Raw genomic sequence first — 141752 nt, 5'->3', positions numbered from 1 at the left:
AATTTTACAGCATTTATATGAGATTAGTTATTTTGATTTTTTTTTCAAATAAAAACTTGGATATATTGGTTATTTTGATATATTTTTTATATATTTTTTTAAAATATAAATTAAAAAGTTCATTTAACATTCAATAATCATCGATGCAAATAAAATTTTTTTGTTATGAATAATTAAAAAAAATTAAAAAAATTAAGAGATGAATTTAAATCTTACAAGATAAGATATTTACTCTTTTGTTTTCATGAATTTATTTATTAAAATCAATAAAAAATAACATAAATAAATAAACATATAAAACTAGATGTATATAAAAAAAATACATAGCCAAACATATTAAAAATGTTATTTCAAAATAACTAAGTTAGGATATTAATTTTGTGAGGCAAGAAATCTTTCAAACAAATTTTCTAAGATAATCTCATCCAAAGTTAGAATTTCTTCATAACTCCCTAAAATTTAACCTTTTTTAGACTTCCCATGCTATTATCATTATAATTATTTTTTCTTCATTTACGTACATTTAGAAGCTGCTTCGCACTAAACCATGACACTTAGTTTACTCTAAACATAAAGCCAAAATTATTAATTGTTTTTTAATACACCAGATCGACGAAGAATATATGCTTTTAAAATCATCTCGAGATATTTAATATTGATTAACGTGTAAAATGGTTCAAGCATATTCTAACAGTCAAGAAAATTTAAATCCTTCAAATTATTATCTACTCTGCTTTGGCATCAATCCCGTCCATAGAAAAATGCAAATGAAGAATTATGGTGTCGAGATATTTAATATTTCATCAAATTTCTTATCTTGAATCTTAATGCAACCCGGAGAAATCGATTTTCAATTGCTTTATTTATATTTTTCGGTAAATAAGCAATAATAATTAAGTTATAGAAATTATTTATTTATTTTCAGTTTTTTCCCGATGCTTCTTCTGATTTTTTTTCTTTAAGGTGCTGAAAGCTTGTTGATGGGCAATCCAAGTGATAAACTTAAATTTAATATGTTTAAAAAATCTTCTAAAATACCAAAAAAAATCTTTATAGAATTAGGTTGTTACGCTCAAGTCCAACTTTTATCAAGGTGTATAGGTTCAGATATAGTAGCACGAAGCCATCTAGGCACACACCTAATGCTAGAAGTGCTGCCTAGCACTCTTGGTGTTTGGCGTGCACCTCGGTATCTATATGGGCTTGGGTTATTATGCCCGAGCCTAATGTACTTGTGCTATTTTAGACAACTTTTCTAGATTTATATTTTTTATTTTTAATAGACTCAAGCATTTTATCTGGATCTAATATTTCCTTGGCAATTTTTCCAATATTTCATGTAATACATATTATTTTGAGGAAAACATAACTCAAAATATCATATAAAAATAATGTGACTGTTCAATCTTTTCTCTTTACAAAAGGTCAAGAATCATAAATCATAAATATCATATAACTCAAAATATTATATAAAAATAATGTGACTGTTCAACCTTTTCTCTAGGTCAAAAATCATAAATCATAAATATCTTATACTATTAAAATATGGTTTTTGATAATATAAAATCTCTTTTCTGCATTTTTTTTTCTTTTCATTTATGGATATTGCACAGGTTCAACAATACAAGTTGAATATATTTAAAAGGGAAGTTAATGATTCTGACATGCTGTGAGCCGATCTCTTCGGTTGTTGCATCTCAATGCCTACCTGCACCCTCCTTCGTAACTGGTGTTGATGGAGGGATGGTCCGTCAATGGCTTCTCCATGGGCTATAAATTGGCACAAATTACAATTTCTTTATTAGCACCACAGCAGATTGGATAAGAGGATTTTTTTTCTTTTTTTCTTTAAATTAATTTTTTTGAAATATTTTTGAATCATTTTAATATATTAATATCAAAATAAAATTTTAAAAATAATAATAAAATATTATTTTAATATATTTCTAAACAAAAAATACTTTAAAAAGCAACCGCATCACACTATCAAACACTATTTCTACCCTTTGCAATCTCCCACATTGTCCATAATTGCATGTATCTCATTCTTTTGCTGCCCATTTCCTTCCTGGTTGTAAGAAAGATTAACCCGTGTGCAGTGTGCTTATCCTCTTGTAATTGTCTTGCTTAATCTAAATGTCCATGGTCAATAGGCCTTTTACTTCAATATATTAATATTGGGCCTTTGGGCCTAGCCCAAATTTAACAACTAAGAAGTTAAATTCAAGAGCACAAAGGTTGGAATCCTCTGCACAATGATGATGATGTGAAGTCGGTGCTTAAAAATATATGAGAATTTGTTTTCTTTCAATGAAATAAAACTAGCATCAAGCTCTTAAAATCTTTGTAAATCTAGTCGAGGATGCTGAGAGTCAAGCAGGGACCAGCATAAGGTGTTCAACGTCCAAGCCAGGTCCGCTTAGCAATATTCAGAGCTCGAGCCGGGACTTGGTCCATGATCCAGACGGGTTCAAGTATGGGACAGCCTAGGTTTAAATGAGATCGGGTCCATGACGTTTAGCGTACCCCAATAAGTGGTTAAGAAAATTGGTTTTTTACACCCTTCTTTTTTTTTTTTTTTTAAGGTTGATATCCGGATGAGTTTACATGTACCTTGACTAATCTTTCGAGACCCTGAAATTAACGATCAGGTAAGTCTCCAATAATCCTGAAGTTTGTAGCATTCAAAATAGTGATTTTTAAATAACAAATTCAAAACCTGATCAATTAACCTACACCACTCAGATTTTTTTAGACTTTTAGTTTGTCTTCTAGAGTTAAGTCGAGTTCAAGACGACAGGAGATGGTGCAGAGGAGATGGTGTAGATTATGCTCAGGCCAGACTTGGAATGTATAAGAGTGACCTGGCCTCGGGGGTTAGGTTCGAGACAATAGAAAGTTTGGTCGGAACATGAATATTAGGGGATCGGTTCCCGAACACCAAGAGAGGTGCATGGGGATCAGGCTTGGACTCGAGGATATAGCAAGGCTTCAATCTAGGGTCCATGGAGATCAGGCCTAGATTTGGTCTCAACATTTGATAAGTTTTTGTTTCCTTTTAAATCTAAAAAAACTTTTCTGTTCCTTCTTTTCCTTTCCATCATCAATGCGGCGAATATAATTTTTCTTGGATGACGGAAAGTGTCTAGAATCAACATGGCAGAGAGACGGATTTTGACAGAGTAAGGATCTTATGATAAAACATATCCAGAAATTTAAAATTGTGTAAAAAACAAAAAAATCATTGCTCGGCAAAGGTGCCAGCTTTCTCTTCTCTAATGAAAAAAAACCATCCACTACTTGTAAATAGGGACATGATTATTCTAAATCTTTGAATTATAGTATCCTGACTCGAAAAAAAATGTTGATTCTGCTTCAACTAGTATTTAATTTCTTAATTGAGACAGAAACAAAAAAAATCCGGAAACAATATCATAATGTAATACTTTTAATTTTTATATTTTCTCTTCATTTTTATTTAACACCAAATGAAGTCTCTCTAAATGTACTTGCTTTTTTCATATGAATGAGATTAATAATTTATTAATAATCAGTTAAGAAAACAGAGTACAAGCCAAAGGAGGGAGTGGCTAGAACAAACCATAATGGTTAAACTTGGTTTAATTTAATAGATTAACTCAAGAAATCTTCTGATTCAAAATTTAATTTAAATTGAATTGGTTTTGATTTTGATTCAATCAAATTTGGTTAACCTGATTAAGTTAATTTATGATTTAATTGATTTAATTAGATGCTTTAATTTTTTTAAAAAAAATAACAAAAAATTAAAATAATGTGGTTTTAAATAAAAATTATAGATTAAAATTGATTTGGCAGCTCAGTAACCAAGGTTCCTTTTCAAAGTAAGACATGGTCGGTTGTGATAAGTATGGAACAAACATGACTTCCCAACAAAACTAAAGGATAAAAAGAGGCCAACAACCTTTCCCAAAAACAAAAGCTAAACCCCAAAATCCACAGCAGCAGCAACAGCACTAATGGAGATAGCTAGGAATGAGTGAGCAAGGAACTAGAGCCAAACATGGAAAAGACCAGCAAAGAACATAGCCATAGCCAGACACATTGAAAAGAAATTAGCCTGCACAAACAGTTGAGAAAATAAAATAAGTCCCTGGAGTAACAGAAACCAGCAAGGAGGCCCCTCCCTAACAAAAACCTTGCAGCTTACCTTTCACTTCTTTTCTCAACTTGTCAAAAAATATTATCTTAATTAAAAAATTGAAGTTGTCAGGTGAAATTTTAAGATATAATTTATATAATTATCTAACACACCTCCTCAAGTAAAGACCTTTTGAACGTGATGACCATCTGAGTTTGAAATTTACATAGCACAGGTTCATATTATTATGTTTAATTTTTATTAAATAGATGAACTCGTGATCACTTGATCAACAAAACTCTGATATCATGTCAAAGAATTATCTCACCCAAAAACTTAAACTATTAAATGAAATCTCATGACATGATTTATAACTTTCTAAGCATTCTTGAGTCTAATATTACCAACAACAATATTACAATAACAACGATCACTATAAATATTACCATTTGCGCTAATCTTCGTATAGTTCTTATTGAAAAGCATTTCAGATCACAATTTATAATTACTTGTTTTCACATGTCTATCTTATTATAGATTTCATGTTCATCTTTTACAGATTTTATGACTTTTGATGTTACAAAGCAGTCGAAAGTTACCAAGAGAGTATTGTTCATTCAATGAGATTATTCACACCCTTTTTCCCCTTCAAGTGATGAAGCTGGAGATATTTGTCAAAGGGGCAAATATTTTCTTTCATAAGTATGAAATTTATGAGGGAAGGATGGTGCATTTTATTTGGAAATATAATGCAACAACAATGTTCATTCTATGTTCCATGTTTTGTTAGTGATTTACACTTTTGCATTATTCAAATTGATATACAAAGAGTCACTGTCTAGATTATCTCTTGAATCACATACTGTATTTTTCTTTATTCAGGGTTTGAGATTCAACATGCTGATCACTTTAAAGTTTAAAGATTTCGCAGAAAATTAATTTAACCAAGAAATAGTGTACTTTTATATGGAACAAATGATTAAAATTGGAAGCCTTCAACAACATTTTACCCTACTGGAAAACTAGCAAGTAAAACAGATAGGATGAGAGAGAGAGAGTCAGTCAGTCAGTCTAGTGTTAGAATCTTCCAAAATAATACTCAGAGCTTGTGTCAAGAATTAAAAATATGATTTCTGCACCTACCTATGGAGTCTTGACCCTTCAATAGTCCTTGAAAATGGAAATCATATCTCAGAACAACGGTGAAGATCTTATCTTTAAAAATGGAATATTGTACAGTCCTCCACTTGTAAAGTTACACAGTAAGAAACATCCTCTTTAGTTCAATTTAATTCATTCAGTTACAGTAAATTGTTTCAATCATCCAAGTCTTGCAGCTATAAATAAAAACACCAAAAAAATAGCTAGCTTTGCTGTAACATTTTAGCCTCAAAAGTGAGATTTCTCCACTAATAATTGCAAGAGGCTACACGTAAAATGGCCTGCTTTGGCAGCCTCACCACAAGCACTAATTTTACTGTACTCTGCTTGTGGATGTGGCTTGTCTCCATGTTAAAATCGGATCCTGAAGCTTCTTATACTATATATATGTAGCACTGCAAGGTTTGCAGTTGATCAAAAAGCCACTGGGTGATTAAGCTCAATTATTGACCAAGATCTAATTAATACTTGAAACTTAAAATATGTTCACCAACCAAAAATAATAGAAAAACAGAAATATTAGAGACATTATTATGAACCAAAAGACTATTGTTTTGGCCCTGGTCCCGTGGAGACATTATTATTATCTTTTTATTGAGTGAAATTCGAAACATGCCAATTCATGGTCTATGTGTTAAGATTTACCGAACAATACTTAATTATCAGTTGCCCCTTTTATCAATTCATTGTCATAAACTTTATTCTCTTTGAATCTGTTTTCTCTTAAAAGACACTCAACCCTACCACCATATCAACTTTTTGCCTAGGGATTCGACCGTGAACATCGTACAATTTGATGAGGCTATAATTATGATCTCCAATGCACAAATGATTTTGATTTGATGCCACAAACATAAGATCATCAATACCCTATTCTAGTCCTACGCAAGGTGGTCAAGTGGATTATTATAAGGGTACATGAATCTTTCAATGTGCATGATGTGTTAAAAGAAATTCAGAGACGCAGAGAAAGGTTGGTTCTTCTAAAGCTGTTCAATCATGGCAGCCTTCTCTCGTATTTCACTTTTATGAAGGTTTTGATACATCACCTTTAAGCTTTTCTGAGTTCAAAATATTTGATACTGAGAGTTTTCTTCCTTCTGACTTTCTGAAAGATAATGGACATGCATTATTTATCTAGCCAAGTGAATTATTTTTGCTGTAGTTCTAATCCCACGTCTCTTTTTTAAAGCTACTGGTGGTAGAGCTATATAATGTAATCCTTTTTTTTTAAATAATAATAATTTGATCATCTTAATTCAGAGCCAAAACCTGATAGAGGGAGACATAAGGTCCCGCGGATTGACAGACTTGAAAGGTGTAATTGGCAAAAGTTTCAGCCATGGCCAATTCAAGAATCCACAGTATTAGAAATTGCAGCAGAAATAATGCTTATAATATATAGAGGTTGGCACAGTAGATCTTTAAAAAAGAAATAGAGAATAAAGGAGAATACTAGCACAACACTAGAACAAAAAAAATATGCATGGGCAAGACATTAAAGAAGGTTTGAATTGACCAAGCATTTATGTATGGCTCATACACAAGATGCTCTAAGATAACTACAAAAAGAAAGGGTAAAAAAAAGTTACAAAACAAAGGAACAGAAACATCCAAATTAGACCAACTAGAGAAAGCTACACTAAGGATAAAATAGCAAAGACATTAGTTGCAATAAGCCTTTCAGAGACTGCCAAAAAATGCAGAAATTGCCCGCATATGGTATGTCGAGGCAAAAAGAGGGCCAATCACAAAGGAAAATTAATAGTAAACTTTCTAACAATTCAGCATAGACTCTTCTTGAATCCTACCTAGCATCTGATACACAGCTGTAGCAATCTCATCCACAGAACTCAGCTTACAATCATCTTCTACCTGCAATAATAGTCAAATTAGTTGTTTTGTTTTTCCCTTGACTAAAAGGATATATATTAACTTAATTTATTGATAAACTTGCTCTAATATAATTACCTTGACACTTAGAGAATAAAGCACAATTTGATCAACTGTTGAGACATTTAGGTGAAGAACAGTGAGCCGCATACTATGCAGAGCAGAAACAACCTTCAAGAGCTGTTTCGGCCGCCTTTTCGATCTTATTTTGAGGTTCGCATGACTCTCCACCATGGTCACTTCTATGTCAGCTATAGCAGATTGAGACTTCATCAGTTTTTCATCCTTGCCAGCCGAGCTTTCGCAATGAATTGAGCTTGTTGTGTACTGTGGAAATATAAAGAATTTAGAGAAAGGCAGTGAAGAAACATGTTGCTGATCATCACCATTTGGTTTTTCTTTCATTTCTTTACAGGCACCAAGAACTTGTAACTTTTGTTCAAGCTCCTTGACAAAATTAATGGCGCCTCCAATAATTGAAGCTTGATCACCCTACAAAAATTTACTGCTTAATTAAGAGAAAGAAACTTTGCAGGTCATAGAAGAAGTTATCAAGAAATGAAATTGAGCGAGTAAATGAGGAAGATAGGGAATGAGAGGGATACCCTTTGAACGTAGGACTCAGGCATTAAAGATCTCAGAACTGAAAGATACTCATTCATTTGCTTTCTTCGGTTTCTCTCTACAGCAATGTGAGTCATTCTCTGATTCTCAATCTCTTCTTTGTTCTTCTTACACCTTGACCTCCTTCTCTTAACACGAGTAGCAGGCATTGCTGATGATTCACCCAAGTGGTGATGATGATCACTAGTTGGAGTAGTACTCATTAATCCATTTGCTGCATTAATGCTAGCTTCTGATAAGGATGGAATGTTGCTACAAGTTAATTGCAAATCACTGAACGGAGGCACCATGGAATCAGGTGGCGGCAAAGGGTTCCAATCCCCATGAAGAAATGTTTCTGTTTGGTTCTCGAGAAAATACGAAGAGCAGCTTTTGTCTTGATCTTCTTCATTTTGGTCTAGGCCAAAGTCATAGCTCCAATTCCCACCTGGAAAATTGTAGAGTTCTTTGCTGCTGTGGCCAAACCAGTCTTGTTGAAAGACTGCAGCCTCTAATGCCATCTCTTTCGCACTCTTTCTTTCTTTTCAGAAACGCAGTGTATTTCTTCCTTCTTCCCTTTTCCCTCTTAAATGCAACACAAAGAGAGAAGAGTTGCAGCACAGAAACCACCCAAAAAGAAGAAAGGCTTTCTGCTTTTTGGGTCTTGTATGGATGGAGAAACTGAGCTTTTAAAGGCCTTGTTATGAAACAAATTATCTACAGCACATTGCACGTGAAAATGGTATTGGTTTTTTGTTGAAAAAAGAGAGGAGAGTATACAAAGAAATTGGATTTTCCTTAGAAGATGACAGGCGTTTATATATGTGCGTTATTTATCTTCTTATTTCCTTCTTAACAAGTACTCTCTCGGTATTTAAATAATTACTCAATAAAAAACTCATTTTGATTTATTTCTAATTAATTGTATGTTAAGTTAAAAAAATGCAATCAACTTGTTGAGAATAAACATAAAACTTATAATTTTAAAAAATATTATTCTAACTTCTTAAAATTATAATTTACATCCATGATCATAAACGTAGGTGAATAAGAAAAAAATAAAATTTTAAGAATTTATCATATAAAAATCTATTACCAACCAATTATATAAATATATCCTAGAAGATATATATATTTATGAACAAATGGAATAGAGTTAGGCTCAAAAAAGAATCTGATCATTTTACGCTAATTGCTTGACAACAAAAAATCATGACTTTTGATTTAATCATTAAATTTAGCTTAATTTTTTCTAGAAGATTTTCAAGATCCAATTCTACAGTGAGGTTAGCACCCTTGTGTCAGGCCTCCTCCAAAAGACCTCAAATTAGACTACAAAGATTTTGTTTGAGCCAATTTTATTATTTTTTTTAGATTTTTTTGAATTTTATGTTAGTTTTAAATTTCTTGTTATTTTTCCTTTTTGTTTAGGGTTTTTTTTCCTTGTTAAGATATTTTTTAGACTATTTATTCTTATAATTTTTTAATTTTACAATTAATTAAAGAATTCAAAATTGAGTATATTATTGAAGTTAAAAGCAAGTTATAATTCACACAATCACATCAAAATTAAGGAATTCAAAATAATTTTATTTCTTGTAACTTAGTTTGAAATTTGAATCCTAATAAACTAGAAAGAATTACATTAATTGTTAAGTCTTCTTTCTTCCATGAATTGTGAATAAGATTTGATCAATGATTTTATCCTGTTGGATATGCTAAATAACTACAGCCAATGAAACTTGAAACTTGAATTCTTGGCCACATATTGCCTACTCTCTGGTTGACGGCAAGCAAGTTCTTATATATATATATATATATATAAACACTAATTGTGGCATTTACGACACAATTGTCAATTCTATATAAAAAAAAAAACAAAAAAAAAACTCTTTTATTAATTGAATGAAAATGATATTAACAGAAGTATCTGATTTAGGGCAGAAACTGACATAAGCGTTATTCATGTAGCCTACAATAGCCAATTTCTTATTTTGTCTTCTATTTTATTTTTTTTATTTATGCAGCTGAAAATGATTGACTTGACTTGGGCTTGGTATTTTAAGGGCTACATATCTCGAAAACATTGAGAAAAAAAAGGGAGAAAAAATAAGAAATTAAATTTTAAATGCTAACTAAATTAAAAATGGCAGTTTACTAATTTTGTTTAATTTTTTTTTTACTGCCAAAAAAAAACTAGAAAAATTGTGCCTTGGCCACACAATATTAAATTCTTGTAATATATCTATAACCATGTTGTTTCATCTCTTGAGCAAAAAATAAATAAAAATAAAAATAAAAATTGCACTCTCTTATGAATGTTGTGAAGTCCCATCTCCCCCAGGTTTTAAGACACTGCTAGCTAAACACCATATGCAGCAACAAAGGGTCACCTTCCTCTAGTTTCGTTCATTTGTTTGAATTAATTAAGTCCCTGAATTTTATGTCGACCATTTTACTTTATACTGCTGAGAGTACGTGCCTGCATCTTGATATGATATACGGAGAGCGAGTGACACGCGCCACCATGAACCACCACAATTTGCGAACTGAAACAGGAAGGTTCGTCATTTGGTAATAATAGGGCCGGATGTACGAGCTCATTGAGATATGTGAAGATAAAAAAGGCTGACAAAGCAGAGATTCTTACAGTGAGGAAAGCAAAGAAAGCTGAAAGTTACATTGCTTTGATTTGTCTGATAGATTTGTACGTGAGGAATCCATGTGACGAAACAAACAAGCCATTCATATTGTACTTTACATTATTATTTGGTGTATAGCACTGTTAGTATTTTATTTTATTATGTATCGATTGCTTACCCAAGAGTACTGTAAATGGCAGCTTCTGTTTCTACAGTTCCAAAAGAATGTGACTCCCTATGCAAGTGCTTCAGTGATTTGGTAAGACATCACCGTTAAAAAAATGTTTTCTTTATTGTAAAATAACAGCAGTAAAAAAATATTTAGAAAATTAGTATTATTTAGAGAGTTATAATTGGTATATATGACACGAGGCTCGCGTGTTGCATATGGTATTTGTGATTTTTTTAATAGGCTAATCTTGAAGCAATTTATTATTCCATCAACTTTTTATCTAAAAAAACATCAATTTACACAATTCAAATAATCAGTTTTCCAACATCAAAACACAATTTATATAAGAAGCATATAATATATTCAATCATAAATAACAAATTTAAACTAACGATTAACATAACATAACATAACAGTTTGGGGGAGGTGATGCCTTGATAAATTGATTTTTTAAGGTTCTAAAATAGATTTTTTACACCCAAAAACCTTAGCCTATATTTTCTAGCCACCATTGTGGTGGCCAGATTATGGATAGGTAAATAACATGTCGTCTACCTTAATTATTTTCAAAAATATAAGGTGGGCCCCTTTTCAAAAAAAATTAATCTAGCCGAGACATGCAGGCCTACACAGGACCACGCTCCGAAGCTTTTTTTAATGCCTAGACGAGCTGGGCAATCGAGGCTCGTGCACTTAATCTGATTTTTTTTTTTATTTTTTCCTTTAAAATATCAATTTTTTTATGGTTAATTGTGCTTTTGATATAATTTATATTTACAAGAAAATTAAAACATATGTGATTTTTTTAAAAAAATATATGGGTTTGTTTGTTTAGTTTTTTTTTTTTGTGATTACATTATATCTTTTCATTTTCTCCTTTTTACATATGTTTTAAATATAATATTTTAAAAATTTGTAACTAGATTCTCACTTTATTATTATTAATTGGATGATAACCTTTTTATTGGTTTGGATTTTCAAATTTAAGTTTTTCTTAATTTTTATTTTTATATATATAGTTTCATTTTTCAAGCAATGACCTTATTAGTCAATGTACAAATTCTTGACAAGTACATAGGATTCAACATATTTAGTTGAGTAGAATCTATTAAAAAAAATTCCAAGGAAAAAATCTACAAAAAACAAGAATACAAGGGAAAACATGTCATTATCCCATTTTTATTAGTTAAATGCATAGATAATTGACACATGCATGATCTCTTAACTAAAAATATTAGATAAAAGGATATAAATTTTAATACATATAGTTTTTAATATATAGAATCCAAAACAAATAATAAGAAAAAAAATCAGTAGGCCATACAAAAATATAATATCACAAGTTTTAAAAGATTAGGTTTAATTATAAAGGTAAAAAGTTTAATTGTTCCGAAGCTTAGCGCAAGAATTAACCTATTTAATATGCATAGTTTTATTAAATGAACCAGTGTGAAGAAAATTTGACAAAAAAATACTGGCTAATATAAATAAAATTATTCAATTAAGAAATGTCTCAAACTTCAAGAAAAATTTAATAAATTCTTTTTGAATACTATTCTCAAAATTAAACCTATATATATATATATATATATATATATATATATATATATATATATATATATATATATATATAAAGCAGTAACCCTTTTGAGACGAAAATTGAGCATGCAATATTTTACAGGCTCACTTGAGTTTTTTCTTTATTTTTATTTAAAAAAAAAAAAAAAAACAATGTGCAAGAGAGACGATAACGATTTAAGTTCAGAACTAGGTACAGACAGTAAGTACAAATCAATACGTATTGACATCATTCTCTTTAATTTCTTCCTTTTGTTTTCGTTCAAATTCCAAAAACCCATTGGAATCTCATCGATCCATGCATTAACTAATCAATCCTTTAAGTAATTTTGAACAGCAATAAACTATATATATATATATATATATATATATATATATATATATATATAAGCTTCTTCCAAGTATCTCGTACCCAATAATCTTATCCCATTAATTAATCAATAATCTAAGTTGCTTTCTGAGGTTCTTTAGCCACAACATTATTGACATCTTTTCAGTGGTCCTAGTTCTACAGCAAGTAAAGTACACAGTAATTTTATACCTCCTAGTCGGCATGTAGGTTTAATTATGCACTTGGCACTTAGCTATGGGAACTAAAATTTGAATCAGTAAACTAGGTTCAATTATAGAAGATTGAGATCAAGAGGTTTGTTTTTCATGTGATTTTAGGTTCGAGCCTTGTGGTTGCTAATATGATGGCTATTAGAGGTTTACATGGTCGTTAACTTCAGGGCCCGTGAGATTAGTCGAGATGCGCACAAACTGACTCATACACCACGTTAATAAATAAAAAATTGAATCCTGTAATTTTAAATCCATCAGTCACTAATAATAGTAAAGTATGTAGACATTCCATCATAAAGAAGAAGAAAAAAAGTTGTAGGACATAATAAAACAAATGCTGCACTGCTAATTTTTTTGCTTTTGTGTGAGCAATCAATTATCAAGCAATATGATTTGATACACAGAACTGTGATGCAAATATTAAAATTCATTAAACATCTTGATAAATGAGTGGGTCATTAGATTATAATTAAGGCTAATTAGTCGGCTTGAACAGTTTGTTGGCTGTTACTGGTTTTTCTCCATATACTTTGGCTGATGTTGTATCTTACATTCATAAAATCATTTGATTGTCTTTATTTATTTCTTGAGTATTAAACTAAGTGAAAGAAAAAAGAAAAAAAAGCAGGACAAAAGATTAGAGTATTTATGAATCTTATAAGAATGTTCGGACAGGTAGACCAGACAGGAAAAAAAATAAACATTTTGTCTAAAAAAATAAACTGTCTCACTCTACTTGATATATAATCAAAACCCAAAATCTTTTATATATTAAGTGGTTCATGCATCGGCAATCCAACAAATTTAGGGCAATTGACTGATTGTCTTTATATGAGAAATGTCATCGTTGCCTATTGCTGCCAATATCTATACTCAATCCGTACCATCTGCTTTCACACTATTTATAGGTTTTGTGTGTTTTTTCTTTCTTTCTTCCTAATTGTATTTGAGAAGAATAGTGGAACTTGAATGGGAGAGTTCACTCACTTCCATTTAATCATATTGGAATACAATTTGTCACCGTTGATGGTTTGGTTTTTGGCACTGGTAGACATTTTTATCTTTTTTCTTCTCTCTTTTACCTCCATAAAAATTACAGTTTGACCATTTTGATTGTTGATATTTCAACTTTAGTTCTTATTCTTTTGATTTCTAATTTTTGGTATTGGCTCTTTTTGTAGAAGTTTTATTTATTTTCAATTTCAACCTTTAATCTCAATTTACCAAATATTATATTCTCCAATGTGGTCCTTATTATTTGAATTTCAAATTTTTCTCTCTGGTCTTTTTTTAAAAGTTTTAGTAGTTTTTAATTTCATTATTCAATTCAAATTGTTGTTATTATATTTTTCAATTTTGCCCTCATGTTTTGATTTCTAATTTTTTTCTTCGTTGATTTGTAAAACTTTTTTTTATATAGTTATACCATTTTATTACAATATTGTTTTTTATTTAGCCAAATACAAAGTTGCCCCTGAACTGATTTGATAATTACAAAAAAACATTGTGAAAAAAAAACACCATTTGCCCTTAGGCTTAAAGTTTTTTATTTTAAGGGTATTTCGTTATTTCATGGTATATTTTAATTGTTTATTATTTTTTATATCTAATAAAATACTGAATTTCCCCTCAACTTAAATTCCAATAATGAAAACACCATTATGAAAAACAAAAATACCCCTTCACACTAGTGTTTTTTTTTCTTCCAATGTATTTTGGTCGTTTCACTATGCAATTAATATGGAAAAAAAAATATTTATCCCCAATCAAATTAGAAAATAACAAATGGGCAATGTGAAAAGACTCCAATTCCCTTGGACGCCCGTGTTAAGTTTTTTAGATTGAAGGAAAAAGGAGTCTTTACACTATTCTAGAGAACAGTGTAAATGTATTTGCAGCTACAGTGGTTTCTAAAGGCCAATTAACTCTTTTTAATAGTAGATCACGAATATTTTCAATGATCAAATTAAAAAAGAAGAAGAAGAATAAGTTAATAGCTATTGTGAAAACACTATAGGCATAGATTCATTGTATTGTGGATTGGAACAATGCAATAATATCTTTCCCTCCAAGACCAAAAACAAATGAACTTCCTTCGAGGGTAAAATGATCTTTTTCACGGGATCTGTTTGTCATTATAAAATTAATTAGGGTTTTAATGGTCTTTCCACTTATTTTTAACACAATAAAAACTATAGATTTACCCTCAAAAGAAAAAAAGGGTACAAGGGGCTTTGACATCATTTTCTTTTTTAAAAAAACAATAAAATAAAATTAGTGCCTTTAAAGAAAAAAAATTTAAAAATAATTTCTATAAGCTTTTTCATTTTTTTCATGTGTTTTTTTTATGTTGTAATCAAGTTGGTTAAAGACAATTTAGTACTTTAATAAATATAAAATATTAAAGAAAAATGGCTACTACATGCTACAGTAAAGGTATAAGGCAAGATTGAAAGTTAAGAGAGCACTCAAGAACAAATAGGTGTTCAAGTTGAGAATTGAAGAAAATTGCTCATAGTAATGGTATAAGGCAAAATTGGTTATGAAAGATTTCAATTATAAGAAGGGAAATGATTTTGAAAAAATCTTTTCACCCGTGGTCAAAGATGTCTTTAATCCGAGTTGTGCTCGATTTAGCCACTAGTTTGAATCTTGAAGTTGAATAACTTGATGACTAAAATGGGGAGATCTATATGGAGAAGCTTCATCCTTTGATGGTAGAGTATGGTTATGATAGAACCACTTACGATCATTATGTGTTTATAAAAAGGTTTTATGATGGCAACTTCATTATTCTCTAGCTATATATGGATGATATGTTGATTGTTGGCCAGAATACTGAGAAGATGAAAAGTTTGAAAGAAATTTAGGTAAGTCTTTTGCAATTAAAGACCCAAGACCTACAAAACAGATTATTGACATAAATATTCCTTGTGACGGTATGAATAGGAAACTTTGGCTATCTTAGGAAAAGTATGCTAAAACAATACTTGCGAGCTTCAATATGACCATGTCAACCTATTTGTTCTCTACTTGTAAGCCACTTTAAGCTAAGTTCTAAATAATTTTTTTCAAGTGATGAAGAAAGAAATGAGATGAAGGAGGATTCTCATACATTCATAGTTGGTAGCTTGATATATATCTTGGTTTGCAGAAGGCCAAATATAGCTCTTGTTGTTGGCATGGTTAAATAGTTCCTCTCAAATCTTGGTGAAGAACAATGATCAATAGTAAAATGGATTCTCAAGTATCTCAAATGTACTTCTAGTTTTAGTTTATGTTTTGATAATGATAAACATGTGCTAAATTGATACACAAATACAAATATGGATGTTGATGTTAATTCTAGAAATTCCACATTAAGATATTTAATGACCTTTGTAGGGGAAAAGTTTCATGGCAATCAAGGTCGCAAAAATATGTTGCGTTATCCACTACAAAGATTATTGGTCTTATTAAAGAGGGTAAATATATAGTAGTTATAGATGAAGAAGTTCTTATATGAAGTTGACCTAATGCAAGAGAACTTCGTATTTCATTGAAATAGTCAGAGTGTAATCCATCTTAGTAAGCATCCTACTTTTCATTCATGACCAAAGAAAATTGAGGTTAGATACCAATGAATTTGAGATGCTATAAAGATGAAATCTTTTACTATTAAGAAGGTCTATATTGATGATTATGTGTCAAATATGATGGCCAAGCCTTTACTAAGATAAAATTTTGAGTTCTATAGAAGGAAATTGATGTTAATGAAGCCTTCTAAAAGAATTCAAATAAGGAGAATTATTGGGTTTGGTCCCTTCTTTTTTGGGCTATAACCCAAAAACTAAGAAAAAATAGGTAAAGGTTTAAATCCTTTTAGGTCATATAAATGGTTAGGTATAAAAACCTAACTTTGGCTTATTTTTTTATGAACCAACATATGCAAAAGAAAATGAGAGAGGGAAAGCTTTTGACCAAAAAGTGAGAGAGTGTGGAGAAAAAGTGTGTTCTTCATCTTTATGCCTCAATTGGATGATGACTTGTTACCCAATTAAGATGAGATTATGATATGTTATTTGCAACGATGAGCTCTTCAATTTAGACAATGTTGATCATTGAAAAGCTTCCACCTTTGGGTATTTCATAAAGATCTAATTGATGAGATCTAGCTCTTTTTATTTGTTATTGTTGATGAAATTCATCCTTGTGATGATGAATTTAGTGATTTGATATATATAGTTATTTTATATATATATATATATATATATATATATATATATATATATATATATATATATATATATATATGCTCTAGCTGATCTAGGAAAGAACTTTGTGATCATATTATTTCAATTAGTGGAAGAGTTTGTGTTGATTACAGTCCTGTGGCTTTTCCCTACACGGGGTTTTCCACATAAAAATTTCTTGTGTTGTATGTTTATTTAATTTTCACATTTAATTGTGTTGATTGGTTGACCCTATTTTTAATTGCACAAAGAGAAAAAGAAATTGAGACTTTGGATTGTAGATTTGGTTATATTGGTTATATTGGTGTCTTTTTCCAATATGTTATTGTCTCAAGATAGAAGAAACGAGGATATTGAAGACAAAGATAACATGTCTTCATGTATTTTCTGTTTTGAAAGTATAAAAATTCACTCCAAAACTATCTCAAATACAAATTAATTTCATATCTTCATTTTTATCTCTTCATCCAAATAATTTTATGTTCATATCGTCTTCCTCTCTTTTATTTCAAAACAGTAACCAAACGTTAGTTGAAGGAGCATGGTTATATAATACCTCATGTTAAAAAGCAAAGGAAATGCATTTTTATTTAGAATATCCAACCATCCTATACAAATTTTTGTACATGTAATATTCAAAATTCTTAAACTATCAATCAAGACATTTATTTTATTTTATTCTAGAAAACATTCCAAACCATGAATAGATGCATGGTTCTACAATATCTCTTTGTTAAAAAGTATAGAATATGTTTTCTATGCAATGTTGAAAAAGCTCAAACTATCTCAAGACAATTTTCTATCTCATCCTAGAAAACTTTTTGAAACTATGAAAATGCATGGTTTGATAATACTTAAGTTTGAAATATCTAGTTTAACAAATGTAACATGATATCGTATGTTAAACATCTGATTATATCATGACTCTGTTGAATCAGATGTTTCAAACATTCAGCCATTTATTACAGATTTTTGTATAAATTATTCAAAAGTTTCAAGCATCTATCAAGACATTTTTCTATCTCATCCTAGAAAACATTTCACAACTAGTGCGAGTGAAGAATCCGAAAGCACTTGAGAAAGTGCCAACAAATGTCATAGACAACTAATGCAGCTGGAGTTAGCAGGTGTAAAATTTTGATTTTTTTTCCCTTATGATTTAAAATTGGTCTGTCAGAGGTGTTAGCTAATTGGCATGCATAATCCATTGGATCCTATAAATGGGAAGAAAAATAATTGAAATAGCTAGATTCTAGACCCTCCAATGTCCTGATACGCGTTGTCATAAGTTACGACAGAACTTTCTGCCTAATCGTCCATTCTTTATTAGAAAACTCATTAAACTTTGGAACACACAATCCCATATTTTATGCCTCCATCCTCCCTTCCCTGCCATCATATAGCCAATATTTTACACCGCCACCCTACAAAATCAAACTTGGACATCAACTAATTTGGTAATAGAATTATAACTTTGACAATTTTCATTCTGCTTGTGTAACCTAATTTTTCTGATTTCTCGAAATCCAAGCTCTAAAAAATGAAAGACTCCATGTGTGTCTACACACACACACACACACACACACACACACACACACACTCAACTCCTCATTAATTGCCTGTCAACCAAACACACACGTAATGAATAAAAGAAAACAAAAATCAAATATTCGACCACCACCAAGAATTAAAATAAGGGAAAAAAAAATGAAGTGTCTAAAAGGGATTGGATGACCGGTCCGAGGATCCTAAAAATTGAGCAGGTAAAGTCCTTTGCTTTCTAATATTATTAAAGTGACCATAATTGAGACTAGCTAGGCCGATTACATCAGGCGTTAGGGCTTAGGCCAATCAATCTTTAGACTACTTCCAAGATTGATCCTCACAACAACAACAAAAAAAAAACGCAAGATGCAACGTGCTAGCTAAGCCACTAATTAATGGAAACGGTCTTCCAAATCCAAGTCAAAACCTTCTCCAAATAAGTAATTATACGTACCAAGTCAACATTAAATTAATTGCATCAACTAACTCACATCTCTTTTTAGTGAGGTTTAAAGTTCAGATGCAATGGATGCCGCCTTCCTCAGGGAGTTGGTACTGTTCATAGAAAGCAAAGGGGCTTACCATCTGGACATATGTAGGTTTGAACTTTGAAGAGTTGAGAAGGATTTGGTTTGACCAAATGGCGATCGATAGGGATACTGGCAACTTTGGCAGTATCCATTCGAGTTGTGAATGAAACCAAATTGTTTTCAAGGATTTAGATTTTGTTGTTGTTGATTGAGGGTGAATTGTGTTACTGAGATCTCAGCTGGCCTATTTTAGGTTTTGTCCCTTTTCTGAAATCTTGAAATCTAAGGAAATGACCCCTATGTATCACAGCTCACCCTCTACTTAATTAGGCCATACGTAAGTATGTTTAGACACACTAACTTACCTAACAATTAACATTTCATTCAATTTTTTATGTATTTTCTATAGGGTCTATACTAATTAATCTATATTATCTTCGACAAACACGCATTATACAGAGCAATTAAGTCAAGAAATGACCTTAAAAATTTCATAATATAGTTTTTTCTTCAGCTGTTGTCCAAAGCAGTTTAGAAAAGAGCAAGTGTTCAAGATACACATGTCTAATCTGTTCCAGAATATAAGGATTCCTGCTCATAGCTATGGAAGACTCCAATTTAAAAGTCCCAAGGTAATGTTCTTGGTGGTATATATATATATATATATATATATATATATATATTCCCATATCATAAATTATTGATCCAAGTAGTCCACAACTATATATGTATAACTTGTGATCAGATGCTTTGTATCTTGATTAAATATATGTCTCTTCTAATTTTATATATAATATCAAGATAGATTATGTCAAGCCAGTATAGTTCTACAATTTTTTTTATAGGCCAATTACCGTTATATATGTGAATAAATGTAGGAAGAAAAACAAATAATTCTATTAGACACAATAAAAAATTGAAAAAAAATTGAATATTATGGTATTATGAAAACTTCTTTCAGGAATAAGAAATTCGGTAATATGGAGAAATATTACTGAAAGAGATTATTAAACATTCAAAGGAGGAAGTCGGCTATTATTTTATCTAAAACCTAGGTATAAAAATAATTCTAATATTATCAATCTCAAAAATATAAACTACGGACGTATATAGTGACATTGACAGTTCATAGTATGTCATCAAGAACACTTTAAAAGAATTAAAATCTTGGATTTTCAATTCTTGACTCCGTTGGACAGATCATGGATGAAATTCAAGACTAAATATTTACTGTTTAATCCAAGATCCATCGTACTCTCAGTGAACAAAAAATACATTCATGTTGTGAATAATCCTGTCAAGTATTCTACCTGAAAATACTTGTAAAAAAAAATCTCTTATAATTGTAATTATAGAAAACCAAATTCATATAGATCAGTTTGTAAAACCATGTTTATGAAGTTTAATTGAATTTTAATGAAGAACATGTTTTCAATGAAAATCTTTATTTGTTCTCTCTTACTCTCTATTACTTATTTATTTATTTATTTGTTGTTTATTTTTTCTTTTTGGTTAGAATTATTAGTAAGGAGACTCATAAATTCTTGCATATATAATATGTCAACCCAGGTAGCTAAGTGATCGCTACTTATCCATAAAAACCAAAAAGTTGCTGCTTTAATGTCTTTCCCCTATCATGCATCCATGCAACAGTTCGAGCATGGTATCGTTAAATTTCAAAGGCATTAATGTACACAGAGGGATCATTTCACATTCGTGGTAGTATACTTTAGGCCATGCAGGGAGACGTTCTTTGAATTATTTCAACAAGATGGCCAATAAACATGAAGCAGAAACAGCAAAACCACTCTAGAAAGAGTAGAAGTTGGGTGTGTGCGTGTGTTTAACGAGTTATAGATGAAGCTGAAAAGACAACGTATATGACCAATGATGCAGAGTGAGAAAAAAGATATAAAAATTGCAGAATCGGCACATGCATGTTGGATAAAATCAACGATAGCCACCATCTTAATTAATTCGAGAGCATTTTAATTTCTGATTTCTGATTATTTTTTCCCACAAATTAATCTAGCCAACAATCGTGGATTGTGGACTATCCACGACATCTAGCCAACAAACACTGAATTTCCACCAAATTAATCAAGCCAACAAACACTGAATCTCCACCAAATTAACATGGTGGGATTCACAATATATAGCAGTATGTGGACGAGATAAACCCAATTTCCATATTTAACTAAATAAACATAAAATGGGAAGGCTTCTCCTTTTCAGGCCAGGAAGCTCGTTTTCCAATTCTATTAAAGTCATCAAGACCCATGATCAAGGGCAGAGAACCTAACTTCAATTGTACCTTTAAAAATGCTTTTTTCCCTCTTGGAATGTCAAATTTTTCTACTAGAAAAAGAGCCCAAATTCAAAAAAAGTACTAATGAAAATGCCATTTTTTCACTGTTTAAGACAAGGCTGCACACGGAATATGAAAAGGTTGATTATAGAAAAACTCTCTCATGAGTGTGTCTTTTTATTCGGTAGCATTTGTTTTTAAAAATATATTAAAAAAAGTATTAATTTTAATATATTTACTAACTAAATATATTTTCAAAAAACATGACAATATCAATCATATAAGAATTAATCTAAGGAACATATTTCATTTGAAGACTGTCCTCCTAACAATGATTATGATCTACTCACTCATCCATGCTTTGTTGAGAAAAATGAGAGATATGACATTGGTATGACATTGGCTTTACACCCATTTCATGTAGAAAAACAAAGGATTAATTTAGAAGATAAAAATTAAAAAATTAAAAAAATTGTGACAAAGACTCCTCCCTTTTAAGTCATTTCATCAGTGAAAGCACAAATTTTTGTGGGGTCTCATAATCTATACTATATATTCCCTCAATCTCTTTGTCTTTCTCCAGATTTTAGCGGTTCATGTGAGTTTTTTGGCATTGGCTTCTTCTCATTGGGCAGGAAAAGAAATCCAGAAACATTTGTATTTAGTTCCATTAATTGAACCAGCCCTCGAAACGTCTCTGTAGACCATATATATATATTATTGCTCGAAGCATATAAAATAATTTACAAGAAACTTAATCATAAACTAATTCCGAAAGACGCACTTTTTCCAGATCAATATCCTAACAACCTGGCAAAATCATTGTCGTCTAAAACCCTAATCAAATCTATCTACTTCTCGCAATCCTCACCTACCAACCCCCACATACGATATACCTTTGATTCATTATTATTTGAATCTCGTAGCAAAAAGTCGATTCCCATCTAATCAATTTCTTCTCAAGGTTAATTCTAGCGTTGTGCATGCAATGGTGGCATAGCCTACCCTATTGTGTAAGGCATAATAATTATCTTTGGATTGTCAATGAGTCCAAGGCTGGCTCTTGTTACCTTGCAGCAAGGGAATGTGACCAGCAAATAGTACATGGTCGGTACCATAAAAGATGTCAGAGGACAAAAAATAATTGGAGAATAAAATGATATTAGTTTGGATTTTTTTACAAATATTGGAATTACTTTAACTTGGATTATTTGAAATCCACTTTCACTTTCAACCGTTGAAATGATACATTAAAGGCTATTCACACATATCGAAGTCTTGGTGTGTAGTTTCTTAAAGACTCTCACTCGACCATGGATTATACCACTGGTCGAGGCTGCCGAGCGGATCTGGGATTGATTTTGATTCTTTCTCATTAAAAAAATAAATATAGAAAAAGATAAAGATCAATGTCTCTTGAATAATCTCTGACAAGGGCTTCAAGGCGAGGTGGCACGGGTGTTGTTGGAGGCTCCCTTTTATTTTCTTCCTTTTCTTTATTATCATCTCGGTATTAATGCCATCTTTTGTCGATTATCTTTTATGTTAATTTTGGTTTTTATACTTTTTTTATTTTAATTGAATTTTTTTTTATTTTATCTTTAAATATTGAATTATTAAAAAATTAAACTTCATAATTTTTTTCAAGTTAATCCAGATTAACTTGAGTTGTTTTTTTTTATTTTTTTTTTTCAATTTCACTCATCAACATTATGTTAGTTTGTGAATTGAGCTTTATGATTGTTTTCAGTTTTATTTCTATGAAATTATTTTTTTCTCATGACCTCATTCACGGGCCTAACAAGTTTAATCGGCCAGTAGCCCTTTTTGGTCCTTTTATAGAATTGAATTTATTTTTCTCATTTCATTTGTTGATATTGGGTAGATTAAGATTTGGACTTCATAACTTATTTTGATTTACTAATGAAATTATCACTATCTCATCATCTAAGTCACATATTTTATAGGTTAATAAGAGTTGATTTAGATCGATCCAATATATCATTAGATCAATATCTAAAAAGATATCATTCAACATGCATCAGATTTTAAGTTTACAATTATTATTTTTTAGTACTAGAAAACACATAAACACCTTTATACTTTTTTACATTTAAAAATAATTGAATTTGCAGTGTTACACGGTTAAACTAGCTAGCTAAATGTCATATGCATAATTTTTAAACCCGGCCCGGTGGTTGACCCGGTATAATTATCGGGTCACGGATCAAATGGGTTGACCCGAGTTAACCCGAGTCAACCCAAAAAAAAAGAACTTGCAAACGTCTATGACGCAATCTCTAAGCAAACTGAGTGGAAGCATCGCGTGTTCCCATTATTCCAAGAAATAATAAAATTTCCATTCAATTATACAAGTCGTTGAACGACACCACCCACTTGCAGATACTCGACACCCTTGATTGTTTACCTCAAATTAAAAGAGAGTTAAAATCTTCCCCTCTGCACCTCCATCACATGGGCAGATTGTCTACCAAACTATGAAGACTCTCCGTGCAATTAGCCTCCCAATTACTCTACTAATTGACTGGTAGCGTAGGTGGTTGTTTGATTCCACAACAGATCAAACAAAGTATGCATGAACGTGGGTGACAAAATGAGATAGAAAAGTCTCTGTATGATTGCCGACTACTATGAAGAAGCATAAGAGGTATCTGGGTACAAGTAACATCAGCTTCATTTATTGCAGATTTGAAACAGTGATCCAGAGTCTTCTGCTCCTCTGTTTTTCTTCACAAATAGCTTTGAAGATTTCTTTAATTAGGTTTTTTCAATTGTCATTTATGTCTTCATTGTCAATTGTTTTGGCCTTTTAATTGTAAAAGATCAAAACGATGTCGTTTCAATTATATATATTAAAAAAAAAAGGTCGGGTCTCGACCGGGTTTTGCCTGGCCAAATTCTAGGCTGGTTTTTACTTATATTTGGCCCAGTTCCAAGCCTGAGTTGATTTACCGGGTCAGGCTGAGTTTAAAAACTATGATCATATGAATAGTACATTTCGACTATCAAATGAGTAAAGATGCGTGAAAACATAACTTGGAGAGCTAATTAAAGCTATAAAAAGTCATATTAATAAGAAGACTGCTGTTGGATTTTTATTGGTCCGTTATTTTTAAAATAATAGCCAATAATAATCATTATAATTTTTTTTATAATAATAATAATAATGGTCATTATAATTTATAATTATGTAATTATTGTAAATCACCAAATTATATCATACCTTCAAATAAAAGTATATTTTGAATAGTAAATAATTCATAAAATTCTGATGAAAAAATAATACATATTGCTTATACAATGGTAAAAACCAATCTAAAGAAAACAGTCCAAAAATAAGCAGGAAAAAAATAATTAAAACTACAAAAACAACATCTTTCATGTTTAATTTGAGGGTCTTAATTTCCGGGTCTCAACTGATTATAGCAATTTGACTCTATAGATGTAGTACTAGACATATAAAACCTTTGTATCAAATTTAATTCCAATTCAGTAGTTGAATTTAAAGTTATGAATGTTTTTTTCATGTTTGGTGTATATATATAAGCTTCCTCTTAGACTTTACCATGTTTATTTAGTTTATAAATACATCCACAAAACGTTGCACATCAACTTCCCTTTGTTTCCCGCACCCTTCTGAGCTCCTTTTTCCTGTGTCTTTAGTCTATTTTGAATGACAATTTCACTCTTGAAATTGACATCTTTCATTTTTTTTTTGCTTCGAAGATCCTCTATCTTATGTAAGCCTCTATGGATTTATGAAAATCATGTTAGCCAACGATTCATGAGTTCTATTGTTTTCACTGAAAAAGATTCGAACAAATTAATTACATGCCCACGCAGCACAACTTTAGCTCTCCCTTTTGTCTTTGAGCCAACCATTCAGGGATATTTACATGATTTTGTGTTGCATGGATATGTATATATACACACACACACAATGACTCCTGTTATGACTAATGAGAGAATTAGAATCTTTGCTTAGAAGGTAATCTCATATGATTAACTTTTTTAATTTATCTTTACTGCTATATAAAAGTTAATTTCCCACAAATATAAAGCCGAAAGAATTATCTTTCTTTTTTTTCGAATATCACATGATCTCAAATCAGCCATCAAATCTATTCGTGTGGTGTTTGTCCCCTCAGGTGGGTTGAGCAGAGCTCTCTCTGTTCCCTAACATATGCATGCAAATTGCAATTCATGCAAAAATGCCTGTGAAGGTCTTGTTTACCCTGTTAACGTTTACTGGTATGAGACAATGTTTTGTGATGCGACATAAAGAAACTTGTCATCATGCACTTGGAAGGGCACCTAATCATTCTTATCAGCCATACACGTGTCAACAATCACGACCTTTGATAGGGTTTTAGTACTCATCAATCAATGTACAATTCCCTCTCTTGCTTGGCATTGCCAATCTATGAAACAATTACCAGCAACCTGTGTACCAAACAACGGCGCAAGCCAAAAACCACTTTCTCAAAATAGAGTGGTTTCGATTTTTGGTTATTTTTTTTGCAAAAAATAACATGCATGCTATTACTTTTTAGGCTATTGTTTGTGAAGGTGATAGACGCTGACGGATGTGGGACAATGAACGAAGTATAGTTTCTTTCAAGGGAAATAGTATTAGGTCATAGCTCTTGCCCTCATTTTCATCCCTTCCTTCTCCTCCTTCTAATGAGGATGGTTAGCTAGGGTTTGGTGCTGACTGCTGAACCTTTGCATTAGAGCCAGTGGGACCCATGCATGGAATTTACCACGTCACTTGTGACCTATCATGATCACCTGGAGAATGGGTTTGATATGGTGATAATTCATAAGAGTAGTAGGCTCCATCTCTCAATAGAAATCTATGGGTGCCAGCTCGTTGGTCGGTTGCTTGAGCCATGAGTACCCTTCAATAACAATGCATATTAACCTCAAAACTTGTAGTTGTTTTAGAAATTTCAACTTGAGGAGTTGCATATTCGATTCACATGTTCAGTTTACTATTTAAAATCTGAATCTGTTTTTTCTCTTTGGACGTATATTACAAAAACATTTATAATTCAAAACAAATACTCTTGGAAAATTGATTGGATTCAAGTACGTACATTAATGGAGAACAGATCTGGTTTAATTGCATTCCATTCGGCTTAGTTCGTCAAGAAAGAATCCAGTTCTAATATTCAGTACTGTTGATAACTTATTTTTCAAATTACTTTATGTTTGGTTCATCATCAAATTTAATTTGAACACCCTTAATAGTAATTCCGTGATTGAAATGTTTGTAACTTTATGAGTTTTTCCCTATCATGTTGACACTACCAATTAGTTAATGTCACCATATTGAACTAAATTATTGGAATGTCATATGATGACTCTTACTCAAGATTTTCAGATCACATTCGAAACGTTGTGATAATTCTATGTACTTACGTTGACAACATAGAGAATATGAAGAAATCATTCTCTGTGTAAACTAGTCGGAGTGCTTTTTTTTATTCTTGATCTTTCCTGGCGGCTGACAGCTGGTTTTCATCATGAATTTCATATGAAATTGCTATCTGCCCGCATTAAATTCATAACAAGTTATTTAGATTCACTATATATATATATATAACTTCTTAAAAAATTGATATATAAACAAAATTTTCATGCTTAATTTTTAAATAAATTGATGCATCAATCTACAAATAATCAGATTTGAATTTCATGTGAAAATTCGAATAATTGTTCATAAAAAAAATAGCTATTATATGTGTTTGTAAGAGAGTTTTGTATAAAAAATTGGTTTAATAGACTTGAGTTGATTCATGATATGCTCCATTTATGAAGCTATTAATATTAGTTAAAGCTTACCATAAGACTGTCTAGAGCTTGCCTAGGGCTAAAAACTTCCTTCCAAAATTCATAATTAACAAGGTGTTTTAGAAGGAAAGAACTAATCAATTGAAAAGTTTCCCCTACAGCTCCCTCTTAATGTTACAAAATAATAAGAGATTCTACCTAGACATGGGCCTTAGGCACATGGAATCAGTTCAGAAGTTGGAATTCTTTGCCCTCAATATTATGAGATAGATTACTAATAGCAGTTGTTCTTGAGGTGAAAAAGTGAAAATGAATTAAAGGGCCATGCACAAATAAGTTTCACTAATCACTAATTATAGATCATGATTACGATTGCAATGATAGCTACATTGAACCTAAACAAACTTCCAAACAACGTTTATATATATATAGGCAGAGAGAGAGAGAGAGAGAGAGAGACCTAGAGAGAATTTGCATGTCTCCCTCCTCATCCAGCCTGTTAACTTACGGACCCCCAATTTGAAATCGGCATTACAAAGAGAAAATAATTCTCTTACAATCATAATTTCTTTCTACAAAGCACTTGTGCATGTTCTTGGCACATCATACAATGACAAACTTTTGATCATTTTTTTTTAATTTTAGATGGAGACTAGCACCTATATATGTATGCAGATTTCCAATTACATATAATGGCTAGGAAAGAACTCCTAAAAGATAAGAATTGATCACTTTTTTATTTAAGCGAAGAAGCTCTAGCAGTAATCTTTTGTATTATTGTAGTCAAATGCAAAAAAGGTGCTACTATAGTATTGGGCCACCTCGCACCTTTTTACTGTAAGCATATGCAGTCTTCGCTTTTTGTAAGGAAACTCTATTACAAACAGAGAATTTAGTGATGAAGAACAAAAGCCCTAGATCCTGATCAGGTTATTAGGTTGCGTTTTATCTTTCTGTATCGACTGTTTCTCCATCTAGTCCACAAGGTACAGGTGTTTTGGATGGTAACAAACCAGACCCACAATTCGTAAGCCACCCATCAATGGCTCAGGCCTGTTTACAGAGGTCAGAACAATCCCAAAACCTTTCAAACTTTGCAAGACTTTGGGGATCTCAGTGGTGTGAATAGAAAAACTCGATAAGGATTGATGGATCAAAGTCAGCCCAATATAGCCTTTGGGCCATAATAAAATGAAACCTCCTACCCTCTACTCGGTTATTTTGAAGAAATCCACAGGATCACTTCAAGCTTGGTTATGCTTCATGATCAGTATATTACTACTGATGATACTGATATTCAATATTGTTTAGAAGTTGAGGGTCTATATAATTTATAAGCTATCAGTATTACTTATTCTCTCAAGACTCAAGAGGTATTATTTCTGGACAAAATCAACAAGGCGCGGGATATATTTTTTGAGGAATCAGCTATGTAATGGATTTGGACCAATATCATCGATCGGTGATGTTATCTATGAAAATGTGAACTATGAGCTCCCAAGCCTCTCGGGGTTAAGAGTGATATCAATATCCAACATTAATTAGGAGCTAATGGACTAATCAGCTTATAGATTCATTGTCAAAGAGCCCGAATGTGAGATAATACTTCTCAAAAGCTAATCATATTAACGAATTTAAACCAACATCATCGATCAATATCAGCACATATAAGATCTCATTTTAAAGTATTGAAGGTTATGGTGATTTTTTATATGATGAGAAATGATGTGATTACTAATTTAATCTTTTGACTAATTAGGTATGTGTTTGTATATATAGTCTCCATAAAATATTCACAAAACATTCGCTTAAAGCATACACAGTCGAGCTTGAAACTTACAAAAGGATTATGCTTCTATATTGCCATTGTACGATACCTCATCTGATAAGCAACCACCAGCTTTACTTGTGGTAGACTTATGTAAGAATTAAAGTAAATCTATTTAGAAGATTAATCCGTCTCGGAAAAGGATTAGAAGAATTGTGGCAGACCTTATTGGAAGAAATTTTTATACAATTAGAGATGTAAAGAGAATAAAATTCAAAATGTATTGGTTTGGTAAAAAACTCTTGAGGGACCGTACATGGTCCCAAAAAAATTCCCAAGGGACTAGTGAGCTTCTTATTGGCCAAAAATGAGCCCAGACGCATTGTCTAAGCCCATGGGAGCTAGGCGTTGTGCCCAAGCACGTGTTGTCTAGGCCTGTGGTTTTTTGCGTCTCCGATGGTTTTTTAGCCCAATTATCATAATGTATTCATTGATTTTTCTTCGTATGAGAAGATGGGTGAAAACACTTGAGTAATTTACTAGAGAACTCGTGTGTAAGGGTGTGCATTATAATGGAAATAGTGCTTCTATCAAATGAGAATACCTGGAGAGAATCATACTTAGAAGAATTTCTAAGTACGAAGGGGGGAACCATAGAGGAACCCAAATTTAGAAATATTTTCTAGAAGGTTGAGGGGAACCCATGAAAATATCCATACTTAGAATATTTTTTCTAAGAGGATAAGGAGAACCTATTGGAGGAACCCATACTTAGAAAAAATTATAAGAGGTAAAGGGAAACCTTTGGAAGGTCATTTCCATCAATAGCATGAGGCTTGGAAGTATTACTTATTCTCTCAAGACTCAAGAGGTATTATTTCTGGACAAAATCAACAAGGCGCGGGATATATTTTTTGAGGAATCAGCTATGTAATGGATTTGGACCAATATCATCGATCGGTGATGTTATCTATGAAAATGTGAACTATGAGCTCCCAAGCCTCTCGGGGTTAAGAGTGATATCAATATCCAACATTAATTAGGAGCTAATGGACTAATCAGCTTATAGATTCATTGTCAAAGAGCCCGAATGTGAGATAATACTTCTCAAAAGCTAATCATATTAACGAATTTAAACCAACATCATCGATCAATATCAGCACATATAAGATCTCATTTTAAAGTATTGAAGGTTATGGTGATTTTTTATATGATGAGAAATGATGTGATTACTAATTTAATCTTTTGACTAATTAGGTATGTGTTTGTATATATAGTCTCCATAAAATATTCACAAAACATTCGCTTAAAGCATACACAGTCGAGCTTGAAACTTACAAAAGGATTATGCTTCTATATTGCCATTGTACGATACCTCATCTGATAAGCAACCACCAGCTTTACTTGTGGTAGACTTATGTAAGAATTAAAGTAAATCTATTTAGAAGATTAATCCGTCTCGGAAAAGGATTAGAAGAATTGTGGCAGACCTTATTGGAAGAAATTTTTATACAATTAGAGATGTAAAGAGAATAAAATTCAAAATGTATTGGTTTGGTAAAAAACTCTTGAGGGACCGTACATGGTCCCAAAAAAATTCCCAAGGGACTAGTGAGCTTCTTATTGGCCAAAAATGAGCCCAGACGCATTGTCTAAGCCCATGGGAGCTAGGCGTTGTGCCCAAGCACGTGTTGTCTAGGCCTGTGGTTTTTTGCGTCTCCGATGGTTTTTTAGCCCAATTATCATAATGTATTCATTGATTTTTCTTCGTATGAGAAGATGGGTGAAAACACTTGAGTAATTTACTAGAGAACTCGTGTGTAAGGGTGTGCATTATAATGGAAATAGTGCTTCTATCAAATGAGAATACCTGGAGAGAATCATACTTAGAAGAATTTCTAAGTACGAAGGGGGGAACCATAGAGGAACCCAAATTTAGAAATATTTTCTAGAAGGTTGAGGGGAACCCATGAAAATATCCATACTTAGAATATTTTTTCTAAGAGGATAAGGAGAACCTATTGGAGGAACCCATACTTAGAAAAAATTATAAGAGGTAAAGGGAAACCTTTGGAAGGTCATTTCCATCAATAGCATGAGGCTTGGAAGCCCTGTACTGATCTTAGATCGTACTAGAAAATAAGAGGCTTGTGGCCTCCTGATCAATGGTGTGATGCTTGGGAGCTTTTTTTTAGAGAGTGGAAGGCCTATGGCCTTCATGGTAACGGTATGGGGCACCCCCCTCCTAAATAATAGTTGTATTGGAGTCTGGGAAGCTTGTGACCTCTCTAGCGATGTGTGGGGCATGAGAGCGCCCCATTAAACATCATACTTGAGGTAGACTGCATTGCTGATTTTGTCTTAAATTGCTAAGGGTTTGTTTTATTTTGTTTTTGATGGTCTGTTTATAATATTCCTGACTCTGATGCTAGTGAATATTTAACTACGAATACTTTCAACTCTAGTGTTGGTAAATATTACGTAACCAAAAAAAGTATGGTATTCATAACTCTAGCGCCAATGAATAAATCAGTAAAATATGAATTAAAAGCAAAATAAATTTTTTTAAGGGAAAAAAAAGAAAGAAAAGAAAGATATGTATTGCTTACTAGATTCACATTTCACAATATAAAACTCATATGTACTTGGACTCAGAGTGTAGCTGAGCTCAAGGGTGATGGATCTGGAAGCTTGCCAGACCCATATATAATTGAGATTAGTACGTAGCTAAACCCAATGATATTGGGTTTGGCAACTCGCTAGACCCACATGTACTTGAGCTCATCATGTAGCTGAACCCAACATCATTGGACTCAGCACGTAGCTGAACCCAAAGATATTGGGTCAGGCAGCTCGTCAGACCTATATGTAATTGGGCTCAACACGTAGTTGAAAAACAATATTAAGTTTGGCAACTCGTTAGACTCACTTGTACTTGAGTTAACACATAATTGAACATATTAAATTTCGAAATAAGTCAAACTCATGTTATCTAGACTTAATATTCTATCTAATTTAGATGTGTTGGGTTATTCCTCTACCTTTAGCTTTTTTAAATATGGATTTTAGAATGTGTATATATATATATTAGAGAGAGAGAGACAGCTCTCAATTGATTTTTGTAATTTTCTTGTTTTAGCTATTTTAGTGAAATATCTAATTTTACATTCTTATCCAACTTCCATCTATATTAGGTTTTTTAAAATATATAATTTTTAAAAGATAGTATCTAAAATATAAGCATATAAACATAAATCTATCATTGGAATAATTTTAAAATAATTTTTTATTATTTTAAAACATAAATAGAAATGCAAGATATCATTCCAGATTCTTGTTCACCTGATAACTAATCTGCTTTTTTTTCCCTCTCATTTGGGCTGAACTCTAGACATGTGTTTTCGGGGCAGATGGAGAGACAGGAAAGCATACTGAGCTGGGTCAAGCTAAATCAAAACTCTAATTTTGGACTAAGAAGCCTGTTTGCAACATATATATATATATATATATATATATATATATATATATATATATATATATATATATATATATATATATATTTTGACCATTTTATTTTAATTATTATTATTATTTTATTTACTGAAAAGGATAAAAAAAATGATAAAAAAAATAATAATGATGAAAAAACAAGTAAAAATGAAATAAATGAAGAATGAATTAAAATTTGGGTTAAGGGCAACATGATTGGAAGTTTAAAGATTTAATTAAATTTTTGACTTGTTTAATTAATCAAGTCAAGGGTTTAATTGGAGAATTGATAAATTTTGAAACTTAATTAAGCTTAAAATTAATGTAATTCATTCAATCAAGGGTTTAATTGGAGAATTGGTAAGTTTTGAGACTTAATTAAGCTTGAAATTAATTTAATTAATCCAATCAAGGGTTTAATTGGAGAATTGACAAGTTTTTGGACTTAATTGAGCTTGGAATTAATTTAATTAATGAAATCAGGGGCTTAATTGAAGAAATATCAAAGTTTGGGGTTAATTGGGGGTGAAATTGCAACAGATTAGAGTCCAGGGACCAGCTTGAAAATGGCGCGGAAATATAGGGGGGCAATTACAGTTTAAACCAGGGGCTTAATTACAGAGGTTTCGAAACTTCACGGGTCAAAACACAAATGGCCACCTCATATCCCAAAACGGCGTCGTTTGAAAGAACGTTGTTCATCTTCTTCTTCTTTAACCAGAGACCGTTTCCAGCAGTAATGAGCCGCTCACCTCAGTTATGGATGCCTTAATGTTTTCGTCCCTCTGCATGTCGTCCGTTACCACCGATCGGACTCTATAAAACAGAGGAACAACGAAGAAAACGGGGCGGAAAAAAACCCAGGAGACAGAGGACGAAGGAGCAGAAAAACCAGAGGAGAAAACACGAAAAAAAACCATTAGAGAAAGAGGAAAGCCCAGGAAATAAACACACAGAGAGAACAAGAGAATAACCCAGAAGGACGAGCCCGAATAGCAGGACTATTATTCCCCTGTTTCTTCTCAAAGAAACAGAGGAACGCATAAGAACCAGAGAAGACAGTGACGAAAGAGAAAGAACAAACACGGGGAAGAAGGATTAGGGAGCACATAACAGAGGAAGCCAGAAGAGAAAGCAAATAAAAAACAGAAAGGAAGAGAAGAGAGTCTTCCAAAGCCAGTGTTATTCCCAGTCCTTCGCCTCCAGCAACACCTGCAGATCAGGTAGGTTTTTCGTTCCCTCCTCTTTCATTTTTCATTACAAAGTCACTGTGCAGCTTGAATTTAATTACTCCTTCACTGTGCACACACGCGTTGCGTGTGCCTCCTGACTGGGTCGGGCTGTGCTGGCTGGGTCCAGCCCAGCCCCAAAAAAAATAAAAAAATAAACAAATAATAGAAAAGTAGAAAATAGAAAAGTAGAAAAGATAAAAAAAAAATAAAAAAATAAAAAAAATATGCATGCATGAATAAAAATAACATAAATTTATTGGTTTATTCACTGACGCCAGAGTTAGGAATAAAAATACCGGTTTAAATTTATATTATTTTTATTCATTATATTTTATTTTATTTAGCTAGAAAAATAAAAAAATATGTGCATGTGTAAAAATAAATTTATTTTATGTGTTTATTCACTGACACCAGAGTCAGGAAAAAAAATATTGATCCAAATTTATTTTATAGCTACGTAATATTTACCAACGCCAGAATTTGAATTATTCGTAGTTGAATATTCACCGGCGTCAGAGTCAGAAATATTGCAAGTAAACCATCAGAGCATAAACCAATAAATATTTAGCAATTTAAGACAAAAATCAGCAATGCAGTCTGCCTCAGACGGAACATTTAAGGGGTGATAATATCTTCCCTTTTACGTAACAAATCTTGTACCATAGAATCTCTGTTGACCAGTTACGGTTCCTAGTGACCATAATACTAGGTGACGACTCCTTAAACAAGATATTTTCCCCTAAAAGAACCAGATGTCAGATATCTTTTCTTTTTTCACAATCAAGAATTAATTTTTAAGGCCGCCGCGATGTCCAGGTGTGACATATATATATATATATACATATATCTTTTCCTATAGTTATTAAACGGCATCTAGGACAAGAACCGAGCATTGAGTAATACATATTTACCTTAATTTTCTTTTTAAAACAAAAAGGGTAAAAACAACTTTATCTTTAAAAAATATTTTTTAAAAAATCAATGAAATGGAGAGAATTTTCTATCAATTAGCCAATAAATGTTCATCATTCATTGCATTTTGATAACTCTATAGTTTCACGTCATCATCAAATTTATGAGCAGTTATGTATGATAAATATGCATACCTATTTTTCTTACACCCTTTCTGCAATAAGCAAGCCCAACAAGAGATTCAATGCCATGCATATGCTTTATATTTCCCACCTTCAAAATTTAAATCTGAGATTTATTTCTTTGTTTGTTTATCTAAAAAAAAAAGGATCATCCCTGGAAGTACACCAACAAATTAAGGGCATGTTTGTTTTAATAAATTAAGAGCATGTTTATTTTTATGTTTAAAAAACTTTAAATATTTTTTATTTGTTTTAAATTAATATTTTTTGTGTTTTCAGATATTTTGATATGTTGCTATCAAAAACTAGTTTTTTAAAAATAAAAAAATATTTTATTTTATTATATTTTAAAAAATAAATAACATTGTGTCTAACCACTTTGTGCTCCTTTTTCTTTGATGGAAGATGTCCTAACAACTGCACTGATTAATAAGCTTTCAATCAATTTATTGCAGCTGCGCATTAATTATTGTGTTAGGTAATGTAGTGAATTATATTTATTAAAAATATCTCTTAATTAAAAAAATATTTTTAAGAAAAATCTTATTTTTATATTAAAATCATAAAAAAACACTTAAAAAACCATCAATTTAATATTTTTTTAAATAAATAATAATAATAAATACTTTAAAAAATAATAAATTACCATGGTATCAAACATGCATAAAAAAAAAAGCATCACAAAATTATAATTATTGCAAAAGTACATATAGAAAAACATCACGCTGCAACCAAGATTTAAATGTGCCTAACTAGCTAGCTAGCTCTCTAACATTGATTTTGTTGATTTGTCACCGTGAACTCAGTTTGAACACAGTGCTAGGGAGGGTGGATTCCTTTTTGCAAGGCAGAGGTTTGATTCAAACTCATCATGGAACGTTCTATTTATTATCTAGAAAAAAAGGGGGGAAAGAAAAGGAAAAGAAAACGAGGAGGGTATGGTTTTCAAGTCTATGTAAATGCAATTGTTTTCACATGTGATTCAAATTTGATATCGAAATTCATGTTATATTTTAGACCACAAATACCCTGATAGAATAGCGTGCCTGAGGGAAACTATAGATTGAATTTCGAATTCGGAAGAAGACTTGTATGATTTAAACTAAGATAATGTGATGTTTTTTACCGTTGGTTTATCTAGAGTTATCATTCTCAATAAGAAGATTCTTATCTTATCATGTTAAAACATAATTAACTATTCTAATGCAAAAACTTAAAAAATAAATGAATAATCTTGTATTATTTAATATAATAAATACATCTTACATATAATTTTATAATCTTATATATTAAAAGAATCAAACTAACTTTTTTTGATGTTTTTGAAAAGTTAGTCAAGTTCTAACGGATAATTATAAATTAGCTACAATACTAAATTTTTATAAATGATCAAATCAACATGTCTTTTATTTTTGGAGGTGGACCTCAACTTGTTTTACAAGATGAATTTTTTTAAAATAATAATAATAAACAAAAAAGAATAATTAGGATAATGAATGGTAACCACAAAAATTAATTTAGGAGAAAAATATATAATAAAGGTAACCACATAATTAGAACTCAACATGCATGACTTCCACTACGATAACTAGTCTTGTTTGTTGGTGACATTGAAAATCAAAAGTCAATTATCCTGTTCTCTTTGAGTTCTTGAAAAGAATTGATTCACTATAACATGCATGATGCAATATTAGTGTTGAATTTTCACTTTTGAATTTAGTGGTCACCTCTAATATTATTTAATATGTATTTTTAAAAAGTGATTTTTAATTAAAAATATATATTATTTTTTAAAAAAATATTGTTGATATTAGTACATCTAAATTATTTATAAATACTTAGAAAAATTAAATTGATATTTTTTATAAAATAATTTGAAAAAACACAATTTCAAACCGTAATGATTCAATCCATTACACAGTAGCTGAATTGTCAAATTATTAAATACCTTTACAAAAGCTTAATTTAAATATGCGTAATTAACTACCTCTCTCTCTCTCTCTCTCTCTCTCTCTCTCTCTCTCTCTCTCTCTCTCTCTCTCTCTCTCTCTCTCTCTCTCTCAAAGAAGAAGCCAATTTTTAGAACATGTTTGGAAACGCGTTTTCAAAATATTTATTATTTTTTTATTAAAATTTAATATGGTTTATATGATTTATCATTTTGTTGATGTTAAAAATAATTTTTAAAAAATAAAAAAATATTATTAACATACATTTTGATATAAAAAATTATTTAAAAAATAATTAATATCACACACTGTAAGCACCTTTAAATCTAGATTGCAGCTAGAGTTGACGAGTCAATGATAGTGAAAAAAACAACCCACTTGTTGTCGTTGCCTTTCCACGTGAATTTCTGTCTTGCTGATGGCTTGAAACTACGAGAAACGTCGGAGGGAGAGAGAAAGAATAACGAGTAGTTTAGGCACGAATGTTTATTCTTCAAGGAAGGCATTTTACAGTATGGTGGCATCGTGAATGAGCTATCAATCTCTATAGGATAGTGTTTGAAAGTAATTCCTTTTTAAAATATGTTTTGCTGGTAAATATATTAAAATAATATATTTGTAATTTTTTATAAATTATTTTTATCATCAGCAAATTAAAATATATAAAAATATTAATTTGAAATTGAGAAAAAAATAAATATATATATTTTTAAAACATAAATACACTTTATTTACACGTTATGAAGCCAGATGCCAGAATCTCCATCAACATTTCTAATTCAAGACTGCCTCAGTTTTATATGTGCAGTGCAGATTATTTCGTGTACTTTTCTCTTTGCCTCAAAATTCAATGGAAGAAAGGATAACCATTAAAAAAAAGATAAAGATAGAGTACGTAGGTCTACTTTAAGAGCTTTCAAGGAAGTAGGCATCATTATATTAAATTAAAGATTTTATTAGAATTCAACTAGTTGGTTTCAAGTTTATTTTCTAAAATTTATCAAATTAAATCACAATTATTAAAAATTTATATAATTGTTAATTTTAAAATTCATGAAATTAATCAAGATGTTTGTAAATTAATCTAGATACCCACATAAAAAAAAACATTTCTCAGTTTTGTGATTGAAGAGGAGCACATCTTGTGTTTTGTCGAGCATAATTGCAAACATTTCAACCATATATGATCGTTCCAAATTAAAGATTCCTGCATTGCTTGTGGAGTATTTGTTATAATAGCTTGAATATTAGGTAAAGACAAAGAAAATTATATTCCACATTGAAAAAGAAAGAGATTTTATTGTATTCTATTCCAAATTGTTCCTAGAATAACTTTATAGCTAAAATGAAGAAGAACAAGTTGAGGATTAATTAAAAGAAATCCGTGCAACCTTATCTATGAAACTGAACATTTATCCTTGAAATTGAGAAAATATCTACATGAATGACTAATTAAGAATATGTTTGACATTGAAGTGGCTGGAAAGCGCAGCCATTGGAGTACTAAAGTATAGAGTTTTTTTTTTTTTTTTTTTGGCAAAGCATGCTGATCCCTAACTAGAGATTATGGAGGAATTGAAGATGTGAATTTAGAATGATGGGATAGTTTTTGTCTCTTGTTTTGTTCTGGGTCCTAGACCCTTCCTCATAGCCACTGCAACCCAAAGAAAAGCATGCACACAGTAATCTTTTCCAGGAAAGAAGAAGAAGAAGCTTGCTTGTAGGTGGCTGAAATTGTCAAATGGACAGTAAACAATCCAAATCATAAAGACGATAATCACCCAAGTGGCCCAACAATGGCGGCCTTGGCTATGAAGCTCCCATTAATGTTTGAATTCAATATGAGATACAGATTTAAGTCTTTATGCCTACATATTCCTTGTGACCACTCTAATTAAGGAGCCTCCAGACCTCTTGACTATGATATCTTGTCGTTCAAGAATCACATTCTTGATCTACAAGATAGAAAAAAGATTATCCAATATTATTTCAAATTGTTTCACTCGGTTTAGGATCCGTAATTATATCGTTGAGTCAACTCGCAACATGGTATAGAATTTCGGCCAAGTAATGTTTGTTGAACTACATGTCATCTAGTTGACTCTTTTATTTAAAGACTTCGCCTAATTAATTAAATAGTTTAAAGACTTCGTATTACAAGGATTTTCACTGAAATTGCAGATGACACGATGCATACTGTAATCTTGAAATTCAAATGTTGGCTACGTATATAATCCGGAAAAAATAAAATAGAAATGTTTGTATGAATATCGCAACAGATTTTTAATATATCGTATAGCGTAGATATATTCAAAAAAAAAATCTTTAATTCAATAAACTTCCATGAAAAATAGCTTACAATGTTGTATAAATACAAAACAAAATATTTTAATTAGTAAAATTTTAATTAAATTAAAATTTTTAATTTAAATAGAAAAATAAATTTAAATACAACAAGAAAAATAAAAAAATTCTTGAGTTTTTTTTTTTAAGTTTTATTGACCTTCAAAAACTATAAAGTTTAAACCCAAGATAAGGTATTAAGATTCCTAAACTAAACAAATTCTTATAAATGTTAACAATTAAATTAAATTAATTTTTTTTCATAAAACCTTAGAGTTTTCTCTCTATTTATTTATAGTTATGGGTTGTAACCATAGCCTTGTGGTTAGAGAAAACTTCGATATATTCAAAAAAAATTAATTCAATAAACTTCCATAAAAAAATAGTGAACAAGGTTGTTTAAATACAAGAAAAACATCTTAATTAGTAAAATTATAATTAAATTAAATTTCTAATTTAAATAAAAAAATAAATTCAAATATAACAAGAAAAATAAAGAAAATCTTGAATAATAACTTATGTGTCTTATTTTAAAGCTTTACCGACCTTTAGTTCAATGTAATAAAGTTGTTAAAGTCACATATTTTTTCTAAATATACGTACATACACATGTTTATTTGACTGGTGCTTCACGGTAGGTTAATTTTTTTTTAAATAAGAAATTTGTATACACAGACTTCTTCAACATGTTTTAATTTTAAGTGAAAATAAAAATGTTTATCCATACATGTAATCAAATAAATCATGTTTATATATAAATAAATAAAAGACTCATAAACAATAACTAAAAAAATAAAAAAAATAAAAAATAGATGTAGATTAAAATATTTAATCTGGTAAGCCGGGAGATCTATCCAGTTGTGTTTGCTAAATTTATTTATTAAAATAATTTATTTTATTCAAGCATATAATAATAGAAATAGAGAAATAAATTAAATTTATTAAATAAAATAAAAGGAGAAAAAACATTATGCAAGATTGTACATATTAGAATTATTATCTGAAAATAATTTTTTTATTTTAAAAACTAAAATTCATCTATACAAAAAATTAAAAAACAATTATAGATGAATCAGAAAAAATTTAAAAAAATTACATGTATAACAAAAAAATTATCATTTAAAAAATATTTTCTAAATAAAATAAAAAAGAGAAGGGTATCAATCAAAATATAAATAAAAAAAATTGAGAAAAAAACTATATAAAAAAATAAAAAATCGGAGGGGCTTTTAACATGCTAACAAAAATTTTATTGTGGCATGTCTGGTTACTCCACGAGAATTATCAAGAAAAAAAGAAAAAGTTGCATGACTCATGAGTACATCCATAAATTAATTAATAAAACTCAAATAAATAATGATTTTTGAAGTGCAATCATATTCATTTCATATATGTCTATTGTTTTTTTTCAAAGGGTGTTAAGGCAAATTAATAACTAGCAAATAAAGAGTAATCAAAAGAAAATTTGGGCATTAGACACGACGTATTTTTTTAATACATAGTAGATGGTTACAAAAAAAAAAAAAAAGAATACTCCATGCACAATACTTTATCAAATTTCACTCAGACCAGAAAAATACAATTATTAATTATTTAATTTAATCGAGTTAATATTTAAATTAATTTAAAATAAAACTGAATAATCAAGTTAATATCTTAAAAAAAATTTAAAAATAATTCTATTATATTTTAAATTAATAAATTATCATGTCATGTATTATATCGGGTTGGAAGGTGTTTTGTTTAGTTCAAAAAGTGTTTTTAAATTTTGTTTACTTTAAATTAATTTGTTTTTATGATTTTAAATAATTTTTTAATATTAAAATAAAATTTTAAAAATAAAAACTATTATTTTAATATATTTTTAAATAAAAAAACTTTAAAAAATAATTTAACATAATCATCTCAGATACTACCTCTTCGAGTAACACTCATCCAATAATTTCTTTGGAACCTTCTAAGCTAGTCCACGTGGGCTCACTCTGACCCAAGCACTTACCTCACCGCCACCACAGATCAAACAAATCAATGGACCCCACTTTCTTTACAGTCTTCGCTCTTCTGTTCCAACTTCCACCCCATCCCTATTTTACAAGGCCCCCATCATCTTCATTACTACACCTCACCTCGTGCCTTCCCCGGCGCACTTTAGCAACCACAACACCCCTGAAAAAAAAACACCACCTAAACTGAACTCAACTGAACTACATCGCTCCTGTCCGAAAATCACAATTTTGTCTTTTTTTTAAAAGGTTGTTCGATTTCTGCCATCATGGATTCTTACACGTTCATACACAGGATCCTTCCTCTCTTGATTCTCTTCTTCCTTGCAACTCCTTGCGGTGTCGTTTCGCAAAACAACAGCTCGAACGACAGGGGAATGTACAACAACTACGCGCAGGTGACACCGTCGATGGCGATTATCATTGTCGTTTTGGTAGCTGCTCTCTTCTCCATGGGCTTCTTCTCAATCTACATCCGCCACTGCAACGAAGCCAGCGCAAACGGGAGTATCAGGGCATTGGGTGTAGTCGGACTCTCTCGACGGGCCGCCGCATCGCGTGGGCTTGATCCTGGCGTTATCGAGACGTTTCCGACTTTAATCTACTCGGTTGTGAAAGGCTTGAAGATTGGTAACGGCGCGTTAGAATGCGCCGTTTGTTTAAACGAATTCGAAGACGATGAAACGCTGCGTTTGATTCCGAATTGTGACCACGTCTTTCATCCTGATTGCATTGATACTTGGCTGGAGTCTCACACTACCTGTCCTGTTTGTAGAGCTGATTTGACCAAACCCGCCGACCCGGTATCCCAACTCAGTGAATTGCACAGCCCCGAGTTGGACCTCGAGGCCCAAAACGGCGCCCTTGGGATCGAGCCAGAAAACGGGAATGCTAATGTGGAAGTGCAAGTGGTTGGACCTGAGCCTGACGACGTGAGTGTGAATGTGAATAAAACTTTGAATAGGAACCGGACACGTGGGTCAAGATCGGGTAGGCCACCGAGGTTTCCTCGGTCACATTCGACCGGGCATTCTTTGGTTCAACCGGGAGAGAACACCGATCGCTTTACTTTGAGATTGCCGGTTGAGGTTAGGAAACAGGTGATGAACCGGAAGTTAAACCGGTCTACGAGTATGGTGGTGCTGCCTAGACAAGGAAGTTCAAGGAAGGGTTATAGGACCGGAGTTGGTGAAGGGAGTTCAAGAAAGGTGTTAAATTATAAGAGACTTGAGAAATTGGACCTAGAACCGAGGTCAGACCGGTGGGTTTTTGGTAGGAACCCGTCATTCTTAGCAAGAGCGTCGTCGTTTCTATCGAGAGCCTCATCGTCGGTTAGGTCACCAAAAGTGGTGGCTGCTAGTGAAAACCAAGGGGGTTCGTCTAGACTCGGTGGATCAGACGGAGGTGAATCTAGCAGACCACCGGTTTAGAAGGGTGATCTTGCTTGTCCAAAGCTTTAGGATGCTCCTATTAATTTTCTTTTTCTTTTTTTGACTTTGTCAACATTTGTAAGATGTGTATTTTTTATTTATTTTTTGTGATTAATGTAATTTAATATAAGATCATCAACATGGAATAGGTCAGGTCAATTTGAGAAAAAGGACTTTCATTTTTTTTCCCCAATTGTGGAGCATTTGTCAAAGAATCAAAAGTGATATTGCTTGCTAGTTCTGACCATTATTAAGCTGAGCGAGGGAAGTCCAATTTTGTTGGTCTATCATTCAAGAAAATGAATGAATGTTCCTGGAAATGTTTTGCCGGTGGAGGGTAAGGTTCATCGGCAGTGATGCCACAACATATTCATGGAGAGTCGAGTGAAGATTGTGTATAATGGGTTAGGAGTATCAAAATCAGTAACTCTTTTAGCAAATTATTTTTTTTTAATTAATGTGGATGTTCAGATATCTTTTGTATACCTAGACTAATTTTACAGGCCTGAAACTAACGATCATATAAGTTTCCAGTGATCCTGAAAAGACTCGAACTCATGATTATTAAGGAGCAAATTAAAAGCTTGACCAATTGAGTTACCCCTCAGAATTTTTCTTTTGCAATTTTACGACCACACGTGAATACAATCCTAGCTTCCATGTGCAATTCATTCACGTTAAGAATTAAATTTTAAATAAAATTTAATCACTAAAAATAATATATCTTATTTATTACATAAAGAAGATAAATTATATCTATATATCTATATTTTTTAGAGATTTTAAAGAACATAATTAAATATAAATTTATTTATTAATTGAATGTGATAAATTAAACTCAATTAAATACTATGATTAAATTGAATTTTCAACTTTCAACTTTCAAATAAAGAATTGATTCTAAACGGTCTAATTGTTCTCATGAAGTGGGGATATGCTCACGGGAGATTGATGAATGGATTGGTCACAGAATTAATCGCACCAGAACTTGCAAGTTCCTCGTTGGACACTGTTTCTTTCTGCTTTTATTAAGGAGATTTTGGATTTTGAGAGGAAAGACTCATATCCTCTTAGGTTCTTACAATTTTCCTTCCCTTTTTAGCATCTTTGGTGGCCTGCATTAAGAGCTTAAATTAGAAACTTCCTGCTCCTTTTACTTGACCGAACTAAAATACTTTTTGGGCAATGAAACGACAAAGGATTCTGCGCTACTCACTATGCATGGCCCTCGTTCAATATTACTGTCAATTGGCCAAGTGCTGAGCATCTCCCTCTGTTATCACGAACGACTAAAGTTATCATCAAAGCCATCGAGAGCTTCAGCCTGCAGCTACTTGGTCAGAGATTGTTGGATCCTAGCCAAGTTTCTACTTGTTAAAATCATGTTTTTTAAAATTTAATTTTTTTATTAAAAGTTATTTTTTGATAATTTTATATTGTTTTGATCTACTATCTCAAAATAATTTTTAAAAAATAAAAAAAATATTATTTTAATATATTTTTTTAAAAAAATATTTTAAATCACAACCGCTACTACAATCCCAAACAAATTTCGTATGATGTATCTAATGTTCTAATCATGGAGATTATAAACAATTGTCATTCATAACTGAGGGTGATCGGTTGTGCTGCCTCATATTTGTGTGCAACCAATGTAATTCGTTCTTAATTAGTTTTTTTTATTGTATTTAAGTGTCTATTAAAATGTTTTTTATTTAAAAAAATATTATATTTATATTTTTTTTAATATTTTTAATAAAATATTTTACACTAATATAAAAAATATATTTTACATCACAATATCAAATACACTTTTACCACTTAAAAATATGATAATCAAACTCTTTTCTTTTTTTTTCCGTTTCAAATAACCAGCGGCTTATCTTTAATTTCAAATTTTCAATCATCGTGTCAAAACTTTAAAAAGTATTACGAGAGTGCAGTAATTTATTTATTTTTTGGTGTGTTTTCAAAATACAATCACTTCAAAAAAAATATTAAATTAATTTATTTTTTAGTATTTTTTATTATATTGATAGGTTGGTGTTAAAAATAAAAAATTCTAAAAATATCATTTAAATTTATTTTCAAATAAAAAAAATACTTTTGAAAAGTATTTTTATACCACAATTATGCACAACTTAACCCTTGAAGCACTTCTTGTGAATTTCACTTTAGATGTGAGTGATTTGTGTCTCTTCTAACAAGTAATTATCTCATAAACTCATCTTGCCAATTCCCAAATATTCTTGAGCTGATCATACTTAAGCAATGTTTTTACCCAACGAAAAGGAACAGTCACAGTCCTTAGAAACACAAAAGGGTCATGGCCATTGCTAATTGACTCCTGCAAATCACATAGAAACAAGACATTGCTTAGGAAAACCTCATATCAATTGTTTATTTTTCTTGTGACATTCTTACATATTATAAGATTGTATGTTTGTTTTTGTTCTGTAGAATGCAATGCCGCTTATGGAACCATTACACTTAGGGGCGGAATTAGAGGAGGCAAGTAGAGGTTCGGGTCCTGTAAAAGATTTTAGATTTTTTTATTATTTAGTGTTTAAATATAGGACGGTATAATAATATTTTTTATTTTAAATAGATAAGTTTTCTAATAATAAATTATATCTAGAGTTTTGTCTCCTTTTAAATAATATATAATCTCAGCTCCGCCTCTTATTACACTCTATTATAGTTATTAAACTAATCCTTAAATTATAAATTAAATGGGTTAACAATTATTTTTTTAATTAAAATAATATTATTTTAAAAAAATAATTTAAAAAATCAAACTATACATATAAGATAATACATATATATAAAAGGTGTATATATCAATTATTTTTTAATTATATTAGATATGTTTAATTTTTAAAAAGATTAGTATGATTCATCATCTGTAATACAGAATTCCTACAAAAATGATGTTACAATACATGATATTGTCACTAATAAGATTATTGATGCTAATAAATATTCAAACTATACATATGAAGACAAAATTGTAAGGTATAAAAAGAGGATTGTAGTGGGAGCTACAGGATCATTAAGAGAACACATATATAATCATGTTTGCATATTATAGTCCCTATCAAATCATTAAAAGGATTGGAGTTGTGGCTTATAGATGGTAGTTCAATGCATCCTATTTTTCATGTTTCTTTATTAAAGAAAAAGGTTGGAGATGCAGTTGTTGTCTGATCTACATTATTAGTGGTGGATGAAGTAGATCTTAATTAGACAGAAAGTTTACGAAGAAGGTTAATATTCTTAACCAACTTTTTTCTAACTTGTGACTTTGATCTGGGGATTAGAATAAGTTCTTGAGGTTAAAGTGCAACTTCATCTGTATACATGTAGATTTCATAGAATTAGAATGATTCTGTGCCTGTTGACAATTGACTTCCACTCTCCAAAAGAAAAATGCAATGCAGTATTTAATTTCCTTCTCTTTTTTATGCTGCAAAATGACCACAGATGAAATGTTCATGCAACAAGTTCCCTTGAATGATACCCGCAGATTGGGCACAAAAAACTGGCAAGTTTTGTATTCGAGTTTTTATCAGGAGAATATTGTTAGTTTCTGCTTTCAAGGCCTCCTGATACAGTTTTGGCTGTCCTGAAAAATGTTAATTGATGTAAATTAAGGGTGCTTTTCCATCTCAACAGGAACCGCTGCAAGCACGTTGTCTTACATATTGGAGAGCGTGAAGGTTTTACTTGATTTGTATGGATAAAAGAGAGGAAGTAGTTTCTGAAGTTACTTTTTTCGCATGGACCTACCCATATTAGGTGAAGCAAATCTGGATGTGATGATTAGTTCATTGATAACCGGAAGACATTCTATCTTGATAGATGGAAGGGTCAATTGCTCAAATTAAACACAGTACAATTTTGGATTGTGTCGGGGACAATGACTTGAGAGGTAAAATCTATGCACAAGTTGAATCTGTTTTGCATTTTCCATAAGCGACAATGATGGACTATCTGTAACATTGAACTTTACTGCTAGCTTTTATGAATAAGTTGAAGCTCATTAACATTATCATACAATGGTAATGTGCAACTGTATATGTATTTGCCATGTTTCTAGGCAGCTTCCGACCCTTCGAGTCTTTCTCTTCAAGATCATGCCCCTTTTGCTTCCATTTAATACACTCACATGGGAGTTGTATTGGTGGTGCCACCCCCAATTTTGTTCTATCTGAAACCTCCTTTTTGGAGGCTGCATTTACAATTTTCACTTGTAATTTCTCACGCTTAATTTGGACCCCCCTCTTTCTTTCACAAGCTATTGTTTCCCATGTCAACTTTCTTTTTGTAACCTATATACCTAGCTAGAGAGAGCAGTTATTCTCCATTACCCGATTTGTAATGCACCATATTGTCACGCAAATACGACACATTACCCGAAGATTCATTGCTTTGAATTTGAACCAAAAACATAAATGATGTTAACACACTGCCAAATGACACGTTGCTTCTTTTCCTTGTTCTTTTCTATCACTAGTTTGATCCAGAAAGTTGGATCCAGAGGGGCCTTCACTGAGATTATGGTTTAACTAAGTGCATAATGTCTACTTTCGAAGACTCCCTTATTCACTATAATCTGTATGATATATTGCCTTGTCTGGTCCACGAGGAACTGCAAGAGTAGTAGTAAAGGGAGATGAGCAAACCAGGGCTAAAAGACTAGGCTCTGAGACCGGGAAAGAAGCTGAAGGTGAAAAGCAAGGCGACCAAAGGCCTTGGGGAGAAGTAGAGGTATAGAGTTAAGAAAGCAGGCTAAGAAGCCGAAGGCTAATAAAAAGAAGAGTCGACTCTCCCTTGGGACTGCAACTGGCTTCGTCTCGTACTCGTGTATTAGCTACAGCACCCGCATAAGCGGAAACTAGTCCTATCACTAACCTCCTTAATTCTCATTGCCTGGTCAGCATGAAATCAAACGATCTGAGTGGATCAACTGCTTCAGCAGCTGGGGTCATCACTGTAGAGCATCCTATTCCCCCACTAATCTATTCAAACTCCAGTGATGGAATGGCAACCAAGAGGAGGCCCCATAAGCTTCGAAGTTTTCCAGGGCCTTTCAGTTACTTCCTTCCAGGGCGGACTGACCTGGGGCCGCATCGTTGGCTCACTGAAACCCATATACCAGTCTGCTTCACTGCTGTCTGATATCCCCATCTCTCTTTCTTACCTACCCTCTCAACTTCCCGTTGGGATATCACAGAGCAAATCCTATACTCTAGCTTTCATTTCCCGCTAGCTGACTTGCCTGCGCTTGGAGATTCGAGCACAACAAAGAGATGATTTACGGAATTTCTTCACATCTGTCCGGTTTCAACCCAAGCGTGAAAAGTCAGTGCTTTCTTAGATTTCGATAGAGACAAAGATCTTTAAGCTGAAAACTGGAGTTTAGGGTGCCTATAATATGAGGTCTGAAACCATATTTGGTTTGAATCTCACGTGCCTATTGGTGACTTTAAATGCCAAACAAAACATCAATTTCCAAATTCAAAGCTTTGATTTTTGATACAAGTGGTAGGAGTTCCTTTTATTAGTCTTTATTACAGTAAAATCTACATAGGCCTTGGACTTGACTGATTCATAAATCTAGAGGAACCAGTGGAAGATACAGAAGAGAGGTTCTTGACCAGAGGGACGAGTGACTGAACAACATCTGTCATTAAAGGCCGATAATCTGCTTCTGGTTGCACGCACACTGCTGCAATAGCAGCTACCTGTGAGAAAACAACAGCGTTCACCAATTTAGTTGGAAGTTTTAGCTTTAGGGATACGTCAAGATGCTGAAAGGATTAGAACTAGGAGGCAACCTGAATCAAATCCTTCATTAAATACTGGCCTTGCAATGCTGGATCAACCATTTCCATTACCTTATCTCTGTTAGTTAGCCGTGGAAGAGCCTGCGAATTCATATAATAACAGGAACTCAGGAATTTGTAGCTAACAAACTTGGAAAGTCCTCACTACTTATCTATCATAGCTAGCTAGTGCATTTTTTACAGTGGATAAATGGTTGGTGAACTAACCCAGGAGACAAGAACATGTTCACCGGAGGGCCGCTTGGTATCAATCGGTATACGACCAGTTAAGATCTGTAAAAGAACAACTCCGTAGCTGTATACATCTGATTTTGTGGTAAGCTTGCCAGTTGAAGCATACCTAAACATGACAGAAAATAATCAAGCATTAACACAAGGAGCTTCAGAACCAACTAATTACTTTCAAGTGCAATTTTTAACTTGTTGGTTGATGAAATCATTTGATGCTATCCCAAGATATGTGGTATCAATAAACTTGGCAGTGAAACTAATTAAAAACCTAATGTAAAATTGTCTTTTGAGCATGACCTTTTGCTTTCCATAACAGTCAGAAGATGAAGAAAATGACATGCTGCCTTATGGGAAATTTCATTGCCCATGTGCAATCTTATATGACAATTGACATTGCATTGGTATTGTTTTTTCATTAAAAATGAGATGCGGGACAGATGATGGATCACTCACTCTGGTGCTAGATAACCAGTGGTCCCCAGAACACGCGTCGAATTCTGACCGTTGATCCTGTCCGAACCCATCTTAGCCAATCCGAAATCAGAAACCTTAGCCCTAAAATCTTGGTCTAGTAAAATGTTACTACACTTGAGGTCACGATGGATAACCGCCGGGATAGTATGCTCATGAAGGAACTCCAGGGCCCTAGCACAACCAAGGGCTATCCTCAATCGTGTCCCCCATTCCAAAGGTCGATATTGCTTGTGATGGAGATGGTGTTGAAGACTACCATTATGCATAAATTCAAATATTAAGAGCCTATGGTTTTGGTCAGCACAATAACCAAGTAGTTCCACCAGGTATGGTGAGTGCAACCTGCTTAGCAAATCTACCTGCAATATGGAGATAGAAAATGGCACAATGTATCACACCCCATGTGCAAGGCTTGGTAGCATTCAATACATATGAGTAGGTACCTTGATAGATAGAAATATTTATGCATGTATTTCAAGTTCTACAAGCAACTTTTCTCTTAAATTCTTATTGACTTTGCAACCCCATTTGAGCATTTGAAGTTTTGACTTTAAGCCTCTTAGGTCATTAAACTTTAATGGCAAATATAGAGATTGGGGAAACAGGAAGATAACAGACCAAGAAGAGAGGCCAGATGGGGCCAACAGTTAATAAATGAAGTCACTTGCCTCTACCCTGAATGCCCGCTCTCCTTGCTTCCCTTCTCTATGGAGCATCTTAATTGCAGCCACAGTCCCATCACTTAGGGTACCTCTATACACCACTCCATACCCTCCATTCCCTATCACATTTGATGCGCTGAATTTGTTTGTGGCAATCTCAAGCTCTTTGTATGTGAAAACTTGGACTCCTTTGTGTTTACTTGGAGGCTTATGACCCAAATTGCTTCCATATAGACATCCACCGTTAACATCTGCCATGTTTCCAAACATACACAGCACAAGAGAAAATATGCATGAACCAGGTAATTCACATTTTAAGATGACTAGAGATAAATAAAATGGTCTTGAAGATTAGATGTTGAAAATTTACATTCCAAACACAATGAAAATCAAAATGAATAAAAATCATAGTAAGAACTTTGACATGGAGCAATTACCTGGGCTTGAAGTGAAGCTTATGTTGGTATGAGCAACGAACTTGCTAGTGTTGCAACTGCTCAAGTCTCTGCAACTGCCTCTATTCTTAGAAGATTTGAGTCTTCTTAGCATTGCTATAATAAGAAAGATTGTGAGAACTAGAACAACAGAAATAGCTGATATGATGATTATAAGGATAGAGGTGGAAGAGAGGATGCCATGATGGTGATCATGGAGTTGAGAATGCAAGCTATGATGCTTATTGGTATGGTTTCCATGTGACTTTGCAGGTTCACCAGTGGTGCTAGGTTCCATGAGCACAAAGAGCAAGAAAGAAAAATGAGAGAGAGAGAGAGAGAGAGAGAGAGATGGGAATGATAATGTGTGGTGCAAGAATGCATAAGAGAGGGTTAAGTTTCCCTTCCTAGGAGGTCACGTTGCCTAGGCTGACAGAGAATTCCACTATCTATCCCTCTCTTGCTCGTGAGTACTGAAGTCTGAAGGTCTTTTGTGTACTTCATTCGTCCCTTCTTTTGTATTTTCTAAGGAGAAGTCATTGTCAATATTGTAGCAGAAAAAGATTGGAACCTTTTGCACCATTTTCACTTCTATACTCATTAGCTCAATCAATACATATGTTTGACTTCTATCCCTAGTTGGAGCTGATAATGCCGATTTCTTAAGCAATGGCATAAACCAAATTTTGTCATAACCTTAGGCATGCAATTTCCACAAGGCTAAGTTACCACATAGGTCAAAAATTCTTTATTATGGTTGAGGCTGTCTTGCAGGATTATTCCAAGAATTGTGATCATAGACTCATCTGTTGCATTGAATTCAGGGAAACCAGAAGTACCCCGTGATCAAACAGCCATAGCCTATATGTAAAATATTTTTAATTTACAGGAAGATTGCCGGTCAGTGAAGCTAAAATAAAGTCCTTTATCCGATCCTTCTCAAGAGTCAATTTGCCCTGCCAAATATTTTGATTTTTAATGATACTGGAACACAGCTCATTTTCTACTACTATAGTGGATGAGACCATTGGACTGTTCTTCACCTTAGTTAAATTGGTGTCATAAATTTTCCTTGTACCTAAAATTTTGCTCCACCTCCCCCACTTGAGCATTGAGAAAGACAGCAAGACCTGCCCTCCCAACCCCAGCTATAGCAGGATATCACTATCTGTATGGGCTGGGCCTTTGTCCCTTTTTCTTCCTTGTCTCCGAAACAGGGACCCTCCAATCTCTGAGATAGAGATAATTAAGAGCTGTGAATGCTCATCTGTAAGTCACACAGGTCATGAGGCAATCACAATTTGGTACAGAACTGCAAGCCTTTGGTTTAGGAAAAGAAATAAATTCAAGTTGGGACCAGGTCCGAAGTGCTAAACTACAATGCCATCTCATGTTACCTCTATCAGAAAAGTCATTCAAATTTCAGATCCAGTATGATATTCTCACCTACCTAAACCACCAAGTTGCCATCTTCTTACGTCAAGGGCTCTGGCATTGATCAATGTCAATGGTGTCGTCAACTGATAGCTAAAGATACCAGTTTACGTTTGCAAAATGGAACCTTTGGTTGGCAAACTTACCATCAATATATACAGAATTTCCATGCAAAATATTAGCATTAACCATCCTACCTCTTCCAATTGAATAGCCGTATAAATTTCCACATGTTTGCCATTCCATTAAACAAAACTGTTATACAATGTGACATGAAAGTAAATATCAGTACATTAACTTGTAAGCAAAACCAACCGGATTCCCATTTTTGTAGGAAAGCTAGACATGTCCTACGACAATGCTTTATGCCTAGCCAAAACAGGCAACTCAATAGCCTGGCAATGCTTCTATTGGCGGGTGCATAGTTACAGTTATCCACTTCAGTTACAAGATTTTACAGTTTCATCAGTCGTCTGGGAAACCAAGAAACGTGTTCATAAGCTTGGCAAGCGGTGTGGCATCACCTGATGGGTACGGAAGGAGGGACTCCACATTCATATCAGATATTGTCTGATGAAGCGTTTGAGGATGAGCACAATATAAATGCTTCCTCTCTGCTAGTTCTTCTGCAAGTTCACTTTGATGATTGTCCATCAAATCTTCATTTACCACTACAATTAGAGGTTTACCAAGCTGCAGAGTTTCAAATACGCTCCCAGACCCTGCCCAACAGATAGAACCAGTTAATGACCACTCCAGCATCCAAATTAAGTGCTTATCACTGTGGTAGCACATAGATACCCGACTTTTTTTTTATCTCAAAGATTTTACCTTGAGATAGATTTCACTAAATTATGAAGACATCATTGCATATCAAGACATCCTATAGCTTTGACCAGCTAAAAATTGTCCCCTTCCATCCCCTCCCAACTCTTCCTTTCTTTCATGTAAAAAGTACAGATTCTCTAGACCTTTCCAAGTAAAAACTGAAAAAGCCGCAGTGCAACATCACAATCACCAGATTAATAGTTAATCTGAAAAGTTCCAGTTGACATTCAGCAACCAAATTAGTAAAATTTATCTTTAATTTAGAGAAGTTAAGCATTCTCCTAAATACTCACAGGCACGTGATAGGCTACATTTATCAAATAACAGAGAGCCTGAATTATTTCGTGAACCACATTATATCGGCAACTCTCTCAATGATCTGCATCATTACAGATAAGAATAAAGCAGTAAAATGACTTTGACCAGTTTACCACTTTTGTGGACACAAAAGGGCAGGAATAGAAATCCTTATGGGCTATAAAACAAGTACAAGGAGCACAAGGTATCTACCTTATTTTGAATAATGAAACTTTCTGTGTTGATGATTCTCCTTTATAGAAATTGTATAGGGGCACAAGATAACCTTGCTTCTAATGATGAAATCTGTAATTTTCCTCCAGATAGGTACTGAAAATGATGTTTCCCCATGTTTACTAATTCACATTATTTCAACTATTGTCTAATACTTTCAAGTCCTAGCCTATGGTGCTGTATACTAGAACAGAACCTGGCTTAACCCCACCAGCATTTCGCAGCCAGGTAATCCTCAATTGCTAAAAAAAGGTACATTTTACCAACATTTTCTGTCATGCTAAAATATAATAGTTTGTGTTAGCTTAGGTGTGAATAATATAGTAGTAATAAAGTGGAATATAACCCTGACATCCACCGAATATCAGAGATAAATAATAGCTTACCTGCATGGCTGATGACAAGAGATGCTGATCTCAGATGGTCTGCAATGCTTGGAGAAAAAGTGAAGTAATCAACAGCCAGAGATCCATGTCCTCCATCACACTGCATTTAAAAGGAACTTATAAGAAATGTGAAGAAAGCATGAATTTGAAGAGTAATATGTCCAAGGAAAGAATCAAATGGAAAAGGAAAGACCCAATAGTCCCCAAAAACCCAACCTACTAAGAATCTTAAAAACCCAAATTATAAGCCTTCACTAAAGGAAGATTTAGTTGGGCTTGCGATAACGGGTAATTCTGAGTAGTTATGTGTGAGTCTGCCACAACTAAATGAGAATTTGTCCTAGACAGATTACGTGGAGGGCCAAGCATATACATTTATAGAGCAGTGAAACAGCTCAAGGCCCAAGAGGAGGTTTGATCGTGCCATACCAGAATAACAACTCAAAAAAGTCATAACTTTTGATCCGACCATTGAATCGCGTTCAAATTTTTACAGGAATTTCCGGAAACTGTTTTACTTAGAGTAGCCAAAAAATCAGTACTCTGACCATCGGATCTTTAGATTTTGAAAATCTCGCCCTGAGACCCCGGTTTTGGCAGTTTTTGTGATTTTCCTTGTTATTTTCGGATTTCATGCTTCTTTCCTTTGTAATTTTGGATTTTTATTTTGTTTCCTAGTTGAGGTTGGGTTTCTGGTCTATTTAAGACTTTGTAAACCTCCTAAAGAGGGGGGACTTGAGAATTGTTATTATAGAGAAAATAAAACCTGCGAACTTGGGGTTCACATCTATATTCCCTTTCGCTCATTAAAATTCTTGTGTTCTTTCTTTGTTTATTGTTGTCTTTAGCTTTTGTCTGCATCAGTTATCTCAAGAAGAGAAGAGCTGATATAAGAGTTAGGTTAGAGCCAATTATCCAACATATTTATGACAAGACATCTCTATAAAACTCCTTTCCTCACCCTCAGGAATAAAAAAAAACTCAACATCTGATCAAACCAAGAAGGACAAATGCAAGAGTGAAAAGGGAATGAACTATAAGAGAGAATACCTTAGTAGGAGTGTAGGATCCTCGACCCATTTGAATAACAAGGTCGGTATACCCTTTTCTTAATAACTCTTGTTTGACTTCCTTAGTATCCACTGTTCTCACTAGAGCATCAAACAATGTAGTTCCTACAGTTACAAATACCACTTTCTTCTCTTGCTTCACACTATCCCCGGAATCTCCCATTTTACCTTGTCTGGTGATTTTTCACTATCCAACCAACTACAAAACCCAAATAAAAATCAAAGGAACACATTACAAAACAAGTACGAGTGTCTTCATTCAACTTCTCGGTTCCTTATACTTGCACATTCCCACATTCACATTCTACATGTTGAGAAAATTATAATTATAATCTCACATCTTATTTCGTTCTTAGATAAAAAAAAAGGATCAGATCAAATCATAAAATTAGCAAGACTGTACAAACTATAGATATAAGTAGCATTTTAATCACCAACCCATCATTAACAGCGGGGCCGATTCTCGTAAAAATAACCACAACGTTAACTTCAAAGTTCAAATTCATACTAAACGCAAAAATCACATCTAGTTAATCAAGGTGGAGGAATTACAAGTTACAACTCAAACTACTTCTTCCTTAAAAATTGAAAATTTATGTTTTTTTCATGTTAAAGTTCCTACTTGACAGATTAATATGTTTTCATATTGCAACAAATTAAATTTCACCAAATGGGAATTTAGAAACAACATTATATATCTAGTAAAACCCACAACTTGAAACCATGAGAAATAATATAATTCTATATCCATATCTCATTCCACATTGAATTCAATTACTAATTAGACACTAAAATTCGCTTCAAAGGAACAAAAGGAAGATCGAAATGAATGCAGATGATGATAACAGCAACTGGGTTTTCTGTATTTTGCTCATTTTGATAGTAAAGTTTAATCTTTACATCTCTTGATAAGTCAAAAATGCAATCCTAATGACAGTGAAAACAAGGGGAAAAAAAGGGTTTTTGAGTTTGGGTTACCTTGTTTTGATGGAAGATGAATTAGCCTCAGCCTTTGTATTCTTGTTTCTGTTTTTCCAATTCAATTAGGCAGCTCCTTCGACAGAGAGAGAGAGGGACAGAGACAGTTAAAACTTAAAAGGGGGGAAGAGGTGACTCTGTTTTGTCATTGGTTACAGGTTATTTGAAAGTAGGGAAACCTTATATTTGGTCCTTAAACTAAACATTTATTCATTTGGGTCTCTCACCTATTGGAATTTCTTGGTTGAGTACCATGTTTTAAATCCATTAATAAATTGCATTTAGGATGCATATTTTATACGATAAAACATCACTAGGTTAAGTACAGTTTAACATTTTTTTCCTAAAAACATCTGCTATAATTTTAAAATGGTGGACAGTGGACCAAATTGGAAAATTATAATAATTGAAGATCTGATTAAGAACATGTTTTAATTTTCTACCTACCCTAATTTGGACGCAGAATGACACACACAGACACAAGTAGGAAATAGTTTATCCTTGACAACAGAGTTAGGTAATACATTGTGAGGGTGTTAGCTTCGCTGGGAGGTGCTGTCATGGCTGGTCATGGAGAAAAGGCAGCTGACAATATAGTTGCTGATTCAATTAATGAAGTTGATTACCATGCAGATGGAAATGAATATATAGATAGTGATGATAATGGTTTTGATGAATTTGAGGTTGATAGGCCAGATGTTAATGTAGTTGATAATGATAAGGACTGTTAAGAGAATGAAGGGAATGAGGCTGATGAGGAGAAATATGATAATGAGGAGAACGAAGAGAATGATGGTGGTGATTATTATGCTCAGGATGAGGAAGACATTGAGGTGGAAAGATTCATTGATGAATCCTCTGAGGATGTGGAAATATTTTGATGTGCAAGTTAAATTGTCCATGATGAATCTAACAAAACCAGTGGTCATAACAAGCCTAGAATCCCAAGACAGAATGTTAAGGAAGCATTGAATGAAGCGGATGATGATGATGATGATGGGTATGATATTGGAAAAGTAAGAAATTAGAATCTCCATTAAGAAATTAGAATCTCCATATGAATTTGGAGATGAAAAATTGAAGAGTTTAATACTGAGAAGGACATGTCCAATCCATACTTTAAGCATGGTCTCAGTTTTGCCAACAGAGATTATTTAGGGAAGTATTAAGAAGGTTTTTAGGAGTTTAGATGCTTGAAGGATGACAAGGATAGAGTTACTGCTAAATATAAAGAGAGGTGTGGCTGGAGGATTCATGCTGCAAAGTTTGGTAGGAGACATTCCAGGTTAGAACATATAGGAGAAAACATAATTGTGGCTGGCATTTCAAGAACAGAAATGTGGAGGGGAATGGTCAGACCAGAACCATGTAAAGCCTTTTAGAGATGATAAGTACTGGAAGTTAGAGGCCTTTATAAGGGATATCAGCAGGGATTTTTAAGTAGGGCTTTCATGTCTACTGCGTATAGGGCAAGAAGGGTGGCTCTAGAAGAATTGTTGGAGATCACAAGAAACAATATGGCAGGTTGTGGGACAATGCACACTCAGAGTTAGAGACTAACCGTGGGAGTTATGTTAAGAATGAGGCTATCCCACCAGCACCAGGCTTGAATCCTGTTTTTGAGAGTGTTCATTGGCTTTGCAGGACAAATGCAAGGTTTTCTTGCTTGTACGTAGATCTCTAGCATAGATGGAGCTTTTCTGAAAGGACGTTATGGTGGTCAAATACTCAGTGTAGTCGCAAGGGATGCTGATGACAATTTCTACTCACTTGCAATGGCAGTTGTGCTACAGGAGTCAATTCCAAGGCAACTTGGCTGTGGTTTTTACAGCATCTTTTCACTGCTAATGGACCTGCAGAGATAATTGGATGAAGTCTTATATTCTCATATTTGTTATGTTTTTTTAATATATGTTTTTCTATATTTTAACCGTACATTTGATTAAGAACATGATAGTTTTATCAACATGAGGAGGTAAATTGTGTTATTATACCAAAATTTTTTCATCACTGTGCTAATTTAAAAAAAAATAAAAACAGTGAACATGGTTTAACAGGGATACCGTGTTGGGCATCTTCGAGCCAACTTCAGAGATACAGGGCACAGAGGGGAGCATCGGGACAGAATTTCAGCAAGACATGACAGAGTTTCAACAATCCAGATATATGCATGCAACATATGGTTTGCAAAGGATCGAATTTCAACAAAGACAAATATACGCAATTTGCACACGGAATGTAGAAGACAGAAACTGAAAGGAAGCTCCTGTAGAGCTCCCTGCTCCATAAAATTTTGCCAAAACAGAGCTCTTACCATATTAGGATGCACCTCGACAAAATAATTAATGATGCATTAAAGGATACACGGAGAAGCATTCATGGTAACACGGTTTGGAGATGACAGATGGCATGGATAACCTCATCCCTTACATCACCACCTTCCACCCTTTTATAAACTAGAAAAATAATTAGTAAATACCAAAGAAATATTCCGTAGGCATGAAGATTCAATCAGCATTTAAAATGCTAATAGAATAAACGATAGAATACCATCATTGAAAACTTCTCTCGACCAGATTTTCTATTTCGTCAGCACAGCATTTTCATCAATGTTACTATTTTATTTTTAAAAAAATGGGAAAATTCTGCATTTTCAAAGCTAAAGGATCTTCAGGTCTGTGTCCACAGCAAACACAACCGACCCAAGTTCAATGGGCAGCTTCCTACAGATCATAAAAGGAGAAAGAAATACACAACACTGGAATGTGACGAATTAAGTAAATTCCATCCAAAACACTCTAAAATACAAATTATACATTAATACAATAAAATTATTATCATTAAACATGTAAAACACTTAAATCAACATGCAAGCTACAAATTCTACAAACAAATTTTAATAAATTAACTTCAAATTTAAACGGGTGTTACAACAAAAATAGATGCGGTTCTTTATCTAGTGGACTAAAGCTTAACAAGAAATCCGGGAAAGGAGGTTTATGTCATCACTGACAAGTTGGGTGGCTGGATTTTAGATGGGGCTATTAAAAATTTGAAGAAATGGGGTTTGAAATGAAATCATCAAAGAAGAAGAAGAAGAAGAAGAAGAAGAAGAAATTGGAGGGAAGGGCTTTCAGGTTTTAATTCTTTTGAAATTATTGATGAAAATTTTATCAACAAGTTAAAAATACCAAAGAAAAAGAAGAAGAAGAAGAAGAAATTGGAGGGGAGGGCTTTAGGTTTTAATTTCTTTTGAAATCATCAACGAAAATTTCATTAACAAGTTGACACGTTAAAAATATTGACAGAATTGCTAAAAACATTTCTATTATTTTTTATTATTTCATTGTTGTTTACATCAGAAATTACATACGGAAGATTTTCATCACCATTTCCGTTACTGTTTTCTAATTTTACAGTAGTGTTCCCCCTCTCTTCTTCCTTTCTACACAACCTGGATTCTTACACATTCAAACACTGGATCCCTCCTCTCTTTGATTCTCTTAAAAATCCATAAGGTGTCGTTTCTAAGAACTACAATACGAGTGGCCGGGGACGGTACTATGACGACGAGAGGGGGTGACACCGTTGAGGGCGATTGTCATTGTTGCTTTGTTAGCTCTGCACTCCTTCATGGTGTTCTTTTTAATAAACTAGTTAATGCTTTTTAAAAAGCACACCATGAACAATATTAGAGCTAACAAGGTGACCATGGCAATCGCCATGGAAACAACACCATAAGGAATTGTAAGAGAGAAGAGAATCAACAGAGGAAGGATCCTGTTTTTGGAAACGCATCGTGTGGGCTTCATCCTGCCATTATTTCCCGACGTTAATCTACTCGGTTGTGAAAGGCTTGAAGATCGGTAAAGACGCGTTAGAATGCGTCGTTCGTTTAAACGAATTCGAAGATGATGAAACGCTGCGTTTGATTGCACCATAAATTTTATCTTGCTTGTCCTGCTCAGTGTTTTTAAACCCGGTTTAATGATGAATTCGGCTCAAGATTTGGGTTATGAGTTTTAATTGGGTTATTGGATCAATTTTTTTTTATTAAAATAATATTGTTTTGGTAAAAAAAAATTAATTAACAAGTTGCAACCGAGTTTTTGACCGAGTCTTGCTGGGTCAACCCACCGAGTTTGCCAGGTTTTTTACTTCTCTTATTTTTTCACAAACCCGCCTGGTTCCAGCACCAAGTCGGCCCGGTCCCAATTTCACATGTTGGGTCGAGTCAAGTTTTAAAACTATAGTCTTGCTTGTACAGCTCATTTAGCCAAACTTGCTGGCTCGGTATCCCAACTCGGGAGTTGCTCGACCCCGAGTTCGACCTTGAGGCCTTAAATGGTCTTGTTGGTGTTATCCGGTTAAATTTTTATAATTATTGTGATAATTTAAAAAAAAAAATCAAATATATATTTATATTATCTAAATAAAAATCCATGGGAGATCGGAATTTCTTTGTATATATGCGTGTGATTGCGAGTTTCTAACAAAAAAGCAAAACTCATTTGCATCAAATTAATATCATATGGAGGTTTCTTTCACCAATGGCGTGTTTGGATTTAATGTTATCTTTAATTAGGACCCTTCTTGCCTTCTTCTCTCCACTGAGCTTTCCCAGTCAACCAAGATTTATTGCCTTCCAAGTCAAATAAAAGAAAATAATACTAATCACATTAAATATTAATTATCTTCTCTATCAGCAGGCGCCGGCATTGATTTTTTTTGTCCAAATCATATAAAAAAATTTATTAAATGCCTTCAATAAAAAAAAATATCATCAAAATTAGCAATTATATTGAATTTAATATGATTCAAGTAATTTAAAAATAATATATATAAAAATAACAATAAAAAATATTATTAAGTATTAAAATATGAACAGTACGTACGTAGATCTTCCGCCAACTAATGTTGTTTACCCAGATCCCATCAAAACCAAAGCAGAAAGTCTCCATAAGAAAACTTGGAACAAAACCAGTTCAAAGATGGGTTCCTCCTCAAGTAGACATGGAAGAAACCACCCCCAGAACAACCATCTCCACCACCGTCAAAACCAACCAGACCCTTCCCTGCCTTCCTCCACAACCACCCCAATTCAACAACTTCCCTCTTTCTCCACCAACAATACTAATAACCTTCCCTCGCAAAGCAGTAATTCGATACCATCTAGTAATAATTTTTATACAAATACTATACAGCCATCATCATCATCACCGCCACCACAAGGGCCACAAAGTTATTATTTTGCAGCAAATGCACCATATACTACTCCTCCTATGATTCCCACAAGTTCTGCTTACGGTTCTTTTAGTTACCATCACCATCCTCCTCCTCCCCAGCCTCCTCTTCCTTTCAGCAATAATGGGTGGGCCCCGTATAATTATCATCAACCTGGTTTCATGGGCCCACAAATACCACCACCACAGGTGAAGCCTCATAATTTAGGACTTGTGCAGCAGCCACGTTATGTTGACCATAATCACGCAAAGACAATCAAGAATGTTGTGAATGTGAACAAGGCTAGTATTAAAGTTGTTGCTGATGAGAATAATTTGGATTGTCACTTGGTTTCCTTCACTTTTGATGCTGTTGTTGATGGCAGGTACTATTCAAATTACTTTCTTAATGATGCTAGTGTTTGTGATTTTAGTATCTGGGTAGGATTAAAATTTTGTTTTTTTATGTGGGGGGGGGGGGGTGTTGTTGTTTGTGATTTGAAGTGTGAATTTGAATAATTTATGATTGGTAATTGAGAATTATTGTAGTCTAGAGGGAATTGGTGCTGGAAAGATTTAGAATTTCTGTTGTTTGGTGTTGTGACATTCAAAAATTCTACTGTTGAATTTTGTGGTAAATTGAGTTGAAACTATTCTGTAAGAGCCTCAGAATATAAAATCCTTCCTTGACTTTATGTTGAAAGCATGGATGAGTGAATCAGTATGTGTACAGATTAATTGCTCTGTATCATGATCAGAACCTCCATTGGGAAGATAGGTGATTCAATTTTGGGAGGGATTCACAATTGAAAAGCTGAATAATTTGAAAAGATTATAGGATAACGATATCAATTAGAGTAAATTATTTTATCTAAGTTTACCATCATTGAAATATGAATTACATTAGGAGAATTATCGTGGTTTATAAAGTTGCAGGCTATTATTGGTTTCCTGGTTGAAACAAAACATCAGTCCTCTTTAGTTATCATTTTCATATTAAAGGGATAAGGATTTTCTTTTTGGTTGGTTTTAGATTGGTGGATGGAATTTAGTTTATTTTAATGTGTTGGTAGTAGTTCCTTCCTTCCAATCGGCTGTGGTAAGTTAGAGGCGATTTTGCAATGATCCTTTGACAGTTGTGATAGAGCTTGTATTCATCATATGATAAAAGTGGCATGCTAGTCATGTTAATATACTTTTGGCAATGATCCTTTGGCAATTGTGATAGAGCTTGTATTCATCATATGATAAAAGTGGCATGCTAGTCATGTTAATATACTTTTGGAAATGGTTGGATGGATGATTGTGAGCCTGCTAGCTTTTTTGTGATGGGGGTGGAAATTGGTATTGAGGTTGCTACTGTGGAATGGTGTTGGCTGGACTGGCATCTGTAGTAGATTATGAAATAACTTCCAGTAAAGCGTTTGTTTTCATTTAGGGCACTGTAAGTGATGCTTGATGTTAAGTTTTTCATCACATCCAACTTGAAGCAATGACTTTAATCTGAAAAAGTGGATCACCATTCTCAGCGCTCAAATACAGATCTGTGCCTTCAAGTACTATTCTAGTTGATGATTTGGAGGTGTTGAAAGTAAGAGCAGTTGCCTTGGTTCAAGTACGATTTGATTTTTGGGTATTTAACCGTTCATTGTTTAGGTTTTTTAGTTGGAACCATGTTGAAGTGACAGCTTGATTTGCGAAAATGGAACTTAACTTTGAGGGTGCTCAAATACATTTATGCACCCCTTTCAGCTACAAATCTAGTAGGGGATTGGAGGAGTTGAAGTAAGAGCACTTTCCTTGGTGGTGTGGATGGCTCGTGGTTCTTTCCTGTAAAAATTGTGTTTCAAGCTAGTTAATTTTTATTTTAAAATTTTGATTAACTCATAGCAATTTGCTTATTAAGATCTTGTTAGTTTTCAATGTTCAGAAAATATAAACTTCTATTATTGATGTTTAGCTCATTTTTTATTATTTAGTTAGCTAGCTTGATCTAAAGCTCTTTTATTATCCCTCCAAGTTCTTTTGACAGTGACTGCTATTATACCAATACAAGTGACTGCTACAAAAGAAATTTTCATTTGAAATTCTTGGTTTAAGGCCATTAATAATGAAGATCTAATTTATGATTTTCAAGTTGCCTTTTACAATATGGTGCAAGCTTTGGAATGCACTCATTTTTATGCTTACCTGTGGAGTTCAAGAAAAAACTTGCTTTGGATGGTTATGGTAATAGTTTGACGGATGTTTGAGCTTTGATGAGAAAATTTTACAATATGTGACATTTCTTTTTCTTTTCAATGGCAGCATCACCATATTTTATTTTGGAAAGGAAGGACACAATTGTACATTTATGCCAGCATTCCCTGAAATCTATATGCCAAGGAAAATCCCCTTTGAGAAAGGAGCGGGTAAAAAATTCTCTCAACCATCAGGAACTGGCATTGACCTTGGATTTTTTGAGTTGGATCAGCTATCGAAGCCCTCACCCGAGGAAGATATTTTCCCGCTTGTTATCTTTGCTGAAGCATGCTCACCCTCTCTCTCTACTTCTACGAGCCAAGAGCCCGACAAGCCTCTGCCTACCATGTCTACTCATGCACAAATAACTGAAGCTGTCTTGGAGAAAAAAAACGAAGGCCATTTTCAAGTAAAAGTAATCAAGCAAATCTTATGGATTGATGGGATTCGTTATGAGTTGCGAGAGATCTATGGCATTGCCAATTCTGACAGTGCAGGCTTTGATGGGATTGATTCAGGAACAGAATGTGTTATTTGCATGAGTGAGCCACAGGATACAGCCGTTTTACCTTGTCGACATATGGTGAGTATGCTGGACTTTACCTATTTATTTGCCAATTCTGACACTTTCTTACCATGCACCACCCTTCTTGCATCTGCTACTGCATCAAATAAACAACAAATTTCTTCATTGGCAGTGCTTGTGCAGCGGATGTGCGAAGGAGTTGAGGTCTCGATCAGATACGTGTCCTATATGCCGCCAACCCATCCAGGAACTTATGGAGATCAAGGTTAACAAATGTGGGAGTTCTTCTTAACCATTTCAGTTCATGCAAGATTTCCAGAGTGGCTATTTCCTATCTTTGTTCTCTATTTATTTGTCTAAATGAAATCTTACCCTCGTCTTTTTTCTCACTTTCTTGCATAGCAATATTCCTTTTGACCTGTACTCTTCCCTGTTTCTTTATAGCTCATCCTGAGTAAATAACCACTACACCATTGAATGAGGATTGCTGAAAATGGTTATGAAGAATTGAAGCACTGATTTTGCACACTAGAGCTGTCTTAGGGTTTGTGAGATGGCAATTTTCTTTATACAATGAAAGGTTGATATACTTTTTTTCTTTTTCTGTGTAAATTTGATACATTTTTAATAAAGAAAGGAGCATCGTCAAAAAAAAAATTATGTTTTCTTATAGAGATTGTAATGTATTTACTCTCACAAGAAGGATAAATTCTTTTTTGCTAATTACTGTATACTCTCTTCCACACATCCACAATGCTTTCAAGTGTTCTGGTAATTTTCTCCTCGGGGCCAGATGAGGAAGTCACTTGCTTGTGCCTCTCTGTTCTTATACACATCCTGGTGTCAGCAAAAAAAAAAAAAACTTAATTTTTGACAATTATTTCTCATTAAAACGATAACTCTCTTTTTTTTTCATGGTATTGCTCAAGTTAATTATATTCCCTAATGAGTGACTAATAAGGTATAATTATCTTACCTAATAAGTAATTAATAAGGTATAGATAGTATCAAAGTCAAATTGAAACATGAATTTGAGATATATAATTATATCATAGAATATTTATAACTGTTAAATATAATATAATATAATATATAGTTTTATCATTACGTGTGTGTATGTACATGCATTTTTTATATTAATAATAAATAGTAATGCTTGATAATATCATAATAAACATTATAATATCTAAATTTCTTAACTCGGATACTAATTCATCGTATGAGGCCTTAATTCTCTCTGACTACAACCGGTTTTGTCGGGCCTGGGTAATGTTTTGGGCTTTTCTTCTATTACATTGGACTGTGTTCCACTATCTCATTTTTGTTGGGTGTTAATCCATGCAGTGAAGCCCATAAAATGTAATAAATTTAAAATATTACTTTCACAAGCAGAAGCTGTGTGTATGTCATAAATTTAGCACTGTTTATTTGTTTTTTTTGCCTTATAAAAAAAATTTAATTTTTTTTTGCTTTAAATTAATATATTTTTGGTATTTCTCGATTATTTTGATGCGCTGATATTAAAAATAATTTTTTAAAAATAAAAAAAATATTATTTTGATGTTTTTCCGAGTGAAAAACACTTTAAAAAACAATCATAATCACTCTCAAACACACGTAAAGTCTTACTAGAAGAAATCAATTTGATGGTTAGAGTTAAAAATTATAAAACCACTTGAAATATTAGAGGAGAGTAAGAGAATATTTTATTCATCACTCTTCAAGTAGCTATTTTGGGGAAAATATTTATTTAATTACTGACATACGAGCTACTTAATTCTCATATTCATCTTCAAACGAAATAGTTTTTCAGTTAGATCTTAAAGGAATGAGCTGAAAAATGTTACAAATGTAAGTTCATATTTATATATTGGATTTGCATCTTTTTATAATATAATTTTAATAGCCTTAGTATCAACAAATGAAAAATTTTGTTTGGAACAAGATTTGAAATTTAATAGTATTAAATTCAATAGCCTTCTACATGTTATTTATTTATTTGCTACAAGTTATTTATTTTCTTTTAACCATTGTAATATCAAACTGTATATTGAATAATACTTTGGACGTGTCGAATAAGTTTAACTAATATCCTGTAATTAGGTATAAAAATCACATAGAACATTAATTTTTTTAAAAATTATTCACTACTCTTAAAATCCAACCAAATTTTAATTTTTGCGCATTATTTATAATATGATTCAAGTTAATTTATCATCCTACTTTATTAAAAGATTTGGAAACTTTAATGGAGCTTTATTATGAAGGTTTTTTTTTTCAATTTAACACCCCTTTGTTTCCATCTACCTTTTTTTTTCAGTTCATTTTTTTGTTTAATTTTTTCTTTATATTTTTTTAAATAATAATCAGAGTTCAAGTCGATTAGATTACGTCAGAATAACTCCCACATGGTTTAGTTTTAAATCTAGACTAGACAATGAATTAAGTTAAAGATTTTTTTTGTTAATTTTTTTTATTTTTTTTCAATTTCATTCTTATATATTTTATTTTATTGGTCAGTCGAATTGTTTTTGGATTACCAATATTAAACTAACTTCTATATATTTTAATTTTAATCTCGAGTTAACTAGAGAATTAAATAGAGAAGTTCAACAGAATTAAATAAATTTTTATAATTTAAATATTTTTTATTATATTACAAAAATTTTGATTTGTGCAACCCATCATGTAGACTAACTGGTCTCCTACTAAAAGTTCAAAGGCACCAACTTTCCAATTCTACAACGTACATAAACATCAACGCCTAACATCAAATCATAAAATTCAAATTCCTTTAGATATTTATATAGATGCATGCTAAAGGATTTTCTCACATGAGATGGTGGAGACTAATTGTGATATATATATATATATATTTTGTATGGTTATAAACTTTACAATTAGCAACCAAACTATATATAATTTCTAAGATTATTACTAAATATAATGGTATAGTTACAGTACTGAGATTACAAGGTGGTTCAACTCTCATCTCAAAATTGTCCAAATTAATCGCTAGTTTATATGAAAGAATTAGCATGCTTTTCTTTTACAATTTTCATTCTGTAAGGAGAGAGAACCTTGCACTTTTCTTGCTATAAGCTTTTTAAAAAGAAATTGAAGAAGAAAAAATCTTCGTCCAAAAGTATTAGTTAATGTCCAAGATTATTATTTGAAGATAACAGTCTGAAAAGAGCCGTTATCAGGGCTGAACTCTCTCCTCCTCCTGCCTCTCAGACACACACAGAGAGAGAGAGAGAGAGAGAGAGAGAGAGAGAGAGAGAGATTGGAATATTTGCATTACAAGTTATCATATGAGGTGAAAGTACTTTGAGATGTCTAAAGCATGGAGAACATCATGGTTTGTATGACAAAAGGAGGGGGACAAAAGTGGAGCCTTCGATGTTGAATAGTGTCTAAAGATGAAGGGAGAATCAATGACCATACGCTTTTTCCATGGAGCTTGAATCTGCATTGGACCATCAACTTTCATGTCAGCTGCAGTATTTTGAATGCCATGTCTAAGTGTCTCTTGTCGCAAGTAAATAATTTCATGTAAATGTCTGGTGTACCTTGGCTTGCTTCATCCCTGCCTCATTCGCATGGATTCTTCAGAGGACAAAGCCACCACACCCATGAAGGAAAAGTGATGAAAAACAATATCTTTCTCTGTACTAGAACAGAATCTGTCTTGGTATTCTTTTCTTTCTTGCCATCGCCTTCTTTCTTTCTTTTTTTCAAGTGTGTGTACACTCGTTTGAAAAGAGAGGACTCTAGTCATTACTTGATCGAACTTTTAATGATTTCTTTCTTCTTTTGGAATTTTCATTTCTAAAATATTGCTATTATTTTCTTCTTTTTGGAACAATTGATCAAAATTGATGTGCCCTGCGTCTAACAGATGTTTGTTCTCACTGTGTTTAATACGTGTTTTGTGTTGTGCAAGTGCTTTTTAAAAGGTTTTTTTGGTTAAAAATAAATCAAAATTATCTATTTTATTATTTTTTTTAATAAAAACATCAAAATTATTGAAAAATACTAAAAAAAACATTAATTTGATATTTTTTCAAATAAATTAAACTCTTAAAATTAATATCCACTTAAAAAACATAAATTACCACACTCTTATTTAATTTAAAAGCAAACAAAATGTATAGTATCATGCATGGTGTTATATATATGAGTTCAATTAGCTTCAAAGTTAGGGTATACTTTCTTAGTTTCTTGCACTACTATAGATTAGTGTTGGAAAATTTGTTAATTATGGCGTGGTTAATGAGTATAATTAATATCAGATTATAAGTGAACTTCACTCAATTTTTGAGTTAAGACCCGTTGGAAAATGTTCTCTAACATCAATTTTTTAATGTAAAAAATTAATATATGTAAAATCGAGTAAATGAGAAATTAATTTAAAAATACTTTTGATTAGCAAAATTTTCAAACTAAAAATTAAGTTGTAATCTCATATTAAAATATTATAAATTTTTTAAGTAGTTTATATAGTGATGTTTTGAAAATTGAAAATTAAATTTGTAAGATATTCAGTTTCTTAAATAAAAAAAGACCTGAGTAATGTGGGTTTTGAATTAAAAATATAAGTGTGCACTCGACTTGAACTTGGATTAATTAGTCCGCCTATGTTCATTAATCTATTCAAATTCGTTGATTCTATCCGTTTTAATACATTATCCTAACAATTTTGGTCTTTATTTTAAACATTTAAACGCTTTTTTGAATTATTTCTTAAAACTTTTAAATATTAGAGTAATTTTTGAGACACGAGAAAGATATACTCTTCTCTCTTGACCTATTGTCTTCTTGTTCTACCTTTTAGGTTCTTTTGTGGTCGAGAAAATCGTGTGAGTTTTCTTGTTTGTAGGCTTAAATTGGAAGTGCATTCGTTTGAGATATTGTTAATTTTGGTGTTGTTTGTAATTTCATTTTAAATAACGTTTCATGAAAAAAAAAATATTTATTTATTTAAAATTATTTTTTAATATTTTTGGATCGTTTTGATGTCTTGATATAAAAAACTAATTTTAAAAAATAAAAATTATATTATTCTAATAAATTTACAATTTTAAAAAATAATCACTATTATAATATAAAATACCCTTAAAATCTTGGAAGGCTACTTGCGCCGAGATTATTTGCACTAATTTACAGGTAATTTAGCCTTACGAATGAATAGTAGTCTTTGACAACAATGTTATTATTTTCTTGTTTTTCATCCAAAGATATGCAAATAAATACTTTATATATACACTTATTTTAACTGATATATTTATATATTGTTCTCTTGATTGTATTGATTACACTAAACATTTTTTTCCACCAACTAGAAATCATGGGATGAGCATAATGATTTCTGAGCATGTCTGTCTGATTTGCAAGTTGCTTGTACCTTTTGATCTACAACTCCAAACAGAGACCTGATGCATGCTTCTTCTGTCCAAGGTTTACTCGCAGCTTTTTTATGAGGAAAATAAAGAAGTAGAAATGAACAAAGGAGAAGCATTTACGTGATAATAATACCACTAACAAAAGGACAAATAAAAGGAACACAAGATTAAAGGTAGGGTTTGGCAGCAGTGTAGAGGGTGAACCTTCATCGACAGGTTAGGTTTGCCATATCCCACCAAACCCAGCCATGCCTGCTCCTCAAGGAGGCCCATTTTGGCAACGGGTTCAGCAAGTTGTGAGCCTTATCAGGTCTATAAGATTCTAACTTAACCATGGCTGTCATCGGCCACACTGCCCTGCGTAGTTTGTCCAGCAACAAGGGTTCGAATCTGGCCTTCATGCAGGGGACCCCAGACTGATCCCGTCAAGTCTATAGAAAAAGCCAGTCAGTGTCGCTGATGGAATACTGTGCCTCTATAATTGTTTTCTGCTGGAGAAAGGCCCTACTGAAGATTGTCAAATCTTCTTCACAGAACAACTGTACTGAATCGTGTGAATATGTCACTGTACATACTTAGATCCCCCACTTTAACATTTCTCATCAATTTTTTAATAATACTAGATAGATTGATAACACCTACAGTGTCATGGACGGTGGAAATAATGGAGCTAGCCCTGTTTAAGTGCTCTTTCCTATTTTAGCTAATAAGTTCATGCAATTGTATGACTTTAGCTTAAACTAAGTTTTATGATTTGTATTGCTATAGTTTTTATAATTGTGATTTGAAAAACTAGATTTATAAAAAGTTATAAATTATTGTAAATCCTGGAATAAATTAAAAATAATTAAAATTATGGTATAATAAGATAAAATAAAAAAAGGAAAAGAAAACGAGTTAAAAACATAAAAGAGGGTTTTATGACCGAAAATATAAACTTTTCCAGTAGCAAAACCGGTTTTGCTGTTTTGAGAAACGACTAGACCAATTTAGTGAATCGGTCGGTTCGTTTCTAAAAACGATCAGATCGTTTTGGCTATTGTCTTCTTAAAACTACCATGGTTCAACTAAGAAATAAATATAACATTTTCATTTTTTCTTCCTTTCTCTCACCTTGAAGGATTAGAAAATGATTGTTATGAGTAAAAAGATAGGATTTTAGGAGAGAAAAACACTTGCACCCTAAAAGTCAAAGTGAGAAAAGATTTAATTAGAGAAAGAAAATGAAGGAAAAAGGGAAAAAAAGAGAAACTTTGGAAAAGTCTTGAGAGGTCGACCTTTGGCGACGGGATAAGACGTTTAAAATCCATTTGTATCAATTAGAACAATAATGTAGTGATCAAAGCAAAATTGATCAAAGAATGGAATTAGGGTTCACTTATAAATTTAGGAAAATGATAAATTTCTTGGAAATTGAGTTTCTAAGACCCTTGTAGGTTGTTGTATGGGTGAAATAATGATGAAATAAAAAAAAAATGAATAGATAAGGAACCTTAAGGGCTGACCATTTAGGAGCGAAAATGGAAAATTTTCGGTTGATGATAATATCCATTAATTGTGTAATAAGTGTGTGTATGAATACGTGAATAATAATTTTTTATTGAGTTGAATTAATGAGATAGTGAAAAAATTGAAAAAAAAATGGTTGAACTTAAAATGATAAAATCACAAAATTATTAGAGATTGTAAATTGTATTGAAATTTTGATAACTAAGCATGTTGATAATAGTTTTGATGAATGGTTCTATTTTGATAAGATAAACATGAATTTTTTTTTATGTTTTAGGAGTTGAACGCCTTTAAGAAAATTGTTGAACTTTAAATGAGTTTTTGTGGTATTCATGCTTGTAATGACTTAAAATGATGAATGACTCTATTCATGTTTCTTGATTTAACTCAATTACGAAGCTTAGTTTCCAACAAATCAAATATTAGAACATGAAATAAAAAAAATCAATATGAAAAAATACAATTAAAATAATAAGGATTAAATTGACAGAAATAAATATTAAAATGCACTCACAATTATTTATTATTGTAATCCACGGTAAATACACTTACAATCCACAATTGAAACTTGGGCCTCATAGTTTTTTTTTTTTTTCAAAAATAAGATGTATCTTCAATGATTTAAAGATTGGTGTGATCTAGCCCCATTAGTTTTAAATCATGAACAACTAGTTGCAATAGCTCAAAGGAATCAAATACATGATACAAGGAAGAAGGTAGGAAGAAGAAATGAGTAATAATGGCATCAGATGTGATCAAGAATTTAATAGTTGTGATGTTCTTCTTGCCACATGCCCAACTGGGTTGACAGCATTGAGCACAAGGCAGTATACGATGAACTGTGAGTCAGGTCCGAGCTCTATAGCTGCATAATCTATTGCATAATGTGCTAGAAATTCAGAATTAAGAATTCCCTGTGAACTGCCAGTCTCTTCACCATCTTCTCACCTAAACATCAAGTGATGCTCACGTGTGCTGATAGTGGACATTAGCGGCAGTGTAACTCCATTTGTTTAATTATTGGCTTAACCTCTGCAAGGTGATTTTGCATTGATTACTAACATAACACTCTCACTTTTTGTCTGCAATTAGTTTAAAAACCCTACAAGGTACGTGAGATTGCTTTGATTTCTTCTAGGCGATAGATATTTAACCAGTATCATGCCTCTAGTAATTGGCTCTTCTGCAAGTCCAAGGTTTCAAAAACTATTAAAGAAGTTCAAACTTCAAACATGGCCATTTCACATGTAATGAAAAGGGTTTGATCAGTCAAAGATTGGGCTAGAAAAGCCGATTTGTAACCTAACACTATCACAGCCTATAAAGCAAAAACAAATATATATATATATATATATACACAAGGTTGGATATTTTTGGGGATGTGTCTTGTGGCATGAGGATCACTTTTTGTCACCATCCAGACATCTTTTACAGGCAAAGGAAAGCATAAAAGAAGAACAACGAAGGACAGCATTTTCTTCAAGAGGTTGGGCTTTTAAGGTGGACAGACAATAATTTCGGTTGATAAAGAAGGGTCCAAAGCGAGAGAAAATCATTGCTCAAACACTTTTTTAATCCTGTATATTTTTTACTCTGGAGTTTTTATGCATCTGGGCACAACTTGGAATAATTATTTCCAAGATGCCCAGTTCCTGTTCCTGATGCCTCCATGAAATATCCCTCTGTGAGTGACAATTTGGCTTCATATTTTATCAGTTTTGTTCCTTAGTGGCACTTTCGCTTTTTGCCACCAAGGGTAATATTGTTTTTAGGAATGCATTATTATCAAGCTAGAATGGCCACCATCCCTCTGAAAATGATGTTTTGACCACCACCAAGCCGTGCCAAAATCCCCTCCTCCGCACTTGAGGGTCTAGCTGCTGTGGTCAACCGTGTGACTTGTTCCGCCCCCGTCCCGGGTTCGACCCTCTATGTGCACGCCTGTCACCCCCGCGGTGCCTTACCTGCTCCTGGGCTTGCAGGATGTCCAGTGGGCCGTGGGGAATAGTCGTGGTGCGCGTAAGCTGGCCCGGACACCCCACGTAAATCAAAAAAAAAAAAAAAAAAAAAAAAAAAAAAATCCCCTCCTCCACATTTTTTATATGCTTAGATCTTGAGCTGTCTCGTCATCGCCGGTAAATTTATTATTACAGAATTTGAGAAATAATGAATTTGGACTTGTAAATGTATGTTAAAAAATGAATCGGAGGTTTTGAACATGTTCTGGGTAGCATGGTTATCGAAACATGTCTGGCCTGCTGAGTGCATCATGTGATTCGCTGATTCAGAATTTGTCCTTTTTAACTCATTTTAAAAGTTCATCCTATTGAACTCCGGTGGTTTGATTTACCTCATAAAATATTCATGAGGCCGGATCTAAGTTAACTCCAATAATTTTTATTTTTTTTCAAACTTGTTTTAATTTTTTTAGATTTTTTTTTTGTCTGAAACAACATTATTTTATGATAGATTTAGGTTAACTTGCCGATCCATAAATTAATCCAACTAAATAATGAGTCGACTTAACTAATTTATAATTTGCTTAACTAGCTCTTGAGTTGATCCACTCGTAATTTAAATATTGGGTCGAGTAAGATCCAAGTCAGGTTTGATAAATATATTGTATATTGGAAGCACATAAAGAATTTACTATATAAAACTTGCAATTGATAATTGTTTTTAAAAAACTTATATATTTTTATTTTCATCATTCAAGATTTATATTGTTAGTATACCCTATTTTTCTTTCTTTTTTTTTTATCTATTTGGTATAGGATTTTTGTGAATTTGCAAAATAATCTGGGTTATCTTGAATTTTTTATATGTTGTTTTTTTATTGCAATTGCTTTAGCAATTTTTTTAAAAAAAATTAATGATTTCATCATTCAACATTATATCAATTAAGAATTAATTTTCAAAAAAGTATGGTTAGTTGGAATTAGATACGTGTTTGGTAAAATTATAGTTGAGGTTTATGTATAGCAAAAAACATGACTAAAATGTTTGGTATTGTGTTTGGAAGTGTGGTTGTGGTTGCTTTTCAAAATGCTTTTTACTTGGAAATGCATCAAAATATATTTTTTTTATTTTTTTAAAATTATTTTTGATATCAGCGCATCAAAATAATCAGAAAACACAAAAAAATATTAATTTGAAGTAAAGAAAAAAAAATTTAATTTTTTTTAAAAGCGTTTTTAAAACGCAAAAACAAATAAAATAATAAAATTCAGTTAAAAAAAAATATAAAAACTGATTCTCAAAAACTGTAATCCATAATATAAAACATAATTTAATTTATTATCAAATATTTTAATGTATTTATTACATTAATTTGAAGTAAAGAAAAAAAATTTTAATTTTTTTTAAAAGCGTTTTTAAAATGCAAAAACAAATAAAATAATAAAATTCAGTAAAAAAAAAATATAAAAAAACACGAAAAGAGTTGCAAACCAAACGCAATACCAAATCTGCTGTGTTTCAAAATTTGTGTAACTTGATTTTATTTAATAAATTGTCCTTGACTTTTCTTTTTCTCATCTTGGTAAACGAGTGAGCTCTCTTTTCAATTTACAGAGATCTCTTATGGGTGTTTGGAGTGTAGTTGTGGTTATTTTTTAAAGTATTTTTTACTCAGAAAAATATATCAATAATATTTTTTTATTTTTTAAAAATTATTTTTAAGATCAGCACATCAAAATGATTTGAAAACATCAAAAACATATTACTTCAAAGTAAAAAAAAAAAATTCAAAATTTTTTAAAAACACTTTTAAAAAACACTCCATTCTAATTACAGATCGATAATGCAATTTTTAATCATTGTAGTAATGGCCCATGAGATTTCTCGTTCAACTTCATGTCGGTTTTCCTCACAATTCCCCATGTATGGTGTTTTTGCTTAATTAATTGGTTAAATTAAGCAGCAACTGAGGCCACTCCAAGAGACTTCACAGATGGGCCATGAATATTCTTGCCAGACTTATCTCCCATGGCACTCTACCCTAGAAGGTTCGAATCTTGCTATAATCAAGAGAGGAAGAATATCTAAACATCATAGCTAGCTTACTCTGAATCTTTCCAGTCTGCCCAAGAGTGAGTTTTGTGGATTAATTTACATTAATTAAAATGATGCTGTTTTTTTCTTTTAAATCAAGCTTAAACAGATTTTAACCTTGTTGCACGAGCGTAACAAGTATATATTTGATATTATAATGCATCCTGTTTTAAAAAATATATATTTTTAAAATATATTAAATTATTTTTTTAATATCATAACATAAAAAACAATCCAAAAACACATAAAAAGTATCAATTTGATACTTTAAAAGTTAAAAACATTTTTAAAAATATCTAAAATCAGAAGGAAAAACACTTCAAAACACACCATAAGTTAAAAAATAAATTCCAATTAAAATCTTAAAAATTTATTGTTCACACAGTAATTCATGCAAGTGATTCTGCGCAGTCAAGTGTAGGTCTGTCATAACTAGACGAATAAAATTATATAAATGACCTAGCAAATACATTTGTAGGTCAATGAGAAATGTCTAGGCGCAAAAAAAAAAAAGTTTAGTCGTATCAAATCAGAATAAAATGTTATTTTTGATCTGATCGTTGAATCACACTTAATTTTTTATTGGAGTTTTTAGAAGTTGTTTTCCTTAAAATAACTAAAGAATTGTTATTACAACTATCTGATTTTTAGATTTTATTACAGAACAAAGGACCGATTTAATGAACAAGTCTACTTGTTAGTCTTAAATTTAAATAAACATTGCAGTTGTAAATTGTAAAATCAATTAAAATTTTGTCGTGATTCTTAATTGCTGCATCCAAAAATATATCATTTCACTTTTTTTTTTTTAGTTTAATGTGGGTGTCCGGACCAGCTTGCGCGCACCTCGACTAATCCCACGGGCCCTGAAGTTAACGACCATGTAAGCCTCCAGTGGCCATCATATGAGCAATCACAGGGTTCGAATCTGAGACTATAGAGAAAACTTTTTATTTGTATTTTACATGCTTCTCGCCTAATTTATTGTTTTTTTACCCTACAGGAATTTAAGTGTGGACTGTATAATCCATGTGACCTTACTGGTATTAAACCCATGTCGCTCAATAATCCCACAGGCATAACCCCACCGACCTTCATTATCTTCTAATCTCTTTCGATCTAGTGAGTTAATTAACTGTAAGATTGTCATCGTTATGTGATTATGTTGGTTTCTGGCAAAGATAAACAAATAAACAATGGCATTGGAATCATATGCTTAAACAATTTATTATATATTGATATTTAATGTATATAACACAATATTCAAAATTTAATGATATAATATAAATATTTAAATTATTTACTCCATAAATATAATAAAAAAATAGACATTGCAAAGACACAGTATGGATATAGATTATCATCCTCATAACAAGAGACAATAATTTTTTAGAGACAATAATTTTTTCATTTTAATTTCGATTAGTATAGTTTAACTAGTCAGACCATGAATTTGCTTAACAAAAATCATTAGTTCGAATACCACAAATTTCAGGGTCACTGGAGACTTACATTGTCGTTAATTTTAGGATCCGTAAGATTAATCGAGGTACACACAAACTGACTCGGAGATCTACGTCAATTAAAAAAAATTCAATTTTACTAATAATGGGTTTTTCTAAGAATTTTTCATGCACAAAACTTGGGTGTTTTGTTGATTGAGTTTCATGAAAGTCATTTATAATTTTTTCAATTTTTTTCACAGTTTGAATAATAAATATTTATTACCTTTAAGAAAACCTTTAACAAACTTCTTTTTATAAATACCTTTAATAAACTTCAATACCAAGAAATTACTTTAATAAATAATACTTAATTAAGTAAAATAATTATCCAAATCAATTAATATTCTAGTTATCTAAGCTGTAAAACACTCAGGAGAATATGAAGCTGAGATATATATAAAGCTAGCAGTCCAGCTGTGGCAGAAGCTAGCTACAAGCTCCTTTATCATGATACCTTGCCCATTGTACAACCGCTTCTTGTCTGATGAAAAACAAGAGAAATAGAGCTTAAAAACGAGTAGCACTAGCTTTGCTACAGAGTATAGCCCTAAAAATATTTGATTTATAGAAGATAGACAGCTAAAAGGATAGGTTTTAAATGCACACCAACAACCGCCTTTAACCCTTTCTTTCTTTCTTTCTTATACCTTGCAGCGCTAGCACTAGCACATTCTTTCTTGTAATTCCTCTCCTCTCAAGTAAAACACAAAACCCCATTTGTTTGTTCTCTTTCTTCTCTCTCTGTCAACTCAAACTCTCTTTAACTCCAGTTTGAGCTTGCTTGTTTTTTCAATTCTGCGTTGTCAAGTATGAATAAACAGGAGGTTATGAAGATGCAGGTATATCTCTCTATCCATTTCCTTGCTCTAAAATCTTGTTAGTTTGGACCTTTCTTTCAGTTTTTTGTTTAGTTTTTGATTCTTTTTGTGACCTTGTTGTTGTTTTTTTGTGGTTGCCTTTCATAGCAGACTCATATTTTGAAAGTGAACATAGAGTGTCACTGTGATGGATGCAAGAAGAAAATAAAGAAACTGCTTCAAAAAATTGAGGGTATGCTCTTTACACTGTGACCTCTCTCTCTCTCAAGAAAGATTTAATTTTTATGTCTATATTCTCCTGGGAGTGTTAATTAATTACTAATCTGACTAGCTATATCTCTTGTCCTGATTTATGGAAGACTTGGATTTAATGAGATGGATGGTCAAGAAGGTTGGAAGTTAGTTGTTCAATTGCAGAAGAGATTGATATTTTTTAGAAAAAGAAAATGACTTCTTCAAAAAAATCATAGCAGATGCAGAGTTGACATGTCCAATGCTTCGGAGATTTTTTTGGGATTTTGATTGGGAAGGACAGTTGAAAGAGAGATGGATGGTTGCTTGTAGGTTGTGTCTAGCCTTTTGCTTAGATGGTCAAATTTTGGTGGGAGATGATACTTTCAAGAAAGCAGAAGCATTGTTTAGATTATTGGGTTCTTGATTGATGGGACTTTGCCTTAGAAGAAGTGTCATTTTCTAATCTTACTTTAGTTGTTTGTCTCATAGTGCGAGACAGTTTTCATTGAATTTTACTTATGTGGTAGCAATATTTTCTTGCACAGGGGTGTATACTACCACAGTAAATGCAGAGCAAGGGAAGGTAACTGTGACAGGAAATGTAGATCCGGCCAAACTCGTTAAAAAGCTCGAGAAGTCGGGGAAACATGCAGAGTTATGGGGAGGTCAAAAGGGCTCAAACAACTTCCAAAACCTTAATAATCAATTCAAGAACATGCAAATGGGCGGTGGCTGTGGCGGTGGCGGTGGCAAAGATAACAAGTCTGGGAAGGGTGGAAAAGGTCAACAAGGACAACAAGTACAGATGATGCAACAACAGCTGAAAGGGTCTAAGGATCCAAAGATGCCTCAAAATAAAGACCAGAAGTCAGTTAAGTTCAATCTGAATGAGGATGATTTTGATGCAAGTGATGATGAATTTGATGACGAGTTCGATGATGAATTTGATGATGAGTTCGATGATGAATTTGATGAGGACGAGGAAGAGTTTGGTCATGGTCATGGCCATGGCTTGCCTAACAAGATGATGCCTATGATGGGTAATGGCCATGGACCTAATGGTATGCCAATCAACAAGATGATGCCTATGATGGGTAATGGCCATGGACCTAATGGTATGCCAATCAACAAGATGATGCCTATGATGGGTAATGGCCATGGACCTCATGGTATGCCAATCAACAAGATGATGCCGATGATGGGTAATGGCCATGGACCTAATGGTATGCCAAACAAGATGATGCCGATGATGGGTAATGGTCATGGACCTCATGGTATGCCAAACAATATGATGGCCATGATGGGCAATGGCCATGGGCCTCATGGTATGCCAAACAAAATGATGCCCATGATGGGCAATGGCCATGGGCCTCATGGTATGATGAGTGGACCTGGGTTTATTGATAAAAAGGGTGGCGGGGGTGGGGGAGGTGGCGGGGGTGGAAAGGGCAAGAAAGGTGGTGGCGGTGGTGATGATGTTTTTGAGATACCTGTGGTAATGAAGGGCAAGGGAGACAACAAAGATGGCAAGGATGGTAAAGGAGGAAAGAAAGGTGGAGGTGGTGATGACAAGAACGGTAAAAGCAAGGGGGAGAACAAGAAACAAGATGGTAAAGACAAAAAAGATAGTAAAAGAGGTGGTGGGTTCCTGGGCTTCGGTAAGAAGAGTAAAAAAGAAGACGATAGTAGTACTCATAAGACTGCTACCAATAATGGCAGTGCAGGTGTACATGGAAACAATAATGGCAATGGGCCCAAGAAAGGTGCAGGCAAAAATGGTGGGGTCCATGATATTAACAAGATGAAACAAGGGTTCCCTGAAATTGATGGAGCAGGTAATGGTGGTCACAAGAATATGGTCCATGTGGGTCAGATGGGTCCAATGGGCCCCATGGGTCCTATGGGCCCGATGAATACAATGGGCCCGATGGGCAATTATGCTAGGATGGGTAATGTGCCAACAGTGCAAGGACTGCCGGCACCAGGGGCAATGAACGGTGGCTATTATCAAGGGATGGTGGGGCAGGGGCAGGGGCAGGGGCAAGGGCAGGGGAATCCTTATAATCAGCAATACATGGCAATGATGATGAATCAACAAAGGCAGCAGCAAGGGAATGAAATGTTTCAACCGATGATGTATGCGCGCCCTCAGCCGGCCGTTAACTACATGCCGCCCCCCATGCCGCCTTCTATGGCGACCGATCAGTACACGCACTTCTTCAGCGATGAGAACACCGAAAGTTGCAGAATAATGTGAATGTGAAGTTGCTGAGAGTAGTTAGCTAAATCATGTCCTTGTTTTGTTTTGATGGGTTAGCTGTTCTTCTTGTTGTGATGGGTGCTAAGGTTTCAAAACATCAAATATGCCTATGTGACTTAAAGATAGGGGCCAATTCTTTATTTCACTCACTCCTTGTGATATATTATCCTTCAAACTACTTTGATTTTTACACCAGTTATCTCAACTCGATCAATGGGCCTAATTTATGTAAAGTTTTGAAGAATTTGAGTTCAAGTAGAGGGAAAATAGATACAGTGGATGATTTAATGTTCGTCATTTATAACGTCTAGCAAACTTTTCTTAAAGGGTGAATCTATGACCTCTAGTAATAGGCTCTGAAAAGGGTTCTAACAGCTCATAGGCTCTGAAAAGGGTTCTAACAGCTCATAGGCTCTACCAATTGTCTTAATATACCATGATTCTGGACACTCCTTTTTCAACTTGGGCTGTTACAAATTATTTTTTAAAATGAAAAAAAATCTCTGTTCTTACTGAAATCTATTCTTTTGACAATAGCAGCAGCATGATCACATGGCTTTAATTTCAAATATGAATTGAGAGAGGGGCCGAGTTAGGAAGTTGCAGGATTAAGCTGCTGGGCCATACAAGATTTAATCATTATAAAAAAGAAAAAAACTTAGGCAAGCAATCGGCCATCGAAAAATAAATTGGATGAGATCCCAAGTATTCAAAAGCTTGGTTTTATCCTTTTTCACTTTAATGATTAAAAAAGAAAAAGAAATTATATAATTCAACATTGCAATTATTTTCACAAAATAAAGATGTTTCCATGGGGATTCGTTTCTCGAGACTGACTGGTTGCCATGCTTGTTTCCAACAGGCTTCTGCTTCTTTATACTGATTGATTGCCATGTCTGCGCCTTTATACCTTACCTCATCGCCACAAAAATCTTTTATTTTTTGTTGGCAACCCTTCACGCCTCATCCACATTCAACACTCCACCGTTCTTAAATTTCACTTGGCATCATTCAGACGAGTTTTTAATTCGACAGTAGTTTGATTTTGTGAATTTAACTTGAAAAAAACAATTAAATTAGTAGTTTTTTAATTAATTTTCAAATAGAAAACAATTTTAAAAAATACGTAATATTGGACACTATTTTTCATAATGGCCCTCTTTCCTTCTTACCTTTTGCTTTAGTTAGTGACTTGATTGTGAATATGGTCCTTGTACTTCATGATTTTGTGGGGACCTCTGATTTACTTTTATTTGAGATAGCTCTGAGGTAGTTTTTGGTTATTTTTCTAAAATAAAAAAAATGAAAATAATAGAAATAAAAATATATTTAGTTAAAAATACAGAGAAAAAAAATAAAAATAAAATTATTTTTAAGATAACTTTGAAGTAAATTTAAGTTCTTCATAATTAAGAGGTATAGAAAGAACATGTCTTCAGAGACAACATATATTATTTTTTATTTTTAAATTATTATTATAAAAAAATTTTAATTTTAAAATTATCTAATTAAAATATATAAAAATAAAAATAATAAATATTATAATTTTAGATTAAATGCATGTTTTGGTTGGGCCAAAATCGAAGAGGATTCAGCTGAGCTTCGCCTAGTTTAGTTAAAGATGAAAGGGTTAGACCAGGCTAACGGGGAAAGGGTCTGGTTTGGCTACAAAGAAGGTTAGTATATGAAATTAGAGGGTTAGGTTGGGACAAAGAGAAGAGGGTTAGGTCGGAGATGGAAGGGTTAGGTAGGGAGATAAGATGGTTTGATTGGGACAAGGAGAAGAAGGTTTGGTTAGGCCATTTTGAATATATATATATATATATATATATAATTTCAAGCACCATCACTGTATAATGCTTTAATGCACAACATCATTCATATCTTAAAGTAATAGCAATAAGGGAAACAACAAGACATGCTCATCATTTTTTATCATAATGTTTTTTTCTCTTTTTTTTTTTTATCATCATCATGTTAAATGTTCATGATATGAACAATTTATACCATATAACATAGAGGTGAGTAAAAAAATAAAAAAACCGAAAAAACCGGGAAAAAAATAACCGAAAAAACCGAACTGTAAAAAAAAACCGATTAAACTGATTAAAATTTTGAAAAAACCGACCGGTTCGGTTTTATAAGCAAAAAACAAAAAAAAACCGAACCGAGCCCAAACAAAAAAAAACCGAGCAAAACTGGAAAAAAAACAAGCCAAATCGAAAAAACCAAGTCAAAACCAGAAAAAACCAAGCCAAAACCGAGCCAAACTGAGCCAAAAATAGAAAAAATCGAGCCAAACCGGTTTGAACCAGTTTTGATTTTTTTAAAAAAAATTCAGTTTGGTTATTTTTTTGATAAAAATTAAATCGAACCGAAAATGATCACTCATGATATAACACCAATGCATCATTACCTTTATAAGAAGCCCGATTTCCTCGAATACAAAAATCCAAGCCCATGTTTAGGCCCAACATAAGAAATCCAAACTATGTTTAGGCCCAACATATGCACCGACTACAAGACATTGCATGTCAGCTGAGCTCTTTCCATTGCCAAGTGTTCTTCGCGATCACCAACTCAGCTCTGTTCATATTTTCATCTCGTAGAAACACTATGCTGAAACTATCATGTGAATTTGTTATCTCTGAACGTCATTCAATGCACATCCAACGCAAAAAAGCTCCAAAATCCGTATGTTCACAAATTTGATCACACACAGAGGCTATATAAAAAATAGATAGGTGTTCGGCGCTAGCTATGCAGTGAAGCAACTTGTTTTTTTCATCGCATAATGTCAAGCACTCCCTCAACAGCATAGAGAACTTCCGAAGCAGTTACTGGTTTCAGTAAATTAGAAATTTGTACCGTAGAAAGCATGGAGTTACTAGGAATATGAGGAAAAGACATGGTGACATTATCGGTATGACAGAATTAATTCTTAATGAATCTTTGTACCTCATTCTGAGTTTCAACAGAATCATCAGTCCAGGCTTCATCGACAATGAACTCTGGATTCCTGAACCAAGAACATCTCCTCTTGTATCAGAATATTGTTGTAATCTTCAATGAGTTCTCGTTCAAGACGCGCGACTAGGAAAATAAAAGTGCCTGAAAGATAAGTAATTCTGAATTCCTTCTATCAAGCAAGAGTTCTTCTTTTTCGAAAGTATTCCCAGAAAATCTTTGTTGAAGATTTGAGCTGCATTGGCCATATTAGAGAGAGCATCCACAAGAGAAGAATTGGATTCACCCCTAGAATTTCTCACAACAGCCTCAAAATCAGCATGTAATGTCCAAGCAGCCTGAAAGAAGATGGCCGAGGACCCACAGGAGGTACAAAGCCATTTAAACGGAGAAGATCAGGATTGTGATCCGATTGGGTTGTAATTTAAAGAAATCGTCTGTATGTTGTAATTTTGTGGTACTCATCTTGAATATCTTTTATTATGCATATGTATTTATATCTTGAATTAGGTGGTGACTATATATATATATATATATATATATATATATATATATATATATATAAAGTAGTTGTTTTATTGAAGGAATAAAAAAAAACAAAGAAAGTGGGAGTTTGAGCTTATGTTCAAGTTATGGAAATCCCAGAAGATGGAACAAATATTGAGATTGTTGATTGAGAAAACATCATTTAAAAAAAACCAAAACTAAGCAAACCTGGTGAATTTTTTAAATCTAATCTAATTTTTAAAAATTGTAACTTATAAAATCTTTGACTCGAATCCAATAAAAAAAACATATTTCTTGACTAATTCAATAAAAAATAATGATGATAAAATTTATAGAAAAAACCCAAAGATTATATAATTTAGAAAAAAAATTAAAAAATGACACCAAATAAAATAAACAACAATTAAAAAATGAGGATAAAATTTTAAAGAAAAAAAATCATAGAGGGTGAAATTGAAAAACACTTGTAAAGACCAAACAAACCCGGAAAAATATCCTAAACTTGGTTAAATTTTAAAAACCCGCAACTCGTGAAACTCTGCATTCGAGTCCAATTAAGAAGTTTATTATGAGCCAATTTAAAAATATAAATTTTTAAAACTTGTTAAAGCGAAAAAATTAGCTGTCAAAAGAATAAGAATTAAATTTGATGGTAAAAAAAAATAAAAGGTGAAATTATAAAATAAAATCATTTATGAACTAAAATTAAAACTTGTCAAGGCTAAAAAATTGACAATCGAAAGAAGAGAGATTAAATTTGATAGGAAAAAAAAAGCAAAGGAAGGTGAAATCGTAAAACAAAATTAATTGAAAAAATAATTCAAAAAAAAAAATAGCAATCAAAAGAATGAGGACTAAATTCAATAAATTATTCAAGATAATAAAATCATAATAAAAAATGGACTAAATCTGAAAAACCAACAAATTAAAGGGTTGTTATTGATTTTTTAAGGCGTTGGCATGAAAATTTAGGTGGAAAGAGAGAGAAGAAAGGGAAAAAGAAATGACTGCCTGCCCCAAACCACTGATAATCATGGTACAAACATTGTCTCATCTAGTTTAGGATTTCGAGACATTTCAAACGCCACTTTAGAAAATTGAGTTTTATAATCAGACAGCCTCCCACACGCTGCCCGAACAATACTAGGTCATTGACATGTTATCACATGCGATACACTAACAAGTTTTTTTAATTATATTTAATAAATGTAATTTATAACAATATCCCCAGGCACCCTTGAATATTATAATAAAAAATATAAAATGTCAAAAAAAATCCTTCAACGAGAGTTCAACTGGTTTTGTCTATAAAAACATCAAAGTAATTATACTATTTAAAAAATTTAAAAATACAAAAATTAAATGTCTAAAGTAGTTAATTTTAAATTATTTTATTCTAGAATTAAATTATTATTTTTATTCTGCAAAATAAAATGAATTTACCCTTCTAACTCCATATAATTTAAAAAAATAATTGTGTAATAGTAAAAAATTAATTTTACTCGGTGGTCGCTTGTTCAAATAACCCGTATAAATTTAGCGGTCGCCTTTTTACAGGGGTAAAGTTGTAATTACAGTATATTTTTGTGTTAATCCAATCAGTCACTTGTTCAAATAACCCGTATAACAGACCCGGGCAACCGTTCTTCAGTTGCCTTTTTCTTCTCCGATGTAGCAAAATCAAAGGTAAGGATATGTTAATAATTTTATCTTTGTTTTTTTTTCCTGTACTAAACACTCAGTTTGGTCCTGCAAAGCTTAAATTAATGAACTTTTGTTTAATTAATAATGTCTTGTTTGGCTTTTTTGGTGGGTAATTTTGTTGTTCCAATATGAGCATCCATTTTTGTTGAAAAAGAACTTAATTCTTAGTTATTTGAAGACCCATTATCTTGTACAATAGTAAAATCCCATTTCTTTTATGCAATGAATTGATGAGTGTATTTGGTTATTGCTTGGCTAGTATTTCTTTTAGATGTTAAGAGGTAGCTGCTCCATCTGATCCATTCAGGTCCCATTGGCGTTTGTGGGCAATGGACAACCCAGATGGGGCAGTCTCGACAGACACAGCTGCCCCTAGCGTCAGCTTTGTTTTCATGCCAAAAAGTTTGGTTTCCAATGAAAGTTTTGATCTTGGAGGTTGTAATGGTTGAAGTCTTGGGTTGCAGCATTGTAGTTGTGTCTGAGTTTGAGAGTATTCCAGTTACTTAAGGTCAAACTGTTGAAAGATTAAATGAACAAAGGCCACTTTTTTGTTGTATGAAATGGATTAGTAATTTTGCGTTGTATGATTGTTTGGTGCTGATTGGGAATTGTAACATTCATTTGAAAGGAACTTCCTTTGGCCTTTTATTTCATTTTTTGCATGGTAATAAATTTATGTACTAGTTACTAAATTGGTGAATTGATTGTGTATTAGCTAGTATATATGTTTAGCCAAAATTGTGGTTATAGTGAAAATCTGGAACTTGGATGTTGTAGGGTAAGAAAATGGCCAGCCAAATGCTTCCGATTAATGATCGAATGAGAATTAATTGGACGTCAATGATGGAGCGGTATTTCATCGATCTTATGTTAGATCAGTTGCATAGGGGAAATAGAATGGGTCATACCTTCAACAAACAAGCTTGGACGGATATGCTGACCATGTTCAATTCAAGATTCGGGACTAAATATGACCGAGACACCTTGAAAAGTCATTATTCAAATTTGTGGAAGCAATACAATGATGTGAAGAATCTTCTTGAACAGAGTGGATTTTCTTGGGATGATAATCGAAAAATGGTTGTAGCTAGTGATGATGCATGGGCAACCATTATCAAGGTCTGGCAAGTCATTTTTCATGGGTTATTGTTTTTTCTTCCTCTGGCTTTGTGGGAAAGTAAACTGATGAAGTATGTGTGCAGGCGAACTCTGATGCACAGTACTACTGGAGGAAGTTTTTGGTGAACTTCAATGATTTGTGCTTGATATTTGCATACACAGCAGCAGATGGAAGATACAGCCGTTCAAGTCATGATATAGACTTGGATGATGATATTCAAGGCCTGAACTTTGGTATGTTTTTGTTTAAAATGTATGTGCAGTGAGGTTGTGTTTCTATTGGCATCTGAACTTGAGTAATGTCTATGATTCTTTATGCAAGGCTTTTGTTTTACAAGCCCCACCTTTTTGGTCGTTTATAGTTGCATGATAATGTTTCTGCTGTTATTTATAGTACTTGAGGCAAATGGCCATTTATCATCTCCAACACATTAACCTTCGTTTCACTTGAAGTCAACCATAGGCTTCTACTTCTTAGCATAATTAGCATGCTCAAATGCCTGAAGCTAAGCTAAATACCTTCAAGTGCCATGGCTTTTATCAGCCTTGTTTACAGTTTTCTTAACATTTTTGTAATAAGAATGTAATAGTTTATATTTAATGACAAGATTCTAGTTCTTTTTTCAGAAATTGTGTATCATTGTCTAAATTAAATAAGAACTATTTTGGGTTTGATCACTTTTATTTTAGCTAGTAGTATTTACATCTCACAGCAAGTTTTCATTTTTTATGAAGAAATGTCTCACGGACCAATTTCTTTCTCAAATGTAGATGCTGGAATGGGTGGCTTTCCCTCAGAAAGCACTAATTGTGTGAAGGCAAAGTGGACATCAGCCATGGACCGATTTTTTCTTGAGCTTATGTTGGTCGAAGTCAAAAAAGGAAGCAAAAACAACAATACATTCAGCAAAGAAGCATGGAAAGACATGCTTACTTTGTTCAATGCAAAATTTTGTTCTCAATATGGAAAAAATGTTCTGAAGCGCCGCTATAAGAAACTTTTCAAGTACTATTGTGAGATGAGAAGTCTACTTGAGAGAAAGGTATTTCAGGGTATATATTGTTAAATACTTTTTGAGATTTTACTTCATACTGGTACATTTGTACTCACTATTGTAGATGTAGGCACACCCTGATATGCATTCATATAGAAAGAAGACCTTACTAAACTATCAAGATTTGAGCTTGGTTTATGGAAATGAACTCATCAGTGGACATCAAGGTTGCATGCACCAAGATGAAAACTTTGAAGATGTGACCTTACAAGTTAAAACTGGTAAGTTTAATGAATTTTTTTAAAAAGCCAGGTTTAGTTATGAAGTTTGTGGAACTGATTTGCGAGATGTTTGGTGTTTTGCTTTCTAAATTAATTTCCATGCTTTATTGAAGCCAATATATATTTTGCAAATGAATTATTTCACATACAAACCGGTTTTATCATTTATGCAGACAGAAATAAGGGTCACCATCACTCTGTTCGAAGTGACGTGGGACCATGTTGGAAATCATCAATGGATCGCTACTTTATTGATTTGTTGCAAAACCAGGCGCTTATAGGGAATAAAATCGGTCATGAATTGACAACTGAAGCATGGGTTGAATTAACCAGGTTGTTCAAAGCAAAATTCGGGTCACAATATGATGATTGCATCCTGAAAAATCAGTTCAACCATTTGAGGACAAGGTATAATGACATAAAATTTCTTCTCGAGCAGAGTGGCTTTTCTTGGGATGAAACTCGAGACATGGTAACTGCTGAAGATTGTGTTTGGGATTCTTATACCAAGGTGAATTTCCATCTTTTCATTTATCTGAAATGTCTTCAGCATTATTTTGTAACTTACAAGTAATATATGCAGGTGTATCCTCATGTTCAATCATACAGAAATAAATCTGTTGCAAGCTACTACAAGCTATGTGTTATATACGGGGAAGAAAGTTCCAATGGAAGATACAGTGACATGGCTCAACAGGCGGATATTGACAGCAAACCTCCAGTGTTGATGGTTGGTATGTTTTTTATTCAGCCATGAAAATTAGGATAAAAATAATTTTGCATGGAATTCAAAGCATATTATCTCAAACCATGAGATTGACAGGTAAAAATTGAGTGAAAGTGCCTCTTATATCAAGTCTGTCTGAATGAGGACAATGTTGTATGATGCAAGTTGTTACTTGTGCTGGTATGTCCAGTATAATTGCTGCATAATTGCATTTATTATCTCTAAAATATTCCCCTTTCCCTAAAGCTTTCAACCTTTTCTTTTCCCCCTGTTCCAATAATGTTCATGTACTTTGAAAGGTCAATTTGAATGTTATTTCATGATGGGGGCATTTGCTTTCTTTACACGGAAGAAGTAAAAGAAGGAAAGGCTAATGTTGGAGAATATATCCTATTTATAAGGGAAAATAGATTAATCATCAATGCCCCTATAATATTAACTACTTTAGTTAGAACATTGTGTTATAGAATATTTACTTTTAATGGTATTGTCATTATCAATGAAGTAAGTAATGCATGCCATTGATTCTGTTTTAGAAGGTAATCTATCTAAAAAAAATTGTAAGCTTTGTACCTTAAAAAAATAAAATGTGTTAGATTTAGCTATATATATTCCTAAAATGTTGTAAGAGTGACATTGTTTGGTATGAGTTACTGTTTTTCTTACCTTGCGTTTTACACCATAATTCTTTCTTCTGTGAGAATGATACTATCTGTTTCATTGCTTCAAAACTCACAATTCCAAACCTTACCTTAATTTTGCTTCCTTCAGAATGGACATGAATCATTCTAGAGAATTGGAACTCTTTTTTTTTTTTTTTTTATCATCAGAATTGGAATTTATTTAAAATATATTCTATTAAGAGACCTAGAAAGTTGTAATAAAGTGGTATCAATATGAGATCATCAATCTCAATTGTTATGATTACAAGGTTTTTTTTTCTTTGCAGGAGAAGAGGACCAATGCCTTGCAAATGGCGATTGTTCAAAGCCAGATTGGACACCTTCAATGGACCGCTATTTTATCGATCTTATGTTAGACCAAGTTCATAGAGGGAATAAGAGCAGTTACACTTTGGATGATCAAGCTTGGATTGATATGGCTGTTATGCTCAATGAAAGATTTGGATCACAACATGAAAAAGATATCCTGAGGCAGCGCCATGAAAGTTTGGGAAAGCTTTTTAATGGCATGAAGAATCTTCTTGGCCAGAAAGGGTTTTCTTGGAATGAAACGCAGCAGTTAGTCAAAGCATATGATGATGTTTGGGAGGCTTATTCGAAGGTGCTTTGTTTGTTTTTGATTTTATAACTCCCGCTTACAGTTCACAAATGGCTAACATATGGTACAATGTAGGAACATCCTAATGCCAGATCATACAGATCCACTCCGAAGCCAGATTACAATGACTTGTACTTGATTTATGGAAATTCAATTTCAGATGAAGGCCATAACCAATCAGGTCAAGGTACTGGCTGTATTGGTGATTGTGAGTTTTATTTTTCCAAAGGTTTTTGGTACTTTGTCTTTTCTTTTCTTTTCTTTTTCCATTTTTGCTCACTGATAGACTTGTAAAGATGCTCTATTATAATTGTCGAATGTGTGTGAAACATCTTGCTATCATGCATAAACAATCCTACTAATTAATTATTTACATGGCTAAAATCTTTTATTGCTTTTGTTCTGAAATTTCTTAAAGGAGCCAAAAATTGCAATCGCGGCTTCTGGAATGCTGATTGGACACCACCAATGGACCAATTATTTATAAATCTAATGCTAGAGCATGTTCGTCAAGGAAGTATGGTTGATCAAAGATTTAATAAGCAAGCCTGGAGTGATATGGTTTCAAAGTTTAGTGCTGCATTTGGATCTCAGCATGACCAATATGTCTTAGAAAGGCGTTTTATGAATTTAAGGAAGCTATTTGGTGATATGAAAAATTTACTTGATCAGAGTGGATTTGCTTGGGATGACCGAAGACACATGATAATTGCTGGTGACAGTCTTTGGAATGCTTATCTGAAGGTACTTTTTCTGAATTTAATAATGCCCACACGAATAATGTGGTGATAAATTAAAAATTTCACCTTGTAAGTGCAGGATTACCCTGATGCACATCCATACCGCAATAGGGCTCTTCCTAATTACGATGATTTGTTCTTGATATATGGAGACAAAAACAATCATGAGAGTAACCACCATCACTCAGTGGTTGGCAATGGCCATGTCCTCGGATCAAATGTTGGTATGTACATATATCTCTCTCCTCCCCACTCCTTTTCTTTTCAATTTTTTATGATGAACAAGACATACAAGTACTGAGTGATGGTGGTTAAATTGAATCTGAAGATAATGGGCCCAGGCCAAGTGAAATCTGAAGTATTGTGTATTAATTGCAACTGTGAAGATAACGCTGTTGGTAATACAAAAGATACCCTAAATGAACTATTTATTTTTTCCTTTGGATTGACAGATGACGAAGATGGGCTATCCCCTATTGATTCTAATCATCCATGGATAAATTGGACAAAACCGATGGAAATATATTTTATAAAACTCATGTCAGAGCAGGTGCTTGAAGGGAACAAAAACCATGAGACATTCAATGAGCAAGCTTGGGCCTGGATAGTTGCAGCATTCAATGAAAAATTTAGACTTCTATGTGAGAGAGAAGCTGTCGAAAGCTGGTATCTAAGCTTGATGAAAGAGTATAGCAACATTACAAATATTCTCAATCAGAACGGTTTTGCTTGGGATGAAACAGAGCAGATGGTGATAGCTGACGATGATGACTGGTCTGCTTATATCAAGGTATGTTCCCTTGTCAAACATAAAATTGTCGTCCTGGCTTCCAGCCTTAATTTCCCTAGCATGGTATGGCTGGCCTTTTATGTCATTTAACCATTAGAAATTAGAGAGTAGTGCTAGATAATTGTACTTTTGCTTGCAAAATAACAATAATAGTGGTAGTTGTAAATAAATAAATAAAATCTATACAGGTACTTTTCTGGATGAAGAGATTGCAACTGTTATTTCAGTCCTAACAATTCCTCCCCCGAAATTTTATTAGCTTCTCATTTTATGAAAATTTTCTGCAGGAACACCCAGGTGCAATGAAATACAAAGGCAGGGTCCTGGGTAGTTATAACGATCTTTGTGTAATATATGGTAATAGCGTGGCAGCAGGGAGATCAAGTTACTTGGGTGTAAACACGGTGATTGACAACAATGCCTTTGATATGGGGATTGATGGTGTTTTTGGAGATGCACCATACCCTACTGGAAAACTTGAAATATCTGATCAAAGGCATAAACGGAAGTCTCTGTCTTCCTCCACAACGATGGCTTCGAGGAAAGTTCACAGACCTAAGCGAGGAGAGGCTAAAGAACCAGTTGGTCTGAAACCAATGGGAGTTATGGAGGAGCACAACGAAGAACGGATCTCAATCGAAGAAATTGTCAATGCACTTCAAGTTATACCAGACATGGACGACGAGAACTTCTTGGAAGCTTGTAAACTTCTAGAAAACGAGGAAAAAGCCAAGGTATTTGTGGCAATGGACGTAAAACAGAGAAGGAAATGGCTATTTAGAAAGCTTTACAGATAGCATTATCATATATCTGACTTAGCTACTGTGATTATCATTGTACAGTTCAAAGTTTGGTCTGTGTAAAATAGTAGGTCCAGTGCTAATGTAAAGCAGTTCTTTGAAGTGATCTGCTGTTCGATCTCCATACGGCAAGGGATTACGAAATCTACTGATTTCTTCTATGTTTCAAGCCCCGCATTGGACCCCATATTTTTCAAGCAATTTCCTTTTTCTTTCCTTTTGCCACTTACACTGAAACCTGATCTCCCCTCATTCCTTCCAGTGTTCTTGTTTAGAGATACAGTGTTTCTTTGCCTAAAATGTGGGGAGTTTATCATCAACATGAAGGATTTCAACTTGAGATTTGCCAACAGCATTTTGGGTAGGTTTTGGAAGTATAATCGATTATCTATTGAGTAAACATAAATCCTCAGAAAAGTGGTTGGAAATTTACCCTGTTGGTCTGATGTTCTTGTGTCGGTGGTCAAAATAACAGGTGGAGCCAACTATCCCTAAAAAATTTGTCTGGTAAAAACTACTATCTTTTGATGTTCTTGCTCAGCATTCATGACAACTCTACATCTTTCGGTCATAGTTAATAAATCCAAGTCTAACTTAACGGGTTTATTCGATGATGATTTGTCAATTTAAAACTTAATTTAAGTAGTGAGTTTTTTTTTTTTAATTGATAGGTTAAAAAAAATTGATAGGATTAAACTTAGTTGATCTGATGAATTAATTTATGATCTAATAAAATAAAAAAAATTATAAATCATTATAAATAAAAAAATAACAAGTAAAATAATAAAAATAAAATCTAATAGATAAATTTTTTTTGTGTTTGAATATATAATGTTTTTCTACTCCAGTATTTAAAGGAGGAGTTAAAATATAAATTTTTATTATAAAAGAGAAATAAAATATGCTTTCAATGCCTTTTTTTTTTTGTACTTCAATTACCGAAGGTCACTTTATAAAAGAAATTCATAAAGAAAGTTCCTTTATCCTTCTTTTGTAAATACAAACACTTAATTCTATTCTGTTTCATTAATTCTATTTTCCAGTCATGTAAACGCGTTAAGACTTAAGATTATTGTCATAATTAAGCATAAAAACAATAAAAATCATCATTCACATCCAAACAAGATCTGAAAACCAAAAAGAAAATCCTCAATCAAATGAAAGATCATAAATTTAACTCAGTCAAAGCAACAACCTCCCCCCCACTCTCTCACTCACTCACTAACTCAATGAAAAGAGGCAAACAAATCAGCTTCAAAGGCCTAAACTTTGTATGAAATGGCATGGCCTTCTCCTCCCTCCCTCCTCTCCTAAACACCATTGTAGCAATCTCCATAACCCTCATCTCCACTCTCATCTTCTCAAAATCCCAACTTTACCCCACCCCGTCTCCTCAAATCCCCCATAGATCCCTCCTCTCTCAAAATCAAGATCAAAACTTTACTCTCTCTTGCACCTCTTTGCCCGCTTCAAATGGCTTTATTGACTACCTTTCCCTTCACTTTTGCCTCTTCAAAGAGAAGTTTTTGCTTTCAATTCCTTGCCTTTCATTATTTGTACTTCTTCATTTTTATGTTCTTATTGAAACAGCACAATCCCATTTCTCTATAGTGACAACAAAGCTAACCCATCATTTAAATCTCTCTCCAAGTATGGGAGGTGTGACCCTTTTGGCTTTAGGTAATGGGGCACCTGATGTTTTTGCATCACTTGCTGCTGTTAGGTCAGGGCAATATAGAACTGGGTTTGGTGCTATATTGTCTGCTGGGACTTTTGTTTCTGCCCTTGTTGTTGGTTTTGTTGCTATTTATTCTGCACCATTTAATGTGGATCCTGCTTCTTTTATAAGGGATGTTGGGTTTTATTTGTTAGGTGCTTTGATTTTGTTTTATGTTTATTTGAGTGGGGAGATATTCTTTTGGCAGGCTGTTGGGTTTGTTGGGTTTTATTTGTTTTTCGTTGGGTTTGTGTTTTGGATGGATTTGGGAAGTGGTAGTATTGCTGCTGCTGGCGGTGCCGGTGGTGATGATAGAAGGGATGCAAGAGAAATGGATTGCGAAAGAGGTGGTGAAGTGGTTGTGGGGAGTTTGGCGGGTGAGAAGGAGCATTCGGGATGTTTTGAGAGGGCTTATGGAAAGGTAATGCCTTGTGATTTGGCTTGTGTTTTCCCTTCCTTCTTCTTCTTCTTCTTATCTGTTGGATTATCCAGTTTTTCGATAAATGGAATGTTGTTTGTGTTGTTTTGAAGTTAATGCTATGAGAGATGAATGAATTTAGTTTTGTTACATTTGGTTAAATGTCAAGTATCATGTGATTTGACAATGAAAACTGAAGCATATTCACTTGGATACTGTTCTGAAATCTTAACATGATTGAAGTTCTCATTTATTGGGCTAAAAATTAATTTTGTAACATGGGTGAAACTGTATTAGGAATGTGGACGTGGTTAAAAAAATTATCTTCTCAATTTCTCTTTTCAATGTTTTGGTATTCAAACAGATAGATACAAATATATTTTTTTCTAATTCATAATAAATTCTTGGAGTTTCTGTTTCTGTCAACATTGGTGAATTCGTATCTCATGAAGTTTACTCTGTTAGCCACTTATGAAGGGAATTTGTAACGTTTCTTTCACTTCTGAGAAACCTCATTCTGTTCGGTTAGTGTTAAAATATAATACCAATGGCCCTCTAGGCATGCTCAATCAAATTGAATAAGTCATTCTATGAAGTTTGAAACGTCCTGGGCTTGCAACCAAATGGTGCAAGTTTGAGTGTAAGTTTAATCACTTGATCCAAGAAATGTTTAACGATGGGAATCTTTAATTTTCCATGCATGGAACCATAATTCGGATATAGCCCATATACATTGTGATCATTTTTCATTCGACATATAAATAAGGGTTGAATTGAGGATTTTAAATGGCTGATGTTATTTTCAGATTGGTGTAAAAGTGTTGATATTTCAGGGGTTTCCTTCTTTGAGTTTTCTAATCTCATCTTAGTCTAGGGCTTCCTCTCTTGTGGTGTGGCTTTACTCTAGATAACAGATTTAGCATAAGATTATGCCTTGAGACTGATATAAAGTGACTAATACAGGGGGCAAACACTAACAAAACCATTTGTATAAATTGTGACTGTATTGAATGCTGATTTTTAACTTTGGGCTTTACCTTTTGACCCAGAAGAATATGTTATCGTTATGCTGCCCAAGTAAGAATACTTCGAGTTGCTTTTCTGGTATTTTGGGAGGCTCTTTGGCTTCATAAGCAATCCAGTTCATCTCTTATTGTCGTGAATTCTCATGCATATGTTTCTTGCTTCACAATGAGTTTCCTAAAGTAACTAAGTCTTTTGACATAAGAAATACCCAGCCAAAAGATTGCAAATTCTCCTATTATTTTCTTAATTGATGTTTACCTAATTATATTTATATTTAGATCATTTTATATATGATAAGTATTAGAGGCCTTCTTTTCTGATTTATGTTTCTGTCATTTGTACAGATCTCAAAGTTATGGGAGTTTCCTGTCTCTTTTCTTCTGAAGCTCACAATTCCTCAAAGTGCACCTTTGGAATGGAACAGGTTCTACATGTCTGCCAACATTGCTCTTTGCCCAGTAGCTCTTTTGTATGCTTGCAACTCATTCATGCCGTTAGATCATCCCATTGTATTCCTCTTTCCGAACACTCATTTCCCTCTCTGGTTCATAGTACTTTTGGCAAGCTCTTCACTCGCAGTTCTGCACTTTATACTTGAAAAGGAACCTCCAAAGAACGAGCAAATATCAGTGGTGCTTGTGGCATTTGTAATGAGTGTCTTTTGGATATCTGCTGTTGCTGGTGAACTTCTCAACTGCCTGGAAGCACTTGGGATACTTCTTGAAGTGCCCCCATCTCTCCTTGGGCTTACAGTACTTGCTTGGGGAAACTCTGTGGGTGATCTAGTTGCTGATGTTGCAGTTGCCAAAGCTGGCCAGCCAGCTATGGCCATGGCTGGATGCTTTGCTGGACCAATGTTTAACATGCTTGTTGGGCTTGGATCAGCTTTGGTGATACTAACAGCTGATGTTTATCCAAAAGCTTATAAACTCCATTTCCACGTTGGTATTGTGATTGCATTTGTGTTTTTGCTTTTCGGACTGATGGGATCTCTGTTAGTCATCACTTGGTCCAGATTTCGGGTGCCTAGGTTTTGGGGTTTCTGCCTTGTTGGGCTTTATGTCTTTTTTATGGCAGTTAGCTTAGTCATAGCTATGTTCTCAGGGTGATTGGTTTGATTCACAAAGTTGAAAATATGTTGCAAATTTGTCATCCATAAAGGGGAGGGGACATATACAAGCCTTGATGCAGGATGGTAAAGAGTGCCAAGATTATGGAATTTTTTATCTGTAATCTGAAAATAGCTATAGTTTGTATCGAGAGAATTGAGTGTGTTCATTTCTTTCCCCACAAATTTTCCATAACTTCTGAATTTTATTATAAACACCATTTCCATGCATATACAAATATATTTGTAATAGGAAATGTCTGAGAAACATGGTAATTTATTGTCTTGAATTTGATCAATACTTCAGTCTTGTCAATTTGTATCATGATTCTCTTCTATATGCTGATCTTCGCCCCATGCTTATGTTTCCTTGTCTTAACTCCCTTTTTTAAACTTTGCTAGATACTAGTTGCCGAGTACTGATTTCTGATCCTTGTTATTTTCTTTTGGCTAATGAATGTCTTCCTTATCAGCTAATATGTGATGGTGCTCGTAAGATAAGTAAAATTCTATTCTAGCCAAAACATGTTTGCAGAGAGTTGAGTTGTCTTGGACAAGCCAGTAACAGAGCTTATGAATGTCTCATAAATATGAAATATGCACTCGAAAACCAGTGAAATCTGACAGCAGAAACGGTGGTGATGGTCTTCCTTGTGCTAAATGCTAGTTTGATTCTCAGGTTTCCAGTATTCTAAGATTGATTAATGCTTTAACATGGAGGCCTTGACTCTGCTAAGCCAATGGATTGCTTCCTTCTAACTGTGACATCCTAGACTTGCCAACACATGCTTCCTATGGAATATTTGTGGTACTGGGTTAACTTGACCATTCACGTCTTTGTCGGAGAAGGAAAAATCCAAAATGCTTCCAACCATCTTTTGAGTTTGAACAACTATTTGGATCTTTTACACATTTTTGCTTCATGCTTGCTTGATCAAATCTGTATGAAGTAAGGTTGAATAAGGAACAAGTGCCATAGAGTTTCGGCATGAGCAAGGACATATTGAAAACCAGAAGATTGTTAAGAGGCACTCCAGATTTAGCCATTACTAGATAGGGCGGTGTTACGCCGCTGCTCACCCAGATATTTTTCTATCATAAAGAAAAAAAAAAGGTTATCGATTTGGTTGAGTTTAATAAATAAGCTAGTTTAAATAATATAAATAAAATAAATAAACTACCACAAAATATTGAGAACAAAAAAATACATTAAGCTCGTCGAAAGCAAATTGGGTAATATTATGAAGCTCAAATATCAAACAATTTAACGTTGAAAGCATAACTAAAAAAAATTAATTATTAAAAAAATCAATTAAAAAAAGATCTGAATGAACTCGGGTTAGCTTGCTATCTCTATAATCTTAGACACATGATTGAGATAACCTCTTAGAAAGGATAGTGAAAAAAAAAAATAAAACCAATTCCTAATAAATCAAATGTTGAAGGAAGAAATTGAAAAATTTTTTTTTTATAAAAGATCAAAGTCAACTTGTGTTAACTTTTAAAACTCGTTATTTTAGTCATGAGTCCAAGACCAACTCTATAGAAGGAAAACCCTAAAAAATAACTCATCAAGATTCTAAACCAATAAAGTGTTGAAGGGTGAAATTGAAAATAAAAAACAATGCAATAAAAAAAATGATAAAAAAATAGTGATGAAAAAAATTAGGATTAAATTTGATATTAAAACAATTTGAAATCATAAGGCGATGGATGAAATTGAATTCAATTAAGAAAAGAAAAGAAAAAATAGAAACTAAAAGAATAATTACCAGATTTGATATAAAAATTAAATGAAACAAATAATGATAGAAGAAATTGAAGAGAAAAAGCAATTAAAAAATATAAAATAAAGAAAATAACAACGAAAAAGAATGAAGAGCAAAGTAGATAAAAAACAAATAAAATGACACTTTTTATATTTTTACAGTGAGAAGAAGAAGAAAAAACCTAGCAGAGTCCAATCACCACTTCGCTGTGTACACATATTGTACCAACAAAAAATGCATGGGAAGCCGCTTCAAACACCATTCTAAAAAGTTGTTTGTGAACGTAGAAACATACTATAAGCGCCAATAATTTTTTTAAATAATATTTAGGTTAATTAAATGATTAAATTATCACCCACTAATTTGTTAACAGCTAAAAAAAGTAGTTTGATAAGACAAAAAAACCACTCAATTTCAAGTTTAAAAAAATATGCTTTTAATGGTAATAAAATAATTTTATTATGCATCTAAAATAAAAAATAAAACACTCTCTAGATTTCAATTAGATTATTATTTTTTTATTTTAAGAGTATTTTATGTTTTATATTGTGCTATGAAAATGCAAAAAAACTAAAATAAAATTAGTTATTAGAAAATAATAGTATTGTCCTCAATAGCTAGACTAATAGTTTTTTAAGAAGGGTAAAAATATAATTATACTATTATCATTCATAATACAATGTATTTAGATGTATAATGAATTCACTCCTCCTAGTCATTTTTTTCTTTAATATTACAAAAAAAAGAAGAAGAAAAAACACCTTAAATAGTGAACCCCAACGAACTATTCGGGTCTCTCACGTTCGCCGTACCCCTGGCGCCACCACCACCCGTGGCAGCATGCAAACCGCAAACCGCAAACAAAACAGCAGCCAGGTTAAGGGAAAAGTCAAAGCAGAAAGCAAGCTCTGTCGGGGAAATAAATTTATTAACAGTAATACAGGTAGGTCTTAATTAAACTAGACAAAACTAAACCAGGTACAGATTGATTGACCTTAAAGAAGGTAAGGTAATTTCCCTAAAAGGGCAAGTTCCTCGAAAAAAGGCAAAAGAGAGAGAAGCCATCTGCCGGAAAGTTAACTCGGCTACAAAACCGGGTTTTAAATTACACGGGTTAACCCAGGTCAATCAATTTGTGGTTTATATGCCTGGAAATCGAACAAGTGCAGCAGAAAAATTTACTTGTTATGAAGAGCAAATGGAGAAGAAAGACAATGACTCCCTCTTTGTGGCTGTAGTAGCTAAGATTTTCCCGAGAAAATCGATCTTTTCCTTGATCGCTAGCTAGAAGGGATTGGAAAGAAGAAAGGAGGAACAGGAGAAGAAGAGGAAAGCGTCGGGATTTGTGTTCCTAAAACAAAACGAGATCGTTTTGTTAATTAAAAAAAACACATGACAAGTCTCACTCGGGTTGCTACGGGTCACCCGGGTTCCGGGTTGACCCGCCGGGCCGGGTTTATTACTATGGCCATAAGAGGTTAAACTTCTGACAATATATAAATAAGAGAGTCAGAAAGGAACGCAAGACAAAGCAAAAGCAGCTGCTGTTTCCAATCTGAGGTTTGTTCTTAAGAAACATCACTCATTTTAAATACAAAAACGTCATCACTGATGACTAAAACTCTGCTGATTCATCATCAAACCCTTAACTAAAAAGAAAAAAAATCTGTTTACGGACACAGATTTTACATAAAGTAGATCCCATATTTCTTTTCTTGCTAAAAGTTCTGCTTTTCTTCAGGTTATTGATCTTGCAAGCAAGAGAACAAGCTCTGCAGAAAGAAAAGGTAGCACCACAATCTTTCTTCTTTCATAGACACACACATGCATGTCACTTGCTATGTGTTGTTTTGCTTTATCGATCTTGTGTTTTACCATCCCAAAAGACTTCTGGGTTTTCCTTTTTCATGTGTTCTTACAAAGGCTTTGTTTTGTTTGGTTAGAAATCAACGCAAGTATGAATTCTTGGTTTTTGGAGTTTGTGTGTGTATCAGTATGGTATCTTTTTTCCTTTTTATTAATTGAGTTGGTTTTTTAGCTCAAATTAGTATGTGATGTGATGCTGCTTGTGGTTCTAGAAATGAATTACAATTCTTTTGTTTGATTTTCTTTATGAAGAATACTTGGAATTTGCTTTACCTTTTGGCCTGTACCGAAAATTACCAGAAGAAGATCAAGATCATCACTAGTTTGCTTTGGGCTCATGGTTGATTGCCTAAAGGCATGTTGTAATACTGGAAGAGCCGTGTCAAATAAATCAAACTATATTTCATTAAAAAAAAAAATTAACAAAAAGCAAGTCGGTTGAATCTCTGTCAATATCATGGTGATTATGGATTTACTATTGGTAATGGTTTCTGGGTTTTTTCTTTTCTTTCTAGATATTATACTAACCCTCAGCAATTTTAGCATCTATGTATTTTGTCTGGATCCTGCTGTGTGCATGTATCTTGGCGATTTACTTCTAGGATAGGAAGCAGATCGAAGATGTACTGGGAAAGTTCTGGGAAATTAATTCTATTCTGTTTCTGTTTGGGAGCTGAACAGTGTCATCTAGTAATGAATTTCTTTCTATAATTGCACTATGTTGTTGTCGGGATATGGGTGGGTCTTCTACCTTCCCAAATGCATCTGTCTCCAATTAGTTTCATCATCAAAGTGGCAATCATAAATTTTTGAGACTTCACCTTTTGAATTTAACTGCGGAACCATCACAGCTATGCGATTCTCTGCTTTTCCTAGCATTAAGAGGATGTATTCCTATCAAAACTTGGCTAGCGGAAGCCCTTTGTTACCATGCTTGAATGTGAATTAAGTGTAATTGATGTCATTGATTGATACTGGGATATACCCTCATTAATTGAAGTGGTAATATCCATAAAAGCTCATCCATGATAAAATGCAAGGATGATGCTGTTATTCTGCATCTTGGATATTATTGGGGAGAATTGTTTATTTGTTTATGTTTTTGAAATCAGACAAACTTGGTTTGCGGCATTTTTTTAATAATTCAAACACCTGATTGGATAGTGTTAATTGGATTTGCATCGCCTTGTAGTTGCATCTTGTTCTGCACGTCAGAGATTTGCTATTCATAGCAAAGCCAATTTCTTTCATGAAATTTCCTTTCAGCATGCAATCATATGATATGTATATCTATATAGTGCAAATTAAATGCTGAATTTAGTTTTTCATGTTTCCTCTTGTATCTTGCTAAACACAGAGTCATTAAGTTGCTTATTATTGTGTTTAGTTGGATCAAAATGGATCAGCAAGGGTATGGGACAAATCCATATCAGCCAAACCAAATGCCTGCTGCCTCAAATCCTGGATCAGTTCCTGGTCAGCCTGCAGGAGCTCAGCTTGAACAGCATCAACTTGCCTATCAGCAGATCCACCAGCAACAGCAACAGCAACTCCAGCAACAACGCCAGTCTTTTTGGACAAATCAGTATAAAGAAATAGACAAAGTTACTGATTTCAAAAATCACAGTCTTCCCTTGGCAAGGATCAAGAAGATCATGAAGGCTGATGAGGATGTCAAGATGATATCAGCTGAGGCACCAGTTATATTCGCCAGGGCTTGTGAAATGTTTATTTTAGAGTTGACCTTGCAGTCTTGGAATCACACGGAGGAGAACAAGAGGAGGACACTACAGAAGAATGATATTGCTGCAGCTATCACTAGGACTGATATCTTTGATTTCCTGGTTGACATTGTACCTAGGGAGGATATGAAAGATGAAGTGCTTGCATCAATCCCAAGAGGAACAATGCCTGTTGGAGGGCCTGTTGATGCACTCCCTTACTGCTATATGCCACATCCACATGCACCTCAGGTCGGGACTCCTGGGATGATAATGGGCAAGCCTGTGACAGACCCAGCCATGTATGCCCAGCAATCTCATCCCTATATGGCACAGCATATGTGGCCACAGGGACCAGAGCAGCAGCAGTCACCCTCAGATCAGTAGTAACTGGAGCATGGAAGTTCAGAAGTGTAAGCTCACTTTAACTTATCTACCGCTGGATTGTGTTTGATGACCGAGACCAGGGTGATCAGATGAGTATGTTGTACAGGAATGCTTTCATGTAACTGATAGTGCCAATATTTCTTGCCTTTCTACCAGATTTTAGTACGCATATCATACTACTTTTCTAGTAAAAACCATATATGGAGATGACAGTCGATGTTGAAAATTTCAGTAATGGTGTTATGTAATGACCAGACTTTGTTGTTGTTTTTTTCCCTTTCCTATATGTACGTGATAATTGATGAGCCATGAACATCATCCTTCTGTTATGGTATGTGAACTATGGTTGCTCAGTGTGGATTTTTCTATCTTTTCGTTTAGACCACCCCCCCTCCCCTCCAAATTCTTTCAATGTCTGCGTGTCCATATTTACTCGGTTTCCTAGCTCCATAATTGTTTTCATTGATTGTAACATTTTTTGAACGTCTAGCACAAAGGAATATCCCTCATGAAAAGGTGTTGTCGAGAATGAAGCTGAAAAGATGCAGGGCTTTTTGTAAATAACATGCAAGAAAGATTATGGCTGATCTTGATTGAGCTTCTTTTTTTTCTCTCTCGGACGTTGTCCTCTCATTTTTATGTTTGAATCCTTGTTCAGCATTGAACAGATTAATTGTTTTTGGTTCGGTTCTCTCTTTATAAATTCTTTCGTGTACCTTCTTCGCAGAATGATTAAAATGTGAAAGGTACAGCAATACCGGGGCAATAAATATGCCCCCTGAAATCTCCAAGCTCTACTGCTACCAGGGTGGATTGTTTCACTAAAAAATTAACCAGTATTCTGTTCCCCTTTAAGAGCTGATCTTATGTTGGTGAACAGCATATTCCCATTCTCGAAAGCATGTACTCAGCTGATACACATCTGCTAAGTGCTGCTTCCAAAGATTTGTGCTACGGAAGTTTATGATTCAAGGACCAATACGTGTTAAACTTGAGTTGTTTGACCTCACGAAATCAGATAAAGAAGAAAAAAGACTTGTTGAAAAAGAGAGAAACATCTAAATTTTTTTCATATAATGGTAATAATATTCCCTGTATCGGTGGAGAGGTCCTTCCGGAACTTGATGAACCTTGCATTTCTAACTAATGTACAGGGATTATGTTATCAACTACTTTATATGCTCTTCATGACAATCACCTCTAGAATCCCATCAAAGCCAAATTTGCCTGAAAAGTGACTAGGATCAACTGGACCAGGCAGTTGAAATGAAATAGAAAACTGCCCTGGTGAGCAGAGGTTTCTGGATAGCATCTCAAACTTTTGGGAGAACCTGTACACCGTTTTCTCACCTGTTGTTGTGATGCCCTTTATCAGCACCTTACCATCATTTTCGATTTTGCAGCTGAATTCATCTGCAGAAAGAAGGATAGTTTAAATAGACACTGAGCAAAGGGTAAAGGAAAAGAAAAGGTATCAAGATTTGTTAATATAGTGGAAACATGAGGTGATGCAACCTAAAATTAATAGGGTTCAATCACCCCTACCTGTTTGGCATTTTCAAGCAAACAAACAAGCAACCATCACAGAAATTTTAACAAGAGTGGCCAGCGTAAATTAAAGATGTTCCCTTCAATTATTATGAATCTTGGTGGCAATAAGTTTAAGTTACACAGTTAATGTTGTCTTCCCATGTGAAAGCTGAGATGTTTTCTATGGAATTGGAAATATGATCAGATCAATTGAATGTCATCACTGCATGGTACGCACATGGCAAGCTACAACATCATTTGATTTTTCCATTTCACAGACAATTTTGAGCATAACAAGCTGATAAGATATAAAAGGAAAATTATGAGATTCATGAGAACTTTATGCTTACAATATATCTACTAGAAGTAAACTACAGCATCATGGAAAGAAAAAGGAAATTCAGTAAGAAGCAAGCATTTAATCATACTAATGATACTTACTGTCGTCTTGTCTCACTCCAGGAAGAGACACCCGGAAAAGGTATGCATCTTCACACTCACCAATATCAACAAGCCCGACAGTCTGTTGCACCTGGCCCATTGCAGCAGTACCAGTCAATGCAAGTCCACCTTTACATGCAGCCACCAAACTGTTCCACTCTTCCTTTTTCGCTCCTGATGGAAGAAAAACCATCCGTGGACTTTCTTCAGCAGATTTTCCAGAATCTCTGGCTAGTAGAGATGTTGTACAGCTGTGAGAAGGAGGCAAACCTCTAAATGGCACACAGCTAAGAGGTTGCACATCATAGACATGCAGATCCCTGGCTTGCAGGATGCCATCTGCATGTTTTGCTCTCTTATGAAAATGATGAGTACTTGTAGGAGGCCATTCTACACCAGGTCCAGCCTCATGCACTATCACATCATATAGAGCACTGCCATCCAAATATGAGTGAAATCTTGCTGCATCTCTATCCAGCAGAAGATTCTCGAGCCCAGTTAATCTTATAAACCTCTCAATGTCCTTCGAGCCAATATGGGAGGTATTTGGGTTGTTGATGAATATCACATTTGACACAATTTGGTATCTATTATCCATTAGTGAATGAGGATGTAGGTGGGTTGGAAACATATCGGGAAACTGCGGGTAACTGGCAGTTCCAGAAGCAGGTAGGTTGCCTAGAAAGAATTGGTGCAACAAGGATAATTTCAGAGCAAGATGCTTCTCTGCCTTTCGAAGTGCATAGTGGTATATATGCTCTATTTCTTCAGTTTTGATGTAGCCTCCAGTTAGTTGTTCTAATAAGTAAGTTGATAGACCCTCAGCTGCTCTTTGAAACAGTGATTTTTTAGGTCCTTCTTTCAGATCAGGCCCAAAAAAGTTTCCAATGATGAAATAAAGGAGGAAAAGTTGGTCATTGTTGGCTATGACACTTGAATCAACAAAGGATTCTGATCCCGCAGTCGAAAGAGAATTTGCAGCCTGAGATGAAGTATCCATATGTTTGCAATATAATAAATCAGAATCTGCATTAAAAATTCAAAGCACTTAGGAAAAAATCAAATAATGATTCTCATAAATTTGACAAAAATTCATTTAATGTACTCATAAAAAAATTATGCTGACAGGCCAGTGCCTAAAATATACATGACGTTATCTTCATTAATCATATTATTTTCATTTTATGATGACAGGCCAGTGCCTAAAAAATACTTGTTTTGGGGGTTAATGTTTATTTGAAACTACATTAATCATATTATTTTCATATGATTCACGGAACACATGCTCCTGGCATCATTTTACACATCATTCCATATTTGTTGAAGTTTTTGCCACGAACAAATATCTAAATTACTAAAACAACTTATGAGCTCAAGTTTATATCATAAGATGGATGGCAGATTGGTAGGCTATGATACAACTATGTGTTGTAAAAATGACTTAGTTCAGCGCAAATACATCGAGTACACTGTATAGTATCAAAGATAGCCAAACTCCTCTAATCAATGACATGAACTACCATATATTCACAAACTTCTACAATTGACGAGAAACCATAAACGTGTGCATGCAAACATCTACCCATTCATTTGCAAAATATTGGAGCATCAACTGTTCACTAGCAAAAATAGTTTTTTAAATGGTAACATATCATTGATATTCATAGTAACTCATAGATACAATCTGGATCAATCTATTCTAACATCAATGGAGATTTAGCAACATAACTGCCTATGTTTTACTCCTTATATAACATGATTAAAAGGGAGTCTAACTATCCTTTGGAATTCCGCACTTTTAGTTACAGGATAAAATTCCATTAGGCAAGGTATGACATAAGCTATAAAACTTTTAAATTGAAAGGTTCCTTGAATCTATGGCTTAACTGACATAAATATATCAGAAGAACTCCCATAGCAAATAAATTTAGGGGAATGGCTGAGGAAACTTTATCTTTTGACTCTAAAAATAACCACCTCAAGGTCACCGGCCATTTCAGCAGCCAGAATTTTTCATCATGACTAGCCTGGTCTCAGATAACAAAGGGATGGAGAAAGGTTGCTAGGCAGAGCAAAGCGCTATGAAGGGTGAAAAGTCAACTTGCTAACTTGATAGAGCTGAATTCTTCAATGGGTTTTTCTGTCGACAGATGCCCTTATCCTTCACTTGTTGTCAGGATACGATAACAAATAGCACAAGTATTCACTCTCTCTCCTCGGTCTATATCCTAAGGGGAAAACGGTCAACTTAATCTGCTAGCCCTAAAATATATAGCTAAACAAATAATAGCATATATGTTTTCTGATTATGACAAGGAGCAATCAAAAGCAGTTAACAACAATGCATGCTGAGAAAAGATAACTCAATTAAATGTAGCAGAGTTTGATGATTTGAATTGTGGCTGGAGTTTTGTTCATGGAATACATGCCATCGTGAACTTTCATAATGGGTTACTAGCATTGCAGGATAAACTTCTTACTTAACGTGCCTCTCCTAGCCCATTCCGTTACAAGATGTAACAAAAAAGATCCGTCACTAGGGTCCACTACTTAATGTAACAGCTGATGTGAGTAGTACGACTGAAGATGAAAATGATAAAAAGGTTAGTTATAAGTAGAAGTACAAGCAAATCAATTGACCCCTCAACTACAAACAAATCAATTGGCCCCTCAACTACAAGCCTGAGCTTTTAGGTTTAGTGCTTTCTAATGATCTGTTAGAGAAACTATGACTGGGTGATCAGATGTTTCAGGCCTCAAACCCCCAATGTTACAATAAATTTCAACACAAAGTGGCAGCACATCTATGTTAGGTTCACATATTCAAACCAAATGACTTCTGCATAGAAGTGTGTTTAAGGATATAAAAACATGTCCTTAGGCCCTCAACTATAAGCCTGAGTTTTGAGGTCTGATGCTTCTCTGATAACAACTTCTGGACTCATGTTCTTTTCTACTGGAATTTGAAATCAAACTCTCATGATTTATAGAGCACGTGTCTAACCACAATGTCTGTGGAATGCAAGATGTCATCATCATACTAGATAGATCAACAACTCTAAAATAACCACATTGATTTAGAGCATGACCATGGAGAACCCTAGCATTCTTAGGTCCCATGCTGTACCACAACCTGGATCATGCTAGCCAATTGCAGTTCATGAAGACTCTGGACCCAAAAAAAATGGCAATCCCAGTATACTTTCACTTATTTCAAAATGTTTCTAGTAATTAGACAAAGAATCATTTACAAGTTGGAAGACATCAAGACGGAAATGCAACATCTAGCCAAAATAAAGAAAGTTAGTAGCTAGTTTTTGCTTATAAATTTTAGCACACATTTGCTAGTACATACAAGGAAGGTTAAATACTCACACCAGTCACATTTCTTGACTGGCCACAAACCAAACTTTATCATGTTCCATTCACCCGATCATGAGCAAGAGAAACCTTGCATTTCACATAATTCACCTCACTAAATTAGAATTAGAAAAAAGAAAGTGACATGCATGTACAAAATCTTTCCAGTGAATGGGGAAAGTGTTGTCATTAACAATTCCTTGGAACACAAAATTTCAGTAAAGCAAGAAAAACTTTTTAAGCTATATATCTTTGCTATTTGTAATGGCTCAAACTAGATATGTATCTTCAGTTAATCACTGAAGTAGGAATATAACAAACATCACTCCATGCTGAAACATACATGTCCAAGGCTGTGACAGAGTATCTGCATTGCTTTAAACCATGGGAAGAGTATCAAAATGGAATCTGATCTGTCCTTGGGCATCTGAACACTGACATGATAGATTCGAAAGAGAAAAAATGTGGCACAATCACATAAAAATAATGAAAAAAAGAAAACTCTATATGCAGAAGTTTTTACACGACCCCACACACAAAGGTCCTGAGGAAGAAATATGGAAACAGATATAGGAGGGATGCTAAATCCACCTAAAAAATGGCACCTTTTGTTTTTATTGATCTCACAAGCTCTGTGAATTACGAACTACTCTTAAAAATGTACCAGAACCTCTTCCAGTTGTAAAGATGGTTAATGAGAATCAAATAAATACAAACACAGAATATGCATGAAGCAAATCAATTTGCCAATTCCCCGAACCGGAATTGTTCCTTTCGCCTTCCACACAATGGACTGATTTAATCAGTCATTAACACTAGCCAAGAATGAGCACAATTGAGATGGTTCATAATACTAAGAAGGCAAGGGCCCTCTATTTTCCTTGGTAGCTCAAGGAACAAAAAACTAAGGGTAATAAACAGTAATATACAGCAAGGAGCAGGCAAGTAGATAATAACAATAAAACAAAGCATGATGTAACCACAACTGAACAATGACATCATTGGACGGGCTAAGACCAACATTAAATCAAGCGATGATATAAAAAGGAAAACACAAAGAGGCTGATTACGATAATATTTGGGCAACTCGGGAGTCAGGATCTTTCCCGCGAATTGGTGCCTGACTTGATGATCTACTGAAAACTTCTAGCCACCAAGTCCAGCTGGGATCTAAGGAATACAAAAGCTTTCTCCTCGTTAGTGAACGACAAATTGAAAAACTGGCCACAACGATAAGATAAAAATCAAAAGATTATTCAACTTAACATGAAATTCATTCAAATTATGAACTATTATGCGGATGAGAGCAAGACTAATCAAATTTGGCAACCAATCAAGTATACCAGCTTTGAATCACGGAAGAAATAAATAAAGGCGTCCACTTTGAAGGAAGTTTTAGCCACACCTCATAAAAAATTCCAATTTTTGAAAAACTAGAATTCCTTTTTGTGTATAGTTCTACCAAAACAAGGTTACTTATCCAAAAAAAAACTCAGCAAATTTAAGGCAAAAGAAGTTACAGTCTTCATATCATTGACTCTCGTGACTGCAAAACTGGATTTAGGTGAGGAAAAAATGAAAGAAAATCAGCAATTTAAAGAACAAGATTTTGCTAGGAACACAAAACCAAAAAAAAAAAAAAACTTCAATAATTAATATAACAAAGGTTCATTTACTGTATCATATATAAACTGATATCAAATCATGAAGAGAGAGAGAGAGAGAGAGAGAGAGAGAGAGAATCAACATCTATGAAATTATACATGCAACCAAAGATTCATGCAATACAACACTTGTCACCTTAACCATAAAAAAAGTAAAAAATAAATTGGGTTACTCATCAAAATCCTTGCTTTTGATACAAGCAAAAAAAATACAAACCCCAGGTTCAGATTCTAAAGAAAAATTAACACATGGAATTACAACTAACATAAAATTAAAAACAAAGAACGAAATAATAGGTGTTCAAGACACATGCATACATAATGTATGCAGAGAAAGAGCAGTAAGAGGAACTAACCAGTAAGAAAGAGAGGTTGAGACTTGAGAGAGTAAAGGCAATGAAGCGAAATAATGGGTTGTTGTTTGTTTTGGGTTTTGCATAGTAAAACTTGAGAAAGTTTATGTCTTTTAGTAGTTTTGGCAGCTAGGAAGAGAAGCCATGCCATTTCTCCATACAAGGTACCTGCAGCACAACACAACACTGTTTTGGCCTGGAGCGTTAACCAAAACATGACTTGAAAATCTAGAAAATAGAAAATATTTTAAAAGTTTGAAAAGGTAAGAAAATTAATAACTCGGAACACCCCAAAAAATTGATATAACCATATTTCCATTTTCGAGGCTTTATAGACATAAGCTTTTCTTTTTTAGACTTTATAAGTTAGTTTTATTTTTTTTAGGTTTTTAAAATTTAACTTTTCTCCTTTTTTTTAATGTTTAATGTTTTCTATATTTATTATGGTGTTTCAATGTTTATTTTTTTTAATTTATGAAAATTATTTTTTTAGGTTTTGAATATTAAATTTTTATTTGGTTGTTTGATGGGTATTTTCATTCGAAAAGAGGCGAAAGGTCATATATTTTATAAAATATCCATTTAAAAGAATATGTAAGGATGGAAATCTCTTAAATAGACATGAAAAAATATACTAAAATATGAATCAATTATATCTTTATTACATTAAATTAAATTACAAAATAACTAAATGTGAAAGCAAAAATGTTAAAGACCATTTCACTATTCATTCTCTCATAATTTACTATGCATTTGATAAACGATTGTTTTGGTTTTTATTCTCCATCAAACTTTTTTTTTATTTTATCCTTTTAATTTTTATTTCAATGAATAATTTGAATTCTTTGCATTTACTTGAGAGAGGAAGGTTTTGATAAAATTTTAAAACTTGATTATGAATTAATTTAATAAGATATGATTTATTTTGTAGCAATAAAACAGAACTAAAAAAATGAAAATCAAATTGAGAAATAAAAAATAATGGATGGCCTATCTCAAACTCATGGAAAAGTTATAATTAGTCCCCATTTTTTCTATTGACTTTTTTCTTGTCCTTTTAGTTTTTAGAATTTTTGTGTTTGTTAAAAATTTTATTTTGTTCATTTTTCAATTTATTGGTTTGAGAGAGAAGGTCATTGAAAAACAACAAATAAGAAAGAAAGTTGACGGCTCACCTAAATATAGCAACAAAATAAGTTGTCTCGGTGTCAATAAGTTTTATTGTATAAGAGAAGTTTATTTAATTTTTTTTACGCTGATCTTTCTGCAAAAAAAATAGATCAGAGTTAACAAAGATTTTATTTCACAACTTGATTTTGTATTTTTAGATCAATTTAAAGGTATTTTAAGTTGAAAGATTGATTTAATGAGATTATAAAGGTATTTGTTAGGTGTTTTTAGATCAAATATATTGAAAATAGTTTTTTTTTAATCTAAAACACCCTATCTCTTTAGTGGTTGAAAAAAAAAAAGATGTTAATGAAATACAAAAAATAAGAAGCCAAACATACAGGTCTAGTGGCCTTACAACCCCCACACTTGGCTTTTTTATTTTATGGGTCAAGTGTGCTACGCTACATAGACTCAGCCACCCAACCTATATTTTTTTTAACTCATTATAGGTTTTTTTTTTATTAAATTTAATTAAAAATAAATAACTTAAAAATTTATTAAGAATGTCATTTTATTAAATGCTATTTAATTTATATTTAGTTTTTGAATAAGATTATAACTTCTTACTTTTTTTGTTACAACTTTTTATGATTTATTTTTTTATATATAATTTTTTATAATTTTCTTTGTTATCTTTTATGTGCAAGGTTTTTCTTATTATTGCATGATTACATAAAAATGATCTCCAAAAAGTTTTGGTGTATTATTCTTATATATTTTTAAATATATTTGCAACATGATCATCAAAATATTTTTATTATTATTAAAATATGATTTTATGGTTTTGCTATTTTTTTGTTTCAAAAAATAAACATTCTTAATAAACAAATCGTTATATTAAAAAGAAAAACAATTGCATTAATAGGATGAAGAGGTTTTAATTAAATATGTGCCTTTCATTCTTATTTCAAATAATTTAGAGTCTTTTCGATATTTATTTTAATGACCTAATTTGAGTTTTATTAAATAAAGTACATCTCTAAAAAAATTTATTTACATTTATTTGCATTTATCTTAATTATTTTAATAATGATATGGAATCAAATATCTTAATTATTTGTATTTATTTACCAGTTTCTTGATTTATCTTTAATTTGTGTCAGCATCTTTTTAAAGTTTATTTGAGCATAAATTTTTTTATTTTACCAACTAGAAAACATGTAGACAATGCTCATATTTTATTTTATTTTTTTGTTAAAAAATAAATTTTTAATCCAACTCTTTGTCAAACAGTAATTTACTTCCCTTGATCTAAATTTTGAGTTTCATATGCCATGGATACTATATATATTATATGGTTGATTCTTGACGTGGCTAATCGATCTGATCATCTTTCGTTTTGTTGGCAATGGCAGAAGATTTTTTTGTCAATTGAACGACCACAACGTGAAAAGGTGGCAACAATGGTGAAAATGTGAAAAACAAAACCCCATAACTTCCCATTTAATGGCTGTGATGAATTCAGGATTGTGTGGTTTCCCTACTTTTCATTATAAGAGCATCTAAAATCCCATCATCGCCAAAATTGCTCGTAAGCTGGCGAGGATCAACTGGACCAGGCAGTTGAAATGAGATGGAAAACTGGCCTGGTGGGCAAAGATTTCTGGATAGCATTTCAAACTTCTGCGAGAACTTGTACACAGTTCTCTCGCCTGTTATCGTCACTCCCTTTATCAGTACTTTGCCGTCAGCTTCGATTTTGTAGCTGAATTCATCTGCAGTCAGAGAACAATAGTTTAAGAACAAGGTAGAATGGAATTCAGTGAGAACAAGCGCTCAATTTTCTATAAAAGATACTCACTTGGATCTTTTCTCACTCCCGGAAGAGACACCCGGAAATAGTAGGCATCGTCACATTCACCAATGTCGACCAGCCCAACAACTTGTCCTACCTGCCCCATAGCAGCAGTACCAGTCAATGCAACGCCGTTTTTAGTGGCAGCTATCAGATCACTCAACTGTTCTTTATCTGCGCTTGAGGGAAGAAAAAACAATGCAGGACCATCCTCTGCCAATCTTCTATTTGTGGCCTGCCGAGAAGTTGAACTGCCACTACCTTGAACATGGTGATGCCTAGACCGCGGGATTCTATCTGCAGGTTTTGCTCTCTTACGAGAGAAACGAGTACTGGTAGGAGGCAGTTCTATTCCATGTCCAGCCTCATGGACTATCACATCATATAGAGTACCATCTGCATATGAGCGGATTGATGTTGCTGCATCTCTATCTAGAAAAAGGTTCTCAAGACCAGTTAGTCTCTTGAGCCTTTCAATGTCCTTCAAATCAATATGAAACGTATCCGGGTTGTTGATGAATATGATACTTGATACAAATTTATCCCCATTTTCCATTACTGAATGAGGATGCAGATGAGCCGGAAACATATCAGTAAATTGTGGGTATCTGTTAGTTCCCGGAGTAAGGAGACCGCCAAGAAAAAATTGTTGCAATGGCAGCAGTTTGACAGCAAGATGTTTTTCTGCCTTCCGAAGGACATGGTAATATATCCTCTCCATTTCTACAGTTCCCATGCAGGAACCAGTAAGTTGATCAAATGTGTACATGGGCAAGCCCTCAGCAGCTCTTCGAAAAAGTGATTTTTGGGGTCCCTCCCCTTTCAGATCAGGTCCAAAATAGTTACCTATGATGAAGTACAGAAGGAAGAGCCGGTCATTGTTGGCAATCACGTTTGAATCGAGGAAGGATTCTGTTCTTTCAGCAGAAAGAGATCTATTCGCAGCCTGGGAGGGAGTAATCTCCATAGTGCCTGCGATACGATGAATCAGAATCTGCAAGAAAAAGTCACCATTAATAGTTAGGAACTTAACATATAAAGATTCTGATATGTCGGGAAAAAAAATACTGAAATGTATGCATAAAAATGTAATTGTTCGACACAGTTCAGTGTGTAAAAAACACACGACACTAAAGATTATTTCAAGATCCTTGCTTTTGCATATGTTTGATCAAAAACCCTAAATCCAGATTCTAAATCACCACTATATAATACATTGATTGAAAATGCATAAAAAAACCCAGTAGCCCACATTCTAAAACACATGACAAAAACAGTAGTTGATAAAAACACAGACATTGTACATTGTATGTACAAAAACAACATTGAAATTAGTGGAGCTAATTACCAGTGTGAGTGAGAGAGAGAGGTTGAGAGATTAAAGGGAGTGGTGAAGTGTCATAAGTTGCAAGTTCATGTCTGTTTTATAGTAGTAGAGTAAAAATATTTTATTTTATTTTATTTTATATTATTTATTCTAATTTCAAAAGAATTAAGTACAAAACAGCAATCATTTCCTTACCCAACTGCTATTATATTTTTTTAACCTGATTTTCTTACAGTACTGTTACCTGTTAATTTGACATTAATCATTGTTGGGGAAGAAAATCTAAACAATTCTTCCTTGTTTGGTAACAAAATCTGAGCATCATGGCTCTTTAAGTGGAAATTAATCCAAGTTTTGGTAAGAAAATCTAAGTATGATGGCTTATTTGCATTGCTATTCCACTATGGATGATAACTTGGGGGCATAAATAAACACAAAATTAATATTTATGGTTATAGAAAGAAATGTTAATAATTTCTTTAAGGAAAATATATACATGAGCTTTATATTTTTTATAAATATTTTTTTTTAAAAAAAAAACATGTTTTGTGCACATATATGACAAGAGACAAGCATGTTCTGATTACTTACTAATGTGATATATATATATATATATATATATATATATATATATATATATATATATATTCAAATTCTATTTCTGTATAGTATTTTATTTTATCTTTTCATTTTCTCAAATTAATTTAATCTTTCTATAAAATTTTTATTAATACTGCAACACATGCATTAAAAATACTAGTTTTACTAAGATTGTGTTTGAGATTATTTTTTAAAGTGTTTTTTATTTGAAAATATATTAAAATAATATTTTTTAAATTATTTTTGATATTAATACATCAAAACGATAAAAAAAACATAAAAAAAATAATTTGAAGCTAAAAAAAATTTAATTTTTTTTAAATTTAGCATATAAGTGCAATCCCAACACATTGCCTAAATATATCACAATGATATGAAATTGCATCATTAAAATAGTTTTAATTTTTTTTTTTATTTCAATTGATATATAAGTTGGTTTACAGGTATTCCTTGATCATCAAATAAAATACAATAAGAGTAACTTTGAAATATATATATATATATATATATATATATGAAAATATTACTACCACTTCTTAAATGTTTTTTTTTTGTTTTCAAAAGGACAATCAATATTCCAAGTGGTCTCTCGCTCTTCAACCATTGACCAAAATGACTTTCCTCGACGACTAATCATTCACACATCAAGGAGTAATGCCTCCTTATAACCCCCGAAGAAACACGGTCATAAGGCAGTACAAAACTTCAAATAATTTCCTCTTTATTACAGAACTACTCTTCTCTGACTGCCATCAATGGCTTCTCCATACAGGTATCTGTTTTATTTACTTATACATGTATAAAGTTTCTGATGTTTTTGATAAAGCTTGGATTTTTATGGCTGCATTTCTACTTTGCTGTGTTTTCTGATATGGGTTTGCTTTATTTGTTGTAAAGATGGATTGTTTAGTTGCATGCAATTACTGATAACAGAATCAGCTAAATAAACAAAGAGAGGTATTTTTTTTCTTAAATAATTTATGGTTTTGGAATAAGAATTGTGGAGAAAGAAAATTGAACTGATGTTAGAGTGTTTATGGTGGTGTATTGGGTGGTGGGTAGTTTTTAAAAATGCTTTAAAGGTTTTCTATTTAGATGGGATGATGTTATAGCGAGTGAAATGGTGTGGTTTCTGGGTCTTGAATGTTTGGTGCTGTAGATCTTCTGTTTTTCTTGTATTGTGTCAAGGTTTCTTTTGTTGAAAATGGACCCCGATTTCTTGAAATGGGATTAATTTTTTTTCGCCCAGATGGTACATAAAATTTAAAAATGAATCCCATTTTCTAGAAATGAGTTTAAAAGTTTTTCGCACCATTTTTTCTTCTTTTCATTTATGGTTTCAAAACTTCCTGCCAAATTCTCAAGAAAGAAAAGTACATAACGACAAAATGGCAACATGGCCTGACGGAGAAAGCTTGTTGTTTGGTTCTTGTGTTTACAGGATTCTTCAGCCTTGTCAAATTGACCTTAATGGTTGTAATATTATGTTAGCGGCTTCAATTAGGTTAATGTTAGTCCATGGACCCATTCTCTGGTATCGACTTGTGATTTGAGAATTATTTTCCTTCCCTTCAGAACAGACTAGGACACTTGGTAGAAATTAAATGGTATAGAGCATGCATCCGATATCTTTAATTTAGGTTTCAAGGATTATTTTGGTAGCTATTCAGAATTATAGAAAGCAAAGTATGATAATCACTGAAGGTGAGAATCTTTAGTCCATTTGGATGGAGACGAATGCAAAATTTCAAAAATAATTTTTCATCAAGGCAGTTAAGGAATAGGATGGAGATTCTTGTTTCTTTTTGATACATTGCAGCAGGCTTTTTAAGGAGCACTTTGCTTGTTGGTATTCGAAAGGGTTAGAGTGCTCATTTATGTCGATTTTTGTTACTTTCTAGTTTATGTTCTTTCAGAGAATGACATGTTCTCAAATATTTATTGTTATCCTGCTTCTTTCTAGTATTATGCTGTTCTTTTATCTGTGCAAAGAAAAAGACAGTGGTAAGTGAAACCTTTTTCAAAAGAACAAAAAGCTATAAACAATTGAATAAACTTTTGGAGGTGGTTGAAGCATACTGAAGGGAGATAAAGTAAAATAATATATTTGGCAGTACGAATCTAGGATGAGTTGAAGTGGAAATGTATATTATGTAGGATGACATGGGTGATTTTCAGCTCAAAGCTGCACAAGTACAAAATGGTGTTTCTTAGCATACAATTGAGTCCATCAAGTTAATTAAATCCAGAAGTTTAGGACATTATTGTGATGATTCAAGTTTTCTAGACTTATTTTCAGATAATTCTATCACCTCAGAGCTAGATAGATACAGTGTAATAGTTTGTATTACAGTTATCATGGAAAGTAGAATGGTTGTTGAAATAAAGGATCAGTGGCTTGAGATTTCATGGTTGTATTTGGGAGACTCAAGGCACCACATGTTGATAGTATTATAACTAGATGTGTTGCTGTCATTTTAACAAGATGGCAGTTCCAACTCACACACTCCTAATTCAATGCAGCAATATTTCATAAAGTTTCCTAATGAAGTGATTTCCAATTGATAATGGAAACTAAATCTCCATTTAAAAATATGGTCTTTTCCATAACAATCATATTGATTCAGCCTTACTATTTAGTGGATGCAGTCTTTTTTCCTCAAAAAGGATTTCCCTAAAACATTTCTCTTGAACAAAATAATCCAACTTGTCTCTAAATTTAAGTTCTTATTTTTCCATGTTCCTCTGTGTGTGCATGCTCGAGTGTTCACATAGCTTTTGATTTGCTGGACATGGGTTGCATGTGAACAATGTATGTGCATGTGCTTTAAGTTTTATTGAACTTGCAGCCAGCTTCCTCAGAGAGAGAAGCACATTGGCATTCACATAGCTTTTCATTTCTTAGGCAGGGATTGCGTGTGACTTACATTTTGTTGAAAACAAGGGGCCAGCATAGCTTTTCATTTTCTAGACTTGGATTGCTCATTAACAGTGGGCGCCTTTTGTTTTAAAACAAAGTGCCTATTTTGTTGTGGAGAACCACGTGCGCGCGTTCACCTAGGTGTCATTTACTAAACAAGTATTAGGTTGTGCTTGTGCCTATGGTTTTAATGAAAACAAAGGGCTAACCTCTTTAGTATGAAGATTATTTTCCTTAAGGGGGAATTATTATATGCTAAATGACAAAGAGGGTTACTGTTTGTATCTCTGTTGTTCTTTGATTTTCTTTATCAAGGAATTCAATCTGTGCTATTAATTGACAACTCTCGTGAAACAATGTTACTTTGTACAACATGTTTAGTTCAGAAATGCCATAACAACTTTGAACTACATGTTTAAAATACGAAAACATGTAGGAAATAGAAGGGTAATTTTCAAAAAGGAAATGGTAAATGAGGGTGGTTTTGAAACTCCCTCTGAATGGTTTTGTCAATAGTATAAATTCAGGTGGCAGGGTTTAGCAATAGAACACAACTACTTGGTGAAATTCCAGGGATCAGGAAGACTAGGCATCAGAGGTTTAGTGATTTCTCCATATTTAATTTTATCTTATGTCTTAAATTTTGTCCTTCTAGTTATCATGATCCTGTTTTCAATGGCTTAAATGAGCATTCCATTGAAATGAGTAGTTTTGAGTTTTTTCTTGTTCCTGACTGTTTTCGGTCACCTCACAAAAAAAAATTAGATTGATCTTTATCTTGATTAACTTTGCAGTAACTACAATCTGTGTTTTTCTTTTTTTCTTTTTAATGTTTGAAATCAAATGGATTTTTAGACTGGCGGAATTTTGTAACATAGCCCTATAATATATGTTGGTGATGTTGTATTAAAGTAATAGACATGTTTGTCAAATTTATTTATTTGTAGCAGTGAGTCAATACAATTTTTGGGTGTAATGCAGAAGAATTAGTTTACAAATGATATGCTTTCGATGTTGCTTACAGTCACAATTTATAGAATCATTGTTTGAGTTCTTGTTGACAGTATGAATATTGGTGGATATTATCCACCAAACAATTTATTTCTATGTTTTTTTAGCTTTTGCTTTTCTGTAATGAGTTGTTCAGATATTTCGTTGGCTGTAGTTATATCTGTATTAGGAACATAACTCTGTACTATTGAGTTTTCTACAACAATTTATTCAACACTAATTCTAGTCACTGATGCACTGCTACATTTTCATGTGGTATTGAAAATTAAATATGCCAAACTTTGATGGACTCCAGGGCTTCTGACATACGAAGAGGGAATAGTGTACCCAAGCCCATAAATCCTCATCAGCAGGTCCTTGAGGTGGCACCTCTCAACAGTGTGCCATATATTGGTCCTCCTGCTCCATTTGGTGATAGGGTTGGATCTTCAACCCCTGGAGTTCAATCTCAAATGCACAGGGTAGAATCTCCAACCCAAGGGGATGTGGATACTAAACCTGCAGAAGCTGGGTCTTCTATGGTATTTTTCCCATCTCAGACAACTCAAAAGGTGTTGGATGATATCATGGATTCTGCCAGAAATGGAATTGGGCTGGCTGGGAGTGCTGCAACGGGAAATGTGGGACCAATTGTGGGTGCAATGGACATTGGCGAAAGCGATGATGCCTACTTGTTTCGAGTCTCTCTTCCTGGAGTTTCAAGGGATGAAAGTAAGTTTGTTCAAATATGAACATTTATGAGTTACTATATTCATGATTGCTTTACATCCTGACAAACAATACTAGGAGAGATAGCACTCATTTCACTCTATCTCTGTGGCACAAACTAGTGCAAGCTGCTTGAAGTGTTAGAACTGTAAATCTAATTAATAAATTGAAATCTTGATTTAGGGCTATCTAAAATTTAATTAGTTTGGTTGATCTGAACTTGAGTTTCACATGCCATGGATATTAAAAAATTAGATGGTATATTTTCATATGCCTTTTCATATTATTGATGTTGCTGTCGCTAACTGACCTGATCTTTTGTTCCGCAATGGTAGAAGATTTCAGTTGTGACATTGATCCTGATGGCACGGTGTTCATAAAAGGAGTGACCACGACTGGCGAGAGTACAGTTTGCAAGCACTCTCAGATCTTCAGAATGCAAACACGGAATCTATGTCCTCCTGGTCACTTCTCCATCACCTTTCAGCTACCTGGTCCAGTTGATCACCAACAGTTCAAAGGTAATTTTGGCATTGATGGGATGCTCGAGGGGATTGTAAAGAAAAGGTGATGGTATAGTATCTTGGATTTCTTGTTTCTTCAGATCAGATAAATCCTTTGCCTATTTTACTTACCAAGAAGAAAGGACCTTATGATTTTTGGGTTCCAGTACAACCTTAAGCCTCGGATTTTTGTGGATTAGCTTGTTGAGAGAAGACACCATACCCCCACATGCCTTTTGAGAAGAAGTGAATTTCAATAACGATTGACAAATTCGCGCAGCTGTAACCTTGTAATTTTGTTAAAATGGTTTATTGAGTCGAGAACATGCTAAAATTAGCAAACATTAGAGAATTTCGTTTGTTCCATTTGCTGCATGTTCTTTCACAGAGCCTGGTCGAGATGCGAGATAATGTTTCTCGTGTACATTTTATTTATGAAATTAAACCAGCAGTTAAAAGAAATGTTGTCACGCCAAAGCACCTTTGCTGCCTGTCTTTATAGCATCGGACATGAAGAATGACCGATATTTTCCATGTCAGCATTTGATTTTTTCTTCTTTTTCCTGACTTCACCATATTTTATAAGGCAATTTTCAGAACAAATTTTTAGAAAGAATTCCTTTTTTTTTCCCCGGTAAAGATTGTTAATTAAAAGTAAGTGGTTAAGCTTTTTACTTGAAACATGAAAGAAGCCATTTATGAAATGGATGGCTGTTTTTGTCAGGCCAACTTCCATTAGGCTATTTGATTGCGTCTCTGTCAAATCCTGAGTGTCCATCGCATTTTTCAAAGAAACTGAAAATTGAAATCATAGCTTAAATTTTCGTATTGCTCTTGCTTGGTATCCTAACAGAGTATGGAAAGGTATGGAATCTATGTTTCCATTTCAGATATTCATTCGCAAGCATTTATTTACAAGGTTTCAACCAAACACCTGTTCCCTCTTATATGTATTTATCCTGTGTCCTGACAATACTAGCCAAGGTTTTTGTACTCAACTCTCATCAGCCGGGATATGTTGGCTCTATGTGTTAGTATGAAGCTCCAAGAAGTGACTTCCTCGGGAGTCACTATCATCTCCTTCATTCTTTTCAAAATTCCTAGTGCTTTCTCAGCATATCCATTCATAGCCTAGCCAACTACAGGGACAGTCCCTGCCATCTCATTTGTCTGCTACCCTGAAATATGCCCAGTACCTTTTGCAATTGGCGTCCACTTCCACCCTCTCCATAGCAATATCATTGACAATGGGTCTTTTAGTACACAAGCTGCATTGCTGCAATGCCAGAGCCTCTAAAAGCTATTACTACAGTATAATATACAGCTTTCAGTGTGAAACCCAGAAATCTGCATATCAAAGAGAGATCCAGTGATCTGCATTGATTGATTATAAGCAGCTGTCATGGGATGCCATGCGACCAAGTCATTTGAATTCTGTTAGTTGCTACTGAGAGAATCACATTGCAATCACAACTCAAGGATAAGCTTCATACCCAATTGCACAAGCATAACAAAGAACATATTTTTGTTTGCCCTAGTCTGTACTTCTAGAATCTAGCATCAAGCTAAAGTTATAGGCTCTCCATTCCAATCGTATATAGTATAATTAACCACCGTTACAGCCCACTAGCCTGGTCAACATTAAACAAATCTGGCAATCAAGTTAGTCCAAGTGACCATATTCCAGTTTTGAAATACCATCAAACACTTCCATCCTAGCCTGATTCCATCCACAAACCACAAACTCTAAAAGCATATAGCTATCTTAAACCAAACATTCATTGTGCAACCATGGACACATTTCGTATAGTCACAACTACTAACCATGAAACATGATCATAACTGGGAATGCACAATGCCAAGAGCATTGCCTGGCTTCCGTGAAACAAATCTTTGTTGCAGAAAGAGACTGAAAGAGAGTTTATTGATGATCTTTCAATATTATAATTTCATTAAAATGACTCCACACACACAAGCTCAACATATAGGGGGCCCTTAAGAATCATACTGAACTTGTATATCATAAGAGGAAATATCAACAGACATTCAAGCAGCACTACCACAAAATGAAATCGAAACTTGCAACAATACTGTATTGTAACTCAATCAAATCTCAGTGGAGAAACTGTAAACAGCTGCAAAACTTTCCTATAGTTTCATGACTAGCCACATTAAGGTCTTCTTGTACTTAGAACACATGCAATACAAATGTGAAATGAAAAATCATTCTAACTAAATCAAAGAATAAATCTTTCCTTTGTAGCTTCTGTTACCAAATTCTCCTACCATGTCTTCTCTTTCCCTTCATAAGCACCAAAACTGGTGAACGAACCCTACATCTCTCAACCCATTTTCGCATCTCTCCTTTCTTCAATCCCAAACCCAACAGAACACCAAAAAAGCAAAGCCCCAAGATCCAATCTTTAATCCCTCTCTTAAACCCTTTAACCAAAACAGCCCCTAATAAACTCAACACCAAAACCCCAGAAACCACATCAATCTTTAACTCCCCTCCAAACAAAAACAAAATCAATCCCAATCCAGAAACCACCAAAAAGCCTAAAAACCCTGAATTCATCTTCCCTTTTCTTCCCCACCCATCAAATCTTCCGCCTCCGAAACCCTTCCAAAATCCTAAATTCCCTCCACCTCCACCAGCAGCAGCAAATTCTTCAATAACCAAACCCAATGGCTCTGGCAAAGTGTCGAGATTAGATGCCATAAAGGTCACAATTTTGATTAATTTTTGATACCCAGATCCTCTTTTATTCTTTCTTGCACAAATGATTGGTTTTTGGATATGGGTCCTGTGTGAAAGTAAAAGGGGAGAGTAAAAAATGTGAACTTTAAATGCAAAATTTGTACTTTTCGGGTCAGTGAAGGTAATTTCACCGAATGGATTTAAGAGAAGGGATGATTTTGAAAGAAGAGGTTGAGGTTTGCAGTGAATAGCTCTTGGCATTTTACTGTATTTTGTATGAGATGCAAGAACGAAGAAGAAGAAGAAGTGGTGACCGTTGGAAAAGAGGGGTTTATTTTGAATTTTGGTAGTAGAGGAAATGCTTCATTTTTAATTTCCCAAATGAAAAATTGTAAGATAGTTCCATAGATTTTGAAAGATGGGGACCATTTATGTTTGGTTGATTGGGAATATTTGCCAAAGCCTTAAAGTCTTTGTGGAATTTTCCCCTTTTTCTTTTTTGAGAGTGACTTTGTGAAAATGATTTGCTTACACAATAATATATGCCAATGCTCAAATCTAGTTTTTTTTTTTTAATAAAAACAAATGAATATTATTTTAATAAAAATTTTAATAAAAAAAACATAGCATGGTTATATTGCATTCAAGTATTGTAGAGAAAAAAAAAAACCACTGAATTATTAGAGTTGCTCTTATTCTGATTTGAATTGGAGTCGATTATGGTATATAGTCTTATGGTGACAACTCTAACAGAGAAAGGGGGAATTTATGTCTCTACGCTAGTGGCTGAGAATTTAGAACAGCAATCATCCTGGTTTAAGTTTCTATCTTTCCACTGGCCACACCTATGCTTGTAGTGACAGGAGATAGCAAAAGGCACCTAACTCTATTAATGGCTTAACTACTTCCTACAAATTATTTCGTGTAGTTGCAGAAACCTGAAGTGGATCTATAAGTTGGATTAGCACAGCTTTCTTTCCTTTTGACAAAGCAACGCTAACATGGGAAGCAGAAGTCTTGATAGTGGAAAAGCTACTGTATCTGGTAGGAAGCATAACAAGTGTATTATTCTTCCAGCTAATGAGAATATGGTTGCTGAAGCTCTGGAAAAAAGAAACCAGAACTGGTACTCTCTCTTTTTCCTGCTGTGCAAACATTTAAATATACATGTTCTTCTGCAAATTGGCACTGCAAATCCAATTATTCCCCTTTAATCTGCTAAAATCTTCTTCTGCAACTATAACTGATGTTTTTTTTTGTCTGCAGGATGGTTCGCGCCAGAGTTGCAAATGATTTGATCATACAAGTTGGAGATTCCAGCTTTCAGTTGCATAAGGTACATTGAACATGCTTTAATCAATTAGACCTAGTGAATCTTTCCACTCTTTATGAAGTATGAAATCGAATCACACTAGTCTTGTGGGAAATGAAATCTATATGAACATCTGCATTATCATTGTAGATAAATTTGTGTTTAATTATTTGTCGACCTGCTGGAGGTTTTATCCTGAGGTTGGACCATATTCCTCTCTGTAATATTATGGAAACAAGCTTATGGATTAATGTTACAGCCAGACAAGACAAAATCTTATAGTTGTTAGATATTATAGAATCCATACATAGGTATGGTTGAAAAGAAGATTTAGGTAACAAAAATTGGAACCAGGGAGCAGTTCTAGCAAACTCTTTCTATCCTTCTCTCAGCATTGAAATGATGCTTTGGATTATCTCTCTCTCCTTTTATTTTGACATATCTTTGTTCAGATTTGAACTTCCAGTCATTTTCTGTGTGCTCAGCTTGCCATGGTCTCAAAAAGTGAATACTTGAATAGATTAGTATTCCAGAGAAGAAGCAATGGAGCAAAAGATACCCTCCCCAAGATTGAAATAGACAATTTTCCAGGTGGATCTGAAATCTTTGAGTTAGTAGTGAAGTTCTGCTATGGATGTAAGGTTGATCTTACAGCATCCAACATTGCTCCAGTACACTGTGCTGCACATTTCTTGGAAATGAGTGATGATCTTGAACAAGGAAATCTGATTTCCAAGACAGAGGCTTTTCTAAGTTTCGTATTGTTTTCAGCATGGAAAGACATATTTCGGATTTTGAAAAGCTGTGAATCAATCTCTTTGTGGGCGATGAAGTTGCAAATCCTGCAACGATGCTCTGACGCCATTGCTTGGAAGGCCTGCATAGACCCCAAATTATTTACTCTCAGCGAAGACGATGCAATTAGCTTGAATGTTCTGGAAAATGATGCGGAAAACTTGAAACATAAAGGCATAGCAGAGAATTGGTGGTTTGAAGATGTTTCATGCCTTCGAATAGATCATTTTGTTGAGGTCATTAAATCCATCAAGAGGAAAGGAGTGAGGTCGGAACTTGTTGGATCATGCGTAGCTTATTGGACAGCAAAATGGATTTCTGGACCAGACAATCTGCCAAAACATCTAACCCACCATCTACTGAGGGTTACAACAGAAAGTTTGGTTAGGATACTTCCTGGGGAGGAAAATTCAGTTTCTGCCAATTTTCTGCTTCACCTTCTCAAGTTGGGAATAATGATGAGAATTAGCAGTGAACTATTGAATGAGGTAGAAAAAAGAATAGCTCTCAAATTGGAAAACTGTCGGGTTTCTGATCTGTTGGTCATGAATTATGGCAATGATGATACTGTTTATGATGTGGGAACTGTTTCCATGGTGGTGGAAGCTTATGCTTCTTCTATGTTGAACAATCCAACTCCAAAACTACTTGTTGTCGGAAAGTTGGTAGATGGGTATCTCGCACAAGTTTCATGGGATGACAAGCTTTCAGTTGAACAATTCCGGTCACTTGCAGAAGCATTGCCGAACGATGCTCGATACTGCCATGACAACCTCTATACCGCCATAGACACATACCTAAAGGTATGAAGAGATTGCTCTTATGCCTTAACTGTTTAGATATATCAAATTAATGTGTAAGCTACTTTTTTATCAGTTCAGCAAGGATGACACTTTTCGGTGCATGTTGATGTTCATCTTAAATAAACTTTGAATCTAGTTTTTTGTCTCTTCACTAATCCTGTTTCATCTCACTAAACAAAGCCACCTTGTTTGCATGTTTCCTTTGCCAATGATGCAGGCACATCCTAGACTCACAGAAGAAGAAAGAATAAGTGTGTGCACAGCCATGGACTACCATAAACTATCACAAGAAGGTCTTAAGCACGCAACGAGGAATGACAGGCTGCCTGTAAATATTACAACACGGCTTATCCTTCTGGAACAAGTAAATATGGCAAGATCATTGACATCAGTCGGATCCAATTACCAAAGAACAAAGACACAGGCCATCATCAGGGTAAATAGATGTGTGGAGAATGAATGGATGACATCCCGGAATGAGATAAAAATAATGAGAAAAGAGGTTGAGAACATGAAGATGCAACTAAGTGAATTGCAAATATATATGCAAAATGCAGATCCAGAGAAGAGCCAAGGGATGCCTGATATCAAAGAGAATTTTCGGTTCTGAGCATTCTGTAGCATAGAATTAATATCCCAAGATATTGCAAATTTCTTGCATGTTTCCGAACCTGAACTACCATATAATCTATGGAGAATCAATATGACAATATTGATACCATTTTCTTCTCTTGACATAAAATTTCGCAGCATAGAAGTCGTAGTAATAGCTTAGCAAAGGAAATCTTTGGCAATTATAAGGTAGAGATATATAATTTTAAACTCGAACTATAATCGATCGGGGGTAAGATTTGGATCAACAAGGATTGATCCCTAATTTTTGTTAAGAAGATCAAAATGATATTTTCTTGATAAAAAAATATTTTATAGAAAAAATCAATGAATTGAGAGTTGAATTTTAACCGAATCAACTAGTCAACTCGGATTTTATCTTTGGCAATTGTAAGGTAGAGATATATAATTTTAAACTCGAACTATAATCGATCAGGGGTAAGATTTGGATCAACCAGGATTGATCCCCTTTCTTGATCAAAAAATATTTTATAGAAAAAATCAATGAATTGAGAGTTAGATTTTAACCGAATCAACTAATCAACTCGGATTTTTAACCAAGTCAACAGTTTTTTTTTCAAACAAAACCAATTATAACCCCAAGTTGGCCAAGTAATGGGTACACACAGTGTAATTTTTTTTTTAAGATCTATATCTTATTTATTGGGTTTCGAGCATCTTTGTGAATATATATATAAAATGTTAGGTCTGTTCAGGTGTCAAGCCTGAATTTAACAATATTCATATTATATTCATTACCCATTAAATAAGATAATGATCCAAAAATAACTCTATCTATTTAAATAGGGTCAAAATCCATTGAATTGAGATTAAATAACCATCCCTAATTTGCTCCTTCATTCAGTTAAAAATTCCATACCAGGACATATTATGAATTTCAGAACTGAAATGGAAAATATGGTAAGTCCAACCACTCAGCCTCATTAGGAAAGCATTTACTCTTCACACTATAAAATATCAGCATTGGAAAAATGTGAGACGGCAGCAAGAAACATGTTTTACTGAAGGGGATAAAGATGAAATGTAAAAATTCTTACGCAAGAAACAAAATGAATAGCCTTGACAGAGATCGATGGGAATTGAAGTACAAAGGACAGCAAAAAAGCATAAACAAGACAGAGTTAGATTGAAAATAGTTAAGTGTGAGTTAGATTGAAAATATTTTGTTCACAGTTAGAACAGAAAGAACTTTAATTTGTAATTTTATTGCTAAAATAATAGTCTAAGTATTTTGCTACAATTCAGGTTGAGAATCCCTATTTTTATGAGTCCCAGTCTACTTTGAAAAGAAAAAAATATCCCAATCAATAATTATAGAATTATTTTAAGAATTTTTAAACTAAAAAGAAAAAATAAAATTATAGATTTCAATATTTGATTTCTTAAACTAAATAGAAAAAAAATACCTTAATGTAAAATATTTTCCTAAACTAAATAGAAAATAATAATAACTAAGTAAAATAATATCTCCCTAAGAAATTATCTTGCATTAGTCTCCCTAGGTTAGAGAGAATATATTCTCGAGTTCAAATTGCTCTTATCATGATCTCGTAGATGTCCAATAAAAAATTTTCAATCCTTTACGTGTTTAGTTTTTTCATTAAAAATATCATATCTGTCAACAACATATTCAGCTTCCCTAACAATGAAACTAATCTTAGAGTTAGGAGAAAATTTAAAAATTTGCTTCATAATTTTTATCTAAAATACAATAATATCAACTTTGACCCCCATCAATTCTAAAATTCTTTTTAAGCACATGTTAGGCACATCCTTCGCAATGTGCTTAATAAAAAATAACCTTTGGAACTACTAATTTGATTTTCTTCTCATGAAAATCACAAACCAAGAATTTTGCATCTAAATCTTCTTCTTAAGCATCATTTTCATCATCCTCTTGTAATTTTTATGGTTGATTCCAATCTATAAAAAAATTATAATAATAAAAACTTCCAGTTTCAACATCATATTCATCTTGATCAAAAAACCATTTTCTCTTCTCATGTCTTTGATATGGTTTCTCAAAACTATCCATGGATACATGATTACTCTTCTTATGATCCCCCAAGCTCCTCACCTCTACCAATTGAAGAGTTAATTTTGCAGCATGTCTCTGCATGTTTTTTAACATTAGTTCCTGAATATCTCTTTTAAATTCTACAATATGTCTCTGTATGTATTTTATCACCAACTCTTGAATATTTTTGATGTAGGCAGAAGCTAAAGACAACAACAAACAAAGAAAGAACACAAAAACTTTAATGAGCGAAAGGGGCTGTAGATGAGAATCCCAAGTTCGCAGGTTTTATTTTTTCTGAATGAATGATCCTCCAAGAGGTTTACAAGGCCTTAAATATGTTAGAAAGCCTACCTCAACTAGAAAACAAAGTAAAAATCCAAAATTATAAAGAAAAGAAGCATGAAATCTAAAAAATAACAAGTAAAATCACAAAACTACCAATACTGGGGCCTCGGGGCGAGATTTCAAAAATCAAAAGATTCTACGGTCGGAGTAGCAATTTTATTGCTTCACCAAGGAAAATAGCCTCTGGAAATTCTTGTAAAAATTTGAGCGCAATCCAATGATCGAATCAAAAGTTATGGCCCTTTTGAGTTATTATTTTGGTCTGGTGCGACCAAATCTCCTCTTGGACCTAGACCTATCTCACTGGTCCATAAATATATTTATTAGGCCATCCATATAATCTGTTTAGGGAAGATCATTATCTGGTTGTGGTAGACCCACACCTAGCTACTCAGAATCACTTGTTATCGCAAGCCTAACTATATAAATTTCTCTCTTGATGGGAACCTCCTCATCCTATTTGCCTAAACACATTCTGCTCTGCGACCACTTTCAACCATGGTTATTTTAGCTCATAGAACTAACCATAAAAAGTCGCAGAGGTATGATACCAACTAACGCAGACACAAGCATAAAAAACAACAAATAAGTATAAAAATAGCAAACAAGCATAAAAAAGAAAGAGTTTGGTTGAAAATAGGAACTCTAATTTGTAGATCTATTGCTGAAATGAAAATATATGTATTATGCAAGCTAAAAATCTTTATTTATACTACTCATAGGTATACCTTAAAAGGGAAAACACTCTCAATCAATAATCATAAAGTTATTTTAGGGATTCTTAAACTAAAAATAAAATATAAAAATTACCAATCTCAATATTTGATTTCTTAAACTAAATATAAAAAAAATAAAAACAGTTTTTATTAAATTTTTTTCCTAAACTAAATAGGAAATAATAACAACTAACAAATATATTCTCTCCCTAAAAATCCTTCTTCATTAGTAATTTTGTCTTCATTGTTCTTGGACTTAATGACTCTTTCTTCATGCCTATTTCGTGATATTGATATATTGGATATCTGAATAAGTTACTATCACCAATGTAAATTGAAGCAGGTGGAAGCATAAAGACAACAAACACAAATCACAGAAAGACAAATTTGAAAAACAAAAGGGGCTGCAAGCTTGAACTCTACACTCATTGTTTTATTTCTAAGAAAATAAAGCATTACAACTTTTTTAAATAGGTCAGAAAAAATGACCCCTACTAGATAACAAATCAGAATCCTAAAACATATAAAAAAATATCATAAAATCTGAAAAGATAAATCAAACAAGATTTTCAGGGCCTAATTTGAGGACTTCTAGTTATGGGATATGCAGCAAAGTAGGGAATGGGACCTTGAGAATCTTCTAGAAAAATTTGAACCCGATCAAACAGTCAAATAAAAAATTATAATTTATTTTTGCTACCATGCAGGTCTGATGTGACCAGACCTCTTATTAAACCCAATCTTATCCAGTACATAAAAATATTTGTTATAGTATCATCCATATAGTTGCAGGTCGCTATCTAATTGGGTTAGATTCTCATCTAAATCCTCGTAACCTTAATTTTTATTAGCCCGACTGCGTGCATCATAAACTACAAAGATAATATTTTTCATTCCGGAAATTAACTCATTATTCATTGGCTTAGGAGGAGTTAATATCATATTTTAATAACTAATATGAGTTCATAAATATGCAAATCTACTACGAGGATTAAATTTTTCCAAGTTTTGCGGTTTATATATGTTTGAGAAGGCTAAACCATAGTAATTAGATTCTTTTACCATGGACTGTACTCTTTGCTTGTTATGGTTTCTTCGTGATTGGTTGCTGACTATAGGAGCTTACTACAGCTTGCAGCCTTTCACTGGATTTTTTTCAACCTTATCACCAATTTTTTTTTTTTTTTTTTTTGGATTCGAGGAAACCTTATCTCCTGGAAAGCGCACTTTGTGGGTCCAGGTGAGCGAGTAAAACTCCGGCTGTCCCAGACTCTTACAAGAGATGCATGCCCTGACTCGAACTCGAGACCTGCTGTGCAGATCTCAAGTTTTTTGTCATCACGCTACGCCCCTGAGGACCTCATCACCAACTCATTACAGCTTGTTTCGGAGCTAGTAACAACTAAGTTCATCTGTCGAAGTCATATCTATGGATGCATTAATACAAATGAAACTTGTATATGGTAACTACAGAGAGAAAAAGAAGAGTATGAATTGTAATAATAGAGGATAAATGAAAGGCTTTGTGTCAAATACAAAGCAAAGTTTTAAGTTTTTGCTCTTTCACACATCTCGATGTTTTCTTCACTCTTCAAGATGAAGATTACATTGGATGAACAAGACATCATCGAACAAGGTAGCCTTAGCATGAAAGGCAAAGGAGTATGCAGCAGTGGTTCTGAAACCAGTAACCCTTGGCCATATAGAATAAAGCTTACAACGGATAGTATGAGATGGGACAGCCTTAAGATTTCACCATCAGGGGAATTCAACAATCATGTTTTGGAGAACATGTCCGAGGCTAATCGTGACGCTTTGGATATGTGGAAGCCTATTGAAGTATCAATCTATGATGTTGATACTCAAGAAACTTACAAGGTAAGTTTGGCAAAGAAGGAGGCCTTTTGGTTTGAACCATTTCCTGATGTGGGGCAGAGAAAGGAGAAGTCTGCTTCTTCTAATACAACAATGGAGCACTATATATATGAATTTGAACGAAGGAGAAAATATTTCTTTTATTCTCTTCAGCCTTTAAGACACATCATCAAGAAGAGGGGTCTCAGATATGATCAAGAGATTGGTTTCCGCTGCTCTGGTAACGCAATTGACACAATTGACTTCTCAGTAATATATACACCATGGTTAGAATTGCACAGCTTCAGGTTTTAAGAGGCAAGTCAAACAAAATGTTTATTATAATGATTCCTATTTTACATACTGATCTTTGATATATCCAAAACATAACAGTATTTGGCATAATTTTCGTGCAGGTTGATGCAGGAAAAGCGACAAACCATTTTGAAGAAGGCACGTAAAGGGAGCTGTAGCACGATGTTCTGCTGAGAAAGGAAAATTGGGAGGATGAGTAGACCTTATGATATCTGTTTATCTTTTTTACCCTGCTCAGATGAGAATGATCCGAGTCGACGAACTTGTTAATTACACATAAAGCATCATTTTCAGAAGTACAATGAATTCAATCTAGTTTCTGAGACTAAATTTCTTGCTGCAGCTTTTCAGTCAATTGCTAATGTGTTCTGCTTCTTCTTAGGATAATGTTGATCCATTACACAATCTTAAGAAATGCCTATTTTTCTAGATATTAACCAGCATAATTTACTCAACATCAACAGAAGGGTAGCAAAATACAATGTTGGCAGATATGTGTTTAAGGGTATGAACTGAGAAAGAACAGGTTTTGCTGGAAGGAATAAAATGAATACCCTCACAGTCACAGAGAAGCAACTTCTCATTTCTTGAAAATCTCCAATTTCATTTTTTTTCTTTCTCAAATCTAATAGCCCATTGAAGTATTTTTTACAAGAAAACATGTTGTTGGAAATGATTCACTGCATTTTATTTTTCATTGCCTTGTAAGGAATTTCTGTCAGTAATTATGGCAATGCATTTTAAGGAAACAGCTCCATGTTCTAATTCATGTACGTGTATGGATTGATTTCATATATGCTAAGCACAACGAGATAAATGAACATGAAAGATAGAAAATTGATTGTGTAGAATCCGATTAAGGAAATGTATGATAGATCCCTCTCTAAATAGTATGATGCAGCATATAGCGGAAAGAAAAGGAACTTGTTAATATCTTCCACGAAATAACATATAAACTTGTTATTCGTGTGTTTGGTATTGAAGTTACTGTTGTGGTTATGGTTTTAAAAAAATTGTTTAATAAAAAATACTTTTAGTTGAGGTTGATTTGGAAAAATATGTGTTTGGTTAAAACTGTGGTTGAAATTGAGGTTGAACAAAAAGTAGTTTAATGTGTTTGGTTAAAATAATTAAAATATATATATATATATATATATATATATATATATATATATATATATATATATATATATATTAATATTAATGATTTTTAATTTAAATATTGTAGATTTAACTACTGTTATTACATCATGAAATAAATAATATTGATATCAAATATTTTTTATTATTCCATTAAACTATATGCAATGTCATCACATACAAAATCTATCCAACAAAGAGTATATTTTCCATGGTTTCTTAAGCGCGCAATAACAAAAACTGAATTTTTTGTTACGTCATCAAACAATCTCCTTCTAATTTTTTGAATAAAATACAATTAAAATAAAAATAAAAACTGATTTTTTTTAACTGGGTCGGACCCGGCAAGAACATAATTGGAATAGCAATCAAATTCCATAAATGCTACGTCATCATGCGATATCATTCTAATTTATGTAGTGTTATTAAATAATATTAAATACTAGTTTTTTGAGTAAAACTCAATTTTTTTAAAAAAAAATTACAATTTCATTACGTACAAAATTCATTCGACAAGAACTACAGTTTCCATGATTTTTTGAGCGTGCAATAAAATTAGGTAAAATATTATCAGGAATAAAATTGAGATTACAGTACGAGTAAATTTAATTCACCTTAAATTAATTTTTTTTAAAAAAAAATTACTGTTCACATTCACGTAAATAGTGCGAGTGAAATCAATTAACTGCACTGGTTTTTTGAAAAAAAATAAATAAACTTTTCACGTGAACAGTGCCAGTGAATTAATTACTCGCACTGGTTTTTTGAAAACAAAAAAAAAACTAAACTTTACACTTGAACAGTGCGAGTGAATTAATTCACTCGTACTGGTTTTTCAAAAAAAAAAAAAAAACTGTTCACTCGACGATGGAGCCATGCTCTACTGTTGTGGTTCCTCTGCCACGAGAAGCAACTAAATGCTGCTTCTACAAAATCTGTGGCACCATCTTTGTTTTTAGTGGGTCCTACTACCATAAAGCTTTTTTTTTCTTCTTAACCAAACGGTATTATGTGTGGCTGACACGTTACCAAATGGGCACCTAATTAAGAAAAAAAAAATCCAAAAAAAAACTAAAAAACTAAAATAAAAATTCTAAAACAACATCTTCTTAATCTAATTTAGACATGACAACAGCCTCGACTGGTCGACTGGCACTAGCTTGTTGATTCAACAGGGGGTAGGGCCTGTAGAATGTGCTGATCGAATTTCAACCCGATTTAATAATTAAATATAAAATTTTGCATATTTTCATCGGAAAGCTTGTTTGACTCGTAAGAATTTCTTCTTAGAATTGGACTTATCAATATGCATCCCTTGTCATAGCATGTCCGTTTGAGTATACACAAACAAAAAATGGTAGAATTAATTAAGCTCTCTATAACATCAACAATTTCTGGTTTCACTTCCAATCCGATGAACAAAACCGAAGCGTATAATTGTAGAAAGAGAAGTAATGATGTAGCCAATGATGTAGCTCGAATTGTAAAAACAACAAGTTCTGAATATTCAGGTAACAAGTTCTTCTGAATATTCAGGTGAGGATCTGCCATCACTACATGAAATCTCATCTAGATGGATAATATAAATGTCCTAACAAATATTTTTGTGGACCGATAAATTTGAAATGGCTAGGTCTAGATCCAATAAAAAATATGAAATGGCTAGGTCTGATTAGCATCTTTAAAAAACAATAACCAGAGATCCAGTTGTTGATTGGACTCAAATTTTGTGCTAATTTCATAATGACTTGGGATTCTTGTTTTGTTTCCTAGTCCCTATAAAAGGTGTTTTAAACCTTTCTAGAAGGCAGTTTAATTTGGTCATATTACTGTTTGAGAAATAAAATAAGGCTTTAGAATTCACCGAATTCAGCTTGTCTTTTGTTTTTTTTTGTGACTGCTGCAATCTCATTATGTTTTTGCCTGCATAAGAAGTACTGGAGACAACAAAGAAAATAATTATCTTCTGCATATCCTCGGTCTCTGCAGATTTGTTTTGGTTCTCTTGTATGTTAGGTGTTTTAACACATTCTATTGCCTAAATAACCTGACAAATTATTGAATGCCACACAGAAAACTTCCAGAGTATACAGAGCGGAAACTTCCAGAGTAAACAGATTTGTTTTGTAGATGTGGTTTTGTTTCCTTTTTTTTTTTTTTTAATAACAAGAACATGTAGATGTGGTTAATTATTCCTTTTTATTCTATATATAATGTTCAAGGAATCCTGACTATCAAAGACAGAAAGAATCATAACTATGACCATTTTTCATATTTTGCCTAATACATTTAGGACAAAATAATCAAGAAATCCAAAAAATAAGAAGGAAAAATCACAAAAACACCTAAATCCTTGCCTTATCGAGATTTTTAATATCTAAAAATTCGACGGTCCGCATAACAACGCAGTGACTACTATATATAGGGCAAACAACCTCCAGAAATTTCTATAAAAAATTATGCGTGATTTAACGGTCGGATCAAAAATTATAAACTTTTTGAGCTGTTATTCTAATCTCATACGACCAAATACCTTCTTGAATTTTAACAAATTCTTATATAATTATGACAGATCCACAGCTTGACCACTTAAAACCACCGGTTATTGCAAACCCACCTGCATCACCTATGCAACACTATCCTATGAAATTTAACATTTCGAGATTTTTGTCAGTCAATAATTGTATAGAATTATTGTTACATGGAGCGAAACAAGAAGAGTTCAATGCTCTAGCATCTATTGTGACGAGGCCTTTTCTAACACCAAAAACAGATCGATTCGTTGATGAGTTGGAATTGTTTCTTGGTTCACTTTTGAACATCGAAGCTTATGATGAAGTCTACATGCAACGACTGGGTTAGAGTGCAGCCCTGTAGTTCCGTACTTGTATATCTTTGATGCTGACTCTGATGAGAGTGAATGAAAAATTCTTTCTATAAATTACTCTATTTTTTTTGGGAACTTCTGAAATGAATCTGTATCATCAATGTCTGTTTACTTCCCTTTTCAAATAGGGTCGTAGAAACCACATGATGCAGGAGATTATGGGAAATCTAAGCTTTCAAATGCAGATTTGTTGTAATTCATGAACTGTGTAATGTTTAGCAGACATATAAAATAGACTAGATAAACAAGTCCAGAAAGATATCTGGATGTGTCAAACAATCTTTTATTAAAAACAAGTATAACTTTTGATCCGAGCTGGTTCGTATTCAATTTTTGTTTTCCTAGTTTTTCTTTTCAATCCTAATTTATCAAATTAAGCTACGATCACCACTAAAATGAAACTTTCCAAATTAATTCCAATACCCGCTTTGTGTTTATAACAAAAAATCAAATGAAAATCAAAGGAACAGCCTCATGTTCCTATGTTTATGCCTGTTTACGTTTCGTTGGTTCTCGCAGTTAATTAAACATTTGCTTGAAACTATACTGTCTTTCATTGATAGCATCTAATGCTATGCATGTTAACAATTAATACTACTCTTGGGGATCAACTCATGCATATTTTAAGATCAGAACCCATTGTGTTAAGCAGTAAGCAGTTAAAATTTTGTAACTAGTGAAACAATTTTTTGTCGTTTAAGCATTCCAAAAACGACCCATTTATTATTTTGAACTAGAAATTGCAGGAGGAAATGAAGTTCACAGACCCTCTAGCCATCTGAAGCTGGAAAGCTTATAAAAGCTGTCCAAGACAAAGTAGTAAAAAGTTTCAATGCAGACTTCAATCAAGTAAAACCATGCACGTCGCCAGTACGGATTTATGCACAGAACTGCTACGATTACCAACACCACAATTATGTAAGATATTCCAAAGCTTATGTAGAAAATGTTCGTGTCTATGGGACCATCATCTTTTCTTTCCCCATTTGAATCATCTGGCATCGGTGTGGATGGTTCTGATTCAATTTCGCCGCAATTGCTTCGTAAAGGAGGTCCACAAAGAAAAGGATTCCCCTCGCAATTGCTTTCATCAAAGGTCCCAAATTGATCTTTCAACTCTGGAGTTTTACCTGACAAATTATTGAATGCCACACAGAAAACTTCCAGAGTATACAGAGCGGAAAGTTGTGGGGGGATTCCACCATTCAAGTTGCTGTGACAAAGATCCAAGCTCTCAATTTGCTTCAAGTTTGAGAGTGTCGCCGGAATGGATCCCGTGAGATTGTTGTGTGAAAGGTTGAGTGCATGTATCTCTCCTAAGCTTCCAAACTCTGATGGGATTTCACCAGTGAATCTATTAATGCAAGAGAGATCAATAGCAGACATGAAATTAAGGATATAACCCTTGTACTTGTAGGTGTTTCTTTTCGTTGTAAACTCTACAACTTCTTCTACACTGAGGGTTGGATACGTTGTTGCACTTCCAGGATTAAAATCTCTTCCTCCTATGTCTGCTCTCGGTATGTCTGCCAAAGAATACTCCCCACTGCCAACATTTAAAGAAGGGATACCGATGGATTTCTCAACAGTAGACATAAAACTTAACTTGCTCGAACAAGAGGGTAGAGGACCAGAAAATTTTTTGTGGGAAAGGTCTAATATGCTTAATTGTTTTAACAAGCATAACTGAACAGCAAAACAAGCGTTAAAAAGATCGGCTCTTAGAAGGATGACACTCAACATCGAAAGGCTGCTGATCCAATTTGGAATGGGGCCAGTTAGCCTGTTATTTCTGAGATCCAATGTGACTAATGAACAACTGTTAGAAAAAGCATTTGTCAGTGGACCAGTCAAGAGATTTTTGGATAGATGGACATGGGGATATACGTGGTGGATTGAAGCAAAATGGTATAGAGCCAGCCGCGCCAGATTGTTCTCAGAAAGATGAAAATATTCAAGCTCATCACGCTTGCAGAACTCTTCTAGAATTGGACCCTAAAAATGATTTTTAGACAAATCAATTGCCCGTAGATCTGTTGCATTGCTTATTGTTAGAAATAATGTTCAGGACTGCTGAGCTGGAATTTTATTCTTTCTTAATTTTTGATTTAGTCAATTCTGTTCCTATTATCTTGTTCTTGCTGCTACTTCGCAGCTCTGTTATTTCCATTATCAATTGATCATGGCTTGAATGTAGGACCATGATCGTAGGAGTTTGTTATGTATCAGCTCTATAAATTGAGCTGCAGTTATGAATAAAGTATTCAAGCTTTTCATTCATCAATCTCTTCTTAAACACAAGCATTATCCTTTGTTATTTTTGTTGTTCAGAATCACTGCAACAACGACAATTGGTATCAGAGCATCTTGATTTAAAGGGATCTGTGTTGTAACCCATGGAGACAGAAGTAAGCTTCTCATCAATTGCTCCACCAGTGTTCAATGGTGACAATTACCAGTTTTGGGCAGTACGGATGGAGACATACTTAGAGGCTCTGGATTTGTGGGAGGCAGTGGAAGAAGATTATGAAATCCCTGCACTTCCAAATAATCCCACCATGGCGCAGGTCAAATCACAGAAGGAGAAGAAGACAAAAAAATCAAAGGCAAAGGCGTGCTTGTTTGCTGCAGTAGCATCCACCATTTTCACTCGAATCATGTCTCTGAAAACAGCAAAGGAGATATGGGAGTTTATCAAGACTGAGTATGAAGGGGATCAAGAATTCAAGGTATGCAAGTGTTGAACTTGATGCGTGATTTCGAGTTGCAGAAGATGAAGAAAACTGAATCCATCAAAGAGTACTCTGACAGGCTGCTTAATATTGCAAGCCGAATCAGTTTACTTGGCTCGTCTCTGCCTGAGTCAAGAATTGTTCAAAAAATTCTTGTAACAATTCCTGAAATCTTTGAGGCTACAATTACATCCTTGGAAAATACCAAGGATATGTCAAAAATTACTTTGACAGAAATGCTAAATGCATTACAAGCTCAGGAGCAAAGGAGGATCATGAGACAAGAAGATGAGATTGAAGGAGCTCTATTCGTCAAGCCTAGAGAAAAAGGAAAGAATTACAAGAAGAATGGAAGCAGTCAAGCATCATCAGGTGATTCCAGGAATTTCAACAGGAGCAACACTGGAAACAAAAAAGGACCTTTTCCTCCATGCCAGCATTGTAAAAGGAGATCACATCCACATTTTAAGTGTTGGAGAAGACCAGAAGCTAAGTGCAACAAATGCAATCAAATGGGCCACGAGGCTGTCATCTGCAAAAACAAAATTCAACAGCATGGTGAAGAAGCTCAAATTGCTGATCAAGAAGAAGAAGATCAATTGTTTGTGGCCACTTGCATTTCCAGAAATGACTCAAGTGAAAGCTGGCTCATTGATAGTGGTTGCACCAACCACATGACACATGACAGAAACATATTCAAGGAGCTGAAACAAACAACTTCAAAGGTTCGAATTGGAAATGGAGAATACCTTGCTGTTGAAGGAAAGGGAACCGTGGCAATCTTGACTTGCTCAGGTACTAAGTTCATCTCTGATGTATTGTATGTCCCTGGTATAAATCAAAATTTATTCAGTGTTGGTCAGCTTATTGAGAAGGGTTATAAAGTAGTGTTTGAAAACAATTGCTGCTTGATCAAAGATGTGAATCGTCATGATATTTTCAAAATAATCATGAAAGGGAAGAGTTTTGCTCTAAATCCATTAAAGGAGGAGCATATTGCTTTCCCAATTAAAGAAAATATCACAGATATTTGGCACAAGAGGCTCGGGCACTATCATCATAGAGGGCTGATGCTTATGAAATCCAAGATGATGGCTAAGGATTTCCCAGCACTTGATGATCACATATCTAGCTGCAGAACTTGTCACACTAGCAAGCTAAACAGGAAGCCCTTTCCAGAAGCCACATGGAGAGCAACAAGGAAGCTGCAATTGATTCATACTGACATTGCAGGACCACAAAGGACACCCTCTCTAAATGGGAGTCTGTATTATGCTGTCTTCATTGACGATTACAGCCGAATGTGCTGGATTTTCTTCTTGAAGCACAAGTCAGAGGTAACACAGGTGTTCTGGAATTTCAAGGCCAAAGTTGAAAATGAAAGTGGCTGCAAAATTCAAGCCCTCAGATCAGACAATGGCAAGGAATACACTTCCAATGCCTTCAACGTTTTTTGTGAGGAGGCAGGCATTCATCATCAGCTAACAACTCCGTATACTCCTCAGCAAAACGGAGTTAGTGAGAGGCGAAACAAGTTCATATTGGAAATGACAAGATGCTTGCTACATGAGAAGAATTTACCAAAGAAATTCTGGGTAGAGGCTGCAAACACTGCTGTGTTCTTGCAAAACCGACTGCATACAAGAGCCTTGAAGGATCAAACACCCTTTGAGGCATGGTATGGTTACAAACCATCTCTGAATTTTCTTAAGGTATTTGGATGTTTGTGCTTCACCCTTGTTCCACAGGTCAAGAGGGATAAACTTGACAAGAAAGCACTTCCAGGCATTTTTGTTGGCTACAGCTTATTTTCAAAGGCTTATAAGATTTTCCAACCACAAACTGGAAAAATCATTATAAGCAGAGATGTCCAATTCCTGGAAGATGAAGAATGGGACTGGAACGATGCAATCAAAGAAGATTCAGCCTCTCCAAAAGGCAATTATCTTGTTTCAGACACAGATGATCAAAGCATGGAAGATTGGGACATCAACATGACAGATGACACTCCTGTTAGAGGCACACGGTCACTCCTTGATGTGTATCAAAGGTGCAACATTGCTGTGTGTGAACCAGCAGACTTTGAAGAAGCCAAGCTAGATCAAAATTGGCTTGCTGCGATGAAGGAGGAGCTTCTCATGATCAAAAGAAACAACACATGGGAGTTGGTTGACAGACCTCAAAACAGAAATGTAATCGGTGTAAAATGGGTGTATCGAACAAAACTCAACGCTGATGGCTCAATCAATAAGCTCAAAGCCAGGCTAGTGGTGAAGGGTTATACACAAATCTTTGGCGTGGACTACTCAGACACGTTTGCACCGGTAGCAAGACTTGACACTATCAGGCTGCTACTTGCCATTGCAGCACAACTGAATTGGAAGGTGTATCAAATGGACGTCAAGTCAGCGTTTTTAAATGGTGTTTTGCAGGAGGAGATCTATACTGAGCAACCAGAAGGCTTTGCAAATGAAGGAGAGGAGGACAAAGTCTGTCTTCTTAAGAAGGCACTATATGGATTGAAGCAAGCTCCAAGAGCTTGGTACAGCCGAATCGATGAACATTTGCAGCACTTGGGATTCACTAAAAGCCTCTCTGAATCGACTCTTTACATCAAGCAAAATGGTGATAACATCTTTATCATCTCACTTTACGTTGATGATTTGCTTGTAACAGGAAATAACAACAATAATGTGGAGACATTCAAGCAAGAGATGATGAGTGTATTTGAGATGACAGATTTGGGTTTGATGTCCTTTTTTCTTGGAATGGAAGTTAAGCAAGCTGAACATGAAGTGTTCATATGTCAGAAGAAGTATGCCAAAGAAATCCTCAAAAAGTTCAAACTTGAAGATTGCAAAGCAGTAAGCACTCCTATGAATCAAAAGGAGAAGCTATGTAAAGAAGATGGAGCCGAGAAGGTTGATCAAGCACAATTCAGAAAAATTGTTGGATGCTTGATGTATCTCACTGCAACTAGGCCTGATATTTTGAATGCTGTGAGTATCTTGTCTAGATTCATGCATTGTGCTAGTGAATTGCATTTCAAGGCTGCTAAAAGAGTGATAAGATATGTCAAAGGAACCTGCAATTTTGGCATAAGATACATAAGAAGTAGAGAGTTCAAACTGGTCGGGTACTCTGACAGTGATTGGGGAGGCTCAATTGATGACTTGAAGAGCACATCAGGCTACTGTTTCTCTTTAGGTTCTGGTGTGTTTTCATGGAATTCAAAAAAGCAAGAAACCGTAGCCCAATCCACTGCTGAAGCTGAGTTTGTGGCTGCAACAGCTGCTGTCAATCAAGCTTTGTGGCTGAGGAAAATTTTATCTGATCTTAACCTGGAGCAAAAGGAAAGCACAGAAATTCTAGTTGACAATCAAGCTGCCATTTCCATCTCTAATAATCCTGTGTTTCACGGGAAAACCAAGCACTTCAACATCAAATTATTCTTTTTGAGAGAGGTGCAGAAAGATGGGAGTATCATTCTTATTTACTGCAAAACTGAAGAACAAGCAGCTGATATTTTCACCAAACCACTGCCAGTCAACAAATTCGAATTTCTGAGAACAAAGTTGGGAGTTTGCAGCTCCTAAACAAGGAGGAGTGTTAGAAATAATGTTCAGGACTGCTGAGCTGGAATTTTATTCTTTCTTAATTTTTGATTTAGTCAATTCTGTTCCTATTCTCTTGTTCTTGCTGCTACTTCGCAGCTCTGTTATTTCCATTATCAATTGATCATGGCTTGAATGTAAGACCATGATCGTAGGAGTTTGTTATGTATCAGCTCTATAAATTGAGCTGCAGTTATGAATAAAGTATTCAAGCTTTTCATTCATCAATCTCTTCTTAAACACAAGCATTATCCTTTGTTATTTTTGTTGTTCAGAATCACTGCAACAACGACAATTCTTGTAAGGACTATGGACACCACCTATCTCCACATTGGTATGATATTGTCCACTTTGGGCCTAAGCCCTCATGGATTTGCTCTTGGGCTATACCCAAAAGGCCTCATTCCAATGGAGATATTTGACCATCCTTATATACCCATGATCCTCCCCATTTCTAGCCAATGTGGGACTTTGGTCGTATACCCAACAATCCTCCCCTCGAACAAAGGACCACCGAGCCTCCCCTCAAACCGATCATTCATCCGTCCACTCTCTACCAACCAGGATTCTTCATTCTCTACTTCACCGTGTTGGGGTCAGAACACGTCCATGAAGCATCTGGAGAGCACTACCTGACTTGAGAGTTTTTGCTCTTTCTAGGTCAACTCCTCTTCACCGTGTTGGGATCAGGACACGTCCATGAAGCATCTGGAGCACACCGCCTATCCAATAGAGCTGATCCATGGATTACATCGTGATTGGGGGCCCACCACCTTTTGTTCGGCATTCCGAGGATTCATCCATCATGGCTAACTCCGGGGCCTGGCTCTGATACCACTTGTAAGGACTATGGACACCACCTATCTCCACATTGGTATGATATTGTCCACTTTGGGCCTAAGCCCTCATGGATTTGCTCTTGGGCTATACCCAAAAGGCCTCATTCCAATGGAGATATTTGTCCATCCTTATATACCCATGATCCTCCCATTTCTAGCCAATGTGGGACTTTGGTCGTATACCCAACACTTATCCACATCGGAAGCATGCCTGACAAATAGTTGTTACTGATATCCAACACTTTCGTATTTCCCAACAATCTTTGTCCCTTCATGACTATCATATCACCTTTACACATCTTCAGTACTCCATCTTCAGACTTAAAATTAAAATTATAGTCTAAAATGCATAATAAAATTACATTTTTTTCTCAAATCTAGGATATGTCTAACATCACACAAAATTCTAACAGCACCATCAAACATTTTAATTTTGATAATTTTTATTCTAATAACTTTGCATGGATCATCGTTACCTAGAGTTTCAATATCTAAGAATTTATGGGATGATTTGAACTAGATGAAATAGAAAGCATGTCTTTGTTGCTACTCTCCGAGTTTTATTCCTCTACATTCACAAACTTTGATGAACCCTCTTTGTTCTTTGAATCTCCT

The 141752-nt window shown here is 33.6% G+C and overlaps 14 protein-coding genes and 2 long non-coding RNA genes across 33 annotated transcripts; 8 read left to right on the top strand and 8 right to left on the bottom strand.

Annotated features, from left to right (window-relative positions):
• Nucleotides 1-6774: 6774 nt before the first annotated feature.
• On the bottom strand, nucleotides 6775-8542 carry LOC7473872 (transcription factor bHLH94). The gene is made up of 3 exons (XM_002318992.4): nucleotides 7780-8542; nucleotides 7253-7666; nucleotides 6775-7156 (listed from the first exon to the last, which is right to left on the bottom strand). The coding sequence occupies exons 1-3, from the start codon at nucleotides 8296-8298 to the stop codon at nucleotides 7058-7060; spliced, it is 1032 nt and encodes a 343-aa protein (XP_002319028.2). The 5' UTR covers nucleotides 8299-8542; the 3' UTR covers nucleotides 6775-7057.
• Nucleotides 8543-41151: 32609 nt separating this feature from the next.
• LOC7473303 (E3 ubiquitin-protein ligase ATL6) lies at nucleotides 41152-42666 on the top strand. Its single transcript, XM_002319525.4, has one exon. It carries the CDS (start codon nucleotides 41313-41315, stop codon nucleotides 42471-42473), a length of 1161 nt encoding a protein of 386 aa, XP_002319561.3. The 5' UTR covers nucleotides 41152-41312; the 3' UTR covers nucleotides 42474-42666.
• Nucleotides 42667-47984: 5318 nt separating this feature from the next.
• On the bottom strand, nucleotides 47985-50587 carry LOC7473302 (probable serine/threonine-protein kinase PBL7). The gene is made up of 6 exons (XM_052446256.1): nucleotides 50127-50587; nucleotides 49692-49940; nucleotides 49007-49382; nucleotides 48530-48662; nucleotides 48314-48403; nucleotides 47985-48220 (listed from the first exon to the last, which is right to left on the bottom strand). The coding sequence occupies exons 1-6, from the start codon at nucleotides 50419-50421 to the stop codon at nucleotides 48059-48061; spliced, it is 1305 nt and encodes a 434-aa protein (XP_052302216.1). The 5' UTR covers nucleotides 50422-50587; the 3' UTR covers nucleotides 47985-48058.
• A 1181-nt stretch (nucleotides 50588-51768) lies between these two features.
• LOC7473871 (uncharacterized) lies at nucleotides 51769-56344 on the bottom strand. 2 transcript variants are annotated; one of them, XM_024583379.2, is made up of 4 exons: nucleotides 55351-56344; nucleotides 54353-54676; nucleotides 53303-53402; nucleotides 51769-52279 (listed from the first exon to the last, which is right to left on the bottom strand). In XM_024583379.2, exons 2-4 carry the CDS (start codon nucleotides 54533-54535, stop codon nucleotides 52023-52025), a joined length of 540 nt encoding a protein of 179 aa, XP_024439147.1. In that variant the 5' UTR covers nucleotides 54536-54676; nucleotides 55351-56344; the 3' UTR covers nucleotides 51769-52022. The 2 variants fall into 2 exon arrangements, with proteins under 2 accessions (XP_024439147.1, XP_002319026.1); XM_002318990.4 differs by having other exon boundaries at nucleotides 54353-54571; nucleotides 55351-56323.
• Nucleotides 56345-60256: 3912 nt separating this feature from the next.
• On the top strand, nucleotides 60257-63996 carry LOC7473869 (probable E3 ubiquitin-protein ligase LUL4). Its single transcript, XM_002319523.4, has 3 exons — nucleotides 60257-60958; nucleotides 62880-63396; nucleotides 63512-63996. Exons 1-3 carry the CDS (start codon nucleotides 60342-60344, stop codon nucleotides 63629-63631), a joined length of 1254 nt encoding a protein of 417 aa, XP_002319559.2. The 5' UTR covers nucleotides 60257-60341; the 3' UTR covers nucleotides 63632-63996.
• A 12234-nt stretch (nucleotides 63997-76230) lies between these two features.
• Nucleotides 76231-79313, top strand: LOC7473868 (heavy metal-associated isoprenylated plant protein 32). 12 transcript variants are annotated; one of them, XM_052446556.1, is made up of 5 exons: nucleotides 76504-76650; nucleotides 76777-76861; nucleotides 77409-77918; nucleotides 78027-78080; nucleotides 78132-79313. In XM_052446556.1, exons 1-5 carry the CDS (start codon nucleotides 76621-76623, stop codon nucleotides 79118-79120), a joined length of 1668 nt encoding a protein of 555 aa, XP_052302516.1. In that variant the 5' UTR covers nucleotides 76504-76620; the 3' UTR covers nucleotides 79121-79313. The 12 variants fall into 12 exon arrangements, with proteins under 12 accessions (XP_052302517.1, XP_024439884.2, XP_052302516.1 ...); XM_052446552.1 differs by having other exon boundaries at nucleotides 77409-77972; XM_052446557.1 differs by lacking the exon at nucleotides 78027-78080 and having other exon boundaries at nucleotides 76231-76650; nucleotides 78081-79313.
• LOC127904207 (uncharacterized) lies at nucleotides 77226-78144 on the bottom strand. The gene is made up of 2 exons (XR_008057123.1): nucleotides 78027-78144; nucleotides 77226-77972 (listed from the first exon to the last, which is right to left on the bottom strand). It is a non-coding gene; the product is annotated as an uncharacterized LOC127904207 (long non-coding RNA).
• Nucleotides 79314-84166: 4853 nt separating the features above from the next.
• On the top strand, nucleotides 84167-91251 carry LOC7473865 (uncharacterized). 2 transcript variants are annotated; one of them, XM_024583725.2, is made up of 13 exons: nucleotides 84167-84283; nucleotides 85079-85420; nucleotides 85504-85654; nucleotides 86192-86463; nucleotides 86546-86696; nucleotides 86870-87207; nucleotides 87280-87430; nucleotides 88379-88707; nucleotides 88780-88891; nucleotides 89123-89448; nucleotides 89524-89668; nucleotides 89897-90234; nucleotides 90522-91251. In XM_024583725.2, exons 2-13 carry the CDS (start codon nucleotides 85088-85090, stop codon nucleotides 91029-91031), a joined length of 3156 nt encoding a protein of 1051 aa, XP_024439493.2. In that variant the 5' UTR covers nucleotides 84167-84283; nucleotides 85079-85087; the 3' UTR covers nucleotides 91032-91251. The 2 variants fall into 2 exon arrangements, with proteins under 2 accessions (XP_024439493.2, XP_002319555.4); XM_002319519.4 differs by having other exon boundaries at nucleotides 88373-88707.
• An 883-nt stretch (nucleotides 91252-92134) lies between these two features.
• On the top strand, nucleotides 92135-95628 carry LOC7473864 (cation/calcium exchanger 5). Its single transcript, XM_002319518.4, has 2 exons — nucleotides 92135-93172; nucleotides 94540-95628. Exons 1-2 carry the CDS (start codon nucleotides 92318-92320, stop codon nucleotides 95302-95304), a joined length of 1620 nt encoding a protein of 539 aa, XP_002319554.2. The 5' UTR covers nucleotides 92135-92317; the 3' UTR covers nucleotides 95305-95628.
• A 222-nt stretch (nucleotides 95629-95850) lies between these two features.
• LOC112323905 (uncharacterized) lies at nucleotides 95851-98376 on the bottom strand. The gene is made up of 2 exons (XR_002977438.2): nucleotides 97834-98376; nucleotides 95851-96395 (listed from the first exon to the last, which is right to left on the bottom strand). It is a non-coding gene; the product is annotated as an uncharacterized LOC112323905 (long non-coding RNA).
• A 113-nt stretch (nucleotides 98377-98489) lies between these two features.
• LOC7473301 (nuclear transcription factor Y subunit C-3) lies at nucleotides 98490-101399 on the top strand. Its single transcript, XM_002319517.4, has 3 exons — nucleotides 98490-98632; nucleotides 98814-98859; nucleotides 100326-101399. Exon 3 carries the CDS (start codon nucleotides 100336-100338, stop codon nucleotides 101044-101046), a length of 711 nt encoding a protein of 236 aa, XP_002319553.1. The 5' UTR covers nucleotides 98490-98632; nucleotides 98814-98859; nucleotides 100326-100335; the 3' UTR covers nucleotides 101047-101399.
• Nucleotides 101400-101972: 573 nt separating this feature from the next.
• LOC7473300 (increased DNA methylation 2) lies at nucleotides 101973-108643 on the bottom strand. 3 transcript variants are annotated; one of them, XM_024584093.2, is made up of 4 exons: nucleotides 108398-108633; nucleotides 107448-107597; nucleotides 103018-104043; nucleotides 101973-102459 (listed from the first exon to the last, which is right to left on the bottom strand). In XM_024584093.2, exons 3-4 carry the CDS (start codon nucleotides 104015-104017, stop codon nucleotides 102221-102223), a joined length of 1239 nt encoding a protein of 412 aa, XP_024439861.2. In that variant the 5' UTR covers nucleotides 104018-104043; nucleotides 107448-107597; nucleotides 108398-108633; the 3' UTR covers nucleotides 101973-102220. The 3 variants fall into 3 exon arrangements, with proteins under 3 accessions (XP_024439861.2, XP_024439860.2, XP_024439862.2); XM_024584092.2 differs by having other exon boundaries at nucleotides 107448-107547; XM_024584094.2 differs by lacking the exon at nucleotides 101973-102459 and adding an exon at nucleotides 102479-102874 and having other exon boundaries at nucleotides 107448-107547; nucleotides 108398-108643.
• Nucleotides 108644-111028: 2385 nt separating this feature from the next.
• LOC18104036 (increased DNA methylation 2-like) lies at nucleotides 111029-112329 on the bottom strand. The gene is made up of 2 exons (XM_024583820.2): nucleotides 111369-112329; nucleotides 111029-111282 (listed from the first exon to the last, which is right to left on the bottom strand). The coding sequence occupies exons 1-2, from the start codon at nucleotides 112327-112329 to the stop codon at nucleotides 111029-111031; spliced, it is 1215 nt and encodes a 404-aa protein (XP_024439588.2).
• Nucleotides 112330-113871: 1542 nt separating this feature from the next.
• LOC7473862 (alpha-crystallin domain-containing protein 22.3) lies at nucleotides 113872-118893 on the top strand. Of its 2 annotated transcripts, none has more exons than XM_024583234.2 (3): nucleotides 113872-114061; nucleotides 117516-117931; nucleotides 118267-118893. In XM_024583234.2, the coding sequence occupies exons 1-3, from the start codon at nucleotides 114045-114047 to the stop codon at nucleotides 118497-118499; spliced, it is 666 nt and encodes a 221-aa protein (XP_024439002.1). In that variant the 5' UTR covers nucleotides 113872-114044; the 3' UTR covers nucleotides 118500-118893. The 2 variants fall into 2 exon arrangements, with proteins under 2 accessions (XP_024439002.1, XP_002319552.2); XM_002319516.4 differs by having other exon boundaries at nucleotides 113877-114061; nucleotides 118264-118893.
• Nucleotides 118894-120323: 1430 nt separating this feature from the next.
• Nucleotides 120324-121635, bottom strand: LOC18104035 (uncharacterized). Its single transcript, XM_006375708.3, has one exon. The coding sequence runs from the start codon at nucleotides 121391-121393 to the stop codon at nucleotides 120701-120703; it is 693 nt and encodes a 230-aa protein (XP_006375770.2). The 5' UTR covers nucleotides 121394-121635; the 3' UTR covers nucleotides 120324-120700.
• A 160-nt stretch (nucleotides 121636-121795) lies between these two features.
• Nucleotides 121796-124772, top strand: LOC7473299 (root phototropism protein 3). Of its 2 annotated transcripts, none has more exons than XM_024583459.2 (4): nucleotides 121796-122258; nucleotides 122399-122468; nucleotides 122930-124042; nucleotides 124260-124772. In XM_024583459.2, exons 1-4 carry the CDS (start codon nucleotides 122134-122136, stop codon nucleotides 124650-124652), a joined length of 1701 nt encoding a protein of 566 aa, XP_024439227.2. In that variant the 5' UTR covers nucleotides 121796-122133; the 3' UTR covers nucleotides 124653-124772. The 2 variants fall into 2 exon arrangements, with proteins under 2 accessions (XP_024439227.2, XP_024439228.2); XM_024583460.2 differs by having other exon boundaries at nucleotides 122187-122258; nucleotides 122897-124042.
• The last annotated feature ends 16980 nt before the right edge of the window (nucleotides 124773-141752 follow it).

The sequence above is a fragment of the Populus trichocarpa genome, chromosome 13 (genome assembly GCF_000002775.5).
Source record: "Populus trichocarpa isolate Nisqually-1 chromosome 13, P.trichocarpa_v4.1, whole genome shotgun sequence".
NCBI classification, from domain to species: Eukaryota; Viridiplantae; Streptophyta; class Magnoliopsida; order Malpighiales; family Salicaceae; genus Populus; species Populus trichocarpa.
The sequence above is the reverse complement of the archived record's forward strand: the minus strand, read 5'-3'. Positions and strand labels throughout refer to the sequence as shown.

What these genes read in the sequence shown, in the direction of transcription:
- LOC18104035 (XM_006375708.3), bottom strand. Translation starts at nt 121,393, where the DNA reads ATGCCAAGAGCTATTCACTGCAAACCTCAACCTCTTCTTTCAAAATCA.
- LOC7473868 (XM_024584115.2), top strand. Translation starts at nt 76,621, where the DNA reads ATGAATAAACAGGAGGTTATGAAGATGCAG. An exon ending in AGGAGGTTATGAAGATGCAG is followed by an intron (nt 76,651 to 76,776) that starts GTATATCTCTCT and finishes TGCCTTTCATAG; the next exon opens with CAGACTCATATTTTGAAAGT. An exon ending in ACTGCTTCAAAAAATTGAGG is followed by an intron (nt 76,862 to 77,408) that starts GTATGCTCTTTA and finishes TTTCTTGCACAG; the next exon opens with GGGTGTATACTACCACAGTA.
- LOC7473302 (XM_052446256.1), bottom strand. Translation starts at nt 50,421, where the DNA reads ATGGAACCTAGCACCACTGGTGAACCTGCAAAGTCACATGGAAACCAT. An exon ending in AAGCTTCACTTCAAGCCCAG is followed by an intron (nt 49,941 to 50,126) that starts GTAATTGCTCCA and finishes GAAACATGGCAG; the next exon opens with ATGTTAACGGTGGATGTCTA. An exon ending in AACATGTTCTTGTCTCCTGG is followed by an intron (nt 48,404 to 48,529) that starts GTTAGTTCACCA and finishes ATGAATTCGCAG; the next exon opens with GCTCTTCCACGGCTAACTAA.
- LOC7473300 (XM_024584093.2), bottom strand. Translation starts at nt 104,017, where the DNA reads ATGGATACTTCATCTCAGGCTGCAAATTCTCTTTCGACTGCGGGATCA. An exon ending in TGGAGTGAGACAAGACGACA is followed by an intron (nt 102,460 to 103,017) that starts GTAAGTATCATT and finishes TTCTTTCTGCAG; the next exon opens with ATGAATTCAGCTGCAAAATC.
- LOC7473865 (XM_002319519.4), top strand. Translation starts at nt 85,088, where the DNA reads ATGGCCAGCCAAATGCTTCCGATTAATGATCGAATGAGAATTAATTGG. An exon ending in CATGGGCAACCATTATCAAG is followed by an intron (nt 85,421 to 85,503) that starts GTCTGGCAAGTC and finishes GTATGTGTGCAG; the next exon opens with GCGAACTCTGATGCACAGTA. An exon ending in TGTCCTCGGATCAAATGTTG is followed by an intron (nt 89,669 to 89,896) that starts GTATGTACATAT and finishes TTGGATTGACAG; the next exon opens with ATGACGAAGATGGGCTATCC.
- LOC7473299 (XM_024583459.2), top strand. Translation starts at nt 122,134, where the DNA reads ATGGGAAGCAGAAGTCTTGATAGTGGAAAAGCTACTGTATCTGGTAGG. An exon ending in GAAAAAAGAAACCAGAACTG is followed by an intron (nt 122,259 to 122,398) that starts GTACTCTCTCTT and finishes TTTTGTCTGCAG; the next exon opens with GATGGTTCGCGCCAGAGTTG. An exon ending in CCATAGACACATACCTAAAG is followed by an intron (nt 124,043 to 124,259) that starts GTATGAAGAGAT and finishes CCAATGATGCAG; the next exon opens with GCACATCCTAGACTCACAGA.
- LOC18104036 (XM_024583820.2), bottom strand. Translation starts at nt 112,329, where the DNA reads ATGGAGATTACTCCCTCCCAGGCTGCGAATAGATCTCTTTCTGCTGAA. An exon ending in GGGAGTGAGAAAAGATCCAA is followed by an intron (nt 111,283 to 111,368) that starts GTGAGTATCTTT and finishes CTCTGACTGCAG; the next exon opens with ATGAATTCAGCTACAAAATC.
- LOC7473301 (XM_002319517.4), top strand. Translation starts at nt 100,336, where the DNA reads ATGGATCAGCAAGGGTATGGGACAAATCCATATCAGCCAAACCAAATG.
- LOC7473303 (XM_002319525.4), top strand. Translation starts at nt 41,313, where the DNA reads ATGGATTCTTACACGTTCATACACAGGATCCTTCCTCTCTTGATTCTC.
- LOC7473871 (XM_024583379.2), bottom strand. Translation starts at nt 54,535, where the DNA reads ATGGGAGATTCCGGGGATAGTGTGAAGCAAGAGAAGAAAGTGGTATTT. An exon ending in GATCCTACACTCCTACTAAG is followed by an intron (nt 53,403 to 54,352) that starts GTATTCTCTCTT and finishes TTTTAAATGCAG; the next exon opens with TGTGATGGAGGACATGGATC. An exon ending in TCTTGTCATCAGCCATGCAG is followed by an intron (nt 52,280 to 53,302) that starts GTAAGCTATTAT and finishes TCTGTTGGGCAG; the next exon opens with GGTCTGGGAGCGTATTTGAA.
- LOC7473872 (XM_002318992.4), bottom strand. Translation starts at nt 8,298, where the DNA reads ATGGCATTAGAGGCTGCAGTCTTTCAACAAGACTGGTTTGGCCACAGC. An exon ending in CTGAGTCCTACGTTCAAAGG is followed by an intron (nt 7,667 to 7,779) that starts GTATCCCTCTCA and finishes AAATTTTTGTAG; the next exon opens with GGTGATCAAGCTTCAATTAT. An exon ending in TTTATTCTCTAAGTGTCAAG is followed by an intron (nt 7,157 to 7,252) that starts GTAATTATATTA and finishes CTATTATTGCAG; the next exon opens with GTAGAAGATGATTGTAAGCT.
- LOC7473862 (XM_002319516.4), top strand. An exon ending in TGGAGTTTCAAGGGATGAAA is followed by an intron (nt 117,932 to 118,263) that starts GTAAGTTTGTTC and finishes CCGCAATGGTAG; the next exon opens with AAGATTTCAGTTGTGACATT.
- LOC7473869 (XM_002319523.4), top strand. Translation starts at nt 60,342, where the DNA reads ATGGGTTCCTCCTCAAGTAGACATGGAAGAAACCACCCCCAGAACAAC. An exon ending in GATGCTGTTGTTGATGGCAG is followed by an intron (nt 60,959 to 62,879) that starts GTACTATTCAAA and finishes TTTCAATGGCAG; the next exon opens with CATCACCATATTTTATTTTG. An exon ending in TTTTACCTTGTCGACATATG is followed by an intron (nt 63,397 to 63,511) that starts GTGAGTATGCTG and finishes CTTCATTGGCAG; the next exon opens with TGCTTGTGCAGCGGATGTGC.
- LOC7473864 (XM_002319518.4), top strand. Translation starts at nt 92,318, where the DNA reads ATGGCCTTCTCCTCCCTCCCTCCTCTCCTAAACACCATTGTAGCAATC. An exon ending in TTGAGAGGGCTTATGGAAAG is followed by an intron (nt 93,173 to 94,539) that starts GTAATGCCTTGT and finishes TCATTTGTACAG; the next exon opens with ATCTCAAAGTTATGGGAGTT.